Source organism: Schistocerca americana, chromosome 7, assembly GCF_021461395.2.
Source record: "Schistocerca americana isolate TAMUIC-IGC-003095 chromosome 7, iqSchAmer2.1, whole genome shotgun sequence".
Lineage (NCBI taxonomy): Eukaryota > Metazoa > Arthropoda > Insecta > Orthoptera > Acrididae > Schistocerca > Schistocerca americana.
Genome location: NC_060125.1, coordinates 17237381 through 17381559, shown reverse-complemented (window position 1 = coordinate 17381559; position 144179 = coordinate 17237381).

The window sequence follows — 144179 nt, the reverse complement described above, 5'->3', positions numbered from 1 at the left end:
CTGAAATTACTTCTGAATTAGATACAAAAGGAACTATGCCGCCTTAACGGCAAGTTGAGTAAGACTTCTTAGAGTCTGTGCTTTGATCCATTCCTGTGAGACCAGTATTAGTTTCCGATACACCACTGCAGGTTCAATGTATTCCTTGGACATACTCATTGACAATGAAACACAGAAATCGCATCGGAATTAAATACAAAAGGCACAATGCCGCCTTTCGTACAAGAATAGAGACTCTTCTTACAGTCGGTGTTTTGAGCATTCCCTGTGAGACCAGTATTAGTTTCCGATACACCACTCCAGGTTCAATGTACTCCTTGGACATACTCATTGACGATGAAGCACTGAAATTACATAGGAATTAAATACAAAAGGAACAATGCCGCCTTAACTGCAAGATGAGTGAGACTTCTTAGAGTCTGTGCTTTGATCCTCTCCTGTAAGACCAGTATTAGTTTCCGATACACCACTGCAGGTTCAATGTATTCCTTGGACCTTCGCATTGACGATGAAACACAGAAATCGCATCGGAATTAAATACAAAAGGCACAATGCCCCCTTAAGTACAAGAATAGAGACTCTTCTTACAGTCGGTGCTTTGAGCATTCCCTGTGAGACCAGAATTAGTTTCCGATACACCACTCCAGGTTCAATGCATTCCTTGGACATACTCATTGACAATGAAACACAGAAATCGCATCGGAATTAAATACAAAATGCACAATGCCGCCTTTCGTACAAGAATAGAGACTCTTCTTACAGTCGGTGCTTTGAGCATTCCCTGTGAGGTCAGTATTAGTTTCCGATACACCACTGCAGGTTCTATGTATTCCTTAGACATACACATTGACGATGAAACACTGAAATTACATCGGAATTAAATACAAATGGCACAATGTCGCCATAAGTGCAAGACCATAGACTCTTATTACAGTCAGTGCTTTGAGCATTCCCTGCGAGACCAGTACTAGTTTCCGATACACCACTGCAGGTACAATGTATTCCTTGGACCTTCACATTGACGATGGAACACAGAAATGGCATCGGAATTAAATACAAATGGCACAATGCCGCCTTAAGGACAAGAATAGAGACTCTTCTTACAGTCGGTGCTTTGAGCATTCCCTGTTAGACCAGTATTAGCTTCCGATACACCACTGCAGATTCCATGTATTCCTAGGAGATACACATTGACGATGAAACACTAAAATTACATCGGTATTAAATACAAAAGGAACAACGCCGTCTTAAGTGCAAGAAGAATGAGACTTCTTAGAGTCTGTGCTTTGATCCTTTCCTGTGAGACCAGTATTAGTTTCCCATACACCACTGCAGGTGCAATGTATTGCTTGGACCTTCACATTGACGATGAAACACAGAAATCGCATTGGAATTAAATACAAAAGGCACAATGCCGCCTTAAGTACAAGAATAGAGACTCTTCTTACGGTCGGTGCTTTGAGCTTTCCCTGTGAGACCAGTATTAGTTTCCGATACACCACTGCAGGTTCCATGTATTCCATGGACATACACATTGACGATGAAACACAGATATTGCATCGGAATTTAATAAAAAAGGCACAATGCCGCCATAAGTACAAGAATAGAGACTCTTCATGCAGTCGGTGCTTTGAGCATTCCCTGTGAGACCAGTATTAGTTTCCGATACACCACTGCAGGTTCAAAGTATTCCTTGGACCTTCACTTTGACGATGAAACACAGAATTCGCATCGAAATTAAATACTGAAGGCATAATGCCGCCTTCAGGACAAGAATAGAGACTCTTCTTACAGTCGGTGCTTTGAGTATTTCCTGTGAGACCATTATTAGTTTCCGATACACCACTGCTGGTTCAATGTATTGCTTGGACATACACATTGACGATGAAACACAGAAATCGCATCGGAATTAAATACAAAAGGCACAATGCCGCCTTACGTACAAGAATAGAGACTCATCTTACAGTCGGTGCTTTTAGCATTCCCTGTCAGACCAGTATTAGTTTCCGATACACCACTCCAGGTTCAATGTATTCCTTGGACATACACATTGACGATGAAACACTGAAATTACATCGCAATTAAATACAAAAGGCACAATGCCGCCCTTTGTACAAGAATAGAGACTCTTCTTACAGTCGGTGCTTTGAGCATTCATTGTGAGACCAGTATTAGTTTCCGATACACCACTGCAGGTTCAATGTATTCCTTAGACATACACATTGACGATGAAACACAGAAATCGCATCGGAATTAAATACAAAAGGCACAATGCCGCCTTAAGTACAAGTATAGAGACTCCTCTTACAGTCGGTGCTTTGAGCACTCCCTGTGTGACCAGTATTAGTTTCCGATATACCACTGCTGGTTCAATGTATTCCTTCGACATACGCATTGACGATGAAACACAGAAATCGTATCGGAATTAAATACAAAAGGCACAATGCCGCCTTACGTACAAAAATAGAGACTCTTCTTACAGTCGGTGCTTTGAGCATTCCCTGTGAGACCAGTATCAGTTTATGGTACACCACTGCAGGTTCAATGTATTCCTTAGACATACACATTGATGATGAAACACTGAAATTACATCGGAATTAAATACAAAAGGCACAATGCCGCCATACGTGCATGAATCGAGACTCTTCTTACAGTCGGTGCATTGAGCATTCCCTGTGAGGCCAGTATTAGTTTCCGATACACCACTGCAGGTACACTGTATTCCTTGGACCTTCAAATTGACGAGGAAACACAAAAATCGCATCGGAATTAAATACAAAATGCACAATGCCGCCTTAAGTACAAGAATAGAGACTCTTCTTACAGCCGGTGCTTTGAGCATTCCTTGTGAGACCAGTATTAGTTTCCGATACACCACTGCAGGTTCTATGTATTCTTTAGACATACACATTGACGATGAAACACTGAAATTACATCGGAATTAAATACAAAAGGAACAATGCCGCCATTAGTGCAATAATAAAGACTCCCCTTACAGTCGGTGCTTTGAGCATTCCCTGTGAGACCAGTATTAGTTTCCGATACACCAATCCAAGTTCAATGTATTCCTTGGACATACTCATTAACGATGAAACACTGAAATTACATCGGAATTAAATACAAAAGGAACAATGCCGCCTTAACTGCAAGATGAGTGAGACTTCTTAGAGTCTGTGCTTTGATCCTTTCCTGTGAGACCAGTATTAGTTTCCGATACACCACTGCAGGTTCAATGTATTCCTTGGACCTTCACATTGACGATGAAACACAGAAATCGCATCGGAATTAAATACAAAAGGCACAATGCCGCCTTAAGTACAAGAATAGAGACTCTTCTTACAGTCGGTGCTTTGAGCATTCCCTGTGAGACCAGTATTAGTTTCCGATATACCACTGCAGGTTCAGTGTATTTCTTGGACATACGCATTGACAATGAAACACAGAAATCGCATCGGAATTAAATACAAAAGGCACAATGCCGCCTTACGTACATGAATAGAGACTCTTCTTACAGACGGTGCTTTGAGCATTCCCTGTGAGACCAGTACTAGTTTCCGATACACCACTGCAGGATCAATGTATTCCTTAGACATACACACTGACGAAGAAACACTGAAATTACATTGAAATTAAATACAAAAGGCACAATGCCACCATAAGTGCAAGAATAGAGACTCCTCTTACAGTCGGTGCTTTGAGCACTCCCTGTGAGACCAGTATTAGTTTCCGATACACCACTGCTGGTACAATGTATTCCTTGTACCTTAACATTGACGATGAAACACAGAAATCGCATCGGAATTAAATGCAAAAGGCACAATGCCGCCTTAAGTACAAGAATAGAGACTCTTCTTACAGTCGGTGCTTTGAGCATTGCCTAAGAGACCAGTATTAGTTTCCGATACACCACTGCATGTTCAGTGTATTCCTTGGACATACACATTGACGATGAAACACAGAAATCGCATCGGAATTAAACACAAAAGGCACAATGCCGCCATAAGTGCCAGAATAGAGACCCTTCTTACAGTCGGTGCTTTGAGCATTCCCTGTGAGACCAGTATTAGATTCCGATACACCTCAGCAGGTACAATGTATTCCTTGGAACTTCACATTGACGATGAAACACAGAAATCGCATCAGAATTAAATACAAAAGGCACAATGCCCATTTCGTACAAGAATAGAGACTCTTCTTACAGTCGGTGTTTTGAGCATTCCCTGTGAGACCAGTATTAGTTTCCGATACACCACTCCAGGTTCAATGTACTCCTTGGACATACTCATTGACGATGAAACACTGAAATTACATCGGAATTAAATACAAAAGGAACAATGCCGCCTTAACGGCAAGATGAGTAAGACTTCTTAGGGTCTGTGCATTGATCCTTTCCTGTGAGGCCAGTATTATTTTCCGATACACCACTGCAGGTTCAATGTGTTCCTTGGACCTTCGCATTGACGATGAAACACAGAAATCGAATCGGAACTAAATACAAAAGGCACAATGCCGCAATAAGTACAAGAATAGAGACTCTTCTTACAGTCGGTGCTTTAAGCACTCAATGTGAGACCAGTATTATTTTCCGATACACCACTGCAGGTTCAATGTGTTCCTTGGACCTTCGCATTGACGATGAAACACAGAAATCGAATCGAAACTAAATACAAAAGGCACAATGCCGCCTTACGTACAAGAATAGAGACTCTTCTTACAGTCGGTGCTTTGAGCATTCGCTGTGAGACCAGTATTAGTTTCCGATACACCACATCAGGTTCAATGTATTCCTTGGACATACTCATTGACGATGAAACACTGAAATTACATCGGTATTAAATACAAAAGGAACAATGCCGCCTTATCTGCAAGATGAGTGAGACTTCTTAGAGTCTGTGCTTTGATCCTTTCATGTGAGACCAGTATTAGTTTCCGATACACCACTGCAGGTTCAATGTATTCCTTGCACCTTCGCATTGACGAAGAAACACAGAAATCACATCGGAACTAAATACAAAAGGCACAATGCCGCAATAAGCACAAGACTAGAGACTCTTCTTACAGTCGTTGCTTTGAGCATTCCCTGTGAGACCAGTAGTAGTTTCTGATACACCACTGCTGGTTCAATGTATTCCTTAGACATACACATTGACAACGAAACACTGATATTACATCGGTATTAAATACAACAGGAACAATGCCGCCTTAAGTGCAAGAAGATTGAGACTTCTTAGAGTCTGTGCTTTGATCCTTTCCTGTGAGACCAGTATTAGTTTCCGATACACCACTGCAGGTGCAATGTATTCCTTGGACCTTCTCATTGACGATGAAACACAGAAATCGCATTGGAATTAAATACAAAAGGCACAATGCCGCCTTAAGTAGAAGTATAGAGACTCTTCTTACAGTCGGTGCTTTGAGCTTTCCCTGTGAGACCAGTATTAGTTTCCCATACACCACTGCAGGTTCAATGTATTCCTTGGACATACACATCGACGATGAAACACAGATATTGCATCGGAATTTAATAAAAAAGGCACAATGCCGCCATAAGTACAAGAATAGAGACTCTTCTTACAGTCGGTACTTTGAGCATTCCCTGTGAGACCAGTATTAGATTCCGATACACCACTGCAGGTTCAATGTATTCTTTAGACATACGCATTGACGATGAAACACTGAAATTACATCGGAATTAATTACAAATGGCACAATGCCGCCATAAGTGCAAGAATAGAGACTCCTCTTACAGTCGGTGCTTTGAGCATTCCCTGTGAGACCAGTATTAGTTTCCGATACACCACTGCTGGTACAATGTATTCCATGTACCTTCACATTGACGATGAAACACAGAAATCGCATCGCAATTAAATACAAAAGGCACAATGCCGCCCTAAGTACAAGAATAGAGACTCTTCTTACAGTTGGTGCTTTGAGCATTCCCTGTGAGACCAGTATTAGATTCCGATACACCACTGCAGATTCAATGAATTCCTTAGACATACACATTGACGATGAAACACTGAAATTACAACGGAATTAAATACAAAAGGCACAATGCCGCCATACGAGCAAGAATAGAGACTCTTCTTACAGTCGGTGCTTTGGGCTTTCCCTGTGAGACCAGTATTAGTTTCCGATACACCACTCCAGGTTCAATGTATTCCTTGGACATACTCATTGACGATGAAACACTGAAATTACTTCGGAATTAAATACAAAAGGAACTATGCCGCCTTAACGGCAAGATGAGTAAGACTTCCTAGAGTCTGTGCTTTGATCCTTTCCTGTGAGACCAGTATTAGTTTCCGATACACCACTGCAGGTTCAATGTATTCCTTGGACCTTCGCATTGACGATGAAACACAGAAATCGAGTCGGAACTAAATACAAAAGGCACAATGCCGCAATAAGTACAAGAATAGAGACTCTTCTTACAGTCGGTGCTTTGAGCATTCCCTGTCAGACCAGTATTATTTTCCGATACACCACTGCAGGTTCAATGTAGTGCTTAGACATACACATTGACGATGAAACACTGAAATTACATCGAAATTAAATACAAATGGCACAATGCCGCCATAAGTGCAAGAATAGGGACTCCTCGTACAGTCGGTGCTTTGAGCTTTCCCTGTGAGACCAGTATTAGTTTCCGATACACCACTCCAGGTTCAATATATTCCTTGGACATACTCATTGACGATGAAACACTGAAATTACTTCTGAATTAGATACAAAATGAACTATGCCGCCTTAACGGCAAGTTGAGTAAGACTTCTTAGAGTCTGTGCTTTGATCCATTCCTGTGAGACCAGTATTAGTTTCCGATACACCACTGCAGGTTCAATGTATTCCTTGGACATACTCATTGACAATGAAACACAGAAATCGCATCGGAATTAAATACAAAAGGCACAATGCCGCCTTTCGTACAAGAATAGAGACTCTTCTTACAGTCGGTGTTTTGAGCATTCCCTGTGAGACCAGTATTAGTTTCCGATACACCACTCCAGGTTCAATGTACTCCTTGGACATACTCATTGACGATGAAGCACTGAAATTACATAGGAATTAAATACAAAAGGAACAATGCCGCCTTAACTGCAAGATGAGTGAGACTTCTTAGAGTCTGTGCTTTGATCCTCTCCTGTAAGACCAGTATTAGTTTCCGATACACCACTGCAGGTTCAATGTATTCCTTGGACCTTCGCATTGACGATGAAACACAGAAATCGCATCGGAATTAAATACAAAAGGCACAATGCCCCCTTAAGTACAAGAATAGAGACTCTTCTTACAGTCGGTGCTTTGAGCATTCCCTGTGAGACCAGAATTAGTTTCCGATACACCACTCCAGGTTCAATGCATTCCTTGGACATACTCATTGACAATGAAACACAGAAATCGCATCGGAATTAAATACAAAATGCACAATGCCGCCTTTCGTACAAGAATAGAGACTCTTCTTACAGTCGGTGCTTTGAGCATTCCCTGTGAGGTCAGTATTAGTTTCCGATACACCACTGCAGGTTCTATGTATTCCTTAGACATACACATTGACGATGAAACACTGAAATTACATCGGAATTAAATACAAATGGCACAATGTCGCCATAAGTGCAAGACCATAGACTCTTATTACAGTCAGTGCTTTGAGCATTCCCTGCGAGACCAGTACTAGTTTCCGATACACCACTGCAGGTACAATGTATTCCTTGGACCTTCACATTGACGATGGAACACAGAAATGGCATCGGAATTAAATACAAATGGCACAATGCCGCCTTAAGGACAAGAATAGAGACTCTTCTTACAGTCGGTGCTTTGAGCATTCCCTGTTAGACCAGTATTAGCTTCCGATACACCACTGCAGATTCCATGTATTCCTAGGAGATACACATTGACGATGAAACACTAAAATTACATCGGTATTAAATACAAAAGGAACAACGCCGTCTTAAGTGCAAGAAGAATGAGACTTCTTAGAGTCTGTGCTTTGATCCTTTCCTGTGAGACCAGTATTAGTTTCCCATACACCACTGCAGGTGCAATGTATTGCTTGGACCTTCACATTGACGATGAAACACAGAAATCGCATTGGAATTAAATACAAAAGGCACAATGCCGCCTTAAGTACAAGAATAGAGACTCTTCTTACGGTCGGTGCTTTGAGCTTTCCCTGTGAGACCAGTATTAGTTTCCGATACACCACTGCAGGTTCCATGTATTCCATGGACATACACATTGACGATGAAACACAGATATTGCATCGGAATTTAATAAAAAAGGCACAATGCCGCCATAAGTACAAGAATAGAGACTCTTCATGCAGTCGGTGCTTTGAGCATTCCCTGTGAGACCAGTATTAGTTTCCGATACACCACTGCAGGTTCAAAGTATTCCTTGGACCTTCACTTTGACGATGAAACACAGAATTCGCATCGAAATTAAATACTGAAGGCATAATGCCGCCTTCAGGACAAGAATAGAGACTCTTCTTACAGTCGGTGCTTTGAGTATTTCCTGTGAGACCATTATTAGTTTCCGATACACCACTGCTGGTTCAATGTATTGCTTGGACATACACATTGACGATGAAACACAGAAATCGCGTCGGAATTAAATACAAAAGGCACAATGCCGCCTTACGTACAAGAATAGAGACTCATCTTACAGTCGGTGCTTTTAGCATTCCCTGTCAGACCAGTATTAGTTTCCGATACACCACTCCAGGTTCAATGTATTCCTTGGACATACACATTGACGATGAAACACTGAAATTACATCGGAATTAAATACAAATGGCACAATGCCGCCATAAGTGCAAGAATAGAGACTCCTCTTACAGTCGGTGGTTTGAGCATTCCCTGTGCGACCAGTATTAGTTTCCGATACACCACTGCTGGTACAATGTATTCCTTGTACCTTCACATTGACGATGAAACACAGAAATCGCATCGCAATTAAATACAAAAGGCACAATGCCGCCCTTTGTACAAGAATAGAGACTCTTCTTACAGTCGGTGCTTTGAGCATTCATTGTGAGACCAGTATTAGTTTCCGATACACCACTGCAGGTTCAATGTATTCCTTAGACATACACATTGACGATGAAACACAGAAATCGCATCGGAATTAAATACAAAAGGCACAATGCCGCCTTAAGTACAAGTATAGAGACTCCTCTTACAGTCGGTGCTTTGAGCACTCCCTGTGAGACCAGTATTAGTTTCCGATATACCACTGCAGGTTCAATGTATTCCTTCGACATACGCATTGACGATGAAACACAGAAATCGTATCGGAATTAAATACAAAAGGCACAATGCCGCCTTACGTACAAAAATAGAGACTCTTCTTACAGTCGGTGCTTTGAGCATTCCCTGTGAGACCAGTATCAGTTTATGGTACACCACTGCAGGTTCAATGTATTCCTTAGACATACACATTGATGATGAAACACTGAAATTACATCGGAATTAAATACAAAAGGCACAATGCCGCCATACGTGCATGAATCGAGACTCTTCTTACAGTCGGTGCATTGAGCATTCCCTGTGAGGCCAGTATTAGTTTCCGATACACCACTGCAGGTACACTGTATTCCTTGGACCTTCAAATTGACGAGGAAACACAAAAATCGCATCGGAATTAAATACAAAATGCACAATGCCGCCTTAAGTACAAGAATAGAGACTCTTCTTACAGCCGGTGATTTGAGCATTCCTTGTGAGACCAGTATTAGTTTCCGATACACCACTGCAGGTTCTATGTATTCTTTAGACATACACATTGGCGATGAAACACTGAAATTACATCGGAATTAAATACAAAAGGAACAATGCCGCCATTAGTGCAATAATAAAGACTCCCCTTACAGTCGGTGCTTTGAGCATTCCCTGTGAGACCAGTATTAGTTTCCGATACACCACTGCTGGTACAATGTATTCCTTGTACCTTAACATTGACGATGAAACACAGAAATCGCATCGGAATTAAATGCAAAAGGCACAATGCCGCCTTAAGTACAAGAATAGAGACTCTTCTTACAGTCGGTGCTTTGAGCATTGCCTGAGAGACCAGTATTAGTTTCCGATACACCACTGCATGTTCAGTGTATTCCTTGGACATACACATTGACGATGAAACACAGAAATCGCATCGGAATTAAACACAAAAGGCACAATGCCGCCATAAGTGCCAGAATAGAGACCCTTCTTACAGTCGGTGCTTTGAGCATTCCCTGTGAGACCAGTATTAGATTCCGATACACCTCAGCAGGTACAATGTATTCCTTGGAACTTCACATTGACGATGAAACACAGAAATCGCATCAGAATTAAATACAAAAGGCACAATGCCCATTTCGTACAAGAATAGAGACTCTTCTTACAGTCGGTGCTTTGAGCATTCCCTGTGAGACCAGTATTAGTTTCCGATACACCACTGCAGGTTCAATGTATTCCTTGGACATACTCATTGACGATGAAACACTGAAATTACATCGGAATTAAATACAAAAGGAACAATGCCGCCTTAACTGCAAGATGAGTGAGACTTCTTAGAGTCTGTGCTTTGATCCTTTCCTGTGAGCCCAGTATTAGTTTCCGATACACCACTGCAGGTTCAATGTATTCCTTGGACCTTCGCATTGACGATGAAACACAGAAATCGCATCGGAATTAAATACAAAAGGCACAATGCCGCCTTAAGTACAGGAATAGAGACTCTTCTTACAGTCGGTGCTTTGAGCATTCCCTGTGAGACCAGTATTAGTTTCCGATACACCACACCAATTTCAAAGTATTCCTTGGACATACTCATTGACGATGGAACACTGAAATTACATCGGAATTAAATTGAAAAGGAACAATGCCGCCTTAACGGCAAGATAATTAAGGCTTCTTAGAGACTGTGCTTTGATCCTTTCCTGTGAGACCAGTATTAGTTTCCGATACACCATTGCAGGTTCAATGTATTCCTTGGACCATCGAATTGACGATGAAACACAGAGATCGAATCGGAACTAAATACAAAAGGCACAATGCCGCAATAAGTACAAGAATAGAGACTCTTCTTACAGTCGGTGCTTGGAGCATTCCCTGTGAGACCAGTATTAGTTTCCGATACACCACTCAAGGTTCAATGTATTCCTTAGACATACATTTTGACGATGAAACACTGATATTACATCGGAATTAAATACAAATGGCACAATGCCGCCATAAGTGCAAGAATAGAGACTCCTCTTACAGTCGGTGCTTTGAGCATTCCCTGTGAGACCGATATTAGTTTCCGATACACCACTGCAGGTACAATGTATTCCTTGAACCTTCACATTGACGATGAAACACAGAATTTGCATCGGAATTAAATACTAAAGGCATAATGCAGCCTTCAGTACAAGAATGGAGTCTCTTCTTACAGTCGGTGATTTGAGCATTTCCTGTGAGACCAGTTTTAGTTTCCGATACACAACTGCAGGTTCAATGTATTGCTTGGACATACACATTGACGATGAAACACAGAAATCGCATGGGAATTAAATACAAAAGGCACAATGCCGCCTTAAGTACAAGAATAGAGACTCTTCTTACAGTCGGTGCTTTGAGCATTCCCTGTGTGACCAGTATTAGTTTCTGATACACCACTGCTGGTTCAATGTATTCCTTGGACATACGCATTGCCGATGACACACATAAATCGCATCTGAATTAAATACAAAAGGCACAATGCCGCCTTACGTACAAGAATAGAGACTCTTCTTACAGTCGGTGCTTTGAGCATTCCCTGTGAGACCAGTATTAGTTTCCGATACACCACTCCAGGTTCAATGTATTGCTTGGACATACTCAATGACGATGAAACACTTAAATTACATCGGAATTAAATACAAAAGGGACAGTGCCGCCTTAACTGCAAGATGAGTGAGACTTCTTAGAGTCTGTGCCTTGATCCTTTCCTGTGAGGCCTGTATTAGTTTCCGATACACCACTGCAGGTTCAATGTATTCCTTGGACCTTCGCATTGACGATGAAACACAGAAATCACATCGGAACTAAATACAAAATGCACAATACCGCAATAAGTACAAGAGTAGAGACTCTTCTTACAGTCGGTGTCTTGAGCGTTCCCTGTGAGACCAGTATTAGTTTCCGATACACCACTGCAGGTTCAATGTATTGCTTGGACATACTCATTGACGATGAAACACTGAAATTACATCGGAATTAAATACAAAAGGAACAATGCCGCCTTAACTGCAAGATGAGTGAGACTTCTTAGAGTCAGTGTTTCGATCCTTTCCTGTGGGACCAGTATTAGTTTCCGATACACCACTCCAGGTTCAATGTATTCCTTGGACATACTCATTGACGATGAAACACTGAAATTACATCGGAATTAAATCCAAAAGGAGCAATGCCGCCTTAACGGCAAGATGAGTAAGACTTCTTAAGGTCTGTGCTTTGATCCTTTCCTGTGAGACCAGGATTAGTTTCCGATACCCCACTGCAGGTTCAATGTATTCCTTGGACCTTCGCATTGACAATGAAACACAGAAATCGAATCGGAACTAAATACAAAAGGCACAATGCCGCATTAAGTACAAGAATAGAGACTCTTCTTACAGCCGGTGCTTTGAGCATTCCCTGTGAGACCAGTATTAGTTTCCGATACTCCACTGCAGGTACAATGTATTCCTTGTACCTTCACATTCACGATGAAACACAGAAATCGCATCGGAATTAAATACAAAAGGCACAATGCCGCCTTTCGTACAAGAATAGAGACTCTTCTTACAGTCGGTGCTTTGAGCATTCCCTGTGAGACCAGTATTAGTTTCCGATACACCACTCCAGGTTCAATGTATTCCTTGGACATACTCATTGACGATGAAACACTGAAATTACATCGGAATTAAATACAAAAGGAACAATGCCGCCTTAACTGCAAGATGAGTGAGACTTCTTAGAGTCTGTGCTTTGATCCTTTCCTGTGAGACCAGTATTAGTTTCCAATATACCACTGCAGGTTCAATGTATTCCTTGGACCTCCGCATTGACGATGAAACACAGAAATTGCATCGGAATTAAATACGAAAGGCACAATGCCGCCTTAAAAACAGGAATAGAGACTCTTCTTACAGTCGGTGCTTAGAGCATTCCCTGTGAGACCAGTATTAGTTTCCGATATACCACTGCAGGTTCAATGTATTCCTTGGACATACGCATTGACGATGAAACACAGGAATCGCATCGGAATTACATACAAAAGGCACAATGCCGCCTTAAGTACAAGAATTGAGACTCTTCCTACAGTCGATGCTTTGAGCATTCCCTGTGAGACCAGTATTAGTTTCCGATACACCACTGCAGGTACAATGGATTCCTTGGACATACGCATTGATGATGAAACACAGAAATCGCCTCGGAATTAATACAAAAGGCACAATGCCGCAATAAGCACAAGAATAGAGACTCTTCTTACAGTCGGTGCTTTGAGCATTTCCTGTGAGACCAGTATTAGTTTCCGATACACCACTGCAGGTTCAATGTATTCCTTAGACATACACATTGACGATGAAACACTGAAATTACATTGGAATTAAATACAAAAGGCACAATGCCACTATAAGTGCAAGTATAGAGACTCCTCTTACAGTCGGTGCTTTGAGCATTCCCTGTGAGATCAGTATTAGTTTCCGATACACCACTGCAGGTACAATGTATTCCTTGTACCTTCACATTGACGATGAAACACAGAAATCGCATCGGAATTAAATGCAAAAGGCACAATGCCGCCTTAAGTACAAGAAGGTCAGTATCAAAACATGTGGAAATAAGGTCAACGCTGTTGGCAAAAGTCCACCAAGTATATCATAACTTCATAAAAAAAATTTTTGCATTGAGCTAAAGATGTCATATTATGTAAGGTCAGTATCAAAACATGTGGAAATAAGCAGGACGTCACTATGACGTCATAGTTACGTCATTATGACGTCATAGATAGGTTGAGAATGTGATGTCATAATTACATCATTATGACATCATCATTACGTCATTGTGACGTTATCATTACGTTGTTGTGACGTCAGAGATAGGCTGTGACGTCGCTGGTGCTTGAAGCCCCATTGCTCCACTACTTACAGTCGGTGCTTTGAGCATTGCCTGTGAGACCAGTAATAGTATCCGATACACCATATAAAGGCACATTTGCATGCCGTGCGTGAGTTTCCTCGGAAACGCGAGATATTAATTAAATAAATAATCAGTGACAAATAAATAAAGCCTATGGCACACAACTGCAGCGCTGTGTCGCTGATAAAACAAAAGCAGAATTACGTTACTCGTATGTTTGATTAAGAGGAGAGAGCCCTGGTTGAAGTGGTGCGAGAAGCACGTATTTTAGTTTATTGTCTGGCACACCGCCATATTTCATGATATAGAAAATTACTGCGAGTTGCAACCGTACTAGGCACTCGATTCTGTAAAGAATTTATATTTATAAAAGTAAGTAGGATTATGAACTGTAGGCTTATTCATTGAATATATCTGATTTAACTAACTGTGTAATTTTTTGTTTAGTAGACAATCACCTCTGTACGACGTTTTGGCATGGCTGGCAAATTATTGTAATATTGAGATTTAGATTATGAGTCCGCACCTACCGCAGCAGTCTTTGGAAACGATTTAATTACGAAGTCCGAAGATTTCAGTTTTATTTCACGGTCAACTACGAGTAACATTGCCTTTACGAAATAGCCATTGTCAAGCGTCTGATACCGAATAATCAAAACCTGACGACCCATAGGAGAGCCAATCATACAGATAAAAATAATTAATATTTTATTTTATTTTATTTTATTTATTTTATATTGGCGACTGCGTGTCGGACTTGTTATTTTGTCATTTGTTACATTGTTCTCTTTGTTTCATGTGAAAAATTAACTATCTGGACCTGGACGTGAATGTATGAGAAATAACAAAGATCTGAAGATATTTTCCAATTCTAAAATTTTGCGGGAAGACGCAATGAAGCTTCCAGCAAAATAAGGTAAGACGCAGCATCTTTGCATTGGCAGGCTTGACCAGACGCATAATTCAGTGTATTAGCTCTTCAGTAGATTCTGTAGTATTTCTTTCGCGCGTAGCAGTTTTCAGTGATAAATTTCATTCTCAGTACTTTTCCTTAAACAATAACTTCTGCAACAATACCAATACACGAGTGTACAATATGGCCGACTTCTGTACGATACGTTGTAACATGGACAGCAGCCATTAACAATAATCCCATATTCAGTTTACATTTTTAAATTAACAAACAGCCATTGTTGCTACGAGCGATTCATGCTCAACTGCATTTTATTTTAAAACCAGTGTCAAACATTAATTTCTTGAAATATATATCACGTGTGGCATGGTCATAACTAGAAAACAATACGCAAAGATGGAACAGCAAAGACATACTATTCAGACGCAATCCGACTCGGACGAGAGACAAATGTTAGAAAATGACTTTACGACAGCAACCGGTAGTGACGATTCATCAAATATTGACGCAAGTGTTAACGGAAATTTTGACAATAGGCCGTCCACCACAAAAATTTCAAAGTCTCAGTCAGAGCCCATGTTAATACATGACGTCACGTCTAATGACGCGGCGGGGGCAGAGACCTTGCAAACAGTAAACATTGCCAACATGTTACAAATGCTAATGAAACAGAACGCGGAAAACATGGCAACCTTAAAGACACAAAATGACGAAATTAAATCTGACCTCATAGCAATCAAGGCATGTAATGACACTTTGTGTAAACGTGTGGAACTTATAGACGCCACACTGACCAAACAGATGACTGAACTCAGTACGAAATTTTCCAAGCTTAATACGAGACAAGAAAAGACTACAAATGACGTAGCACTTTTACAGACACAATTAAAAAACCTTAATGTCACGTGTGAAGCTCTTACTGAACAAATTCAAACATATCCTTCAGTACACGACAACCTTGAAAAACGAATTACTGACGTGCAGAATAAATTTGACGATGTTGAACAACACCTGACTGACATCTTACAATCTGATGCCACAGCTCATTTTCAAAATATTAATAAAGAATTTCATGATTGGGTAGAGAACAAAGACAAACATTTTGATAGATGCTTACGTGAAAATTTACCAACAATTGTGCACGACTCCGTAGCGGAATACATCACTAATAACAAACAGCTGATTAGTGATGCAGTACAATCCGTCACTGCACCCATGAGACAATTCACCGATCAACCACAGTCTGAACGTAACGAAAATATCAGTCAAAATGTACAGTTCAGAAACCAATATACATACGAGTGTGACGCACACATACCGCACACAACATACACACAAGAACAAAACACACCACGACAACAACACATACCACAACATGCAAACACAAACACAAGCTATTATCATGGTAAACTACAGCAACATTATCGTAATTACTCGCCAGCTGAGCATTGCAGTAATTACAGTGGAACAAATCCATATCATAATGCAAAGGAAGAAGAAAGCTTAATAAAACACAGGCAATTTCAGGCTTTTATCCCAGAAAAACGAACCATTCATCCGGTGATTTTTCTTAAATCTTTTAGTAACGCATTTCCACGCACTTGGAGTGACCGGAAAAAGATTTCATATATTGTCGGTTACATCCAAGGCGATGCAGCTGTCTGGGCATACAGTCAAGCTGACGTATGTACCACGTACAGTGAGTTTGAGCGTGCTTTTCTGAACAAATTCTGGTCGCAATCCGTCCAGGAGCGACTCAGAAGACAAATCTTAGAACCTGAAACTTTTAACAGTAAAAATGGTAACTTACGCAGATATTTTGAAAAATACTTGAACATGGGACATTTTTTAGACGAACCAGTCGCAACACGTGATATACTCCGAGCGTTGAAGGCCAAATTGCCTTTCAACATTAAGGAAAAACTTCTACATATCCCGGATGACGATTCAGATTATTTTTTAACAGCTTTAGATTCGGTTGACATGTTACTTGAAGATCAGCGCTTCGCGCGGCAAAACAGCAGCCACAATGTTTACACTAGTGGTATGCAAAACATGCAGGCTTGCCAACACAATTCTGGCGCGCCCACAGTTGGATACGCGGTAAAGCAAAAACAGCAAACTCACATGCCGTCTCAATACGGAAATCAAAATCAACACGCGTATTCCAATACAAACAACAATTACAACAGTAATAACACTTCATGCGGCAATCCATACAAAAGGCACCGCGGTAATAACAACAACGGTAACAACGGATACAAATGTAACAACAAAAACACAAACAGAAATAGAAACAATAATAACTACGAGCCAAGACAGCATCAAGGCTGGACTCGTAGCGATCAATACTATCATTCAAATACTGCTTTACCACAGCAGCCACCAGGACAAAATTGGAGCATACCTTACGACCGACAGGTAAGTTATAATGCGCAACAGCAACAACAACCGCAAAAGTTTGGAGATCATAATAGGCAATATCCGAATGTGAATATAATAGAAATGACACCTGATGCACAACCCCAATCTGTGTCAGTACCTAGTACAAATGATAATCCAACAAACTAGAAACAGTCACTACTTTGCCCCAGGTCGTGGCTGAAGAATTCTTGGGGGGCGACTTCAATGTTAATCAGTTATTTGACACCACACTTGAACAACAGAATAATGACATGCCGAGTAATTCTAAACAAAAACTACCTGTTTTATTTATAAGATACAACCACAATAACAATATATCAGATGAACTTTTACAAGACAGTACACAATGTCGTTTAAACACAAATGAAATTGTTTTAGCATCTACTACTGGTGTAGTAGGTGGGATTCCAACTACTATTATCCTAGATACAGGTGCAGCTGTGAGCGTTTTATCTTTTAATTTTTATAAAAAGATGTGTGAATTGGAACCTGTGCCTGAGTTTCCTGCCCAAAACTGTAAAATAACTACTGCACTAGGTAATAAGTCATGTAGGGTTACGAAGCAAGTTTTTGTAAACGTTAAAATAGGTAATGGAACCGTACAATGGCCATTCCTGGTTGTACAAAACCTTGTGACAAATTGCATATTAGGAATAGATATTATGAGCGAGAAGGACTGCATTATAGACTTCTCCAAAGGTAAATGTATTTTAAATGATAAAGGCAGTGTAATTATTATTGATTTGGACAGGAGAACTCTAAAGCATGACAAACACTGTACATGGTACAAGGTTCAGTTAGTACTTGACAAAGACATTCAAGACATGCAAACACACTCATCTGACACAGAGCTAATGGACTTGAAAACATTGCTTGATCATAAGATAAGTGAAGCTACAGCTCTCAGTGTACATGAACGTATAAAACTACAGGAAGTGTTATCCAAATATTTACAAGTTTTTACCAAACGATTAGGTGTTATCAACACGTATGTGTACAAGATTGAAGTTAAGCCTCACAAGATCTTCTACCACAAGACATATAACGTACCGTTATCTCAACGACCTGCTGTGTGGCAAGAACTAAAACAAATTACAACATAGATTATAAGTAGTATAGAAATTTTCATTTCAGCGGTTCCAGTGACGCAGTTGAAGACAGAAGAACTTTTCTTTCAACGCCGCGGCACCACCGAGAAGACTGAATATTAAAGTAAAATTTATGATTATGTAGCAGTGAATGATATATAAATTTTTCACGGAACATTTGTGACTGTAGGTACCACTGACCTGGTATGACACCTGACGAACTGACAGACGACATCTGTGAAGCGATCTTTTACTTTGAGAAATAGATTAGACACACATCTCTCAACACGAAAAGCATCTATCAGTAGTCAAGGCCACACAGACACTCTACACACACGCACGAAACGCGAGGAATCGAACATTTTCTCTCTCTTACTATTTTGAATATTTATTGAGTAGCGAAAACGCCTGGTCTTGCCTACTGATGTAATGAATGTTGTGTCTAACCTATCTTAATTTCAGATGACATCACAAAAAAAAACATCGATAAAATCCCAGCAAAACCGTTAAAGAGGACGTAAATATCTGCAATCCATGTAATCAAATGTGACACAATGTAATAATTTATAGCTATGTAATAATGATGAAAACATGTTTATGTGCAACTGTATTATGTTTATGCTAAGAAAATATGTGACGTGTGTATGTATTATTACTTATTTTTTTTAAACTGATGTATAATGTAACTGTTACTGTGTGAAAATTTGAACGATAACGAGTGCCAAAAAGACATTGCATAGTGAACCTCCGTTCACGGACATTAACGAACATTTAGGTGAGCTATATTTTAAAAAAAACTGAATATGTGAAGTGCATAATTCGTGCATCGTCTAGTGACATTACTACAGTACCCAACTTCAAGATGTTAACTGGATTAAATGGACACAAAGTGCCTGTCCAGAAAACAACACGACGGGTGGAAGAATTTTGGTTGGAACTTCAGGGAATGAAATGTTCTCGAAATGTGACGGACGCTCTTACCTGGACTGTCCAAGGATCGATGCCAGTTATGTGCCGTCCGAGGTTCTGCAACCAAGCTTCCACGGAATATCGAAAACGAACTGCATATGGACTAATTACTCGACGGGTCACGTCTGATCTGTAATAAACAATGCTTTTTGTCACAACGAACTGCATCACAACGACTATAATGGAAATAGGAAATGGACATGCTTATGTATCAATCACGTTGTTATACAGCGATGTTACTGTGATCAAAAAAAAAAACTTTACCACGACGACACTAACCTGTGAAACAGTACTGTGCAGTAGATGAATATAAACTGTAATAACGACACGATGTGTATAGGTCAACGCACCTGAAACAACAGAACATTTTTCGTTGAAGCATTTCATTGCAATGCTATGTAACTAAGAACATTCAACAATCTAAAGTTGTATTGTATTATAACAAATATTGTAATTTTAAAACTAAGTTACCTGTCATAGAATGTAGTCTTCATATGTAATCTTGGTGGAATATTTTCTTTGTGCAACGACTAAGAAATGCGCGCGCACACGAACAATATGAACTGCAATACTGTGCCGCGTGATCTAAATTTACGAAATAACGGCAGTGCCGCAGTTACACAGACGCTTCTGCGCATGCGCGCACTCTATCTGCCAACATAAGAACTTTTACGGCGCACCCGCGTCATTCAAATTTTGTATATAATGTGTATAATGTGTAATGTAAGTCATGTAAATAGTTGTAGATAACTTAGATTTTCTTGTGCCTTTAGGTGAATTGCTCGCCTGCAGGTGTGTCCTTTCGCCTCGCAATTCAGGGGGCAATATAAAGGCACATTTGCATGCCGTGCGTGAGTTTCCTCGGAAACGCGAGATATTAATTAAATAAATAATCAGTGACAAATAAATAAAGCCTATGGCACACAACTGCAGCGCTGTGTCGCTGATAAAACAAAAGCAGAATTACGTTACTCGTATGTTTGATTAAGAGGAGAGAGCCCTGGTTGAAGTGGTGCGAGAAGCACGTATTTTAGTTTATTGTCTGGCACACCGCCATATTTCATGATATAAAAAATTACTGCGAGTTGCAACCATACTAGGCACTCGATTCTGTAAAGAATTTATATTTATAAAAGTAAGTAGGATTATGAACTGTAGGCTTATTCATTGAATATATCTGATTTAACTAACTGTGTAATTTTTTGTTTAGTAGACAATCACCTCTGTACGACGTTTTGGCATGGCTGGCAAATTATTGTAATATTGAGATTTAGATTATGAGTCCGCACCTACCGCAGCAGTCTTTGGAAACGATTTAATTACGAAGTCCGAAGATTTCAGTTTTATTTCACGGTCAACTACGAGTAACATTGCCTTTACGAAATAGCCATTGTCAAGCGTCTGATACCGAATAATCAAAACCTGACGACCCATAGGAGTGCCAATCATACAGATAAAAATAATTAATATTTTATTTTATTTTATTTTATTTATTTTATAACCACTGCAGGTTCAATGTATTCCTTGGACCTTCACATTGACGATGAAACACAGAAATCGCATCGGAATCAAATACAAAAGGCACAATGCCGCCTTAAGTACAAGAATAGAGACTCTTCTTACAGTCGGTTCTTTGAGCTTTCCCTGTGAGACCAGTATTAGTTTCCGATACACCACTGCAGAATCAATGTATTCCTTGGACCTTCACATTGACGATGAAACACAGAATTCGCATCGGAATTAAATACTAAAGGCATAATGCCGCCTTCAGTACAAGAATAGTGTCTCTTCTTACAGTCGGTGCTTTGAGCATTTCCTGTGAGACCAGTATTAGTTTCCGATACACCACTGCAGGTTCAATGTATTGCTTGGACATACACACTGACGATGAAACATAGAAATCGCATCGGAATTAAATACAAAAGGCACAATGCCGCCTTACGTACAAGAATAGAGACTCATCTTACAGTCGGTGCTTTGAGCATTCCCTGTGAGACCAGTATTAGTTTCCGATACACCACACCAGGTTCAATGTATTCCTTGGACATACTCATTGACGATGGAACACTGAAATTACATCGGAATTAAATTCAAAAGGAGCAATGCCGCCTTAACGGCAAGATAAGTGAGGCTTCTTAGAGTCTGTGCTTTGATCCTTTCCTGTGAGACCAGTATTAGTTTCCGATACACCATTGCAGGTTCAATGTATTCCTTGGACCATCGCATTGACGATGAAACACAGAGATCGAATCGGAACTAAATACAAAAGGCACAATGCCGCAGTAAGCACAAGAATAGAGACTCTTCTTACAGTCGGTGCTTTGAGCATTCCCTGTGAGACCAGTATTAGTTTCCGATACACCACTGCACGTTCAATGTATTCCTTAGACATACACATTGACGATGAAACACTGATATTACATCGGAATTAAATACAAATGGCACAATGCCGCCATAAGTGCAAGAATAGAGACTCCTCTTACAGTCGGTGCTTTGAGCATTCCTTGTGAGACCAATATTAGTTTCCGATACACCACTGCAGGTACAATGTATTCCTTGTACCTTCACATTGAGGATGAAACACAGAATTTGCATCGGAATTAAATACTAAAGGCATAATGCCGCCTTCAGTACAAGAATAGAGACTCTTCTTACAGTCGGTGCTTTGAGCATTCCCTGTGAAACCAGTATTAGCTTCCGATACACAACTGCAGGTTCAATGTATTGCTTAGACATACACATTGACGATGAATCACTGAAATTACATCGGAATTAAATACAAAAGGCACAATGCCGCCATACGTGCATGAATAGAGACTCTTCTTACAGCCGGTGCTTTGAGCTTTCCCTGTGAGACCAGTATTAGTTTCCGATACACCACTAGAGGTTCAATGTATTCCTTGGACATACTCATTGACGATGAAACACTGAAATTACATCGGAATTAAATACAAAAGGAACAATGCCGCCTTAACTGCAAGATGAGTGAGACATCTTAGAGTCTGTGCTTTGATCCTTTCCTGTGAGACCAGAATTAGTTTCCGATACACCACTGCAGGTTCAATGTATTCCTTGGACCTTCGCATTGACGGTGAAACACAGAAATCGCATCGGAATTAAATACAAAAGGCACAATGCCGCTTTAAGTACAAGATTAGAGAGTCTTCTTACAGTCGGTGCTTTGAGCAATCCCTGTGAGACCGGTATTAGTTTCCGATACACCACTGCAGGTGCAATGTATTCCTTAGACATACACATTGACAATGAAACACAGAAATCGCATCGGAATTAAACACAAAAGGCACAATGCCGCCATAAGTGCCAGAATAGAGACCCTTCTTACAGTCGGTGCTTTGAGCTTTCCCTGTGAGACCAGTATTAGATTCCGATACACCTCAGCAGGTACAATGTATTCCTTGGAACTTCACATTGACGATGAAACACAGAAATCGCATCGGAATTAAATACAAAAGGCACAATGCCGCCTTTCGTACAAGAATAGAGACTCTTCTTACAGTCGGTGCTTTGAGCATTCCCTGTGAGACCAGTATTAGTTTCCGATACACCACTCCAGGTTCAATGTATTCCTTGGACATACTCATTGACGATGAAACACTGATATTACATCGGAATTAAATACAAAAGGAACAATGCCGCCTTAACTGCAAGATGAGTGAGACTTCTTAGAGTCTGTGCTTTGATCCTTTCCTGTGAGCCCAGTATTAGCTTCCGATACACCACTGCAGGTTCAATGTATTCCTTGGACCTTCGCAGTGACGATGAAACACAGAAATCGCATCGGAATTAAATACAAAAGGCACAATGCCGCCTTAAGTACAGGAATAGAGACTCTTCTCACAGTCGGTGCTTTGAGCATTTCCTGTGAGTCCAGTATTAGTTTCCGATACACCACTGCAGGTTCAATGTAGTCCTTAGACATACACATTAACGATGAAACACTGAAATTACATTGGAATTAAATACAAAAGACACAATGCCACCATAAGTGCAAGTATTGAGACTCCTCTTACAGTCGGTGCTTTGAGCATTCCCTGTGAGATCAGTATTAGTTTCCGATACACCACTGCAGGTACAATGTATTCCTTGTACCTTCACATTGACGATGAAACACAGAAATCGCATCGGAATTAAATGCAAAAGGCACAATGCCGCCTTAAGTACAAGAGTAGAGACTCTTCCTACAGTCGGTGCTTTGAGCATTGCCTGTGAGACCAGTAATAGTATCCGATACACCACTGCAGGTTCAATGTATTCCTTCGACCTTCACATTGACGATGAAACACAGAAATCGCATCGGAATGAAATACAAAAGGCACAATGCCGCCTTAAGTACAAGAATAGAGACTCTTCTTACAGTCGGTTCTTTGAGCTTTCCCTGTGAGACCAGTATTAGTTTCCGACACACTACTGCTGGTTCAATGTATTCCTTGGACCTTCACATTGACGATGAAACACAGAATTCGCATCGGAATTAAATACTAAAGGCCTAATGCCGCCTTCAGTACAAGAATAGAGACTCTTCTTACTGTCGGTGCTTTGAGCATTTCCTGTGAGACCAGTATTTGTTTCCGATACACCACTGCAGGTTCAATGTATTGCTTGGACATACACACTGACGATGAAACATAGATACCGCATCGGAATTAAATACAAAAGGCACAATGCCGCCTTACGTACAAGAATAGAGACTCATTTTACAGTCGGTGCTTTGAGCATTCCCTGTGAGACCAGTATTAGTTTCCGATACACCACACCAGGTGCAATGTATTTCTTGGACATACTCATTGACGATGGAACACGTACATTACATCGGAATTAAATTCAAAAGGAACAATGCCGCCTTAACGGCAAGATAAGTGAGGCTTCTTAGAGACTGTGCTTTGATCTTTTCCTGTGAGACCAGTATTAGTTTCCGATACACCATTGCAGGTTCAATGTATTCCTTGGACCATCGCATTGACGATGAAACACAGAGATCGAATCGGAACTAAATACAAAAGGCACAATGCCGCAATAAGTACAAGAATAGAGACTCTTCTTACAGTCGGTGCTTTGAGCATTCCCTGTGAGACCAGTATTAGTTTCTGATACACCACTCAAGGTTCAATGTATTCCTTAGACATACACATTGACGATGAAACACTGATATTACATCGGAATTAAATACAAATGGCACAATGCCGCCATAAGTGCAAGAATAGAGACTCCTCTTACAGTGGGTGCTTTGAGCATTCCCTGTGAGACCAATATTAGTTTCCGATACACCACTGCAGGTACAATGTATTCCTTGTACCTTCACATTGACGATGAAACACAGAATTTGCATCGGAATTAAATACTAAAGGCATAATGCAGCCTTCAGTACAAGAATAGAGTCTCTTCTTACAGTCGGTGCTTTGAGCATTTCCTGTGAGACCAGTATTAGTATCCGATACACAACTGCAGGTTCAATGTATTGCTTGGACATACACATTGACGATGAAACACAGAAATCGCATCGGAATTAAATACAAAAGGCACAATGCCGCCTTAAGTACAAGAATAGAGACTCTTCTTACAGTCGGTGCTTTGAGCATTCCCTGTGAGACCAGTATTAGTTTCTGATACACCACTGCTGGTTCAATGTATTCCTTGGACATACGCATTGACGATGACACACATAAATCGCATCTGAATTAAATACAAGAGGCACAATGCCGCCTTACGTACAAGAATAGAGACTCTTCTTACAGTCGGTGCTTTGAGCATTCCCTGTGAGACCAGTATTAGTTTCCGATACACCACTCCAGGTTCAATGTATTCCTTGGACATACTCAATGACGATGAAACACTGAAATTACATCGGAATTAAATACAAAAGGAACAGTGCCGCCTTAACTGCAAGATGAGTGAGACTTCTTAGAGTCTGTGCTTTGATCCTTTCCTGTGAGACCTGTATTAGATTCCGATACACCACTGCAGGTTCAATGTATTCCTTGGACCTTCGCATTGACGATGAAACACAGAAATCACATCGGAACTAAATACAAAATGCACAATACCGCAATAAGTACAAGAGTAGAGACTCTTCTTACAGTCGGTGCCTTGAGCGTTCCCTGTGAGACCTGTATTAGTTTCCGATACACCATTGCAGGTTCAATGTATTGCTTGGACATACTCATTGACGATGAAACACTGAAATTACATCGGAATTAAATACAAAAGGAACAATGCCGCCTTAACTGCAAGATGAGTGAGACTTCTTAGAGTCTGTGCTTTGATCCTTTCCTGTGGGACCAGTATTAGTTTCCGATACACCACTCCAGGTTCAATGTATTCCTTGGACATACTCATTGACGATGAAACACTGAAATTACATCGGAATTAAATACAAAAGGAACAATGCCGCCTTAACGGCAAGATGAGTAAGACTTCTTAAGGTCTGTGCTTTGATCCTTTCCTGTGAGACCAGGATTAGTTTCCGATACACCACTGCAGGTTCAATGTATTCCTTGGACCTTCGCATTGACAATGAAACACAGAAATCGAATCGGAACTAAATACAAAAGGCACAATGCCGCAATAAGTACAAGAATAGAGACTCTTCTTACAGCCGGTGCTTTGAGCATTCCCTGTGAGACCAGTATTAGTTTCCGATACACCACTGCAGGTTCAATGTATTCCTTAGACATACACATTGGCGATGAAACATTGAAATTACATCGGAATTAAATACAAATGGCACAATGCCGCCATAAGTGCAAGAATAGAGACTCCTCTTACAGTCGGTTCTTTGAGCATTCCCTGTGGGACCAGTATTAGTTTCCGATACACCACTGCAGGTACAATGTATTCCTTGTACCTTCACATTCACGATGAAACACAGAAATCGCATCGGAATTAAATACAAAAGGCACAATGCCGCCTTTCGTACAAGTATAGAGACTCTTCTTACAGTCGGTGCTTTGAGCATTCCCTGTGAGACCAGTATTAGTTTCCGATACACCACTCCAGGTTCAATGTATTCCTTGGACATACTCATTGACGATGAAACACTGAAATTACATCGGAATTAAATACAAAAGGAACAATGCCGCCTTAACTGCAAGATGAGTGAGACTTCTTAGAGTCTGTGCTTTGATCCTTTCCTATGAGACCAGTATTAGTTTCCGATACACCACTGCAGGTTCAATGTATTCCTTGGACCTTCGCATTGACGATGAAACACAGAAATTGCATCGGAATTAAATACAAAAGGCACAATGCCGCCTTAAGTACAGGAATAGAGACTCTTCTTACAGTCGGTGCTTTGAGCATTCCCTGTGAGACCAGTATTAGTTTCCGATACACCTCAGCAGCTACAATGTATTCCTTGGAACTTCACATTGACGATGAAACACAGAAATCGCATCGGAATTAAATACAAAAGGCACAATGCCGCCTTAAGTACAAGAATTGAGACTCTTCCTACAGTCGATGCTTTGAGCATTTCCTGTGAGACCAGTATTAGTTTCCGATACACCACTGCAGGTTCAAAAGATTCCTTGGACATACGCGTTGTCGATAAAACACAGAAATCGCCTCGGAATTAATACAAAAGGCACAATGCCGCAATAAGCACAAGAATAGAGACTCTTCTTACAGTCGGTGCTTTGAGCATTTCCTGTGAGACCAGTATTAGTTTCCGATACACCACTGCAGGTTCAATGTATTCCTTAGACATACACATTGACGATGAAACACTGAAATTACATTGGAATTAAATACAAAAGGCACAATGCCACCATAAGTGCAAGTATAGAGACTCCTCTTACAGTCGGTGCTTTGAGCATTCCCTGTGAGATCAGTATTAGTTACCGATACACCACTGCATGTTCAATGTATTCCTTGTACCTTCACATTGACGATGAAACACAGAAATCGCATCGGAATTAAATGCAAAAGGCACAATGCCGCCTTAAGTACAAGAATAGAGACTCTTCTTACAGTCGGTGCTTTGAGCATTGCCTGTGAGACCAGTAATAGTATCCGATACACCACTGCAGGTTCAATGTATTCCTTGGACCTTCAGATTGACGATGAAACACAGAAATCGCATCGGAATCAAATACAAAAGGCACAATGCCGCCTTAAGTACAAGAATAGAGACTCTTCTTACAGTCGGTTCTTTGAGCTTTCCCTGTGAGACCAGTATTAGTTTCCGATACACCACTGCAGGATCAATGTATTCCTTGGACCTTCACATTGACGATGAAACACAGAATTCGCATCGGAATTAAATACTAAAGGCATAATGCCGCCTTCAGTACAAGAACAGAGTCTCTTCTTATAGTCGGTGCTTTGAGCATTTCCTGTGAGAAAAGTATTAGTTTCCGATACACCACTGCAGGTTCAATGTATTGCTTGGACATACACACTGACGATGAAACATAGAAATCGCACCGGAATTAAATACAAAAGGCACAATGCCGCCTTATGTACAAGAATAGAGACTCATTTTACAGTCGGTGCTTTGAGCATTCCCTGTGAGACCAGTATTAGTTTCCGATACACCACACCAGGTTCAATGTATTCCTTGGACATACTCATTGACGATGGAACACTGAAATTACATCGGAATTAAATTCAAAAGGAACAATGCCGCCTTAACGGCAAGATAAGTGAGGCTTCTTAGAGTCTGTGCTTTGATCCTTTCCTGTGAGACCAGTATTAGTTTCCGATACACCATTGCAGGTTCAATGTATTCCTTGGACCATCGCATTGACGATGAAACACAGAGATCGAATCGGAATTAAATACAAAAGGCACAATGCCGCAGTAAGTACAAGAATAGAGACTCTTCTTACAGTCGGTGCTTTGAGCATTCCCTGTGAGACCAGTATTAGTTTCCGCTACACCACTGCAGGTTCAATGTATTCCTTAGACATACACATTGACGATGAAACACTGATATTACATCGGAATTAAATACAAATGGCACAATGCCGCCATAAGTGCAAGAATAGAGACTCCTCTTACAGTCGGTGCTTTGAGCATTCCGTGTGAGACCAATATTAGTTTCCGATACACCACTGCAGGTACAATGTATTCCTTGTACCCTCACATTGAGGATGAAACACAGAATTTGCATCGGAATTAAATACTAAAGGCATAATGCCGCCTTCAGTACAAGAATAGAGTCTCCTCTTACAGTCGGTGCTTTGAGCATTTCCTGTGAGACCAGTATTAGTTTCCGATACACAACTGCATGTTCAATGTATTGCTTGGACATACTCATTGACGATGAAACAATGAAATTACATCGGAATTAAATACAAAAGGAACAATGCCGCCTTAACTGCAAGATGAGTGAGACTTCTTAGAGACTGTGCTTTGATCCTTTCCTGTGGGACCAGTATTAGTTTCCGATACACCACTCCAGGTTCAATGTATTCCTTGGACATACTCATTGACGATGAAACACTGAAATTACATCGGAATTAAATACAAAAGGAACAATGCCGCCTTAACGGCAAGATGAGTAAGACTTCTTAAGGTCTGTGCTTTGATCCTTTCCTGTGAGACCAGTATTAGTTTCCGATACACCACTGCAGGTTCAATGTATTCCTTGGACCTTCGCATTGACAATGAAACACAGAAATCGAATCGGAACTAAATACAAAAGGCACAATGCCGCAATAAGTACAAGAATAGAGACTCTTCTTACAGTCGGTGCTTTGAGCATTTCCTGTGAGACCAGTATTAGTTTCCGATACACCACTGCAGGTTCAATGTATTCCTTAGACATACACATTGACGATGAAACAGTGAAACTACATTGGAATTAAATACAAAAGGCACAATGCCACCTTAAGTGCAAGTATAGAGACTCCTCTTACAGTCGGTGCTTTGAGCATTCCCTGTGAGATCAGTATTAGTTTCCGATACACCACTGCTGGTACAATGTATTCCTTGTACCTTCACATTGACGATGGAACACAGAAATCGCATCGGAATCAAATACAAAAGGCACAATGCCGCCTTAAGTACAAGAATAGAGACTCTTCTTACAGTCGGTTCTTTGAGCTTTCCCTGTGAGACCAGTATTAGTTTCCGATACACCACTGCAGGATCAATGTATTCCTTGGACCTTCACATTGACGATGAAACACAGAATTCGCATCGGAATTAAATACTAAAGGCATAATGCCGCCTTCAGTACAAGAATAGAGTCTCTTCTTACAATTGGTGCTTTGAGCATTTCCTGTGAGACCAGTATTAGTTTCCAATACACCACTGCAGGTTCAATGTATTGCTTGGACATACACACTGACGATGAAACATAGAAATCGCATCGGAATTAAATACAAAAGGCACAATGCCGCCTTACGTACAAGAATAGAGACTGATCTTACAGTCGGTGCTTTGAGCATTCCCTGTGAGACCAGTATTAGTTTCCGATACACCACTGCAGGTTCAATGTATTGCTTGGACATACTCATTGACGATGAAACACTGAAATTACATCGGAATTAAATACAAAAGGAACAATGCCTCCTTAACTGCAAGATGAGTGAGACTTCTTAGAGTCTGTGCTTTGATCCTTTCCTGTGGGACCAGTATTAGTTTCCGATACACCACTCCAGGTTCAATGTATTCCTTGGACATACTCATTGACGATGAAACACTGAAATTACATCGGAATTAAATACAAAAGGAACAATGCCGCCTTAACGGCAAGATGAGTAAGACTTCTTAAGGTCTGTGCTTTGATCCTTTCCTGTGAGACCAGTATTAGTTTCCGATACACCACTACAGGTTCAATGTATTCCTTGGACCTTCGCATTGACAATGAAGCACAGAAATCGAATCGGAACTAAATACAAAAGGCACAATGCCGCAATAAGTACAAGAATAGAGACTCTTCTTACAGTCGGTGCTTTGAGCATTCCCTGTGAGACCAGTATTAGATTCCGATACACCTCAGCAGGTACAATGTATTCCTTGGAACTTCACATTGACGATGAAACACAGAAATCGCCTCGGAATTAATACAAAAGGCACAATGCCGCAATAAGCACAAGAATAGAGACTCTTCTTACAGTCGGTGCTTTGAGCATTTCCTGTCAGACCAGTATTAGTTTCCGATACACCACTGCAGGTTCAATGTATTCCTTAGACATACACATTGACGATGAAACACTGAAATTACATTGGAATTAAATACAAAAGGCACAATGCCACCATAAGTGCAAGTATAGTGACTCCTCTTACAGTCGGTGCTTTGAGCATTCCCTGTGAGATCACTATTAGTTTCCGAAACACCACTGCAGGTACAATGTATTCCTTGTACCTTCACATTGACGATGAAACACAGAAATCGCATCGGAATTAAATGCAAAAGGCACAATGCCGCCTTAAGTACAAGAATAGAAACTCTTCTTACAGTCGGTGCTTTGAGCATTGCCTGTGAGACCAGTAACAGTATCCGATACACCACTGCAGGTTCAATGTATTCCTTGGACCTTCACATTGACGATGAAACACAGAAATCGCATCGGAATCAAATACAAAAGGCACAATGCCGTCATAAGTACAAGAATAGAGACTCTTCTTACAGTCGGTTCTTTGAGCTTTCCCTGTGAGACCAGTATTAGTTTCCGATACACCACTGCAGGATCAATGTATTCCTTGGACCTTCACATTGACGATGAAACACAGAATTCGCATCGGAATTAAATACTAAAGGCATAATGCCGCCTTCAGTACAAGAATAGAGTCTCTTCCTACAGTTGCTGCTTTGAGCATTTCCTGTTAGACCAGTATTAGTTTCCGATACACCACTGCAGGTTCAATGTATTGCTTGGACATACACACTGACGATAAAACATAGAAATCGCATCGGAATTAAATACAAAAGGCACAATGCCGCCTTACGTACAAGAATAGAGACTCATCTTACAGTCGGTGCTTTGAGCATTCCCTGTGAGACCAGTATTAGTTTCCGATACACCACACCAGGTTCAATGTATTCCTTGGACATACTCATTGACGATGGAACACTGAAATTACATCGGAATTAAATTCAAAAGGAACAATGCCGCCTTATCGGCAAGATAAGTGAGGCTTCTTAGAGTCTGTGCTTTGATCCTTTCCTGTGAGACCAGTATTAGTTTCCGATACACCATTGCAGGTTCAATGTATTCCTTGGACCATCGCATTGACGATGAAACACAGAGATCGAATCGGAACTAAATACAAAAGGCACAATGCCGCAAAAAGTACAAGAATAGAGACTCTTCTTACAGTCGGTGCTTTGAGCATTCCCTGTGAGACCAGTATTAGTTTCCGATACACCACTGCAGGTTCAATGTATTCCTTAGACATACACATTGACGATGAAACACTGATATTACATCAGAATTAAATACAAATGGCACAATGCCGCCATAAGTGCAAGAATAGAGACTCCTCTTACAGTCGGTGCTTTGAGCATTCCGTGTGAGACCAATATTAGTTTCCGATACACCACTGCAGGTACAATGTATTCCTTGTACCTTCACATTGACGATGAAACACAGAATTTGCATCGGAATTAAATACTAAAGGCATAATGCCGCCTTCAGTACAAGAATAGAGTCTCTTCTTACAGTCGGTGCTTTGAGCATTTCCTGTGAGACCAGTATTAGTTTCCGATACACCACTGCAGGTTCAATGTATTCCTTGGACATACTCATTGACGATGAAACACTAAAATTACATCGGAATTAAATACAAAAGGAACAATGCCGCCTTAACGGCAAGATGAGTAAGACATCTTAAGGTCTGTGCTTTGATCCTTTCCTGTGAGACCAGTATTAGTTTCCGATACACCACTGCAGGTTCAATGCATTCCTTGGACCTTCGCATAGACAATGAAACACAGAAATCGAATCGGAACTAAATACAAAAGGCACAATGCCGCAATAAGTACAAGAATAGAGACTCTTCTTACAGTCGGTGCTTTGAGCATTCCCTGTGAGACCAGTATTAGATTCCGATACACCTCAGCAGGTACAATGTATTCCTTGGAACTTCACATTGACGATGAAACACAGAAATCGCCTCGGAATTAATACAAAAGGCACAATGCCGCAATAAGCACAAGAATAGAGACTCTTCTTACAGTCGGTGCTTTGAGCATTTCCTGTGAGACCAGTATTAGTTTCCGATACACCACTGCAGGTTCAATGTATTCCTTAGACATACACATTGACGATGAAACACTGAAATTACATTGGAATTAAATACAAAAGGCACAATGCCACCATAAGTGCAAGTATAGAGACTCCTCTTACAGACGGTGCTTTGAGCATTCCCTGTAAGATCAGTATTAGTTTCCGATACACCACTGCAGGTACAATGTATTCCTTGTACCATCACATTGACGATGAAACACAGAAATCGCATCGGAATTAAATACAAAAGGCACAATGCCGCCTTAAGTACAAGAATAGAGACTCTTCTTACAGTCGGTGCTTTGAGCATTGCCTGTGAGACCAGTAATAGTATCCGATACACCACTGCAGGTTCAATGTATTCCTTGGACCTTCACATTGACGATGAAACACAGAAATCGCATCGGAATCAAATACAAAAGGCACAATGCCGCCTTAAGTACAAGAATAGAGACTCTTCTTACAGTCGGTTCTTTAAGCTTTCCCTGTGAGACCAGTATTAGTTTCCGATACACCACTGCAGGTTCAATGTATTGCTTGGACATACACACTGACGATGAAACATATAAATCGCATCGGAATTAAATACAAAAGGCACAATGCCGCCTTACGTACAAGAATAGAGACTCATCTTACAGTCGGTGCTTTGAGCATTCCCTGTGAGACCAGTATTAGCTTCCGATACACCACTGCAGGTTCAATGTATTGCTTGGACATACTCATTGACGATGAAACACTGAAATTACATCGGAATTAAATGCAAAAAGAACAATGCCGCCTTAACTGCAAGATGAGTGAGACTTCTTAGAGTCTGTGCTTTGATCCTTTCCTGTGGGACCAGTATTAGTTTCCGATACACCACTCCAGGTTCAATGTATTCCTTGGACATACTCATTGACGATGAAACACTGAAATTACATCGGAATTAAATACAAAAGGAACAATGCCGCCTTAACGGCAAGATGAGTAAGACTTCTTAAGGTCTGTGCTTTGATCCTTTCCTGTGAGACCAGTATTAGTTTCCGATACACCACTGCAGGTTCAAAGTATTGCTTGGACATACACACTGACGATGAAACATAGAAATCGCATCGGAATTAAATACAAAAGGCATAATGCCGCCTTCAGTACAAGAATAGAGTCTCTTCTTACAGTCGGTGCTTTGAGCATTTCCTGTGAGACCAGTATTAGTTTCCGATACACCACACCAGGTTCAATGTATTCCTTGGACATACTCATTGACGATGGAACACTGAAATTTCATCGGAATTAAATTCAAAAGGAACAATGCCGCCTTAACGGCAAGATAAGTGAGGCTTCTTAGAGTCTGTGCTTTGATCCTTTCCTGTGAGACCAGTATTAGTTTCCGATACACCATTGCAGGTTCAATGTATTCCTTGGACCATCGCATTGACGATGGAGCACAGTGATCGAATCGGAACTAAATACAAAAGGCACAATGCCGCAGTAAGTACAAGAATAGAGACTCTTCTTACAGTCGGTGCTTTGAGCATTCCCTGTGAGACCAGTATTAGTTTCCGATACACCACTGCAGGTTCAATGTATTCCTTAGACATACACATTGACGATGAAACACTGATATTACATCGGAATTAAATACAAATGGCACAATGCCGCCATAAGTGCAAGAATAGAGACTCCTCTTACAGTCGGTGCTTTGAGCATTCCGTGTGAGACCAATATTAGTTTCCGATACACCACTGCAGGTACAATGTATTCCTTGTACCTTCACATTGACGATGAAACACAGAATTTGCATCGGAATTAAATACTAAAGGCATAATGCCGCCTTCAGTACAAGAATAGAGTCTCTTCTTACAGTCGGTGCTTTGAGCATTTCCTGTGAGACCAGTATTAGTTTCCGATACACCACTGCAGGTTCAATGTATTCCTTGGACATACTCATTGACGATGAAACACTGAAATTACATCGGAATTAAATACAAAAGGAACAATGCCGCCTTAACGGCAAGATGAGTAAGACCTCTTAAGGTCTGTGCTTTGATCTTTTCCTGTGAGACCAGTATTAGTTTCCGATACACCACTGCAGGTTCAATGTATTCCTTGGACCTTCGCATTGACAATGAAACACAGAAATCGAATCGGAACTAAATACAAAAGGCACAATGCCGCCTTAACGGCAAGATGAGTAAGACTTCTTAAGGTCTGTGCTTTGATCCTTTCCTGTGAGACCAGTATTAGTTTCCGATACACCACTGCAGGTACAATGTATTCCTTGTACCTTCACATTGACGATGAAACACAGAAATCGCATCGGAATTTAATGCGAAAGGCACAATGCCGCCTTAAGTACAAGAATAGAGACTCTTCTTACAGTCGGTGCTTTGAGCATTGCCTGTGAGACCAGTAATAGTATCCGATACACCACTGCAGGTTCAATGTATTCCTTGGACCTTCACATTGACGATGAAACACAGAAATCGCATCGGAATCAAATACAAAAGGCACAATGCCACCATAAGTGCAAGAATAGAGACTCCTCTTACAGTCGGTGCTTTGAGCATTCCGTGTGAGACCAATATTAGTTTCCGATACACCACTGCAGGTACAATGTATTCCTTGTACCTTCACATTGACGATGAAACACAGAATTTGCATCGGAATTAAATACTAAAGGCATAATGCCGCCTTCAGTACAAGAATAGAGTCTCTTCTTACAGTCGGTGCTTTGAGCATTTCCTGTGAGACCAGTATTAGTTTCCGATACACCACTGCAGGTTCAATGTATTGCTTGGACATACTCATTGACGATGAAACACTGAAATTACATCAGAATTAAATACAAAAGGAACAATGCCGCCTTAACTGCAAGATGAGTGAGACTTCTTAGAGTCTGTGCTTTGATCCTTTCCTGTGGGAACAGTATTAGTTTCCGATACACCACTCCAGGTTCAATGTATTCCTTGGACATACTCATTGACGATGAAACACTGAAATTACATCGGAATTAAATACAAAAGGAACAATGCCGCCTTAACGGCAAGATGAGTAAGACTTCTTAAGGTCTGTGCTTTGATCCTTTCCTGTGAGACCAGTATTAGTTTCCGATACACCACTGCAGGTTCAATGTATTCCTTGGACCTTCACATTGACGATGAAACACAGAAATCGCGTCGGAATTAAATACAAAAGGCACAATGCCGCTTTAAGTACAAGAATAGAGACTCTTCTTACAGTCGGTGCTTTGAGCATTTCCTGTGAGACCAGTATTAGTATCTGATACACCACTGCAGGTTCAATGTATTCCTTGGACATACACATTGACGATGAAACACAGAAATCGCATCGGAATTAAATACAAAAGGCACAATGCCGCCTTTCGTACAAAAATAGAGACTCTTCTTACAGTCGGTGCTTTGAGCATTCCCTGTGAGACCAGTATTAGTTTCCGATACACTACTCCAGGTTCAATGTATTCCTTGGACATACTCATTGACGATGAAACACTGAAATTACATCGGAATTAAATACAAAAGGAACAATGCCGCCTTAACTGCAAGATGAGTGAGACTTCTTAGAGTCTGTGCTTTGATCCTTTCCTGTGAGACCAATATTAGTTTCCGATACACTACTGCAGGTTCAATGTATTCCTTGGACCTTCGCATTGACGATGAAACACAGAAATCGCATCGATAGTAAATACAAAAGGCACAATCCCGCCTTAAGTACAGGAATAGAGACTCTTCTTACAGTCGGTGCTTTGAGCATTCCCTGTGAGACCAGTATTAGTTTCCGATATACCACTGCAGGTTCAATGTATTCCTTGGACATACGCATTGACGATGAAACACAGAAATCGCATCGGAATTAAATACAAATGGCACAATGCCGCCCTACGTACAAGAATAGAGACTCTTCTTACATTCGGTGCTTTGAGCATTCCCTGTGAGACCGGTATTAGTTTCCGATACACCACTGCAGGTTCAATGTATTCCTTAGACATACACATTGACAATGAAACACAGAAATCGCATCGAAATTAAACTCAAAAGGCACAATGCCGCCATAAGTGCCAGAATAGAGACCCTTCTTACAGTCGGTGCTTTGAGCATTGCCTGTGAGACCAGTAATAGTATCCGATACACCACTGCAGGTTCAATGTATTCCTTGGACCCTCACATTGACGATGAAACACAGAAATCGCATCGGAATCAAATACAAAAGGCACAATACCGCCTTAAGTACAAGAATAGAGCCTCTTCTTACAGTCGGTTCTTTGAGCTTTCCCTGTGAGACCAGTATTAGTTTCCGATACACCACTGCAGGTTCAATGTATTCCTTGGACCTTCGCATTGACAATTAAACACAGAAATCGAATCGGAACTAAATACAAAAGGCTCAATGCCGCAATAAGTACAAGAATAGAGATTCTTCTTACAGTCGGTGCTTTGAGCATTCCCTGTGAGACCAGTATTAGATTCCGATACACCTCAGCAGGTACAATGTATTCCTTGGAACTTCAAATTAACGATGAAACGCAGAAATCGCATCGGAATTAAATACAAAAGGCACAATGCCGCTTTAAGTACAAGAATAGAGACTCTTCTTACAGTCGGTGCTTTGAGCATTCCCTGTGAGACCAGTATTAGTTTCTGATACACCACTGCAGGTTCAATGTATTCCTTGGACATACACATTGACGATGAAACACAGAAATCGCATCGGAATTAAATACAAAAGGCACAATGCCGCGTTTCGTACAAGAATAGAGACTCTTCTTACAGTCAGTGCTTTGAGCATTCCCTGTGAGACCAGTATTAGTTTCCGATACACCACTCCAGGTTCAATGTATTCCTCGGACATACTCATTGACGATGAAACACTGAAATTACATCGGAATTAAATAAAAAAAGAACAATGCCGCCTTAACTGCAAGATGAGTGAGACTTCTTAGAGTCTGTGCTTTGATCCTTTCCTGTGAGACCAATATTAGTTTCCGATACACTACTGCAGGTTCAATGTATTCCTTGGACCTTCGCATTGACGATGAAACACAGAAATCGCATCGGAATTAAATACAAAAGGCACAATGCCGCCTTAAGTACAGGAATAGAGACTCTTCTTACAGTCGGTGCTTTGAGCATTCCCTGTGAGACCAGTATTAGTTTCCGATACACCACTGCAGCTTCAATGTATTGCTTGGACATACACACTGACGATGAAACAAAAAAATCGCATCGGAATGAAATACAAAAGGCACAATGCCGCCTTACGTACAAGAATAGAGACTCATCTTACAGTCGGTGCTTTGAGCATTCCCTGTGAGACCAGTATTAGTTTCCGATACACCACACCAGGTTCAATGTATTCCTTGGACATACTCATTGACGATGGAATACTGAAATTACATCGGAATTAAATTCAAAAGGAACAATGTCGCCTTAACGGCAAGATAAGTGAGGCTTCTTAGAGTCTGTGCGTTGATCCTTTCCTGTGAGACCAGTATTAGGTTCCGATACACCATTGCAGGTTCAATGTATTCCTTGGACATACTCATTGACGATGAAACACTGAAATTACATCGGAATTAAATACAAAAGGAACAATGCCGCCTTAACGGCAAGATGAGTAAGACTTCTTAAGGTCTGTGCTTTGATCCTTTCCTGTGAGACAAGTATTAGTTTCCGATACACCACTGCAGGTTCAATGTATCCTTGGACCTTCGCATTGACAATGAAACACAGAAATCGAATCGAAACTAAATACAAAAGGCTCAATGCCGCAATAAGTACAAGAATAGAGATTCTTCTTACAGTCGGTGCTTTGAGAATTCCCAGTGAGACCAGTATTAGATTCCGATACACCTCAGCAGGTTCAATGTATTCCTTGGACATACGCATTGACGATGAAACACAGAAATCGCATCGGAATTAAATACAAATGGCACAATGCCGCCCTACGTACAAGAATAGAGACTCTTCTTACATTCGGTGCTTTGAGCATTGCCTGTGAGACCGGTATTAGTTTCCGATACACCACTGCAGGTTCAATGTATTCCTTAGACATACAAATTGACAATGAAACACAGAAATCGCATCGGAATTAAACTCAAAAGGCACAATGCCGCCATAAGTGCCAGAATAGAGACCCTTCTTACAGTCGGTGCTTTGAGCATTCCCTGTGAGACCAGTATTAGTTTCCGATACACCACTCCAGGTTCAATGTATTCCTTGGACATACTCATTGACGATGAAACACTGAAATTACATCGGAATTAAATACAAAAGGAACAATGCCGCCTTAACTGCAAGATGAGTGAGACTTCTTAGAGTCTGTGCTTTGATCCTTTCCTGTGAGACAATATTGGATTCCGATACACTACTGCAGGTTCAATGTATTCCTTGGACCTTCGCATTGACGATGAAACACAGAAATCGCATCGGAATTAAATACAAAAGCCATAATGCCGCCTTCAGTACAAGAATAGAGTCTCTTCTTACAGTCGGTGCTTTGAGCATTTCCTGTGAGACCAGTATTAGTTTCCGATACACCACTGCAGGTTCAATGTATTGCTTGGACATACACACTGACGATGAAACATAGTAATCGAATCGGAATTAAATACAAAAGGCACAATGCCGCCCTACGTACAAGACTAGAGGCTCATCTTACAGTCGGTGCTTTGAGCATTCCCTGTGAGACCAGTATTAGTTTCCGATACACCACACCAGGTTCAATGTATTCCTTGGACATACTCATTGACGGTGGAACAATGAAATTACATCGGAATTAAATTCAAAAGGAACAATGCCGCTTTAACGGCAAGATAAGTGAGGCTTCTTAGAGTCTGTGCTTTGATCCTTTCCTGTGAGACCAGTATTAGTTTCCGATACACCATTGCAGGTTCAATGTATTCCTTGGACCATCGCATTGACGATGAAACACAGAGATCGAATCGGAAATAAATACAAAGGCACAATGCCGCCATAAGTGCAAGAATAGAGACTCCTCTTACAGCCGGTGCTTTGAGCATTCCCTGTGAGACCAATATTAGTTTCCGATACACCACTGCAGGTACAATATATTCCTTGTACCTTCACATTGACGATGAAACACAGAATTTGCATCGGAATTAAATACTAAAGGCATAATGCCGCCTTCAGTACAAGAATAGAGTCTCTTCTTACAGTCGGTGCTTTGAGCATTTCCTGTGAGACCAGTATTAGTTTCCGACACACCACTGCAGTTTCAATGTATTGCTTGGACATACACATTGACGATGAAACACAGAAATCGCATCGGAATTAAGTACAAAAGGCACAATTCCGCCTTAAGTACAAGAATAGAGACTCTTCTTACAGTCGGTGCTTTGAGCATTCCCTGTGAGACCAGTATTAGTTTCTGATACACCACTGCTGGTTCAATGTATTCCTTGGACATATGCATTGACGATGACACACATAAATCGCATCTGAATTAAATACAAAAGGCACAAGGCCTCCTTACGTACATGAAAAGAGACTCTTCTTACAGTCGGTGCTTTGAGCATTCCCTGTGAGACCAGTATTAGTTTCCGATACACCACTGCAGATTCCATGTATTCCTTAGACATACACATTGGCGATGAAACATTGAAATTACATCGGAATTAAATACAAATGGCACAATGCCGCCATAAGTGCAAGAATGGAGACTCCTCTTACAGTCGGTGCTTTGAGCATTCCCTGTGAGACCAGTATTAGTTTCCGATACACCACTGCAGGTACAATGTATTCCTTGTACCTTCACATTGACGATGAAACACAGAAATCGCATCGGAATTTAATACAAAAGGCACAATGCCGCCTTAAGTACAAGAATAGAGACTCTTCTTACAGTCGGTGCTTTGAGCATTCCCTGTGAGACCAGTATTAGTTTCTGATACACCACTGCAGGTTCAATGGATTCCTTGGACATACACATTGACGATGAAACACAGAAATCGCATCGGAATTAAATACAAAAGGCACAATGCCGCCTTTCGTACAAGAATAGAGACTCTTCTTACAGTCGGTGCTTTGAGCATTCCCTGTGAGACCAGTATTAGTTTCCGATACACCACTCCAGGTTCAATGTATTCCTTGGACATACTCATTGACGATGAAACACTGAAATTACATCGGAATTAAATACAAAAGGAACAATGCCGCCTTAACTGCAAGATAAGTGAGACTTCTTAGAGTCTGTCCTTTGATCCTTTCCTGTGAGACCTGTATTAGTTTCCGATACACCACTGCAGGTCAATGTATTCCTTGGACCTTCGCATTGACGATGAAACACAGAAATCACATCGGAACTAAATACAAAATGCACAATACCGCAATAAGTGCAAGAGTAGAAACTCTTCTTACAGTCGGTGCCTTGAGCATTCCCTGTGAGACCAGTATTAGCTTCCGATACACCACTGCAGGTTCAATGAATTCCTTAGACATACACATTGACGATGAAACACTGAAATTACATCGGAATTAAATACAAAAGGCACAATGCCGCCATAAGTGCAAGAATAGACACTTTTCTTACAGTCGGTGCTTTGAGCTTTCCCTGTGAGACCAGTAATAGTTTCCGATACACCACTCCAGGTTCAATGTATTCCTTGGACATACTCATTGACGTTGAAACACTGAAATTACATCGGAATTAAATACAAAAGGAACAATGCCGCCTTAACGGCAAGATGAGTAAGACTTCTTAAGGTCTGTGCTTTGATCATCTCCTGTGAGACCAGTATTAGTTTCCGATACACCACTGCAGGTTCCATGTATTCCTTGGACCTTCGCATTGACAATGAAACACAGAAATCGAATCGGAACTAAATACAAAAGGCACAATGCCGCAATAAGTACAAGAATAGAGACTCTTCTTACAGTCGGTGCTTTGAGCATTCCCTGTGAGACCAGTATTAGTTTCCGATACACCACTGCAGGTTCAATGTATTCCTTAGACATACACATTGGCGATGAAACATTGAAATTACATCGGAATTAAATACAAATGGCACAATGCCGCCATAAGTGCAAGAATAGAGACTCCTCTTACAGTCGGTGCTTTGAGCATTCCCTGTGAGACCAGTAATAGTTTCCGATACACCACTGCAGGTACAATGTATTCCTTGTACCTTCACATTGACGATGAAACACAGAAATCGCATCGGAATTAAATACAAGAGGCACAATGCCGCTTTAAGTACAAGAATAGAGACTCTTCTTACAGTCGGTGCTTTGAGCATTCCCTGTGAGACCAGTATTAGTTTCTGATACACCACTGCAGGTTCAATGTATTCCTTGGACATACACATTGACGATGAAACACAGAAATCGCATCGGAATTAAATACAAAAGGCACAATGCCGCCTTAAGTACAGGAATAGAGACTCTTCTTTCAGTCGGTGCTTTGAGCATTCCCTGTGAGACCAGTATTAGTTTCCGATATACCACTGCAGGTTCAATGTATTCCTTGGACATACGCATTGACGATGAAACACAGAAATCGCATCGGAATTAAATACAAAAGGCACAATGCCGCCCTACGTACAAGAATAGAGACTCTTCTTACATTCGGTGCTTTGAGCATTCCCTGTGAGACCGGTATTAGTTTCCGATACACCACTGCAGGTTCAATGTATTCCTTAGACATACACATTGACAATGAAACACAGAAATCGCATCGGAATTAAACTCAAAAGGCACAATGCCGCCATAAGTGCCAGAATAGAGACCCTTCTTACAGTCGGTGCTTTGAGCATTCCCTGTGAGACCAGTATTAGTTTCCGATACACCACTGCAGGTACAATGTATTCCTTGTACCTTCACATTGACGATGAAACACAGAAATCGCATCGGAATTAAATACAAAAGGCACAATGCCGCCTTAAGTACAAGAATAGAGACTCTTCTTACAGTCGGTGATTTGAGCATTCCATGTGAGACCAGTATTAGTTTCTGATACACCACTGCAGGTTCATTGTATTCCTTGGACATACACATTGACGATGAAACACAGAAATCGCATCGGAATTAAATACAAAAGGCACAATGCCGCCTTTCGTACAAGAATAGAGACTCTTCTTACAGTCGGTGCTTTGAGCATTCCCTGTGAGACCAGTATTGGTTTCCGATACACCACTCCACGTTCAATGTATTCCTTGGACATACTCATTGACGATGAAACACTGAAATTACATCGGAATTAAATACAAAAGGAACAATACCGCCTTAACTGCAAGATGAGTGAGACTTCTTAGAGTCTGTGCTTTGATCCTTTCCTGTGAGACCAGTATTAGTTTCCGATACACCACTGCAGGTTCAATGTATTAGTTGGACCTTCGCATTGACAGTGAAACACAGAAATCGAATCGGAACTAAATACAAAAGGCACAATGCCGCAATAAGTACAAGAATAGAGACTCTTCTTACAGTCGGTGCTTTGAGCATTCCCTGTGAGACCTGTATTAGTTTCCGATACACCACTGCAGGTTCAATGTATTCCTTAGACATACACATTGGCGATGAAACATTGAAATTACATCGGAATTAAATACAAATGGCACAATGCCGCCATAAGTGCAAGAATAGAGACTCCTCTTACAGTCGGTGCTTTGAGCATTCCCTGTGAGACCAGTATTAGTTTCCGATACACCACTGCAGGTACAATGTATTCCTTGTACCTTCACATTGACGATGAAACACAGAAATCGCATCGGAATTAAATACAAAAGGCACAATGCCGCTTTAAGTACAAGAATAGAGACTCTTCTTACAATCGGTGCTTTGAGCATTCCCTGTGAGACCAGTATTAGTTTCTGATACACCACTGCAGGTTCAATGGATTCCTTGGACATACACATTGACGATGAAACATAGAAATCGCATCGGAATTAAATACAAAAGGCACAATGCCGCCTTTCGTACAAGAATAGAGACTCTTCTTACAGTCCGTGCTTTGAGCATTCCCAGTGAGACCAGTATTAGTTTCCGATACACCACTCCAGGTTCAATGTATTCCTTGGACATACTCATTGACGATGAAACTCTGAAATTACATCGGAATTAAATACAAAAGGAACAATGCCCCCTTAACTGCAAGATGACTGAGACTTCTTAGAGTCTGTGCTTTGATCCTTTCCTGTGAGACCAGTATTAGTTTCCGATACACCACTGCAGGTTCAATGTATTCCTTGGACCTTCGCATTGACGATGAAACACAGAAATCACATCGGAATTAAATACAAAAGGCACAATGCCGCCTTAAGTACAGGAATAGAGACTCTTCTTACAGTCGGTGCTTTGAGCATTCCCTGTGAGACCAGTATTAGTTTCCGATATACCACTGCAGGTTCAATGTATTCCTTGGACATACGCATTGACGATGAAACACAGAAATCGCATCGGAATTAAATACAAAAGGCACAATGCCGCCCTACGTACAAGAATAGAAACTCTTCTTACATTCGGTGCTTTGAGCAATCCCTGTGAGACCGGTATTAGTTTCCGATACACCACTGCAGGTTCAATGTATTCCTTAGACATACACATTGACAATGAAACACAGAAATCGCATCGGAATTAAACTCAAAAGGCACAATGCCGCCATAAGTGCCAGAATAGAGACCCTTCTTACAGTCGGTGCTTTGAGCATTCCCTGTGAGACCAGTATTAGTTTCCGATACACCTCAGCATGTACAATGTATTCCTTGGAACTTCACATTGACGGTGAAACACAGAAATCGCATCGGAATTAAATACAAAAGGCACAATGCCGCCTTATGTACAAGAATTGAGACTCTTCCTACAGTCGATGCTTTGAGCATTCCCTGTGAGACCAGTATTAGTTTCCGATACACCACTGCAGGTTCAATGGATTCCTTGGACATACGCATTGACGATGAAACACAGAAATCGCCTCGGAATTAATACAAAAGGCACAATGCCGCAATAAGCACAAGAATAGAGACACTTCTTACAGTCGGTGCTTTGAGCATTTCCTGTGAGACCAGTATTAGTTTCCGATACACCACTGCAGGTTCAATGTATTCCTTAGACATACACATTGACGATGAAACACTGAAATTACATTGGAATTAAATACAAAAGGCACAATGCCACCATAAGTGCAAGTATAGAGACTCCTCTTACAGTAGGTGCTTTGAGCATTCCCTGTGAGATCAGTATTAGATTCCGATTCACCACTGCAGGTACAATGTATTCCTTGTACCTTCACATTGACGATGAAACACAGAAATCGCATCGGAATTAAATGCAAAAGGCACAATGCCGCCTTAAGTACAAGAATAGAGACTCTTCTTACAGTCGGTGCTTGAGCATTGCCTGTGAGACCAGTAATAGTATCCGATACACCACTGCAGGTTCAATGTATTCCTTGGACCTTCACATTGACGATGAAACACAGAAATCGCATCGGAGTCAAATACAAAAGGCACAATGCCGCCTAAAGTACAAGAATAGAGTCTCTTCTTACAGTCGGTGCTTTGAGCAATTCCTGTGAGACCAGTACTAGTTTCCGATACACCACTGCAGGTTCAATGTATTGCTTGGACATACACACTGACGATGAAACATAGAAATCGCATCGGAATTAAATACAAAATGCACAATGCCGCCTAACGTACAAGAATAGAGACTCATCTTACAGTCGGTGCTTTGAGCATTCCCTGTGAGACCAGTATTAGTTTCCGATACACCACTGCAGGTTCAATGTATTGTTTGGACATACACATTGACGATGAAACTCAGAAATCGCATCGGAATTAAATACAAAAGGCACAATGCCGCCTTACATACAAGAATAGAGACTCTTCTTACAGTCGGTGCTTTGAGCATTCCCTGTGAGACCAGTATTAGTTTCCGATACACCACTCCAGGTTCAATGTATTGCTTGGACATACTCAATGACAATGAAACACTGAAATTACATCGGAATTAAATACAAAAGGAACAGTGCCGCCTTAACCGCAAGATGAGTGGGACTTCTTAGAGTCTGTGCTTTGATCCTTTCCTGTGAGACCTGTATTAGTTTCCGATACACCACTGCAGGTTCAATGTATTCCTTGGACCTTCGCATTGACGATGAAACACAGAAATCACATCGGAACTAAATAGAAAATGCACAATACCGCAATAAGTACAAGAGTAGAGACTCTTCTTACAGTCGGTGCCTTGAGCATTCCCTGTGAGACCAGTATTAGTTTCCGATACACCACTGCAGGTTCAATGAATTCCTTAGACATACACATTGACGATGAAACACTGAAATTACATCGGAATTAAATGCAAAAGGCACAATGCCGCCATAAGTGCAAGAATAGAGACTCTTCTTACAGTCGGTGCTTTGAGCTTTCCCTGTGAGACCAGTATTAGTTTCCGATACACCACTCCAGGTTCAATGTATTCCTTGGACATACTCATTGACGATGAAACACATAAAATTACATCGGAAGTAAATACAAAAGGAACAATGCCGCCTTAACGGCAAGATGAGTAAGACTTCTTAAGGTCTGTGCTTTGATCCTTTCCTGTGAGACCAGTATTAGTTTCCGATACTCCACTGCAGGTTCAATGTATTCCTTGGACCTTCGCATTGGCAATGAAACACAGAAATCGAATCGGAACTAAATACAAAAGGCACAATGCCGCAATAAGTACAAGAATAGAGACTCTTCTTACAGTCGGTGCTTTGAGCATTCCCTGTGAGACCAGTATTAGTTTCCGATACACCACTGCAGGTTCAATGTCTTCCTTAGACATACACATTGGCGATGAAACATTGAAATTACATCGGAATTAAATACAAATGGCACAATGCCGCCATAAGTGCAAGAATAGAGACGCCTCTTACAGTCGGTGATTTGAGCATTCCCTGTGAGACCGGTATTAGTTTCTGATACACCACTGCAGGTTCAATGTATTTCTTGGACATACACATTGACGATGATACACAGAAATCGCATCGGAATCAAATACAAAAGGCACAATGCCGCCTTTCGTACAAGAATAGAGACTCTTCTTACAGTCGGTGCTTTGAGCATTCCCTGTGAGACCAGTATTAGTTTCCGATACACCACTGCAGGTTCAATGTATTCCTTGGACCTTCGCATTGACGATGAAACACAGAAATCGCATCGGAATTAAATACAAAAGGCACAATGCTGCCTTAAGTACAGGAATAGAGACCCTTCTTACAGTCGGTGCTTTGAGCATTCCCTGTGAGACCAGTATTAGTTTCCGATATACCACTGCAGGTTCAATGTATTCCTTGGACATACGCATTGACGATGAAACACAGAAATCGCATCGGAATTAAATACAAAAGGCACAATGGAGCCCTACGTACAAGAATAGAGACTCTTCTAACATTCGGTGCTTTGAGCATTCCCTGTGAGACCGGTATTAGTTTCCGATACACCACTGCAGGTTCAATGTATTCCTTAGACATACACATTGACAATGAAACACAGAAATCGCATCGGAATTAAACTCAACAGGCACAATGCCGCCATAAGTGCCAGAATAGAGACCCTTCTTACAGTCGGTGCTTTGAGCATTCCCTGTGAGACCAGTATTAGTTTCTGATACACCTCAGCAGGTACAATGTATTCCTTGTAACTTCACATTGACGATGAAACACAGAAATCGCATCGGAATTAAATACAAAAGGCACAATGCCGCCTTAAGTACAAGAATTGAGACTCTTCCTACAGTCGATGCTTTGAGCATTCCCTGTGAGACCAGTATTAGTTTCCGATACACCACTGCAGGTTCAATGGATTCCTTGGACATACGCATTGACGATGAAACACAGAAATCGCCTCGGAATTAATACAAAAGGCACAATGCCGCAATAAGCACAAGAATAGAGACTCTTCTTACAGTCGGTGCTTTGAGCATTTCCTGTGAGACCAGTATTAGTTTCCGATACACCACTGAAGGTTCAATGTATTCCTTAGACATACACATTGACGATGAAACACTGAAATTACATTGGAATTAAATACAAAAGGCACAATGCCACCATAAGTGCAAGTATAGAGACTCGTCTTACAGTCGGTGCTTTGAGCATTCCCTGTGAGATCAGTATTAGTTTCCGATACACCAAAGCAGGTACAATGTATTCCTTGTACCTTCACATTGACGATGAAACACAGAAATCGCATCGGAATTAAATGCAAATGGCACAATGCCGCCTTAAGTACAAGAATAGAGACTCTTCTTACAGTCGGTGCTTTGAGCATTTCTTGTGAGACCAGTATTAGTTTCCGATATACCACTGCAGGTTCAATGTATTGCTTGGACATACTCATTGACGATGAAGCACTGAAATTACATCGGAATTAAATACAAAAGGAACAATGCCGCCTTAACTGCAAGAAGAGTGAGACTTCTTAGAGTCTTTGCTTTGATCCTTTCCTGTGAGACCAGTATTAGTTTCCGATACACCACTCCAGGTTCAATGTATTCCTTGGACATACTCATTGACCATGAAACACTGAAATTACATCGGAATTAAATATAAAAGGAACAATGCCGCCTTAACGACAAGATGAGTAAGACTTCTTAAGGTCTGTGCTTTGATCCTTTCCTGTGAGACCAGTATTAGTTTCCGATACACCACTGCAGGTTCAATGTATTCCTTGGACCTTCGCATTGACAATGAAACACAGAAATCGAATCGGAAATAAATACAAAAGGCACAATGCCGCAATAAGTACAAGAATAGAGACTCTTCTTACAGTCGGTGCTTTGAGCATTGCCTGTGAGACCAGTAATAGTTTCCGATACACCACACCAGGTTCAATGTATTCCTTGGACATACCCATTGACGATGGAACACTGAAATTACATCGGAATTAAATTCAAACGGAACAATGCCGCCTTAACGGCAAGATAAGTGAGGCTTCTTAGAGTCTGTGCTTTGATATTTTCCTGTGAGACCAGTATTAGTTTCCGATACACCATTGCAGGTTCAATGTATTCCTTGGACCATCGCATTGACGATGAAACACAGAAATCGAATCGGAACTAAATACAAAAGGCACAATGCCGCAATAAGTACAAGAATAGAGACTCTTCTTACAGTCGGTGCTTTGAGCATTCCCTGTGAGACCAGTATTAGATTCCGATACACCTCAGCAGGTACAATGTATTTCTTGGAACTTCACATTGACGATGAAACACAGAAATCGCATCGGAATTAAATACAAATGGCACAATGCCGCTTTAAGTACAAGAATAGAGACTCTTCTTACAGTCGGTGCTATGAGCATTCCCTGTGAGACCAGTATTAGTTTCCGATACACCACTGCAGGTTCAATGTATTCCTTAGACATACACATTGGCGGTGAAACATTGAAATTACATCGGAATTAAATACAAATGGCACAATGCCGCCATAAGTGCAAGAATAGAGACTCCTCTTACAGTCGGTGCTTTGAGCATTCCCTGTGAGACCAGTATTAGTTTCCGATACACCACTGCAGGTACAATGTATTCCTTGTACCTTCACATTGACGATGAAACACAAAAATCGCATCGGAATTAAATACAAAAGGCACAATGCCGCCTTACGTACAAGAATAGAGGCTCTTCTTACAGTCGGTGCTTTGAACATTCCCTGTGAGACCAGTATTAGTTTCCGATACACCACTCCCGGTTCAATGTATTCCTTAGACCTTCACGTTGACGATGGAACACAGATATGGCATCGGAATTAGATACAAATGGCACAATGCCGCCTTAAGTACAAGAATGTGGACTCTACTTACAGTCGGTGCTTTGAGCATTCCCTGTGAGACCAGTATTACTTTCCGATACACCACTGCAGATTCCATGTATTCCTAGGACATACACATTGACGATGAAACACTGAAATTACATCGGAATTAAATACAAAAGGAGCAATGCCGCCTGAAGTGCAAGAAGAATGAGACTTCTTAGAGTCTGTGCTTTGATCCTTTCCTGTGAGACCAGTATTAGTTTCCGATACACCACTGCAGGTGCAATGTATTCCTTGGACCATCACATTGACGATGAAACACAGAGATCGAATCGGAACTAAATACAAAAGGCACAATGCCGCAATAAGTACAAGAATAGAGACTCTTCTTACAGTCGGTGTTTTGAGCATTCCCTGTGAGGCCAGTAGTAGTTTCCGATGCACCACTGCAGGTTCAATGTATTCCTTAGACATACACATTGACGATGAAACACTGATATTACATCGGAATTAGATACAAATGGCACAATGCCGCCATAACTGCAAGAATAGAGACTCCTCTTACAGTCGGTGATTCGAGCATTCCCTGTGAGACCAGTATTAGTTTCCGATACACCACTGCAGGTACAATGTATTCCTTGTACCTTCACATTGACGATGAAACACAGGAATCGCATCGGAATTAAATACAAAAGGCACAATGCCGCCTTACGTACAAGAATAGGGATTCTTCTTACAGTCGGTGCTTTGAGCATTCCCTGTGAGACTAGTATTAGTTTCCGATACACCACTCCAGGTTCAATGTATTCCTTGGACACACTCAATGTCGATGAAACCCTCAAATTACATCGGAATTAAATACAAAAGGAACAATGCCGCCTTAAATGCAAGATGAGTGAGACTTCTTAGAGTCTGTGCTTTGATCCTTTCCTGTGAGACCGGTATTAGTTTCCGATACACCACTGCAGGTTCAATGTATTCCTTGGACCTTCGCATTCACGGTGAAACACAGAAATCACATCGGAACTAAATATAAAATGCACAATGCCGCAATAAGTACAAGAATAGAGACTCTTCTTACAGTCGGTGCTTTGAGCATTCCCTGTGAGACCAGTATTAGTTTCCGATACACCACTGCAGGTTCAATGAATTCCTTAGACATACACATTGACGATGAAACACTGAAATTACAACGGAATTAAATACAAAAGGCACAATGCCGCCATAAGTGCAAGAATAGAGACTCTTCTTACAGTCGGTGCTTTGAGCTTTCCCTGTGAGACCAGTATTAGTTTCCGATACACCACATCAGGTTCAATGTATTCCTTGGACATACTAATTGACGATGAAACACTGAAATTACATCGGAATTTAATACAAAAGGAACAATGCCGCCTTAACGGCAAGATGAGTAAGACTTCTTAGAGTCTGTGCTTTGATCCTTTCCTGTGAGACCAGTATTAGTTTCCGATACACCACTGCAGGTTCAATGTATTCCTTGCACCTTCGCATTGACGATGAAACACAGAAATCGAATCGGAACTAAATACAAAAGGCACAATGCCGCAATAAGTACAAGAATAGAGCCTCTTCTTACAGTCGGTGATTTGAGCATTCCCTGTGAGACCAGCATTAGCTTCCGATACACCACTGCAGGTTCAATGTATTCCTTAGACATACACATTGACGATGGAACACTGAAATTACATCGGAATTAAATACAAATGGCACAATGCCGCCTTAAGTGCAAGAATAGAGACTCCTCTTACAGTCGGTTCTTTGAGCATTCCCTGTGAGACCAGTATTAGTTTCTGATACACCACTGAAGGTTCAATGTATTCCTTGGACATACACATTGACGATGAAACACAGAAATCGCATCGGAATTAATTACAAAAGGCACAATGCCGCCTTACGTACAAGAATAGAGACTCTTCTTACAGTCGGTGCTTTGAGCATTCCCTGTGAGACAAGTATTAGTTTCCGATACACCACTCCAGGTTCAATGTATTCCTTGGACATACTCATTGACGATGAAACACTGAAATTACATCGGAATTAAATACAAAACGAACAATACCGCCTTAACTGCAAGATGAGTGAGACTTCTTTGAGTCTGTGCTTTGATCCTTTCCTGTGAGACCAGTATTAGTTTCCGATACACCACTGCAGGTTCAATGTATTCCATGGACCTTCGCATTGACGATGAAACACTGAAATCGCATCGGAACTAAATACAAAATGCACAATTCCGCAATAAGTACAAGAATAGTGGCTCTTCTTACAGTCGGTGCTTTGAGCATTCCCTGTGAGACCAGTATTAGTTTCGGATACACCACTGCAGGTTCAATGAATTCCTTAGACATACACATTGACGATGAAACACTGAAATGACATCGGAATTAAATACAAAAGGCACAATGCCGCCATAAGTGCAAGAATAGACACTCTTCTTACAGTCGGTGCTTTGACCTTTCCCAGTGAGACCAGTATTAGTTTCCGATACACCACTGCAGGTTCAATATATTCCTTAGACAAACACATTGCCGAAGAAACACTGAAATTACATTGGAATTAAATACAAACGTCACAATGCCGCCATAAGTGCAAGAATAGAGACTCTTCTTACAGTCGGTGCTTTGAGCATTCCCTGTGAGACCAGTATTAGTTTCCGATACTCCACTGCAGGTACAATGTATTCCTTGTACCTTCACATTGACGATGAAACACATGAATCGCATCGGAATTAAATACAAAAGGCACAATGCCGCCTTAAGTACAAGAATAGAGACTCTTGTTACAGTCGGTGCTTTGAGCATTCCCTGTGAGACCAGTATTAGTTTCTGATACACCACTGCAGGTTCAATGTATTCCTTGGACATACGCATTGACGATGAAACACAGAAATCGCATCGGAATTAAATACAAAAGGCACAATGCCACCTTACGTACAAGAATAGAGACTCTTCTTACAGTCGGTGCTTTGAGCATTCCCTGTGAGACCAGTATTAGTTTCCGATACACCACTCCAGGTTCAATGTATTTCTTGGACATACTCAATGACGATGAAACACTGAAATTACATCGGAATTAAATACAAAAGGAACAATGCCGCCCTAACTGCAAGATGAGTGAGACTTCTTAGAGTCTGTGCTTTGATCCTTTCCTGTGAGACCGGTATTAGTTTCCGATACACCACTGCAGGTTCAATGTATTCCTTGGACCTTCGCATTGACGATGAAACACTTAAATCACGTCGGAACTAAATACAAAATGCACAATGCCGCAATAAGTACAAGAATAGAGACTCTTCTTACAGTCGGTGCTTTGATCATTCCCTGTGAGACCAGTATTAGTTTCCGATACACCACTGCAGGTTCTATGAATTCGTTAGACATACATATTGACGATGAAACATTGAAATTACTTCGGAATTAAATACAAAAGGCACAATGCCGCCATAAGTGCAAGAATAGAGACTCTTCTTACAGTCGGTGCCTTGAGCTTTCCCTGTGAGACCAGTATTAGTTTCCGATACACCACTCCAGGTTCAATGTATTCCTTGGACATACTCATTGACGATGAAACACTGAAATTACATCGGAATTTAATACAAAAGGAACAATGCCGCCTTAACGGCAAGATGAGTAAGACTTCTTAGAGTCTGTGCTTTGATCCTTTCCTGTGAGACCAGTATTAGTTTCCGATACACCACTGCAGGTTCAATGTATTCCTTGGACCTTCGCATTGACGATGAAACACAGAAATCGAATCGGAACTAAATACAAAAGGCACAATGCCGCAATAAGTACAAGAATAGAGCCTCTTCTTACAGTCGGTGATTTGAGCATTCCCTGTGAGACCAGTATTAGTTTCCGATACACCACTGCAGGTTCAATTTATTCCTTAGACATACACATTGACGATGAAACACTGAAATTACATCGGAATTAAATACAAATGGCACAATGCCGCCATAAGTGCAAGAATAGAGACTCCTCTTACAGTCGGTGCTTTGAGCATTCCCTCTGAGACCAGTATTATTTTCCGATACACCACTGCAGGTACAATGTATTCCTTGTACCTTCACATTGACGATGAAACACAGAAATCGCATCGGAATTAAATACAAAAGGCACAATGCCGCCTTACGTACAAGAATAGAGACTCTTCTTACAGTCGGTGCTTTGAGCATTCCCTGTGAGACCAGTATTAGTTTCCGATACACCACTTGTGATGTTACAAAATAGAAGTGATGTTGCTATTCAATGGAAAGTTGGAAATTGAGATTTAACTAACTATTTTATCAATCACAATTGGCGTAAGAATCATGGATTGACCATTGTCATAAAATATTGCATTATGAGATGTGAATAGTTTTTACTTGCGGTTTCGCGTGGCTTGAGGCAGTCACAACTAGCGTGCTATTGATTAAGAAGTTGCGTTATCGTCTTTCTAATTACTTCATGATCGTAGATACGGTCATACCCGGTTGTGAAGTTATTGTTATGACCAAAAATATTTCCTAAGGGACCAGAAAGTTCTTAAGGGCGCAAAAACAACTGTAACATCACACAAAAGAGAAATTCAATATTAAAGCTGATGCAAGAAGACGATAAAACAGTTTTCTTTTTATCAATGTAACACGCACATTGGACTGCTTATCTTGGAGTCTGTGATATTAGCAAAATGCATAATTAAAATGAAAATAATACTGATGAGATAATAGAAATGAGCACTGCTAAATGATTCAGTATTCCCAGAACAAATATTTATTATAACTAAAACATATATCGTACCTTAAGCTTAATACTATAATGACGGTAGATTTTTATGTCCATATCATGTCCATTGAGCGCTCTTTTATATAGCCATTGTCCTCTTGAGTCGCTCGTGCTTCGTCACGGTAAGTTACAACAGTTCTTCTTCCTTCACTTCACTCAAAACTTAGACGGAACACGTTTTTATTTATTTAGTAAAAATAATTAGATCAGACCGCCACAAATCTGCGTCCGTCTTACTCGAGAAAAATAGTAAAAGTCTTTTTAGCGCTCAAGGCTTCATTTGTTCTCCAGCGAACAAAATAGTGAAGGATCGCATATCCATCCGTACTTTTCTGTTTATATTGCCGCCCAAAGACGACGAATTACATTATCTAGAAAATTTCACCGTCGCCATGCGACGCCTTATTATATATTAATCATTCTTTATAAACAAGTATTTGCCTTCTGGCTGAATTTGCTGTTTTAATTAAGCCAAAAATAGCGAATATCACATTGCCTCCCATGAGGAGAGAGGGAATGCCGAAGGATTACCTCGATCCTCATGTCCTCATGAGATATTCGTGATTTTTGGTGTGACATTTACATAACGTTACTGGCGTACAAAGTACATAAATTGAAATCACATTTATAAACATATATCCGATATTTATCATATTTCAAAATAAAGTTTTTCATTCTTTGTTCATCAGTCACTTCATTCCATAATACCAAGATTAACATTTATGTGCATATTTAAGTTTGGTCCATATTTGCTTATAACAATAAGTGAACGTTCATTTCGCACTTCAGGGGATAGAATTCAGGAATTACTTTCTCTTGAGCTTAACAACTAATACATGAGTACAGTGAGTGCTTATTTTCACTAAACTAGAGTGGACAATGTTCGAGCATCTGTTGACTCATTGTGGTTCAATTACAGTTTAATAACGTAGCACTACACTTCATGATGCTTTCACTTTCTGTGTTAGCTGTCTACGGCGTTCATCTTGCAGTACATCTGTCCTTTCCGCTGTGGTGCCAGGAGTTCATGCGGCTTCCCCAGTTTTTATTTACAATATGAAACAGAAGAAGTGGAAAATTATTAGTATAACTTATAACCTATTGGATACATTTGTTAAGGATCGGGACTGGTCTGGAGTTTAGGGTCTTCCTATAGTGCACATTCATTTTCTTTGTCCATCAAGAGACAGGTTTATAATTCATTTTAGCAGTGTTCAGGAGTGCCGGTATTAGTGGCTTTAAGGTCTCAGTAATCTAACAATTTACTTCTCACTCATCTTAACTTCAACTCATGAAAATCGCTTAATTTACATATGAAAATGTAGTCACACAAGTGTACAAATGTCTTTCCTCCAGTATGTACGATTGAAGTCATGGCGGTTAGCAGTTTAAAGTTTGGATTGTTTCGTCACCCACACGTCAGCCACTCACAGCGGCTGCACAGTGTTGCGTGAGCTCCAATACTTAGTATCCGTTCGCGCTCAGGCTGTAACAGAGCTGCTCGTCGTCGATTGCTCCCTTTTTTTTTTTTTTTTTGTGAACTTCGTATCACACGAGTGCATCGCTACAAACACCTCGCGCGCGTTTTCCACCGGAGGAGCCGGACACTGAAGCTGCCTCCATACTTCTCTGTCAACTGCCTCCCATGAGGCTCACAGGTAAGTGACGAAGAATATTTTAGCTGTCGCTGCACTTAGAACAACACTGAACTTTGCGTTGCACCTGTTGTCGTAGCCTTGGCTTCCTTTTTTACACTTGCAGTACAACACTACCACTAGTATACAGTGAACAGTTATTTTTATTATGCACGTCGCACTTTAGTGTGCATCTTCACACAGCATTCGTGCTTAGTTCCTTCGCCGATAGAGTTCATTTACAAAACAATCAATTTTGCACGTTTCCTCCACTGGTATAGAAAGACTTATATTCTACTATTTACAAAATATCACTTACGAGCTAATATTTACAATTAATGGTCACTCCTTTTGTTAAGTCCAGTGAACAACTGCTTTATGAATGGACTCTTTATATCTCAAGATTTGCTTTCACTAGTGAACCTAAAAATATTCTTTCAAACTTTCTTTTAAGGGCTCATCTCCTCATTATGAAAACTACAGGTTTCGCAACACTCGTTGCATTTATTCTTTAGTGCACCCAAGATCATTTTCTACTGCCACGCAGCATATCTACTACTTAACGAGTACACATTTAACGCTGAATCTTTTTTTTTGTGCTTGCCAAATCTTTTTTTTATATTTGAGGGCAGACTGGATAACAATAGGTCTCCCTCTTCGCTTCATGTACTCAGCAATCGTTCTCTGTTAAAAAAAAATAGGGTAACGCGTGTCTACTATTTTTCGCATGAATGGAATTACCGACAGTTCACTGGGTTTACACAACCGGTCCATAACAAACATTACCAAAGCTAGCGAAGTTCATCACGCTACGTGTCTCATTTCTCATAAGCACTGCTTTGCCCCGAAGCACATGTGCCTTTTACAAGTCGACCCTTGGTGTGGGTTAATGAACCAAGATCAAAAGGAACGGGCACAAGGAAAATGGATTTCATAAGAGGAGTGTCTTAGGAGACATTTTTGCAATAAAATCTTCATGTAAATCAAATTATCATAATAAACATAGGCACATATATAAATTTCAACCTCTTTCATTACAGCATGCTTTGCTACTTCTACGTCTTACTCTGGTTATAGTCAGTATTATGTTTAAATATCACTGCATTGCTTGTTCTTTAGATTAGCCTTCAATTAGGGTATTGAATGGTCGCTAGATTACACTACAAATTTCTGAAGATCTTTACTTGGACTTATTTATGATACAGGGGGCTTGCTGTGTGGTTATTTAGTACCTTTATTCTACTGAAATCAATTCGTCAGCTAACATTCCTCATATACTCTTTACATTGGGCACAGATCGCAGGGAAATAGTTTACTTTCATAGCAATTAATGGCCTCGTGGAGTACTTACGCTACATTATTGATGCTTCATGGTTTGCCTCTATTTGTACTGTATTTCACCTAACTTAGTTTACTACAGCTTATTGTCTCCTTGCGTGAACACATGTGGGTTACCACTTGTTTTTCCATTTAACAGCACGCTTTAACTGAACTTTAAGCTATTTCTTCTACTCCTGTCCACTGTCTGGACTGTTTGACCATGTACCTTTTTTTTTTTTTTTTTTTTTAAGCAGGTAATTTGGGCTTTTACAACAGAACTTCAAGTACTTACATTACTAAAAATAAATCTATAAATCTTCTTGTACCGTGAGAGAAGTGCTTATTTACGCATCCTTCTCCATTTCTCACCTTTACATATTATTTAGCTCCGGGCAATCACCTCGAAAGCACTTTTTTTCTTATTACTAACTTAAAATTAAATTGAAATTATTGGTGCAACCCCTATTTCCTGCTTCAGCTTGTTGAAGAAATATCAGTTCAATGTCCATCACTACAAACAATTTTTCCATACATAGCATTTAATACTTAAAGTTTACATGTAGTAGCCGTTACCATGTAATCAGTGCGCTGTTCAACACAATACTTATTATTAACAGTTCACACAAGGAAATTTCCAGTAAGCAAGAGGCAGGAAACCGAAATAGATTTTATCTGCAGTTGAAGCTGCGTCTGTAAACTAACTCTCTGTTTCAATGGACCAATCGCTCCCGATATGGAGCACCCCTGAATCGGCAATGATAAAACTTTTGAAACAGAAGACACCTGTCTGAAGAGACATGGTGACATGACATTGATGTTTGTTCCTGTATCAACAACGGCTGTGACAGGAATGTTAGTAATAGAAATCTTAATCGAAGCCTGGACCTGTTCATCATAAATGTCGTTAATGTCTTGAGCTTTGTCAGGTGCAAGGTCATCTCGTAAGTCGGTCTCATGGTCGTACCGTATCGCATTAACATACTCAGAATCAGAGGATTCCTTAGTGCCCCCACTCAAAATTCGCAGCGACCTCTTTGAGGCTGAGAGGCGCTGTCTCTAATTTTCCGCAGGATGTTTAACCTGTTTGTTATTCATGGCCTTAAGTGTTTGTTCCGTTTCATATTGGTGCTGGTTATGTGGTACAAATGCCGGTGTACAGGGGTAAAATCCACTGGGTGCATTCACTTGTGAATAAAATACTTGAGACGGCTGCTGTCGCCCGATCTTTTGGTTGCCGGCAAAACCATTTCCTTGTGAAGGAAAGTTCGCATTTGGTGCCATTTGAAAATTGTTCCGCGGTCCTCTATTCTGTGAAAAGTTGTTCTGATGTGCTGGGTGGCCTCCGCCTGGCCCATGCCACTTACTATATTTCGACCTATAACTTTGATTGTACACTGGCCCATTTGAAAAATTACCAATCGTTTGTGGAGAATTTCCATACTGCTCAGGCGCAGAATTAAAGGGTGGGTTTCCGTACTGATGTTGTACCTGGTGGTTGTAAATTGGGTGGTATCTCTGTGATTACTGTAATTGGTTTTCTGCTTCCCTTTAAAGTTATTGCCGTTTGCGTTTTGATAACCGCTGGCAGGTTGGTAACAGCGGTCGCAGTAGCTCGCTCTCTCCTTGGGCGCATTGTTGTCCGCGTGCGATGCATTCTGCTGGCTGCCAGGGAAGAATTTGCCGCTGCCAACCTTGGAGCGCACATCCTCGCTAATTAAATCCAAGGAATCCAGCGCAGAAAGGAATGCATTCGTGTCTTCTTCGGACACATTTACTAGTTTCTCTCTAATAGACACAGGGAGTTTGCTTTTGAGAATCATAATTACGTCCTTGGAAGAAATCGGAGAATCCCAGAATTTAATTTTTGCTAGATACTTCTCAAAGTATCGCCGGAGACTTCCATGCTTCTCATTGAAAATTTCCGCACCATACACCTCCTTCCTTAATCTTTGCTGTACCCCATTACTCCAAAATTTTGCCAAGAACATTTTCTCAAACTCTTCATAATTCCTACACGTGTCTACCATTTCCGTTCCCCATAATGCTGCATCACCAGAAATAAAGCCAGTGACGAACTGAATACGCTGTCTGTCTGTCCAGCTCCTGGGAAATATGCCGGAAAAATTCTTTAGGAACACGATGGGGTGTATTTCTCGCTTCTGCGGATGAAAAACAGGAAAAGTGCGATGCTTAATCACACTTTCCTCTTGCATTAAACTCACAATTGTGGGCGGATCATTTATTTTCCCTACTCGGGACTCAACATGACTGTCGTTTTGCATGTAATCAGGCGGTGAACGATAAGGAGTTGACTGACATTCGTCAACGTCTAAAGAGTTGTTCCCTATAGTTTGCGTATGTGTGTGCGGATTTTCTACCCAGTTTCTCAGCATTCTGACTTCGTCCACTACTTGCTGCTTCCACTCGGGAAGATCCCGTGTAAGTGTCCTCCGAATCTGTCCCAATTCAGAAACTACTGTGTCTCCCGACTTACCAGGAGCAGCTAAGATTTCATAAGTTACATCCTTGACAGTCTCCCTAAGCTCCTCCCTGACCTTCTTTTCGATAAAAATATCTTTACCCTTTATCCATTCACTGTAGTGTTCCGACAATGCCTCCGCGTGTGCTTTCACGGTGCTCTTAACCTGTTCCTCGATATTGATTGAGTCTATCTGCCTCGACAGATCCTCTACTACACCTTCAATGTCAGATACTGCATTTCTAACTGAGTTTATTTCTTTGGTAGCTGCCTGAATTTTTGTGTTTAATGTTCCAGATACTTCAGCTATTTCACTTTTCACCTGTTTCTGCATTTTCTGAATTTGATCACTGATCTTAGTTTGCACCTCACCCAAATGGGTATTTAATTCAGCCGTAATTTCTTTATGCAGATCTGTTTTGATTGTGCCTAGCTCTGTTTTTAATGATTCGCTTACAGCATCTAGTCGGGCGTTAACAATCTCATTTTGTGTTTTTATAGTCTCATTTTGTGTTTTTATATTCTCATTTACTGCGTCAAACTGTTGTTTCAGCATTTCCATTAACGCACCGAGGTCATTTGTAGCTGCAGCGGGACGAGTTTGGACTTCAGGGTCACTTTCCCCTGATACAGACATGGTTAGTTCAGTTTCCACACGGGAACCTACCATTCGCGATCGTAAAGGGTATGGAATACTATTAACGTCTTCACTCCCGTCTCCTGTTGTCACCTGTCTCTGTTTACTATCTGCCATTTTCGTCAGTAAATCAGGTGCTACGCAAGGCTTTCGTCGTTTGTCAGTGACGTGGTGAGTCCGCTAAGAGCACCGCTCTCGCGTGAGCAACAAATGAAACTCTATCTGGCGAGAAGACAAGATGGAACCTAACCGTTTCAGACAAATGAATGAAGATGCTCTTCACTGCAAATTGCGCACACTATCCACCATGTTGAAAATGCAATACAGGTATACTAACAATGGGGAGAAATAATTTCTATTATCAGACTACGAAGAATTTTACTTTGAAAGATAAAATAAAGCAGATTTTCTATAGCGGGAAGGAGATAGAAAGGATGTGGATCGACTTGGAAAAGCAACGTTGCTACTGAAGCACTACACTGCGTATGCAAAATTCTGACTTACTTTTTGATGGCTTGGTTACCGCTATGTTGTCTCAGCAAATTCGCATCTCTTTTCTTTTCCTTTCTCTCGATAATTAAACTGCGTTATCGACCAGCGTATTTTCTGGCATTCTCACAGAGAGATGATGTGTACATGAAACGACAGAACATATATTAACACAAGCACATAGAAATTTTCCAAGAATTTGAACTAATTTTTGGTCAAGTCCCTGTTCGGGCGCCAAGTGTGATGGTACAAAATAGAAGTGATGTTGCTATTCAATGGAAAGTTGGAAATTGAGATTTAACTAACTGTTTTATCAATCACAATTGGCGTAAGAATCATGGATTGACCATTGTCATAAAATATTGCATTATGAGATGTGAATAGTTTTACTTGCGGTTTCGTGTGGCTTGAGGCAGTCACAACTAGCGTGCTATTGATTAAGAAGTTGCGTTATCGTCTTTCTAATTACTTCATGATCGTAGATACGATCATACCCGGTTGTGAAGTTATTGTTATGACAAAAAAAATTTCCTAAGGGACCAGAAAGATCTTAAGGGCGCAAAAACAACCGTAACATCACACAAAAGAGAAATTCAATATTAAAGCTGATGCAAGAAGACGATAAAACAGTTTTCTTTTTATCAATGTAACACGCACATTGGACTGCTGATCTTGGAGTCTGTAATATTAGCAAATTGCATAATTAAAATGAAAATAATACTGAGGAGATAATAGAAATGAGCACTGCTAAATGATTCAGTATTCCCAGAACAAATATTTATTATAACTAAAATATATAGCGTACCTTAAGCTTAATACTACAATGACGGTAGATTTTTATGTCCATATCATGTCCATTGAGCGCTCTTTTATGTAGCCATTGTCCTCTTGAGTCGCTCGTGCTTCGTCACGGTAAGTTACAACAGTCCTTCTTCCTACACTTCACTCAAAACTTAGACGGAACACGTTTTTATTTATTTAGTAAAAATAATTAGATCAGACCGCCACAAATCTGCGTCCGTCTTACTCGAGAAAATCAGTAAAAGTCTTTTTAGCGCTCAAGGCTTCATTTGTTCTCCAGCGAACAAAATAGTGAAGGATCGCATATCCATCCGTACTTTTCTGTTTATATTGCCGCCCAAAGACAACGAATTACATTATCTAGAAAATTCCACCGTCGCCATGCGACGCCTTATTATATATTAATCATTCTTTATAAACAAGTATTTGCCTTCTGCCTGAATTTGCTGTTTTAATTAAGCCAAAAATAGCGAATATCACACACTCCAGGTTCAATGTATTCCTTGGACATACTCATTGACGATGAAACACTGAAATTACATCGGAATTAAATACAAAAGGAACAATACCGTTTTCACTGCAAGATGAGTGAGACTTCTTTGAGTCTGTGCTTTGATCCTTTCCTGTGAGACCAGTATTAGTTTCCGATAAACCACTGCAGGTTCAATGTATTCCATGGACCTTCGCATTGACGATGAAACACAGATATCGCATCGGAACTAAATACAAAATGCACAATGCCGCAATAAGTACAAGAATAGAGACTCTTCTTACAGTCGGTGCTTTGAGCATTCCCTGTGAGACCAGTATTAGTTTCCGATACACCACTGCAGGTTCAATGAATTCCTTAGACATACATATTGACGATGAAACACTCAAATTACATCGGAATTAAATACAAAAGGCACAATGCCGCCATAAGTGCAAGAATAGAGACTCTCCTTACAGTCGGTGCTTTGAGCTTTCCCAGTGAGACCAGTATTAGTTTCCGATACACCACTGCAGGTTCAATGTATTCCTTAGACATACACATTGCCGAAGAAACACTGAAATTACATTGGAATTAAATACAAAAGCCACAATGCCGCCATAAGTGCAAGAATAGAGACACTTCTTACAGTGGGTGCTTTGAGCATTCCCTGTGAGACCAGTATTAGTTTCCGATACACCACTGCAGGTACAATGTATTCCTTGGACCTTCACATAGACGATGAAACACAGAAATCGCATCGGAATTAAATGCAAAAGGCACAATGCCGCCTTAAGTACAAGAATAGAGACTCTTCTTATAGTCGGTGATTTGAGCATTCCCTGTGAGACCAGTATTAGTTTCCGATACACCACCGCAGGTTCAATGCATTCCTTGGACATACACATTGACGATGAAACACAGAACTCGCATCGGAATTAAATACAAAAGGCACAATGCCGCCTTTCGTACAAGAATAGAGACTCTTCTTACAGTCGGTGCTTTGAGCATTCCCTGTGAGACCAGTATTAGTTTCCGATACACCACCGCAGGTTCAATGCATTCCTTGGACATACACATTAACGATGAAACACAGAACTCGCATCGGAATTAAATACAAAAGGCACAATGCCGCCTTTCGTACAAGAATAGAGACTCTTCTTACAGTCGGTGCTTTGAGCATTCCCTGTGAGACCAGTATTAGTTTCCGATACACCACTCCAGGTTCAATGTTTTCCCTGGACATACTCATTAACGATGAAACACTGAAATTACATCGGAATTAAATACAAAAGGAACAATGCCGATATAACTGCAAGGTGAGTGAGACTTCTTTGAGTCTGTGCTTTGATCCTTTCCTGTGAGACCAGTATTAGTTTCCGATACACCACTGCAGGTTCAATGTATTCCATGGACCTTCGCATTGACGATGAAACACAGAAGTCGCATCGGAACTAAATACAATATGCACAATGCCGCAATAAGTACAAGAATAGAGACTCTTCTTACAGTCGGTGCTTTGAGCATTCCCTGTGAGACCAGTATTAGTTTCCGATACACAACTGCAGGTTCAATGAATTCCTTAGACATACACATTGACGATGAAACACTGAAATTACATCGGAATTAATTACAAAAGTCACAATGCCGCCATAAGTGCAAGAATAGAGACTCTTCTTACAGTCGGTGCTTTGAGCATTCCCTGTGAGACCAGTATTAGTTTCCGATATACCACCGCAGGTTCAATGCATTCCTTGGACATACACATTGACGATGAAACACAGAACTCGCATCGGAATTAAATACAAAAGGCACAGTGCCGCATTTCGTACAAGAACAGAGACTCTTCTTACAGTCGGTGCTTTGAGCATTCCCTGTGAGACCAGTATTAGTTTCCGATACACCACTCCAGGTTCAATGTTTTCCCTGGACATACTCATTGACGGTGAAACACTGAAATTACATCGGAATTAAATACAAAAGGAACAATGCCGCCATAAGTGCAAGAGTAGAGAATTTTCTTACAGTCGGTGCTTTGAGCATTCCCTGTGAGACCAGTATTAGTTTCCGATACACCACTGCAGGTACAATGTATTGCTTGGACCTTTACATAGACGATGAAACACAGAAATCGCATTGGAATTAAATGCAAAAGGCACAATGCCGCCTTAAGTACAAGAATAGAGACTCTTCTTACAGTCGGTGCTTTGAGCATTCCCTGTGAGACCAGTATTAGTTTCCGATATACCACCGCAGGTTCAATGCATTCCTTGGACATACACATTGACGATGAAACACAGAACTCGCATCGGAATTAAATCCAAAATCACAGTGCCGCATTTCGTACAAGAACAGAGACTCTTCTTACAGTCGGTGCTTTGAGCATTCCCTGTGAGACCAGTATTAGTTTCCGATACACCACTCCAGGTTCAATGTTTTCCCTGGACATACTCATTGACGGTGAAACACAGAAATTACATCGGAATTAAATACAAAAGGAACAATGCCGATATAACTGCAAGGTGAGTGAGACTTCTTAGAGTTTGTGCTTTGATCCTTTCCTGTGAGACCAGTATTAGATTCCGATACACCACTGCAGGTTCAATGTATTCCTTGGACCTTCGCATTGACGATGAAACACAGAAATCATATCGGAATGAAATACAAAAGGCACAATGCCGCCTTAAGTACAAGAATAGAGACTCTTCTTACAGTCGGTGTTTGAGAATTCCCTGTGAGACCAGTATTAGTTTCCGATACACCACTGCAGATTCAATGTATTCCTTGGACATACACATTGACGATGAGACACAGATATCACATCCTAATTAAAAACAAAAGGCACAATGCCGCCTTACGTACAACAATAGAGACTCTTCTTACGGTCGGTGCTTTGAGCATTACCTGTGAGACCAGTATTAGTTCCCGATACACCACTCCAGGTTCAATGTATTCCTTGGACATACTCATTGACGATGAAACACTGAAATTACATCGGAATTAAATACAAAAGGAACAATGCCGCCTTAACTGCAAGATGAGTGAGACTTCTTAGAGTCTGTGCTTTGATCCTTTCTACTGTGAGACCAGTATTAGTTTCCGATACACCATTGCAGGTTCAATGTATTCCTTGGACCTTCGCATTGACGATGAAACACAGAAATCGAATCGGAACTAAATACAAAAGGCACAATGCCGCAATAAGTATAAGAATAGAGACTCCTCTTACAGTCGGTGCTTTGAGCATTCCCTCTGAGACCAGTATTAGTTTCCGATACACCACTGCAGGTACAATGTATTCCTTAGACATACACATTGTCGATGAAACACAGAACTCGCATCGGAATTAAATACAAAAGGCACAATGCCACCTTTCGTACAAGAATACAGACTCTTCTTACAGTCGGTGCTTTGAGCATTCCCTGTGAGACCAGTATTAGTTTCCGATACACCACTCCAGGTTTAAAAGTTTTCCCTGGACATACTCATTGACGATGAAACACTGAAATTACATCGGAATTAAATACAAAAGGAACAATGCCGATATAACTGCAAGGTGAGTGAGACTTCTTAGAGTCTGTGCTTTGATCCTTTCCTGTGAGACCAGTATTAGTTTCCGATACACGACTGCAGGTTCAATGTATTCTTTGGACCTTCGCATTGACGATGAAAAACAGGAATCATATCGGAATGAAATACAAAAGGCACAATGCAGCCTTAAGTACAAGAATAGAGACTCTCCTTACAGTCGGTGTTTGAGCATTCCCTGTGAGACCAGTTTTGGTTTCCGATACACCACTGCAGATTCAATGTATTTCTTGGACATACACATTGACGATGAAACACAGAAATCACATCGGAATTAAATACAAAAGGCACAATGCCGCCTTACGTACAAGAGGAGAGACTCTTCTTACGGTCGGTGCTTTGAGCATTACCTGTGAGACCAGTATTAATTTCCCATACACCACTCCAGGTTCAATGTATTCCTTGGACATACTCATTGACGATGAAACACTGAAATTACATCGGAATTAAATACAAATGGCACAATGTCGCCATAGGTGCAAGAATAGAGACTCCTCTTACAGTCGGTGCTTTGAGCATTCCCGGTGAGACCAGTATTAGTTTCCGATACACCACAGCAGGTACAGTGTATTCCTTGTACCTTCACATCGACGATGAAACACAGAGAACGCATCGGAATTAAATACAAAAGGCACAATGCCGCCTTAAGTACAAGAATAGAGACTCTTCTAACAGTCGGTGCTTTGAGCATTCCCTGTGAGACCAGTATTAGTTTCTGATACACCACTGCAGGTTCAATGTAGTCCTTGGACATACACATTGACGATGAAACACAGATATCGCATCGGAATAAATACAAAAGGCACAATGCCGCCTTACGTACAAGAATAGAGACTCTTCTTACAGTCAGGCTTTGAGCATTACTTGTGAGACCAGTATTAGTTTCCGATACACCACTCAAGGTTCAATGTATTCCTTGGACATACTCATTGACGATGAAACACTGAAATTACATCGGAATTAAATAGAAAAGGAACAATGCCGCCGTAACTGCAAGATGAGTGAGACTTCTTAGAGTCTGTGCTTTGATCCTTTCCTGTGAGACCAGTATTAGTTTCCGATACACCACTGCAGGTTCAATGTATTCTTTGGACCTTCGCATTGACGATGAAAACAGAAATCATATCGGAATGAAATACAAAAGGCACAATGCAGACTTTAGTACAAGAATAGAGACTCATCTTACAGTCGGTGTTTGAGCATTCCCTGTGAGACCAGTATTAGTTTCCGATACACCACTGCAGATTCAATGTATTCCTTGGACATATACATTGACGATGAAACACAGAAATCACATCGGAATTAAATATAAAAGGCACAATGCCGCCTTACGTACAAGAGGAGAGACTCTTCTTACGGTCGGTGCTTTGAGCAGTACCTGTGAGACCAGTATTAGTTTCCGATACGCCACTCCAGGTTCAATGTATTCCTTGGACATACTCATTGGCGATGAAACACTGAAATTACATTAGAATGAAATACAAAAGAAACAATGCCGCCTTAACTGCAAGATGAGTGAGACTTCTTAGAGTCTGTGCTTTGATCCTTTCTACTGTGAGACCAGTATTAGTTTCCGATACACCACTGCAGGTTCCATGTATTCGTTGGACCTTCGCATTGACGATGAAACACGAAATCGAATCGGAGCTAAATACAAAAGGCACAATGCCGCAATAAGTACAAGAATAGAGACTCTTCTTACAGTCGGTGCTTTGAGCATTCCCCGTGAGACCAGTATTAGTTTCCGATACACCACTGCAGGTTCAATGTATTCCTTAGACATACACATTGACGATGATACACTGAAATTACATCGGAATTAATTACAAATGGCACAATGCCGCCATAAGTGCAAGAATAGAGACCCCTCTTACAGTCGGTGCTTTGAGCATTCCCTGTGAGGCCAGTATTAGTTTCCGATACACCACTGCAGGTTCAATGTATTCCTTAGACATACACATTGCCGAAGAAACACAGAAATCACATCGGAATTACATACAAAAGGCACAATGCCGCCTTAAGTCTTACGTACAAGAATAGAGACTCTTCTTACGGTCCGTGCTTTGAGCATAACCTGTGAGACCAGAATTAGTTTCCGATACACCACTCCAGGTTCAATGTATTCCTTGTACCTTCACATTGACGATGAAACACAGAAATCGCATCGGAATTAAATACAAAAGGCACAATACCGCCTTAAGTACAAGATTAGAGACTCTTCTAACATTCGGTGCTTTGAGCATTCCCTGTGAGACCAGTATTAGTTTCTGATACACCACTGCAGGTTCAATGTATTCCTTGGACATACACATTGACGATGAAACACAGATATCGCATCGGAATTAAATACAAAAGGCACAATGCCGCCTTACGTACAAGAATAGAGACTCTTCTTACAGTCGGTGCTTTGAGCATTACCTGTGAGGCCAGTATTAGTTTCCGATACACCACTCAAGGTTCAATGTATTCCTTGGACATACTCATTGGCGATGAAACACTGAAATTACATCGGAATTAAATACAAACGGAACAATACTGCCTTAACAGCAAGATGAGTGAGACTTCTTTGAGTCTGTGCTTTGATCCTTTCCTGTGAGACCAGTATTAGTTTCCGATACACCACTGCAGTTTCAATGTATTCCACGGACCTTCGCATTGACGAAGAAACACAGAAATCGCATCGGAACTGAATACAAAATGCACAATGCCGCAATAAGTACAAGAATAGAGACTCTTCTTGCAGTCGGCGCTTAGAGCATTCCCTGTGAGACCAGTATTAGTATCCGATACACTACTGCAGGTTCAATGAATTCCTTAGACATACACATTGACAATGAAACACTGAAATTACATCGTTATTAAATACAAAAGGCACAATGCCGCCCTAAGTACAAGAATAGAGACTCTTCTTACAGTCGGTGCTTTGAACATTCCCAGTGAGACCAGTATTAGTTTCCGATACACCACCGCAGGTTCAATGCATTCCTTGGACATACACATTGACGATGAAACACAGAACTCGCATCGGAATTAAATACAAAAGGCACAATGCCGCCTTTCGTACAAGAATAGAGACTCTTCTTATAGTCGGTGCTTTGAGCATTCCCTGTGAGACCAGTATTAGTTTCCGATACCCCACTCCAGGTTCAATGTTTTCCCTGGACATACTCATTGACGATGAAACACTGAAATTACATCGGAATAAAATACAAAAGGAACAATGCCGATATAACTGCAAGGTGAGTGAGACTTCTTAGAGTCTGTGCTTTGATCCTTTCCTGTGAGACCAGTGTTAGTTTCCGATACACCACTGCAGGTTCAAAGTATTCCTTGGACCTTCGCATTGACGATGAAACCCAGAAATCACATCGGAATGAAATACAAAAGGCACAATGCCGCCTTAAGTACAAGAATAGAGACTCTTCTTACAGTCTGTGTTTGAGCATTCCCTGTGAGACCAGTATTAGTTTCCGATACACCACTGCACATTCAATGTATTCCTTGGACATACACATTGACGATGAAACACAGAAATCACATCGGAATTAAATACAAAAGGCACAATGCCGCCTTACGTACAAGAATAGAGACTCTTCTTACGGTCGATGCTTTGAGCATTACCTGTGAGACCAGTATTAGTTTCCGATACACCACACCAGGTTCAATGTATTCCTTGGACATACTCATTGACGATGAAACACTGAAATTACATCGGAATTAAATACAAAAGGAACAATGCCGCCTTAACTGCAAGATGAGTGAGACTTCATAGAGTCTGTGCTTTGATCCTTTCCTGTAAGACCAGTATTAGTTTCCGATACACCACTGCAGGTTCAATGTATTCCTTGGACCTTCGCATTGACGATGAAACACAGAAATCGCATCGGAACTAAATACAAAAGCACAATGCCGCAATAAGTACAAGAATAGGGACTCTTCTTACAGTTGGTGCTTTGAGCATTCCCTTTGGGACCAGTATTAGTTTCCGATATTCCACTGCAGGTTCAATGTATTCCTTAGACATACACATTGACGATGAAACACTGATATTACATCGGAATTAAATACAAAAGGCAAAGTGCCGCCATACGTGCGAGAATAGAGAATCTTCTTCCAGTCGGTGCTTTCACCATTGCCTGTGAGACCAGTATTAGTTTCCGATACACCACTCCAGGTTCAATGTATTCCTTGGACATACTCATTGACGATGAAACACTGAAATTACATCGGAATTAAATACAAATGGCACAATGTCGCCAAGGGTGCAAAAATAGAGACTCCTCTTACAGTCGGTGCTTTGAGCATTCCCTGTGAGATCAGTATTAGTTTCCGATACACCACAGTAGGTACAATGTATTCCCTGTACCTTCACATTGACGATGAAACACAGAAATCGCATCGGAATTAAATACAAAAGGCACAATGCCGCCTTAAGTACAAGAATAGAGACTCTTCTTACAGTCGGTGCTTTGAGCATTACCTGTGAGACCAGTATTAGTTTCCGATACACCACTCAAGGTTCAATGTCTTCCTTGGACATACTCATTGACGATGAAACACTGAAATTACATCGGAATTAAATACAAACGGAACAATACTGCCTTAACAGCAAGATGAGTGAGACTTCTTTGAGTCTGTGCTTTGATCCTTTCCTGTGAGACCAGTATTAGTTTCCGTTACACCAATGCAGGTTCAATGTATTCCACGGAACTTCGCATTGACGATGAAACACAGAAATCGCATCGGAACTGAATACAAAATGCACAATGCCGCAATAAGTATAAGAATAGAGACTCTTCTTACAGTCGGTGCTTTGAGCATTCCCTGTGAGACCAGTATTAGTTTCCGATACACCACTGCAGGTTCAATGAATTCCTTAGACATACACATTGACGATGAAACACTGAATTTACATCGGAATTAAATACAAAAGGCACAATGCCGCCTTAAGTACAAGAATAGAGACTCTTCTTACAGTCGGTGCTTTGGGCATTCCCTGTGAGACCAGTATTAGTTTCCGATACACCACCGCAGGTTCAATGCATTCCTTGGACATACACATTGACGATGAAACACAGAAATCGCATCGGAATTAAATTACAAAAGGCACATTGCCGCCTTTCGTACAAGAATAGAGACTCTTCTTACTGTCGGTGCTTTGAGCATTCCCTGTGAGACCAGTATTAGTTTCCGATACACCACTCCAGGTTCAATGTTTTCCCTGGACATACTCATTGACGATGAAACACTGAAATTACATCGGAATTAAATACAAAAGGAACAATGCCGATATAACTGCAAGGTGAGTGAGACTTCTTAGAGTCTGTGCTTTGATCCTTTCCTGTGAGACCAGTGTTAGTTTCCGATACACCACTGCAGGTTCAATGTATTCCTTGGACCTTCGCATTGACGATGAAACCCAGAAATCATATCGGAATGAAATACAAAAGGCACAATGCCACCTTAAGTACAAGAATAGAGACTCTTCTTACAGTCGGTGTTTGAGCATTCCCTGTGAGACCAGTATTAGTTTCCGATACACCACTGCACATTCAATGCATTCCTTGGACATACACAATGACGATGAAACACAGAAATCACATCGGAATTAAATACAAAAGGCACAATGCCGCCTTACGTACAAGAATAGAGACTCTTCTTACGGTTGGTGCTTTGAGCATTACCTGTGAGACCAGTATTAGTTTCCGATACACCACACCAGGTTCAATGTATTCCTTGGACATACTCATTGACGATGAAACACTGAAATTACATCGGAATTAAATACAAAAGGAACAATGCCGCCTTAACTGCAAGATGAGTGAGACTTCATAGAGTCTGTGCTTTGATCCTTTCCTGTGAGACCAGTATTAGTTTCCGATACACCACTGCAGGTTCAATGTATTCCTTGGACCTTCGCATTGACGATGAAACACAGAAATCGCATCGGAACTAAATACAAAAGCACAATGCCGCAATAAGTACAAGAATAGGGACTCTTCTTACAGTTGGTGCTTTGAGCTTTCCCTTTGGGACCAGTATTAGTTTCCGATATTCCACTGCAGGTTCAATGTATTCCTTAGACATACACATTGACGATGAAACACTGATATTACATCGGAATTAAATACAAAAGGCAAAATGCCGCCATACGTGCGAGAATAGAGAATCTTCTTCCAGTCGGCGCTTTGACCATTCCCTGTGAGACCAGTATTAGTTTCCGATACACCACAGCAGGTACAATGTATTCCTTGGACCTTCACATTGACGATGAAACACACACATCGCATCGGAATTAAATACAAAAGGCACAATGCCGCTTTAAGTACAAGAATAGAGACCCTTCCTACAGTAGGTGCTTTGAGCATTCCCTGTGAGACCAGTATTAGTTTCCGATACACCACTGCAGGTTCAATGTATTCCTTGGACATACACATTGACGATGAAACACAGAAATCGCATCGGAATTAAATACAAAACGCACAATGCCGCATTACGTACAAGCATAGAGACTCTTCTTACAGTCGGTGCTTTGAGCATTGCCTGTGAGACCAGTATTAGTTTCCGATACACCACTCCAAGTTCAATGTATTCCTTGGACATACTCATTGACGATGAAACACTGAAATTACATCGCTATTAAATACAAAAGGAACAATGCCGCCTTAACTGAAAGATGAGTGAGAGATCTTAGCGTCTGTGATTTGATATTCTCCTGTGAGACCAGTATTAGTTTCCGATACACCACTGCAGGTTCAATGTATTCCTTGGACCTTCGCATTGACGATGAAACACAGAAATCGCATCGGAACTAAATACAAAAGGCACAATGCCGCAATAAGTACAAGAATAGAGACTCTTCTTACAGTCGGTGCTTTGAGCATTCCCTGCGAGACCAGTATTAGATTCCGATACACCACTGCAGGTACAATGTATTCCTTGGGCCTTCACATTGACGATGAAACACAGAAATCGCATCGGAATTAAATACAAAAGGCACAATGCCGCTTCAGTACATGAATAGAGACTCTTCTTACAGTCGGTGCTTTGAGCATTTCCTGTGAGACCAGTATTATTTTCCGATGCACCACTGCAGGTTCAATGTATTCCTTGGACCTTCGCATTGACGATGAAACACAGAAATCGCATCGGAACTAAATACAAAAGACACAATGCCGCAATAAGTACAAGAATAGAGACTCTTCTTACTGTCGGTGCTTTGAGCATTCCCTGTGAGACCAGTATTAGTTTCCGATACACCACTGCAGGTTCAATGAATTCCTTAGACATACACATTGACGATGAAACACTGAAATTACATCGGAATTAAATACAAAAGGCACAATGCCGCCATAAGTGCAAGAATAGAGACTCTTCTTACAGTCGGTGCTTTCAGCTTTCCCAGTGAGACCAGTATTAATTTCCGATACACCACTGCAGGTTCAATGTATTCCTTAGACATACACATGTTCGAAGAAACACTGAAATTACATCGGAATTAAATACAAAAATCACAATGCCGCCATAAGTGCAAGAATAGGGACTCTTCTTACAGTCGGTGCTTTGAGCATTCCCTGTGAGATCAGCATTAGTTTCCGCTACACCACTGCAGGTACAATGTATTCCTTGGACCTTCACATTGACGATGACACACAGAAATCGCATCGGAATTAAATACAAAAGGCACAATGCCGCCTTAAGTACAAGAATAGAGACTCTTCTTACAGTCGGTGCTTTGAGCATTCCCTGTGAGACCAGTATTAGTTTCCGATACACCACCGCAGGTTCAATGCATTCCTTGGACCTTCACATTGACGATGACACACAGAAATCGCATCGGAATTAAATACAAAAGGAACAATGCCACCTTAACTGCAAGATGAGTGAGACTTCATAGAGTCTGTGCTTTGATCCTTTCCTGTGAGACCAGTATTAGTTTCCGATACACCACTGCAGGTTCAATGTATTCCTTGGACCTTCGCATTGACGATGAAACACAGAAATCGCATCGGAACTAAATACAAAAGCACAATGCCGCAATAAGTACAAGAATAGGGACTCTTCTTACAGTTGGTACTTTGAGCATTTCCTTTGGGACCAGTATTAGTTTCCGATACACCACTGCAGGTTCAATGTATTCCTTAGACATACACATTGACGATGAAACACTGATATTACATCGGAATTAAATACAAAAGGCAAAATGCCGCCATACGTGCAAGAATAGAGAATCTTCTTCAGTCGGTGCTTTGAGCATTCCCTGTGAGACCAGTATTAGTTTCCGATAGACCACAGCAGGTACAATGTATTCCTTGGACCTTCACATTGACGATGAAACACACACATCGCATCGGAATTAAATACAAAAGTCACAATGCCGCCTTAAGTACAAGAATAGAGACCCTTCCTACAGTCGGTGCTTTGAGCATTCCCTGTGAGACCAGTATTAGATTCCGATACACCACTGCAGGTTCAATGTATTCCTTGGACATACACATTCACGATGAAACAAAGAAATCGCATCGGAATTAAATACAAAACGCACAATGCCGCATTACGTACAAAAATAGAGACTCTTCTTACAGTCGGTGCTTTGAGCATTCCCTGTGAGACCAGTATTAGTTTCCGATACACCACTTCAAGTTCAATTTATTCCTTGGACATACTCATTGACGATGAAACACTGAAATTACATCGCTATTAAATACAAAAGGAACAATGCCGCCTTAACTGCAAGATGAGTGAGACTTCTTAGAGTCTGTGATTTGATCCTCTCCTGTGAGACCAGTATTAGCTTCCGTTACACCACTTCAGGTTCAATGTATTCCTTGGACGTTCGCATTGACGATGAAACACAGAATTCGCATCGGAACTAAATACAAAAGGCACAATGTAGCAATAAGTACAAGAATGGAGACTCTTTTTACAGTCGGTGCTTTGAGCATTCCCTGCGAGACCAGTATTAGTTTCCGATACACCACTGCAGGTTCAATGTATTCCTTGGACCTTCACATTGACGATGAAACACAGAAATCGCATCGGAATTAAATACAAAATGCACAATGCCGCTTCAGTACATGAATAGAGACTTTTCTTACAGTCGGTGCTTTGAGCATTTCCTGTGAGACCAGTATTAGTTTCCGATACACCACTGCAGGTTCAATGTATTCCTTGGACCTTCGCATTGACGATGAAACACAGAAATCGCATCGGAACTAAATGCAAAACGCACAATGCCGCAATAAGTACAAGAATAGATTCTCCTTTTACAGTCGGTGATCTGAGCATTCCCTGCGAGATTAGTATTAGTTTCCGATACACCACTGCAGGTTCAATGTATTCCTTAGACATACACATTGACGATGAAACACAGAAATTGCTCCGGAATTTAATACAAATGGCACAATGCCGCCTTAAGTACAAGAATAGTGACTCTTCTTACAGTCGGTGCTTTGAGCATTCCCTGTGAGACCGGTATTACTTTCCGATACACCACTCCAGGTTCAATGTATTCCTTGGACATACTCATTGACGATGTAACGCCGAAATTACATCGGAATTAAATACAAAAGGAACAATGCCGCATTCACTGCAAGATGAGTGAGACTTCTTAGAGTCTGTGCTTTGATCCTTTCCCGTGAGACCAGTATTAGTTTCCGATACACCAATGCAGGTTAAATGTATTTCTTAGACATACACATTGTCGATGCAACACTGAAATTACTTCGGAATTAAATACAAAAGGCAAAATGCCGCCATAAGTGCACGAATAGAGACTCTTCTTCCAGTCGGTGCTTTGAGCATTCCCTGCGAGACCAGTATTAGTTTCCGATACACCACTGCAGGTTCAATGTATTCCTGGGACCTTCACATTGACGATGAAGTACAGAAATGGCATCGGAATTAAATACAAATGGCACAATGCCGCCTTAAGTACAGGTATAGAGACTCTTCTTACAGTCGGTGCTTTGAGCATTCCCTGTGAGACCAGTATTAGTTTCCGATACACCACTCCAGGTCCAATGGATTCCTTGGACATACGCATTGACGATGAAACACAGAAATTACATCAGCATTAAATACAAAAGGCACAATGCCGCCTTAAGTGCAAGAAGCGTGAGACTTCTTAGACTCTGTGCTTTGATCCTTTCCTGTGAGACCAGTATTAGTTTCCGATAAACAACTGCAGGTTCAATGTGTTCCTTGCACCTTCACGTTTACGAAGAAACACAGAAATCGCATCGGAATTAAATACAAACGGCACAATGACGCCTTAAGTACATGAATAGATACTGTTCTTACAGTCGGTGCTTTGAGCATTCCCTGTGAGACCAGTATTAGTTTCCGATACACCACTGCAGGTTCAATGTATTCCTTGGACCTGCACATTGAAAATGAAACGCAGAAATCGCATTGGAATTAAATACAAAAGTCACAATGCCGCCGTAAGTACAAGAATAGAGACTCTTCTTACAGTCGGTGCTTTGAGCATTCCCTGTGAGACCAGTATTAGTTTCCGATACACCACTGGAGGTTGAATGTATTCCTTTGACATTCACATTGACGATAAAACACTGAAATTAAATCGGAATTAAACACAAAAGGCACAATGCCGCCTTAAGTACAAGAATAGAGACTCTTCATATAGTCGGTGCTTTGAGGAATCCCTGTGAGACCAGTATTAGTTTCCGATACACCAGTGCAGGTTCAATGTTTTCCTTGGACCTTCACATTGACGATGAAACACAGAAATTGCATCGGTATTAAATGCAAAAGCCACAATGCCGCCATAAGTACAAGAATAGAGACTCTTCTTACAGTCGATGCTTTGAGCATTCCCTGTGAGACCAGTATTAGTTTCCGATACACGACTGCAGGTTCAATGTATTCCTTGGACCTTCACATTGACGATTAAACAAAGAAATCGCATCGGAATTAAATACAAAAGCCGCAATGCCGCCTTAAATACAAATATAGAGACTCTTCTTACATTCGGTGCTTTGAGCATTCCCTGTGAGACCAGTATTAGTTTCCAATACATTAGTGCAGGTTCAGTGTATTCCTTGGACCTTCGCATTGACGATGAAACACAGAAATCGCATCGGAATTAAATACAAGAAGCACAATGCCGCCATAAGTACAAGAATAGAGACCCTTCTTACAGTCGGGGCTTTGAGCATTCCTTGTGAGATCAGTATTAGTTTCCGATACACCACTGCAGTTTCAGTGTATTCCTTGGACGTTCACATTGAGGATGAAGCACATAAATCGCATCGGAATGAAATACAATAGGAACAATGCCGCCTTAAGTACAAGAATAGAGACTTTTCTTACAGTCGGTGCTTGGAGCGTTCCCTGTGAGACCAGTATTAGATTCCGATACACCATTGCCGGTTCAATGTATTCCTTGGATATCACATTGACGATGAGACACTGAAATTACACCGGAATTAAATACAAAAGGCACAATGCCGCCATAAATGCTAGAAGAGTGAGACTTCTTAGAGTCTGTGTTTTGATCCATTCCTGTGCGACCTGTATTAGATTTCGATACGCCACTGCAGGTTCAATGTATTCCTTGGACCTTCACATTGACGATGAAACACAGAAATCGCATCGGAATCAAATACAAAAGGCACAATGCAGCCTTAAGTACAAGAATAGAGACTCTTCTTACAGTCGGTGCTTTGAGCATTCCCTGTGAGACCAGTATTAGTTTCCGCTACACCTCTGCAGGTTCAGTTTATTCCTTGGACCTTCACATTGACGTTGAAACACAGAAATGGCATCGGAATTAAATACAAAACGAACAATGCCGCCTAAAGTACAAGAATAGAGACTCTTCTTACAACTGGTGCATTGAGCATTCCCTGTGAGACCAGTATTAGTTTCCGATACACCACTGCAGGTTCAATGTATTCCTAGGACCTTCACATTGACGATGAAACACAGATATCGCATCGGAATTAAATACAAAACGCACAATGCCGCCATAAGTACAGGAATAGAGACTCTTCTTACAGTCGGTGCTTTGAGCATTCCCTGTGAGACCAGTATTAGTTTCCGACACACCACTGCCGGTTCAATGTATTCCTTGGACCTTGGAATTGACGATGATACACAGAAATCGCATCGGAAGCAAATACAAAAGGCACAATGCCGCCTTAAGTACAAGAATAGAGACTCTTCTTACAGTCGGTGCTTTGAGCAATCCCTGTGAGACCAGTATTAGTTTCCGCTACACCTCTGCAGGTTCAATGTATTCCTTGGACCTTTACATTGACGATGAAACGCAGAAATCGCATCGGAATTAAATACAAAATGTACAATGCCGCCTTAAGTACAAGAATAGAGACTCTTCTTACAGTCGGTGCTTTGAGAATTCCCTGTGAGAGAAGTATTAGTTTCCGATACGCCACTGCAGGTTCAATGTATTCCTTGAACCTTCAAATTTGACGATAATACACAGATATCGCATCGGAATTAAATACAAAAGGCACAATGCCGCCTTAAGTACAAGAATAGACACTCTTCTTACAGTCGGTGCTTTGAGCATTCCCTGTGAGACCAGTATTAGTTTCAGATACACCACTGCAGGTTCAATGTATTCCTTGGACCTTCACATTGACGATGAAACACAGAAATGGCATCGGAATTAAATACAAAAGACACAATGCCGCCTTAAGTACAAGAATAGAGACTCTTCTTACAGTCGGTGCTTTGAGCATTCCCTGTGAGACCAGTATTAGTTTCCGCTACACCTCCGCAGGTTCAGTTTATTCCTTGGACCTTCACATTGACGATGAAACACAGAAATGGCATCGGAATTAAATACAAAAGGCAAAATGCCGCCTTACGTACAAGAATAGAGACTCTTCTCACAGTCGGTGCTTTGAGCATTCCCTGTGAGACCAGTATTAGTTTCCGATACACCACTGCAGGTTCAATGTATTCCTTGGACCTTCACATTGACGATGAAACACAGAAATCGCATCGGAATTAAATCCAAAACGCTCAATGCCGCCTTATGTACAAGAATACAGACTCTACTTACAGTCGGTGCTTTGAGCATTCCCTGTGAGACCAGTATTAGTTTCCGATACACCACTGCAGGTTCAATGTATTCCGTGGAGCTTCACATTGACGATGAAACACAGAAATCGCATCGGAATGAAATACAAAAGGCACAATGCCGCCTTAAGTACAAAAATAGAGACTCTTCTTACAGTCTTTTCTTTGAGCATTTCCTGTGAGACCAGTAATAGTATCCGATACACCACTGCAGGTTCAATCTATTCCTTGGACATACACATTGACGATGAAACACTGAAATTACATCGGAATTAAATACAAAAGGGACAATGCCGCCTTAAGTACAAGAACAGAGACTCTTCTTACCGTCGGTGCTTTGAGCATTCCCAGTGAGACCAGTATTAGCTTCCGATACACCACTGGAGGTTCAATGAATTCCTTGGACATTCACATTGACGATGAAACACTGAAATTACATCGGAATTAAATACAAAATTCACAATGCCGCCTTAAGTACAAGAATAGAGACTGTTCTTACCGTCGGTGCTTTGAGCATTCCCTGTGAGACCAGTATTAGTTTCCGCTACACCTCTGCAGGTTCACTTTATTCCTTGGACCTTCACATTGACGATGAAACACAGAAATGGCATCGGGATTATATACAAAAGGCACATTGCTGCCTTAAGTACAAGAATAGAGACTCTTCTACAGTCGGTGCTTTGAGCATTCCCTGTGAGACCAGTATTAGTTTCAGCTACACCTCTGCAGGTTCAGTTTATTCCTTGGACCTTCACATTGACGATGAAACACAGAAATAGCATCGGAATTAAATACAACAGGCGCAATGCCGCCTTAAGTACAAGAATAGAGACTCTTCTTACAGTCGGTGCTTTGAGCTTTCCCTGTGAGACCAGTATTAGATTCCGCTACACCACTGCAGGTTCAGTTTATTCCTTGGACCTGCACATTGACGATGAAACACAGAAATGGCATCGGAATTAAATACAAAAGGCACAATGCCGCCTTAAGTACAAGAATAGAGACTCCTCTTACAGTCGGTGCTTTGAGCATTCCCTGTGAGACCAGTATTAGTTTCCGCTACACCTCTGCAGGTTCAGTTTATTCCTTGGACCTTCACATTGACGATGAAACACAGAAATGGCATCGGAATTAAATACAAAATGCACAATGCCGCCTTAAGTACAAGATTAGAGACTCTTCTTACAGTCGGAGTTTTGAGCATTCCCTGTGAGACCAGTATTAGTTTCCGATACACCACTGCAGGTTCAATGTATTCCTTGGAACTTCACATTGACGATGAAACACAGAAATCGCATCGGAATTAAATACAAAAGGCACAATGCCGCCTTAAGTACAAGAATAGAGACTCTTCTTACAGTCGGTGCTTTGAGCATTCCCTGTGAGACCAGTATTAGTTTCCGCTACACCTCTGCAGGTTCAGTTTATTCCTTGGACCTTCACATCGACGATGAAACACAGAAATGGCATCGGAATTAAATACAAAAGGCACATATCGCCTTAAGTACAAGAATAGAGACTCTTCTTACAGTCGGTGCTATGAGCATTCCCTGTGAGACCAGTATTAGTTTCCGCTACACCTCTGCAGGTTCAGTTTATTCGTTGGACCTTCACATTGACGATGAAACACAGAAATGGCGTCGGAATTAAATACAAAAGGCACAATGCAGCCTTAAGTACAAGAATAGAGACTCTTCTTACAGTCGGTGCTTTGAGCATTCCCGGTAAGACCAGTATTAGTTTCCGATACACCACTGCAGATTCAGTTTATTCCTTGGACCTTCACATTGACGATGAAACACAGTAATGGCATCGGAATTAAATACAAAAGGCACAATGCCGCCTTAAGTACAAGAATAGAGACACTTCTTACAGTCGGTGCTTTGAGCATTCCCTGTGAGACCAGTATTAGTTTCCGATACACCACTGCAGGTTCAATGTATTCCTTGGACCTTCACATTGACGATGAAACACAGAAATCGCATCGGAATTAAATACAAAAGGCACAATGCCGCCTTAAGTACAAGAATAGAGACTCTTCTTACAGTCGGTGCTTTGAGCATTCCCTGTGAGACCAGTATTAGCTTCCGATACACCACTGGAGGTTCAATGAATTCCTTGGACATTTACATTGACGATGAGACACTGAAATTACATCGGAATTAAATACAAAAGGCACAATGCCGCCTTAAGTACAAGAATAGAGACTCTTCTCACAGTCGGTGCTTTGAGCATTCAATGTGAGACCAGTATTAGTTTCCGATACACCTCTGCGGGTTCAATGTATTCCTCGGACATACACATTGACGATGAAATACTGATATCACATCGGAATTAAATACAAAAGGCACAATGCCGCCATAAGTGCAAGAAGAGTGAGACTTCTTAGAGTCTGTGTTTTGATCCTTTCCTGTGCGACCTGTATTAGTTTTCGATACGCCACTGCAGGTTCAATGTATTCCTTGGACCTTCACATTGACGATGAAACACTGAAATGGCATCGGAATTAAATACAAGAGACACAATACCGCCTTAAGTACAAGAATAGAGACTCTTCTTACAGTCGGTGCTTTGAGCATTCCCTGTGAGACCAGTATTAGTTTCCGCTACACCTCCGCAGGTTCAGTTTATTCCTTGGACCTTCACATTGACGATGAAACACAGAAATGGCATCGGAATTAAATACAAAAGGCAAAATGCCGCCTTAAGAACAAGAATAGAGACTCTTCTCACAGTCGGTGCTTTGAGCACTCCCTGTGAGAGCAGTATTAGTTTCCGATACACCACTGCAGGTTCAATGTATTCCTTGGACCTTCACATTGACGATGAAACACAGAAATCGCATCGGAAGCAAATACAAAAGGCACAATGCCGCCTTAAGTACAAGAATAGCGACTCTTCTTACAGTCGGTGCATTGAGCATTCCCTGTGAGACCAGTAATAGTATTCGATACACCACTGCAGGTTCAATCTATTCCTTGGACATACACATTGACGATGAAACACTGAAACTACATCGGAATTAAATACAAAAGGGACAATGCCGCCTTAAGTACAAGAATAGACACTCTTCTTACAGTCGGTGCTTTGAGCATTCCCTGTGAGACCAGTATTAGTTTCCGATACACCACTGCAGGTTCAATGTATTCCTTGGACCTTCACATTGAAGATGAAACACAGAAATGGCATCGCAATTAAATACAAAAGACACAATGCCGCCTTAAGTACAAGAATAGAGACTCTTCTTACAGTCGGTGCTTTGAGCATTCCCTGTGAGACCAGTATTAGTTTCCGCTACACCTCCGCAGGTTCAGTTTATTCCTTGGACCTTCACATTGACGATGAAACACAGAAATGGCATCGGAATTAAATACAAAAGGCAAAATGCCGCCTTAAGTACAAGAATAGAGACTCTTCTCACAGTCGGTGCTTTGAGCATTCCCTGTGAGACCAGTATTAGTTTCCGCTACACCTCTGCAGGTTCCGTTTATTCCTTGGACCTTCACATTGACGATGAAACACAGAAATGGCATCGGAAATAAATACAAAAGGCATAATGCGCCTTAAGTACAAGAATAGAGACTCTTCTTACAGTCGGTGCTATGAGCATTCCCTGTGAGACCAGTTTTAGTTTCCGCTACACCCCTGCAGGTTCAGTTTATTCGTTGGACCTTCACATTGACGATGAAACACAGAAATGGCATCGGAATTAAATACAAAAGGCACAATGCCGCCTTAAGTACAAGAATAGAGACTCTTCTTACAGTCGGTGCTTTGAGCATTCCCTGTGAGACCAGTATTAGTTTCCGATACACCACTGCAGGTTCAATGTATTCCTTGGACCTTCACATTGACGATGAAACACAGAAATCGCATCGGAATTAAATACAAAAGGCACAATGCCGCCTTAAGTACAAGAATAGAGACTCTTCTTACAGTCGGTGCTTTGAGCATTCCCTGTGAGACCAGTATTAGCTTCCGATACACCACTGGAGGTTCAATGAATTCCTTGGACATTCACATTGACGATGAGACACTGAAATTACATCGGAATTAAGTACAAAAGGCACAATGCCGCCATAAGTGCAAGAAGAGTGAGACTTCTTAGAGTCTGTGTTGTGATCCTTTCCTGTGCGACCTGTATTAGATTTCGATACGCCACTGCAGGTTCAATGTATTCCTTGGACCTTCACATTGACGATGAAACACAGAAATCGCATCGGAATCAAATACAAAAGGCACAATGCCGCCTAAAGTACAAGAATAGAGACTCTTCTTACAATCGGTGCATTGAGCATTCCCTGTGAGACCAGTATTAGTTTCCGATACACCACTGCAGGTTTAATGTATTCCTAGGACCTTCACATTGACGATGAAACACAGATATCGCATCGGAATTAAATACAAAACGCACAATGCCGCCATAAGTACAGGAATAGAGACTCTTCTTACAGTCGGTGCTTTGAGCATTCCCTGTGAGACCAGTATTAGTTTCCGACACACCACTGCCGGTTCAATGTATTCCTTGGACCTTGAAATTGACGATGATACACAGAAATCGCATCGGAAGCAAATACAAAAGGCACAATGCCGCCTTAAGTACAAGAATAGAGACTCTTCTTACAGTCGGTGCTTTGAGCAATCCCTGTGAGACCAGTATTAGTTTCCGCTACCCCTCTGCAGGTTCAATGTATTCCTTGGACCTTTGCATTGACGATGAAACGCAGAAATCGCATCGGAATTAAATACAAAATGTACAATGCCGCCTTAAGTACAAGAATAGAGACTCTTCTTACAGTCGGTGCTTTGAGCATTCCCTGTGAGAGAAGTATTAGTTTCCGATACGCCACTGCAGGTTCAATGTATTCCTTGAACCTTCAAATTTGACGATAATACACAGAAATCGCAACGGAATTAAATACAAAATTCACAATGCCGCCTTAAGTACAAGAATAGACACTCTTCTTACAGTCGGTGCTTTGAGCATTCCCTGTGAGACCAGTATTAGTTTCAGATACACCACTGCAGGTTCAATGTATTCCTTGGACCTTCACATTGACGATGAAACACAGAAATGGCATCGGAATTAAATACAAAAGACACAATGCCGCCTTAAGTACAAGAATAGAGACTCTTCTTACAGTCGGTGCTTTGAGCATTCCCTGTGAGACCAGTATTAGTTTCCGCTACACCTCCGCAGGTTCAGTTTATTCCTTGGACCTTCACATTGACGATGAAACACAGAAATGGCATCGGAATTAAATACAAAAGGCAAAATGCCGCCTTACGTACAAGAATAGAGACTCTTCTCACAGTCGGTGCTTTGAGCATTCCCTGTGAGACCAGTATTAGTTTCCGATACACCACTGCAGGTTCAATGTATTCCTTGGACCTTCACATTGACGATGAAACACAGAAATCGCATCGGAATTAAATCCAAAACGCTCAATGCCGCCTTATGTACAAGAATACAGACTCTACTTACAGTCGGTGCTTTGAGCATTCCCTGTGAGACCAGTATTAGTTTCCGATACACCACTGCAGGTTCAATGTATTCCTTGGAGCTTCACATTGACGATGAAACACAGAAATCGCATCGGAATGAAATACAAAAGGCACAATGCCGCCTTAAGTACAAAAATAGAGACTCTTCTTACAGTCGGTTCTTTGAGCATTCCCTGTGAGACCAGTAATAGTATCCGATACACCACTGCAGGTTCAATCTATTCCTTGGACATACACATTGACGATGAAACACTGAAATTACATCGGAAGTAAATACAAAAGGGACAATGCCGCCTTAAGTACAAGAACAGAGACTCTTCTTACCGTCGGTGCTTTGAGCATTCCCAGTGAGACCAGTATTAGCTTCCGATACACCACTGGAGGTTCAATGAATTCCTTGGACATTCACATTGACGATGAAACACTGAAATTACATCGGAATTAAATACAAAATTCACAATGCCGCCTTAAGTACAAGAATAGAGACTGTTCTTACCGTCGGTGCTTTGAGCATTCCCTGTGAGACCAGTATTAGTTTCCGCTACACCTCTGCAGGTTCACTTTATTCCTTGGACCTTCACATTGACGATGAAACACAGAAATGGCATCGGGATTATATGCAAAAGGCACAATGCCGCTTTAAGTACAAGAATAGAGACTCTTCTTACAGTCGGTGCTTTGAGCATTCCCTGTGAGACCAGTATTAGTTTCAGCTACACCTCTGCAGGTTCAGTTTATTCCTTGGACCTTCACATTGACGATGAAACACAGAAATAGCATCGGAATTAAATACAACAGGCGCAATGCCGCCTTAAGTACAAGAATAGAGACTCTTCTTACAGTCGGTGCTTTGAGCTTTCCCTGTGAGACCAGTATTAGATTCCGCTACACCACTGCAGGTTCAGTTTATTCCTTGGACCTGCACATTGACGATGAAACACAGAAATGGCATCGGAATTAAATACAAAAGGCACAATGCCGCCTTAAGTACAAGAATAGAGACTCCTCTTACAGTCGGTGCTTTGAGCATTCCCTGTGAGACCAGTATTAGTTTCCGCTACACCTCTGCAGGTTCAGTTTATTCCTTGGACCTTCACATTGACGATGAAACACAGAAATGGCATCGGAATTAAATACAAAATGCACAATGCCGCCTTAAGTACAAGATTAGAGACTCTTCTTACAGTCGGAGCTTTGAGCATTCCCTGTGAGACCAGTATTAGTTTCCGATACACCACTGCAGGTTCAATGTATTCCTTGGAACTTCACATTGACGATGAAACACAGAAATCGCATCGGAATTAAATACAAAAGGCACAATGCCGCCTTAAGTACAAGAATAGAGACTCTTCTTACAGTCGGTGCTTTGAGCATTCCCTGTGAGACCAGTATTAGTTTCCGCTACACCTCTGCAGGTTCAGTTTATTCCTTGGACCTTCACATCGACGATGAAACACAGAAATGGCATCGGATCTAAATACAAAAGGCACAAATCGCCTTAAGTACAAGAATAGGGACTCTTCTTACAGTCGGTGCTATGAGCATTCCCTGTGAGACCAGTATTAGTTTCCGCTACACCTCTGCAGGTTCAGTTTATTCGTTGGACCTTCACATTGACGATGAAACACAGAAATGGCGTCGGAATTAAATACAAAAGGCACAATGCAGCCTTAAGTACAAGAATAGAGACTCTTCTTACACTCGGTGCTTTGAGCATTCCCTGTAAGACCAGTATTAGTTTCCGATACACCACTGCAGATTCAGTTTATTCCTTGGACCTTCACATTGACGATGAAACACAGTAATGGCATCGGAATTAAATACAAAAGGCACAATGCCGCCTTAAGTACAAGAATAGAGACACTTCTTACAGTCGGTGCTTTGAGCATTCCCTGTGAGACTAGTATTAGTTTCCGATACACCACTGCAGGTTCAATGTATTCCTTGGACCTTCACATTGACGATGAAACACAGAAATCGCATCGGAATTAAATACAAAAGGCACAATGCCGCCTTAAGTACAAGAATAGAGACTCTTCTTACAGTCGGTGCTTTGAGCATTCCCTGTGAGACCAGTATTAGCTTCCGATACACCACTGGAGGTTCAATGAATTCCTTGGACATTCACATTGACGATCAGACACTGAAATTACATCGGAATTAAATACAAAAGGGACAATGCCGCCTTAAGTACAAGAATAGAGACTCTTCTTACAGTCGGTGCTTTGAGCATTCCCTGTGAGACCAGTATTAGTTTCCGCTACACCTCCGCAGGTTCAGTTTATTCCTTGGACCTTCACATTGACGATGAAACACAGAAATGGCATCGGAATTAAATACAAAAGGCAAAATGCCGCCTTAAGAACAAGAATAGAGACTCTTCTCACAGTCGGTGCTTTGAGCACTCCCTGTGAGAGCAGTATTAGTTTCCGATACGCCACTGCAGGTTCAATGTATTCCTTGGACCTTCACATTGACGATGAAACACAGAAATCGCATCGGAATTAAATCCAAAACGCTCAATGCCGCCTTATGTACAAGAATACAGACTCTACTTACAGTCGGTGCTTTGAGCATTCCCTGTGAGACCAGTATTAGTTTCCGATACACCACTGCAGGTTCTATGTATTCCTTGGACCTTCACATTGAAGATGAAACACAGAAATGGCATCGGAATTAAATACAAAAGACACAATGCCACCTTAAGTACAAGAATAGAGACTCTTCATACAGTCGGTGCTTTGAGCATTCCCTGTGAGACCAGTATTAGTTTCCGCTACACCTCCGCAGGTTCAGTTTATTCCTTGGACCTTCACATTGACGATGAAACACAGAAATGGCATCGGAATTAAATACAAAAGGCAAAATGCCGCCTTAAGTACAAGAATAGAGACTCTTCTCACAGTCGGTGCTTTGAGCATTCCCTGTGAGACCAGTATTAGTTTCCGCTACACCTCTGCAGGTTCCGTTTATTCCTTGGACCTTCACATTGACGATGAAACACAGAAATGGCATCGGAAATAAATACAAAAGGCATAATGCGCCTTAAGTACAAGAATAGAGACTCTTCTTACAGTCGGTGCTCTGAGCATTACCTGTGAGACCAGTTTTAGTTTCCGCTACACCCCTGCAGGTTCAGTTTATTCGTTGGACCTTCACATTGACGATGAAACACAGAAATGGCATCGGAATTAAATACAAAAGGCACAATGCCGCCTTAAGTACAAGAATAGAGACTCTTCTTACAGTCGGTGCTTTGAGCATTCCCTGTGAGACCAGTATTAGTTTCCGATACACCACTGCAGGTTCAATGTATTCCTTGGACCTTCACATTGACGATGAAACACAGAAATCGCATCGGAATTAAATACAAAAGGCACAATGCCGCCTTAAGTACAAGAATAGAGACTCTTCTTACAGTCGGTGCTTTGAGCATTCCCTGTGAGACCAGTATTAGCTTCCGATACACCACTGGAGGTTCAATGAATTCCTTGGACATTCACATTGACGATGAGACACTGAAATTACATCGGAATTAAATACAAAAGGCACAATGCCGCCATAAGTGCAAGAAGAGTGAGACTTCTTAGAGTCTGTGTTTTGATCCTTTCCTGTGCGACCTGTATTAGTTTTCGATACGCCACTGCAAGTTCAATGTATTCCTTGGATCTTCACATTGACGATGAAACACAGAAATGGCATCGGAATTAAATACAAAAGACACAATGCCGCCTTAAGTACAAGAATAGCGACTCTTCTTACAGTCGGTGCTTTGAGCATTCCCTGTGAGACCAGTATTAGTTTCCGCTACACCTCCGCAGGTTCAGTTTATTCCTTGGACTTTCACATTGACGATGAAACACAGAAATGGCATCAGAATTAAATACAAATGGCAAAATGCCGCCTTAAGTACAAGAATAGAGACTCTTCTCACAGTCGGAGCTTTGAGCATTCCCTGTGAGAGCAGTAATAGTTTCCGATACATCACTGCAGGTTCAATGTAGTCCTTGAACCTTCACATTGACGATGAAACACAGAAATCGCATCGGAATTAAATCCAAAACGCTCAATGCCGCCTTATGTACAAGAATACAGACTCTACTTACAGTCGGTGCTTTGAGCATTCCCTGTGAGACGAGTATTAGTTTCCGATACACCACTGCAGGTTCAATGTATTCCTTGGACCTTCACATTGACGATGAAACACAGAAATCGCATCGGAAGCAAATACAAAAGGCACAATGCCGCCTTAAGTACAAGAATAGAGACTCTTCTTACAGTCGGTGCTTTGAGCATTGCCTGTGAGACCAGAAATAGTATCCGATACACCACTGCAGGTTCAATCTATTCCCTGGACATACACATTGACGATGAAACACTGAAATTACATCGGAATTAAATACAAAAGGGTCAGTGCCGCCTTAAGTACAAGAATAGAGACTCTTCTTACCGTCGGTGATTTGAGCATTCCCTGTGAGACTAGTATTAGTTTCCGATACACCACTGGAGGTTCAATGAATTCCTTGGACATTCACATTGACGATGAAACACTGAAATTACATCGGAATTAAATACAAAATTCACAATGCCGCCTTAAGTACAAGAATAGAGACTGTTCTTACCGTCGGTGCTTTGAGCATTCCCTGTGAGACCAGTATTAGTTTCCGCTACACCTCTGCAGGTTCAGTTTATTCCTTGGACCTTCACATCGACGATGAAACACAGAAATGGCATCCTAATTAAATACAAAAGGCACAAATCGCCTTAAGTACAAGAATAGAGACTCTTCTTACAGTCGGTGCTATGAGCATTCCCTGTGAGACCAGTATTAGTTTCCGCTACACCTCTGCAGGTTCAGTTTATTCGTTGGACCTTCACATTGACGATGAAACACAGAAATGGCGTCGGAATTAAATACAAAAGGCACAATGCAGCCTTAAGTACAAGAATAGAGACTCTTCTTACAGTCGGTGCTTTGAGCATTCCCTGTAAGACCAGTATTAGTTTCCGATACACCACTGCAGATTCAGTTTATTCCTTGGACCTTCACATTGACGATGAAACACAGTAATGGCATCGGAATTAAATACAAAAGGCACAATGCCGCCTTAAGTACAAGAATAGAGACACTTCTTACAGTCGGTGCTTTGAGCATTCCCTGTGAGACTAGTATTAGTTTCCGATACACCACTGCAGGTTCAATGTATTCCTTGGACCGTCACATTGACGATGAAACACAGAAATCGCATCGGAATTAAATACAAAAGGCACAATGCCGCCTTAAGTACAAGAATAGAGACTCTTCTTACAGTCGGTGCTTTGAGCATTCCCTGTGAGACCAGTATTAGCTTCCGATACACCACTGGAGGTTCAATGAATTCCTTTGACATTCACATTGACGATCAGACACTGAAATTACATCGGAATTAAATACAAAAGGGACAATGCCGCCTTAAGTACAAGAATAGAGACTCTTCTTACAGTCGGTGCTTTGAGCATTCCCTGTGAGACCAGTATTAGTTTCCGCTACACCTCCGCAGGTTCAGTTTATTCCTTGGACCTTCACATTGACGATGAAACACAGAAATGGCATCGGAATTAAATACAAAAGGCAAAATGCCGCCTTAAGAACAAGAATAGAGACTCTTCTCACAGTCGGTGCTTTGAGCACTCCCTGTGAGAGCAGTATTAGTTTCCGATACGCCACTGCAGGTTCAATGTATTCCTTGGACCTTCACATTGACGATGAAACACAGAAATCGCATCGGAATTAAATCCAAAACGCTCAATGCCGCCTTATGTACAAGAATACAGACTCTACTTACAGTCGGTGCTTTGAGCATTCCCTGTGAGACCAGTATTAGTTTCCGATACACCACTGCAGGTTCTATGTATTCCTTGGACCTTCACATTGAAGATGAAACACAGAAATGGCATCGGAATTAAATACAAAAGACACAATGCCACCTTAAGTACAAGAATAGAGACTCTTCTTACAGTCGGTGCTTTGAGCATTCCCTGTGAGACCAGTATTAGTTTCCGCTACACCTCCGCAGGTTCAGTTTATTCCTTGGACCTTCACATTGACGATGAAACACAGAAATGGCATCGGAATTAAATACAAAAGGCAAAATGCCGCCTTAAGTACAAGAATAGAGACTCTTCTCACAGTCGGTGCTTTGAGCATTCCCTGTGAGACCAGTATTAGTTTCCGCTACACCTCTGCAGGTTCCGTTTATTCCTTGGACCTTCACATTGACGATGAAACACAGAAATGGCATCGGAAATAAATACAAAAGGCATAATGCGCCTTAAGTACAAGAATAGAGACTCTTCTTACAGTCGGTGCTCTGAGCATTACCTGTGAGACCAGTTTTAGTTTCCGCTACACCCCTGCAGGTTCAGTTTATTCGTTGGACCTTCACATTGACGATGAAACACAGAAATGGCATCGGAATTAAATACAAAAGGCACAATGCCGCCTTAAGTACAAGAATAGAGACTCTTCTCACAGTCGGTGCTTTGAGCATTCCCTGTGAGACCAGTATTAGTTTCCGATACACCACTGCAGGTTCAATGTATTCCTTGGACCTTCACATTGACGATGAAACACAGAAATCGCATCGGAATTAAATACAAAAGGCACAATGCCGCCTTAAGTACAAGAATAGAGACTCTTCTTACAGTCGGTGCTTTGAGCATTCCCTGTGAGACCAGTATTAGCTTCCGATACACCACTGGAGGTTCAATGAATTCCTTGGACATTCACATTGACGATGAGACACTGAAATTACATCGGAATTAAATACAAAAGGCACAATGCCGCCATAAGTGCAAGAAGAGTGAGACTTCTTAGAGTCTGTGTTTTGATCCTTTCCTGTGCGACCTGTATTAGTTTTCGATACGCCACTGCAAGTTCAATGTATTCCTTGGATCTTCACATTGACGATGAAACACAGAAATGGCATCGGAATTAAATACAAAAGACACAATGCCGCCTTAAGTACAAGAATAGCGACTCTTCTTACAGTCGGTGCTTTGAGCATTCCCTGTGAGACCAGTATTAGTTTCCGCTACACCTCCGCAGGTTCAGTTTATTCCTTGGACTTTCACATTGACGATGAAACACAGAAATGGCATCAGAATTAAATACAAATGGCAAAATGCCGCCTTAAGTACAAGAATAGAGACTCTTCTCACAGTCGGAGCTTTGAGCATTCCCTGTGAGAGCAGTAATAGTTTCCGATACATCACTGCAGGTTCAATGTATTCCTTGAACCTTCACATTGACGATGAAACACAGAAATCGCATCGGAATTAAATCCAAAACGCTCAATGCCGCCTTATGTACAAGAATACAGACTCTACTTACAGTCGGTGCTTTGAGCATTCCCTGTGAGACGAGTATTAGTTTCCGATACACCACTGCAGGTTCAATGTATTCCTTGGACCTTCACATTGACGATGAAACACAGAAATCGCATCGGAAGCAAATACAAAAGGCACAATGCCGCCTTAAGTACACGAATAGAGACTCTTCTTACAGTCGGTGCTTTGAGCATTGCCTGTGAGACCAGAAATAGTATCCGATACACCACTGCAGGTTCAATCTATTCCCTGGACATACACATTGACGATGAAACACTGAAATTACATCGGAATTAAATACAAAAGGGTCAATGCCGCCTTAAGTACAAGATTAGAGACTCTTCTTACCGTCGGTGATTTGAGCATTCCCTGTGAGACTAGTATTAGTTTCCGATACACCACTGGAGGTTCAATGAATTCCTTGGACATTCACATTGACGATGAAACACTGAAATTACATCGGAATTAAATACAAAATTCACAATGCCGCCTTAAGTACAAGAATAGAGACTGTTCTTACCGTCGGTGCTTTGAGCATTCCCTGTGACCCCAGTATTAGTTTCCGCTACACCTCTGCAGGTTCAGTTTATTCCTTGGACCTTCACATTGACGATGAAACACAGAAATGGCATCGGAATTAAATACAAAAGGCACAATGCCGCCTTAAGTACAAGAATAGAGACTCTTCTTACAGTCGGTGCTTTGAACATTCCCTGTGAGACCAGTATTAGTTTCCGCTACACCTCTGCAGGTTCAGTTTATTCCTTGGACCTTCACATTGACGATGAAACACAGAAATGGCATCGGAATTAAATACAAAAGGCACAATGCCGCCTTAAGTACAAGAATAGAGACTCTTCTTACAGTCGGTGCTTTGAGCATTCCCTGTGAGACCCGTATTAGTTTACGATACACCACTGCGGGTTCAATGTGTTCCTTGGAACTTCACATTGACGATGAAACATAGAAATCGCATCGGAATAAAATACAAAAGGCGCAATGCCGCCTTAAGTACAAGAATAGAGACTCTTCTTACAGTCGGTGCTTTGAGCATTCCCTGTGAGACCAGTATTAGATTCCGCTACACCACTGCAGGTTCCGTTTATTCCTTGGACCTGCACATTGACGATGAAACACAGAAATCGCATCGGAATTAAATACAAAAGGCACAATGCCGCCTTAAGTACAAGAATAGAGACTCCTCTTACAGTCGGTGCTTTGAGCATTCCCTGTGAGACCAGTATTAATTTCCGCTACACCTCTGCAGGTTCAGTTTATTCCTTGGACCTTCACATTGACCATGAAACGCAGAAATGGCAACGGAATTAAATACAAAATGCACAATGCCGCCTTAAGTACAAGAATAGAGACTCTTCTTACAGTCGGAGCTTTGAGCATTCCCTGTGAGACCAGTATTAGTTTCCGATACACCACTGCAGGTTCAATGTATTCCTTGGAACTTCACATTGACAATGAAACACAAAAATCGCATCGGAATTAAATACAAAAGGCACAATGCCGCCTTAAGTACAAGAATAGAGACTCTTCTTACAGTCGGTGCTTTGAGCATTCCCTGTGAGACCAGTATTAGTTTACGCTACACCTCTGCAGGTTCAGTTTATTCCTTGGACCTTCACATTGACGATGAAACACAGAAATGGCATCGGAATTAAATACAAAAGGCACAATGCGCCTTAAATACAAGAATAGAGACATTTCTTACAGTCGGTGCTATGAGCATTCCCTGTGAGACCAGTATTAGTTTCCGCTACACCTCTGCAGGTTCAGTTTATTCCTTGGACCTTCACATTGACGATGAAACACAGAAATGGCATCGGAATTAAATACAAAAGGCAAAATGCCGCCTTAAGTACAAGAATAGAGACTCTTCTTACAGTCGGTGCTATGATCATTCCCTGTGAGACCAGTATTAGTTTCCGCTACACCTCTGCAGGTTCAGTTTATTCCTTGGACCTTCACATTGACGATGAATCACAGAAATGGCATTGGAATTAAACACAAAAGGCACAACGCCGCCTTAAGTACAAGAATAGAGACTCTTCTTACAGCCGGTGCTTTGAGCATTCCCTGTGAGACCAGTATTAGTTTCCGCTACACCTCTGCAGGTTCAGTTTATTCCTTGGACCTTCACATTGACGATGAAACACAGAAATGGCATCGGAATTAAATACAAAAAGCACAATGCCGCCTTAAGTACAAGAATAGAGACTCTTCTTACAGTCGGTGCTTTGAGCATTCCCTGTGAGACCAGTATTAATTTCCGATACACCACTGGAGGTTCAGTTTATTAATTGGACCTTCACATTGACGATGAAACACAGTAATGGCATCGGAATTAAATACAAAAGGCACAATGCCGCCTTAAGTACAAGAATAGAGACTCATCTTACAGTCGGTGCTTTGAGCATTCCCTGTGAGACCAGTATTAGTTTCCGATACACCACTGCAGGTTCAATGTATTCCTTGGACCTTCACATTGACGATGAAACACAGAAATCGCATCGGAATTAAATACAAAAGGCACAATGCCGCCTTAAGTACAAGAATAGAGACTCTTCTTACAGTCGGTGCTTTGAGCATTCCCTGTGAGACCAGTATTAGCTTCCGATACACCACTGGAGGTTCAATGAATTCCTTGGACATTCACATTGACGATGAGACACTGAAATTACATCGGAATTAAATACAAAAGGCACAATGCCGCCTTAAGTACAAGAATAGAGACTCTTCTTACAGTCGGTGCTTTGAGCATTCCCTGTGAGACCAGTATTAGTTTCTGATACACCACTGCAGGTTCAATGTATTCCTCGGACATACACATTGACGATGAAGTACTGATATCACATCGGAATTAAATACAAAAGGCACAATGCCGCTATAAGTGCTATAAGAGTGAGACTTCTTAGAGTCTGTGTTTTGATCCTTTCCTGTGCGACCGGTATTGGTTTTCGATACGCCACTGCAGGTTCAATGTATTCCTTGGACCTTCACATTGACGAAGAAACACAGAAATTACATCGGAATTAAATACAAAATTCATAATGCCGCCTTAAGTGCAAGAATAGAGAGTGTTCTTACCGTCGGTGCTTTGAGCATTCCCTGTGAGACCAGTATTAGTTTCCGCTACACCTCTGCAGGTTCAGTTTATTCCTTGGACCTTCACATTGACGATGAAACACAGAAATGGCATCGGAATTAAATACAAAAGGCACAATGCCGCCTTAAGTACAAGAATAGAGACTCTTCTTACAGTCGGTGCTTTGAGCATTCCCTGTGAGACCAGTATTAGTTTCCGCTACACCTCTGCAGGTTCAGTTTATTCCTTGGACCTTCACATTGACGATGAAACACAGAAATGGCATCGGAATTAAATACAAAAGGCACAATGCCGCCTTAAGTACAAGAATAGAGACTCTTCTTACAGTCGGTGCTTTGAGCATTCCCTGTGAGACCCGTATTAGTTTACGATACACCACTGCGGGTTCAATGTGTTCCTTGGAACGTCACATTGACGATGAAACATAGAAATCGCATCGGAATAAAATACAAAAGACACAATGCCGCCTTAAGTACAAGAATAGAGACTCTTCTTACAGTCGGTGCTTTGAGCATTCCCTGTGAGACCAGTATTAGTTTCCGCTACACCTCTGCAGGTTCAGTTTATTCCTTGGACCTTCACATTGACCATGAAACACAGAAATGACAACGGAATTAAATACAAAATGCACAATGCCGCCTTAAGTACAAGAATAGAGACTCTTCTTACAGTCGGAGCTTTGAGCATTCCCTGTGAGACCAGTATTAGTTTCCGATACACCACTGCAGGTTCAATGTATTCCTTGGAACTTCACATTGACGATGAAACACAAAAATCGCATCGGAATTAAATACAAAAGGCACAATGCCGCCTTAAGTACAAGAATAGAGACTCTTCTTACAGTCGGTGCTTTGAGCATTCCCTGTGAGACCAGTATTAGTTTACGCTACACCTCTGCAGGTTCAGTTTATTCCTTGGACCTTCACATTGACGATGAAACACAGAAATGGCATCGGAATTAAATACAAAAGGCACAATGCGCCTTAAATACAAGAATAGATACATTTCTTACAGTCGGTGCTACGAGCATTCCCTGTGAGACCAGTATTAGTTTCCGCTACACCTCTGCAGGTTCAGTTTATTCCTTGGACCTTCACATTGACGATGAAACACAGAAATGGCATCGGAATTAAATACAAAAGGCAAAATGCCACCTTAAGTACAAGAATAGAGACTCTTCTTACAGTCGGTGCTATGAGCATTCCCTGTGAGACCAGTATTAGTTTCCGCTACACCTCTGCAGGTTCAGTTTCTTCCTTGGACCTTCACATTGACGATGAATCACAGAAATGGCATTGGAATTAAACACAAAAGGCACAACGCCGCCTTAAGTACAAGAATAGAGACTCTTCTTACAGCCGGTGCTTTGAGCATTCCCTGTGAGACCAGTATTAGTTTCCGCTACACCTCTGCAGGTTCAGTTTATTAATTGGACCTTCACATTGACGATGAAACACAGAAATGGCATCGGAATTAAATACAAAAGGCACAATGCCGCCTTAAGTACAAGAATAGAGACTCTTCTTACAGTCGGTGCTTTGAGCATTCCCTGTGAGACCAGTATTAGTTTCCGATACACCACTGGAGGTTCAGTTTATTCCTTGGACCTTCACATTGACGATGAAACACAGTAATGGCATCGGAATTAAATACAAAAGGCACAATGCCGCCTTAAGTACAAGAATAGAAACTCTTCTTACAGTCGGTGCTTTGAGCATTCCCTGTGAGACCAGTATTAGTTTCCGATACACCACTGCAAGTTCAATGTATTCCTTGGACCTTCACATTGACGATGAAACACAGAAATCGCATCGGAATTAAATACAAAAGGCACAATGCCGCCTTAAGTACAAGAATAGAGACTCTTCTTACAGTCGGTGCTTTGAGCATTCCCTGTGAGACCAGTATTAGCTTCCGATACACCACTGGAAGTTCAATGTATTCCTTGAACATTCACATTGACGATGAGACACTGAAATTACATCGGAATTAAATACAAAAGGCACAATGCCGCCTTAAGTACAAGAATAGAGACTCTTCTTACAGTCGGTGCTTTGAGCATTCCCTGTGAGACCAGTATTAGTTTCTGATACACCACTGCAGGTTCAATGTATTCCTCGGACATACACATTGACGATGAAATACTGATATCACATCGGAATTAAATACAAAAGGCACAATGCCGCTATAAGTGCTATAAGAGTGAGACTTCTTAGAGTCTGTGTTTTGATCCTTTCCTGTGCGACCTGTATTGGTTTTTGATACGCCACTGCAGGTTCAATGTATTTCTTGGACCTTCACATTGACGAAGAAACACAGAAATCGCATCGGAATCAATACAAAAGGCACAATGCAGCCTTAAGTACAAGAATAGAGACTCTTCTTACAGTCGGTGCTTTGAGCATTCCCTGTGAGACCAGTATTGGTTTCCGCTACACCTCTGCAGGTTCAGTTTATTCCTTGGACCCTCACATTGACGATGAAACACAGAAATGGCATCGGAATTAAATACAAAAGGAACAATGCCGCCTTAAGTACAAGAATAGAGACTCTTCTTACAGTCGGTGCTTTGAGCATTCCCTGTGAGACCAGTATTAGTTTCCGATACACCACTGCAGGTTCAATGTATTCCTTGGACCTTCACATTGAAGATGAAACACAGAAATCGCATCGGAATTAAATACAAAACGCACAATGCAGCCATAAGTACAGGAATAGAGACTCTTCTTACAGTCGGTGCTTTGAGCATTCCCTGTGAGACCAGTATTAGTTTCCGACACACCACTGCCGGTTCAATGTATTCCTTGGACCTTGAATTTGACGATGATACACAGAAATCGCATCGGAAGCAAATACAAAAGGCACAATGCCGCCTTAAGTACAAGAATAGAGACTCTTCTTACAGTCGGTGCTTTGAGCATTCCCTGTGAGACCAGGATTACTTTCCGCTACACCTCTGCAGGTTCAATGTATTCCTTGGACCTTCACATTGACGATGAAACATAGAAATCGCATCGGAATTAAATACAAAAGGCACAATGCCGCCTTAAGTACAAGAATAGAGACTCTTCTTACAGTCGGTGCTTTGAGCATTCGATGTGAGACCAGTATTAGTTTCCGCTACACCACTGCAGGTTCAGTTTATTCCTTGGACCTGCACATTGACGATGAAACACAGAAATGGCATCGGAGGAAAATACAAAAGGCACAATGCCGCCTTAAGTACAAGAATAGAGACTCCTCTTACAGTCGGTGCTTTGAGCATTCCCTGTGAGACCAGTATTAGTTTCCGCTACACCTCTGCAGGTTCAGTTTATTCCTTGGACCTTCACATTGACGATGAAACACAGAAATGGCATCGGAATTAAATACAAAAGGCACAATGCCGCCTTAAGTACAAGAATAGAGACTCTTCTTACAGTCGGTGCTTTGAGCATTCCCTGTGAGACCAGTATTAGTTTCTGATACACTACAGCAGGTTCAATGTATTCCTTGGAACTTCACATTGACGATGAAACACAGAAATAGCATCGGAATTAAATACAAAAGGCACAATGCCACCTTAAGTACAAGAATAGAGACTCTTCTTAGAGGCGGTGCTTTGAGCATTCCCTGTGAGACCAGTATTAGTTTCCGCTACACCTCTGCAGGTTCAGTTTATTCCTTGGACATTCACATTGACGATGAATCACAGAAATGGCATCGGAATTAAACACAAAAGGCACATCGCCGCCTTAAGTACAAGAATAGAGACTCTTCTTACAGCCGGTGCTTTGAGCATTCCCTGTGAGACCAGTATTAGTTTCCGCTACACCTCTGAAGGTTCAGTTTATTCCTTTGGCCTTCACATTGACGATGAAACACAGAAATGGCATCGGAATTAAATACAAAAGGCACAATGCCGCCTTAAGTACAAGAATAGAGACTCTTCTTACAGTCTGTGCTTTGAGCATTCCCTGTGAGACCAGTATTAGTTTCCGATACACCACTGCAGGTTGAGTTTATTCCTTGGACCTTCACATTGACGATGAAACACAGTAATGGCATCGGAATTAAATACAAAAGGCACAATGCCGCCTTAAGTACAAGAATGGAGACTCTTCTTACAGTCGGTGCTTTAAGCATTCCCTGTGAGACCAGTATTAGTTTCCGATACACCACTCCAGGTTCAATGTATTCCTTGGACCTTCACATTGACCATGAAACACAGAGATCGCATCGGAATTAAATACAAAAGGCACAATGCCGCCTTACGTACAAGAATAGAGATTCTTCTCACAGTCGGTGCTTTGAGCATTCCCTGTGACACCAGTATTAGTTTCTGCTACACCTCTGCAGGTTCAGTTTATTCTTTGGACAATCACATTGACGATGAAACACAGAAATGGCATCGGAATTAAATACAAAAGGCACAATGCCGCCTTAAGTACAAGAATAGAGACTCTTCTTACAGTCGGTGCTTTGAGCATTCCCTGTGAGACCAGTATTTGTTTCCGTTACACCTCTGCGGGTTCAGTTTATTCCTTGGACTTTCACATTGACGATGAGACACAGAAATGGAATCGGAATTAAATACAAAAGGCAAATGCCGCCTTAAGTACAAGAATAGAGACTCTTCTTACAGTCGGTGCTTTGAGCATTCCCTGTGAGACCAGTATTAGTTTCCGATACACCACTGCGGGTTCAATGGATTCCTTGGAACTTCACATTGACGACGAAACACAGAAATCGCATCGGAAGCAAATACAAAAGGCACAATGCCGCCTTAAGTACAAGAATAGAGACTCTTCTTACAGTCGGTGCTTTGAGCATTCCCTGTGAGACCAGGATTACTTTCCGCTACACCTCTGCAGGTTCAATGTATTCCTTGGACCTTCAAATTGGCGATGAAACACAGAAATCGCATCGGAATTAAATACAAAAGGTACAATGCCACCTTAAGTACAAGAATAGAGACTCTTCTTACAGTCGGTGCTTTGAGCATTCTATGTGAGACCAGTATTAGTTTCCGATACGCCACTGCAGGTTCAATGTATTCCTTGGACCTTCACATTGAATGATGAAACACAGAAATCGCATCGGAATTAAATCCAAAACGCTCAATGCCGCCTTATGTACAAGAATACAGACTCTACTTACAGTCGGTGCTTTGAGCATTTCCTGTGAGACCAGTATTAGTTTCCGATACACCACTGCAGGTTCAATGTATTCCTTGGACCTTCACATTGACGATGAAACACAGAAATCGCATCGGAATTAATTACAAAAGGCACAATGCCGCCTTACGTACAAGAATAGAGACTCCTCTTACAGTCGGTGCTTTGAGCATTCGATGTGAGACCAGTATTAGTTTCCGCTACACCACTGCAGGTTCAGTTTATTCCTTGGACCTGCACATTGACGATGAAACACAGAAATGGCATCGGAATTAAATCCAAAACGCTCAATGCCGCCTTATGTACAAGAATACAGACTCTACTTACAGTCGGTGCTTTGAGCATTCCCTGTGAGACGAGTATTAGTTTCCGATACACCACTGCAGGTTCAATGTATTCCTTGGACCTTCACATTGACGATGAAACACAGAAATCGCATCGGAAGCAAATACAAAAGGCACAATGCCGCCTTAAGTACACGAATAGAGACTCTTCTTACTGTCGGTGCTTTGAGCATTGCCTGTGAGACCAGAAATAGTATCCGACACACCACTGCAGGTTCAATCTATTCCTTGGACATACACATTGACGATGAAACACTGAAATTACATCGGAAATAAATACAAAAGCGACAATGCCGCCTTAAGTACAAGAATAGAGACTCTTCTTACCGTCGGTGCTTTGAGCATTCCCTGTGAGACTAGTGTTAGTTTCCGATACACCACTGGAGGTTCAATGGATTCCTTGGACATTCACATTGACGATGAAACACTGAAATTACATCGGAATTAAATACAAAATTCACAATGCCGCCTTAAGTACAAGAATAGAGACTGTTCTTACCGTCGGTGCTTTGAGCATTCCCAGTGAGACCAGTATTAGTTTCCGCTACACCTCTGCAGGTTCAGTGTATTCCTTGGACCTTCACATTGACGATGAAACACAGAAATGGCATCGGAATTACATACAAAAGGCACAATGCCGCCTTAAGTACAAGAATAGAGACTCTTCTTACAGTCGGTGCTTTGAGCATTCCCTGTGAGACCCGTATTAGTTTACGATACACCACTGCGGGTTCAATGTGTTCCTTGGAACTTCACATTGACGATGAAACATAGAAATCGCATCGGAATAAAATACAAATAGCGCAATGCCGCCTTAAGTACAAGAATAGAGACTCTTCTTACAGTCGGTGCTTTGAGCATTCCCTGTGAGACCAGTATTAGTTTACGCTACACCTCTGCAGGTTCAGTTTATTCCTTGGACCTTCACATTGACGATGAAACACAGAAATGGCATCGGAATTAAATACAAAAGGCACAATGCGCCTTAAATACAAGAATAGAGACTCTTCTTACAGTCGGTGCTATGAGCATTCCCTGTGAGACCAGTATTAGTTTCCGCTACACCTCTGCAGGTTCAGTTTATTCCTTGGACCTTCACATTGACGATGAAACACAGAAATGGCATCGGAATTAAATACAAAAGGCACAATGCCGCCTTAAGTACAAGAATAGAGACTCTTCTTACAGTCGGTGCTATGAGCATTCCCTGTGAGACCAGTATTAGTTTCCGCTACACCTCTGCAGGTTCAGTTTATTCCTTGGACCTTCACATTGACGATGAATCACAGAAATGGCATTGGAATTAAACACAAAAGGCACAACGCCGCCATAAGTACAAGAATAGAGACTCTTCTTACAGCCGGTGCTTTGAGCATTCCCTGTGAGACCAGTATTAGCTTCCGCTACACCTCTGCAGGTTCAGTTTATTCCTTGGACCTTCACATTGACGATGAAACACAGAAATGGCATCGGAATTAAATACAAAAGGCACAATGCCGCCTTAAGTACAAGAATAGAGACTCTTCTTACAGTCGGTGCTTTGAGCATTCCCTGTGAGACCAGTATTAGTTTCCGATACACCACTGGAGGTTCAGTTTATTCCTTGGACCTTCACATTGACGATGAAACACAGTAATGGCATCGGAATTAAATACAAAAGGCACAATGCCGCCTTAAGTACAAGAATAGAGACTCTTCTTACAGTCGGTGCTTTGAGCATTCCCTGTGAGACCAGTATTAGCTTCCGATACACCACTGGAGGTTTAATGAATTCCTTGGACATTCACATTGACGATGAGACACTGAAATTACATCGGAATTAAATACAAAAGGCACAATGCCGCCTTAAGTACAAGAATAGAGACACTTCTTACAGTCGGTGCTTTGAGCATTCCCTGTGAGACCAGTATTAGTTTCTGATACACCACTGCAGGTTCAATGTATTCCTCGGACATACACATTGACGATGAAATACTGATATCACATCGGAATTAAATACAAAAGGCACAATGCCGCTATAAGTGCTATAAGAGTGAGACTTCTTAGAGTCTGTGTTTTGATCCTTTCCTCTGCAACCTGTATTGGTTTTCGATACGCCACTGCAGGTTCAATGTATTCCTTGGACCTTCACATTGACGAAGAAACACAGAAATCGCATCGGAATCAAATACAAAAGGCACAATGCAGCCTTAAGTACAAGAATAGAGACTCTTCTTACAGTCGGTGCTTTGAGCATTCCCTGTGAGACCAGTGTTGGTTTCCGCTACACCTCTGCAGGTTCAGTTTATTCCTTGGACCCTCACATTGACGATGAAACACAGAAATGGCATCGGAATTAAATACAAAAGGAACAATGCCGCCTTAAGTACAAGAATAGAGACTCTTCTTACAGTCGGTGCTTTGAGCATTCCCTGTGAGACCAGTATTAGTTTCCGATACACCACTGCAGGTTCAATGTATTCCTTGGACCTTCACATTGAAGATGAAACACAGAAATCGCATCGGAATTAAATACAAAACGCACAATGCAGCCATAAGTACAGGAATAGAGACTCTTCTTACAGTCGGTGCTTTGAGCATTCCCTGTGAGACCAGTATTAGTTTCCGACACACCACTGCCGGTTCAATGTATTCCTTGGATCTTGAATTTGACGATGATACACAGAAATCGCATCGGAAGCAAATACAAAAGGCACAATGCCGCCTTAAGTACAAGAATAGAAACTCTTCTTACAGTCGGTGCTTTGAGCATTCCCTGTGAGACCAGGATTACTTTCCGCTACACCTCTGCAGGTTCAATGTATTCCTTGGACCTTCACATTGACGATGAAACGCAGAAATCGCATCGGAATTTCATACAAAAGGTACAATGCCACCTTAAGTACAAGAATACAGACTCTTCTTACAGTCGGTGCTTTGAGCATTCTCTGTGAGACCAGTATTAGTTTCCGATACGCCACTGCAGGTTCAATGTATTCCTTCGACCTTCACATTGAATGATGAAACACAGAAATTGCATCGGAATTAAATCCAAAACGCTCAATGCCGCCTTATGTACAAGAATACAGACTCCACTTACAGTCGGAGCTTTGAGCATTTCCTGTGAGACCAGTGTTAGTTTACGATACACCACTGCGGGTTCAATGTGTTCCTTGGAACTTCACATTGACGATGAAACATAGAAATCGCATCGGAATAAAATACAAATAGCGCAATGCCGCCTTAAGTACAAGAATAGAGACTCTTCTTACAGTCGGTGCTTTGAGCATTCCCTGTGAGACCAGTATTAGTTTACGCTACACCTCTGCAGGTTCAGTTTATTCCTTGGACCTTCACATTGACGATGAAACACAGAAATGGCATCGGAATTAAATACAAAAGGCACAATGCGCCTTAAATACAAGAATAGAGACTCTTCTTACAGTCGGTGCTATGAGCATTCCCTGTGAGACCAGTATTAGTTTCCGCTACACCTCTGCAGGTTCAGTTTATTCCTTGGACCTTCACATTGACGATGAAACACAGAAATGGCATCGGAATTAAATACAAAAGGCACAATGCCGCCTTAAGTACAAGAATAGAGACTCTTCTTACAGTCGGTGCTATGAGCATTCCCTGTGAGACCAGTATTAGTTTCCGCTACACCTCTGCAGGTTCAGTTTATTCCTTGGACCTTCACATTGACGATGAATCACAGAAATGGCATTGGAATTAAACACAAAAGGCACAACGCCGCCATAAGTACAAGAATAGAGACTCTTCTTACAGCCGGTGCTTTGAGCATTCCCTGTGAGACCAGTATTAGCTTCCGCTACACCTCTGCAGGTTCAGTTTATTCCTTGGACCTTCACATTGACGATGAAACACAGAAATGGCATCGGAATTAAATACAAAAGGCACAATGCCGCCTTAAGTACAAGAATAGAGACTCTTCTTACAGTCGGTGCTTTGAGCATTCCCTGTGAGACCAGTATTAGTTTCCGATACACCACTGGAGGTTCAGTTTATTCCTTGGACCTTCACATTGACGATGAAACACAGTAATGGCATCGGAATTAAATACAAAAGGCACAATGCCGCCTTAAGTACAAGAATAGAGACTCTTCTTACAGTCGGTGCTTTGAGCATTCCCTGTGAGACCAGTATTAGCTTCCGATACACCACTGGAGGTTTAATGAATTCCTTGGACATTCACATTGACGATGAGACACTGAAATTACATCGGAATTAAATACAAAAGGCACAATGCCGCCTTAAGTACAAGAATAGAGACACTTCTTACAGTCGGTGCTTTGAGCATTCCCTGTGAGACCAGTATTAGTTTCTGATACACCACTGCAGGTTCAATGTATTCCTCGGACATACACATTGACGATGAAATACTGATATCACATCGGAATTAAATACAAAAGGCACAATGCCGCTATAAGTGCTATAAGAGTGAGACTTCTTAGAGTCTGTGTTTTGATCCTTTCCTCTGCAACCTGTATTGGTTTTCGATACGCCACTGCAGGTTCAATGTATTCCTTGGACCTTCACATTGACGAAGAAACACAGAAATCGCATCGGAATCAAATACAAAAGGCACAATGCAGCCTTAAGTACAAGAATAGAGACTCTTCTTACAGTCGGTGCTTTGAGCATTCCCTGTGAGACCAGTGTTGGTTTCCGCTACACCTCTGCAGGTTCAGTTTATTCCTTGGACCCTCACATTGACGATGAAACACAGAAATGGCATCGGAATTAAATACAAAAGGAACAATGCCGCCTTAAGTACAAGAATAGAGACTCTTCTTACAGTCGGTGCTTTGAGCATTCCCTGTGAGACCAGTATTAGTTTCCGATACACCACTGCAGGTTCAATGTATTCCTTGGACCTTCACATTGAAGATGAAACACAGAAATCGCATCGGAATTAAATACAAAACGCACAATGCAGCCATAAGTACAGGAATAGAGACTCTTCTTACAGTCGGTGCTTTGAGCATTCCCTGTGAGACCAGTATTAGTTTCCGACACACCACTGCCGGTTCAATGTATTCCTTGGATCTTGAATTTGACGATGATACACAGATATCGCATCGGAAGCAAATACAAAAGGCACAATGCCGCCTTAAGTACAAGAATAGAAACTCTTCTTACAGTCGGTGCTTTGAGCATTCCCTGTGAGACCAGGATTACTTTCCGCTACACCTCTGCAGGTTCAATGTATTCCTTGGACCTTCACATTGACGATGAAACGCAGAAATCGCATCGGAATTTCATACAAAAGGTACAATGCCACCTTAAGTACAAGAATACAGACTCTTCTTACAGTCGGTGCTTTGAGCATTCTCTGTGAGACCAGTATTAGTTTCCGATACGCCACTGCAGGTTCAATGTATTCCTTCGACCTTCACATTGAATGATGAAACACAGAAATTGCATCGGAATTAAATCCAAAACGCTCAATGCCGCCTTATGTACAAGAATACAGACTCCACTTACAGTCGGAGCTTTGAGCATTTCCTGTGAGACCAGTGTTAGTTTCCGATACACCACTGCAGGTTCAATGTATTCCTTGGGCCTTCACATTGACGATGAAACACAGAAATCGCATCGGAATCAAATACAAAAGGCACAATGCCGCCTTAAGTACAGGAATAGAGACTCTTCTTACAGTCGGTGCTTTGAGCATTCCCTGTGAGACCAGTATTAGTTTCCGCTACACCTATGCAGGTTCAGTTTATTCCTTGGACCTTCACATTGACGATGAAACACAGAAATGGCATCGGAATTAAATACAAAAGGCACAATGCCGCCTTAAGTACAAGAATAGAGACTCTTCTTACAGTCGATGCTTTGAGCATTCCCTGTGAGACCAGTATTAGTTTCCGATACACCACTGCGGGTTCATTGTATTCCTTGGAACTTCACATTGACGATGAAACATAGAAATCGCATCGGAATTAAATACAAAAGGCGCAATGCCGCCTTAAGTACAAGAATAGAGACTCTTCTTACAGTCGGTGCTTTGAGCATTCGATGTGAGACCAGTATTAGTTTCCGCTACACCACTGCAGGTTCAGTTTATTCCTTGGACCTTCACATTGACGATGAAACACAGAAATGGCATCGGAATTAAATACAAAAGGCACAATGCCGCCTTAAGTACAAGAATAGAGACTCTTCTTACAGTCGGTGCTTTGAGCATTCCCTGTGAGACCAGTATTAGTTTCTGATACACCACAGCAGGTTCAATGTATTCCTTGGAACTTCACATTGACGATGAAACACAGAAATCGCATCGGAATTAAATACAAAAGGCACAATGCCGCCTTAAGTACAACAATAGAGACTCTTCTTAGAGGCGGTGCTTTGAGCATTCCCTGTGAGACCAGTATTAGTTTCCGCTACACCTCTGCAGGTTCAGTTTATTCCTTGGACCTTCACATTGACGATGAATCACAGAAATGGCATCGGAATTAAACACAAAAGGCACAACGCCGCCTTAAGTACAAGAATAGAGACTCTTCTTACAGCCGGTGCTTTGAGCATTCCCTGTGAGACCAGTATTAGTTTCCGCTACACCTCTGAAGGTTCAGTTTATTCCTTTGACCTTCACATTGACGATGAAACACAGAAATGGCATCGGAATTAAATACAAAAGGCACAATGCCGCCTTAAGTACAAGAATAGAGACTCTTCTTACAGTCTGTGCTTTGAGCATTCCCTGTGAGACCAGTATTAGTTTCCGATACACCACTGCAGGTTGAGTTTATTCCTTGGACCCGCACATTGACGATGAAACACAGTAATGGCATCGGAATTAAATACAAAAGGCACAATGCCGCCTTAAGTACAAGAATGGAGACTCTTCTTACAGTCGGTGCTTTGAGCATTCCCTGTGAGACCAGTATTAGTTTCCGATACACCACTGCAGGTTCAATGTATTCCTTGGACCTTCACATTGACGATGAAACACAGAGATCGCATCGGAATGAAATACAAAAGGCACAATGCCGCCTTACGTACAAGAATAGAGATTCTTCTTACAGTCGGTGCTTTGACCATTCCCTGTGACACCAGTATTAGTTTCCGCTACACCTCTGCAGGTTCAGTTTATTCTTTGGACAATCACATTGACGATGAAACACAGAAATGGCATCGGAATTAAATACAAAAGGCACAATGCCGCCTTAAGTACAAGAATAGAGACTCTTCTTACAGTCGGTGCTTTGAGCATTCCCTGTGAGACCAGTATTTGTTTCCGTTACACCTCTGCAGGTTCAGTTTATTCCTTGGACTTTCACATTGACGATGAGACACAGATATGGAATCGGAATTAAATACAAAAGGCAAATGCCGCCTTAAGTACAAGAATAGAGACTCTTCTTACAGTCGGTGCTTTGAGCATTCCCTGTGAGACCAGTATTAGTTTCCGATACACCACTGCGGGTTCAATGGATTCCTTGGAACTTCACATTGACGACGAAACACAGAAAGCGCATCGGAAGCAAATACAAAAGGCACAATGCCGCCTTAAGTACAAGAATAGAGACTCTTCTTACAGTCGGTGCTTTGAGCATTCCCTGTGAGACCAGGATTACTTTCCGCTACACCTCTGCAGGTTCAATGTATTCCTTGGACCTTCACATTGACGATGAAACGCAGAAATCGCATCGGAATTAAATACAAAAGGTACAATGCCACCTTAAGTACAAGAATAGAGACTCTTCTTACAGTCGGTGCTTTGAGCATTCTATGTGAGACCAGTATTAGTTTCCGATACGCCACTGCAGGTTCAATGTATTCCTTGGACCTTCACATTGAATGATGAAACACAGAAATCGCATCGCAATTAAATCCAAAACGCTCAATGCCGCCTTATGTACAAGAATACAGACTCTACTTACAGTCGGTGCTTTGAGCATTTCCTGTGAGACCAGTATTAGTTTCCGATACACCACTGCAGGTTCAATGTATTCCTTGGACCTTCACATTGACGATGAAACACAGAAATCGCATCGGAATCAAATACAAAAGGCACAATGCCACCTTAAGTACAAGAATAGAGACTCTTCTTACAGTCTGTTCTTTGAGCATTCCCTGTGAGACCAGTATTAGTTTCCGATACACCACTGCAGGTTGAGTTTATTCCTTGGACCTTCACATTGACGATGAAACACAGTAATGGCATCGGAATTAAATACAAAAGGCACAATGCCGCCTTAAGTACAAGAATGGAGACTCACCTTACAGTCGGTGCTTTGAGCATTCCCTGTGAGACCAGTATTAGTTTCCGATACACCACTGCAGGTTCAATGTATTCCTTGGACCTTCACATTGACGATGAAACACAGAGATCGCATCGGAATTAAATACAAAAGGCACAATGCCGCCTTACGTACAAGAATAGAGATTCTTCTTACAGTCGGTGCTTTGAGCATTCCCTGTGACACCAGTATTAGTTTCCGCTACACCTCTGCAGGTTCAGTTTATTCTTTGGACATTCACATTGACGATGAAACACAGAAATGGCATCGGAATTAAATACAAAAGGCACAATGCCGCCTTAAGTACAAGAATAGAGACTCTTCTTACAGTCGGTGCTTTGAGCATTCCCTGTGAGACCAGTATTTGTTTCCGTTACACCTCTGCAGGTTCAGTTTATTCCTTGGACTTTCACATTGACGATGAGACACAGAAATGGAATCGGAATTAAATACAAAAGGCAAATGCCGCCTTAAGTACAAGAATAGACACTCTTCTTACAGTCGGTGCTTTGAGCATTCCCTGTGAGACCAGTATTAGTTTCCGATACACCACTGCGGGTTCAATGGATTCCTTGGAACTTCACATTGACGACCAAACACAGAAATAGCATCGGAAGCAAATACAAAAGGCACAATGCCGCCTTAAGTACAGGAATAGAGACTCTTCTTACAGTCGGTGCTTTGAGCATTCCCTGTGAGACCAGTATTAGTTTCCGCTACACCTATGCAGGTTCAGTTTATTCCTTGGACCTTCACATTGACGATGAAACACAGAAATGGCATCGGAATTAAATACAAAAGGCACAATGCCGCCTTAAGTACAAGAATAGAGACTCTTCTTACAGTCGATGCTTTGAGCATTCCCTGTGAGACCAGTATTAGTTTCCGATACACCACTGCGGGTTCATTGTATTCCTTGGAACTTCACATTGACGATGAAACATAGAAATCGCATCGGAATTAAATACAAAAGGCGCAATGCCGCCTTAAGTACAAGAATAGAGACTCTTCTTACAGTCGGTGCTTTGAGCATTCGATGTGAGACCAGTATTAGTTTCCGCTACACCACTGCAGGTTCAGTTTATTCCTTGGACCTTCACATTGACGATGAATCACAGAAATGGCATCGGAATTAAATACAAAAGGCACAATGCCGCCTTAAGTACAAGAATAAAGACTCTTCTTACAGTCGGTGCTTTGAGCATTCCCTGTGAGACCAGTATTAGTTTCTGATACACCACAGCAGGTTCAATGTATTCCTTGGAACTTCACATTGACGATGAAACACAGAAATCGCATCGGAATTAAATACAAAAGGCACAATGCCGCCTTAAGTACAACAATAGAGACTCTTCTTAGAGGCGGTGCTTTGAGCATTCCCTGTGAGTCCAGTATTAGTTTCCGCTACACCTCTGCAGGTTCAGTTTATTCCTTGGACCTTCACATTGACGATGAATCACAGAAATGGCATCGGAATTAAACACAAAAGGCACAACGCCGCCTTAAGTACAAGAATAGAGACTCTTCTTACAGCCGGTGCTTTGAGCATTCCCTGTGAGACCAGTATTAGTTTCCGCTACACCTCTGAAGGTTCAGTTTATTCCTTTGATTTTCACATTGACGATGAAACACAGAAATGGCATCGGAATTAAATACAAAAGGCACAATGCCGCCTTAAGTACAAGAATGGAGACTCTTCTTACAGTCTGTGCTTTGAGCATTCCCTGTGAGACCAGTATTAGTTTCCGATACACCACTGCAGGTTGAGTTTATTCCTTGGACCCGCACATTGACGATGAAACACAGTAATGTCATCGGAATTAAATACAAAAGGCACAATGCCGCCTTAAGTACAAGAATGGAGACTCTTCTTACAGTCGGTGCTTTGAGCATTCCCTGTGAGACCAGTATTAGTTTCCGATACACCACTGCAGGTTCAATGTATTCCTTGGACCTTCACATTGACGATGAAACACAGAGATCGCATCGGAATGAAATACAAAAGGCACAATGCCGCCTTACGTACAAGAATAGAGATTCTTCTTACAGTCGGTGCTTTGACCATTCCCTGTGACACCAGTATTAGTTTCCGCTACACCTCTGCAGGTTCAGTTTATTCTTTGGACAATCACATTGACGATGAAACACAGAAATGGCATCGGAATTAAATACAAAAGGCACAATGCCGCCTTAAGTACAAGTATAGAGACTCTTCTTACAGTCGGTGCTTTGAGCATTCCCTGTGAGACCAGTATTTGTTTCCGTTACACCTCTGCAGGTTCAGTTTATTCCTTGGACTTTCACATTGACGATGAGACACAGAAATGGAATCGGAATTAAATACAAAAGGCAAATGCCGCCTTAAGTACAAGAATAGAGACTCTTCTTACAGTCGGTGCTTTGAGCATTCCCTGTGAGACCAGTATTAGTTTCCGATACACCACTGCGGGTTCAATGGATTCCTTGGAACTTCACATTGACGACGAAACACAGAAATCGCATCGGAAGCAAATACAAAAGGCACAATGCCGCCTTAAGTACAAGAATAGAGACTCGTCTTACAGTCGGTGCTTTGAGCATTCCCTGTGAGACCAGGATTACTTTCCGCTACACCTCCGCAGGTTCAATGTATTCCTTGGACCTTCACATTGACGATGAAACGCAGAAATCGCATCGGAATTAAATACAAAAGGTACAATGCCACCTTAAGTACAAGAATAGAGACTCTTCTTACAGTCGGTGCTTTGAGCATTCTATGTGAGACCAGTATTAGTTTCCGATACGCCACTGCAGGTTCAATGTATTCCTTGGACCTTCACATTGTATGATGAAACACAGAAATCGCATCGCAATTAAATCCAAAACGCTCAATGCCGCCTTATGTACAAGAATACAGACTCTACTTACAGTCGGTGCTTTGAGCATTTCCTGTGAGACCAGTATTAGTTTCCGATACACCACTGCAGGTTCAATGTATTCCTTGGACCTTCACATTGACGATGAAACACAGAAATCGCATCGGAATCAAATACAAAAGGCACAATGCCGCCTTACGTACAAGAATAGAGATTCTTCTTACAGTCGGTGCTTTGAGCATTCCCTGTGACACCAGTATTAGTTTCCGCTACACCTCTGCAGGTTCAGTTTATTCTTTGGACAATCACTTTGACGATGAAACACAGAAATGGCATCGGAATTAAATACAAAAGGCACAATGCCGCCTTAAGTACAAGAATAGAGACTCTTCTTACAGTCGGTGCTTTGAGCATTCCCTGTGAGACCAGTATTTGTTTCCGTTACACCTCTGCAGGTTCAGTTTATTCCTTGGACTTTCACATTGACGATGAGACACAGAAATGGAATCGGAATTAAATACAAAAGGCAAATGCCGCCTTAAGTACAAGAATAGAGACTCTTCTTACAGTCGGTGCTTTGAGCATTCCCTGTGAGACCAGTATTAGTTTCCGATACACCACTGCGGGTTCAATGGATTCCTTGGAACTTCACATTGACGACCAAACACAGAAATAGCATCGGAAGCAAATACAAAAGGCACAATGCCGCCTTAAGTACAAGAATAGAGACTCTTCTTACAGTCGGTGCTTTGAGCATTCCCTGTGAGACCAGGATTACTTTCCGCTACACCTCTGCAGGTTCAATGTATTCCTTGGACCTTCACATTGACGATGAAACGCAGAAATCGCATCGGAATTAAATACAAAAGGTACAATGCCACCTTAAGTACAAGAATAGAGACTCTTCTTACAGTCGGTGCTTTGAGCATTCCCTGTGATACCAGTATTAGTTTCCCATACACCACTGCGTGTTCAATGGATTCCTTGGAACTTCACATTGACGACGAAACATAGAAATCGCATCGGAATTAAATACAAAAAGCACAATGCCGCCTTAAGTACAAGAATAGAGACCCTTCGTACAGTCGGTGCTTTGAGCTTTCCCTGTGAGACCAGTATTAGTTTCCGCTACACCTCTGCAGGTTCAGTTTATTCCTTGGACCTTTACATTGACGATGAAACACAGAAATTGCATCCGAATTAAATAGAAAAGGCACAATGCCGCCTTACGTACAAGAATAGAGACTCTTCTTACAGTCGGTGCTTTGAGCATTCCCTGTGAGGCCAGTATTAGTTTCCGCTACACCTCTGCAGGTTCAGTTTATTCCTTGGACCTTCACATTGACGATGAAACACGGAAATGGCATCGGAATTAAATACAAAACGAACAATGCCGCCTTAAGTACAACAATAGAGACTCTTCTTCCAGTCGGTGCTTTGAGCATTCCCTGTGAGACCAGTATTAGTTTCCGCTACACCTCTGCAGGTTCAGTTTATTCCTTGGACCTTCACATTGACGATGAAACACAGAAATGTCATCGGAATTAAATAGAAAAGGCACAATGCCGCCGTAAGTACAAGAATAGAGACTCTTCTTACAGTCGGTGCTTTGAGCATTCCCTGTGAGGCCAGTATTAGATTCCGATGCACCACTGCAGGTTCAATGTATTCCTTGGAACTTCACATTGACGATGAAACACAGAAATCGCATCGAAATTAAATACAAAGGGCACAATGTTGCCTTAAGTACAAGAATAGAGACTCTTCTTACAGTCGGTGCTTTGGGCTTCCCTGTGAGACCAATATTAGTTTCCGCTACACCTCTGCAGGTTCTTTTTATTCCTTGGACCTTCACATTGACGATGAAACACAGAAATAGCATCGCAATTAAATACATAATTCACAATGCCGCCTTAAGTACAAGAATAGAGACTCTTCTTACAGTCGGTGCTTTGAGCATTCCCTGTGAGACCAGTATTAGTTTCCGATACACCACTGCAGGTTCAATGTATTCCTTGGAACTTCACATTGACGATGAAACACAGAATTCGCATCGGAATTAAATACAAAAGGCACAATGCCGCCTTACGTACAAGAATAGAGACTCTTCTTACAGTCGGTGCTTTGAGCATTCCCTGTGAGGCCAGTATTAGTTTCCGCTACACCTCTGCAGGTTCAGTTTATTCCTTGGACCTTCACATTGACGATGAAACACGGAAATGGCATCGGAATTAAATACAAAACGAACAATGCCGCCTTAAGTACAACAATAGAGACTCTTCTTACAGTCGGTGCTTTGAGCATTCCCTGTGAGGCCAGTATCAGTTTCGGATACACCACTGCAGGTTCAATGTATTCCTTGGACCTTCACATTGACGATGGAACACAGAAATCGCATCGGAACTAAATACAAAGGGCACAATGTTGCCTTAAGTACAAGAATAGAGACTCTTCTTACAGTCGGTGCTTTGGGCTTCCCTGTGAGACCAATATTAGTTTCCGCTACACCTCTGCAGGTTCTTTTTATTCCTTGGACCTTCACATTGACGATGAAACACAGAAATGGCATCGGAATTAAACACAAAAGGCACAACGGCGCCTTAAGTACAAGAATAGAGACTCTTCTTACAGTCGGTGCTTTGAGCATTCCCTGTGAGACCAGTATTACTTTCCGCTACACCTCTGCAGGTTCAGTTTATTCCTTGGACCTTCACATTGACGATGAAACACCGAAATGGCATCGGAATGAAATACAAAAGGCACAATGCCGCCTTAGGTACAAGAATAGAGACTCTTCTTGCAGTCGGTGCTTTGAGCATTCCCTGTGAGACCAGTATTAGTTTCCGATACACCACTGCAGGTTCAATGTATTCCTTGGACCTTCACATTGACGATGAAACACAGAAATGGCATCGGAATTAAACACAAAAGGCACAACGCCGCCTTAAGTACAAGAATAGAGACTCTTGTTACAGTCGGTGCTTTGAGCATTCCCTGTGAGACCAGTATTACTTTCCGCTACACCTCTGCAGGTTCAGTTTATTCCTTGGACCTTCACATTGACGATGAAACACAGAAATGGCATCGCAATTAAATACATAATTCACAATGCCGCGTTAAGTACAAGAACAGAGACTCTTCTTACAGTCGGAGCTTTGAGCATTCCCTGTGAGACCAGTATTAGTTTCCGATACACCACTGCAGGTTCAATGTATTCCTTGGAACTTCACATTGACGATGAAACACAGAAATAGCATCGGAATTAAATACAAAAGGCACAATGCCGCCTTACGTACAAGAATAGAGACTCTTCTTACAGTCGGTGCTTTGAGCATTCCCTGTGAGACCAGTATTAGTTTCTGATACACCACTGCAGGTTCAATGTATTCCTTGGAACTTCACATTGACGATGAAACACAGAAATGGCGTCAGAATTATATACAAAAGGCACAATGCCGCCTTAAGTACAAGAATAGAGACTCTTCTTACAGTCGGTGCTTTGAGCATTCCCTGTGAGACCAGTATTAGTTTCCGCTACACCTCTGCAGGTTCAGTTTATTCCTTGGACCTTCACATTGACGATGAAACACAGAAATGGCATCGGAATTAAATAGAAAAGGCACAATGCCGCCGTAAGTACAAGAATAGAGACTCTTCTTACAGTCGGTGCTTTGAGCATTCCCTGTGAGACCAGTATTAGATTCCGATACACCACTGCAGGTTCAATGTATTCCTTGGAACTTCACATTGACGATGAAACACAGAAATCGCATCGGAATTAAATACAAAAGGCACAACGCCGCCTTAAGTACAAGAATAGAGACTCTTCTTACAGTCGGTGCTTTGAGCATTCCCTGTGAGACCAGTATTACTTTCCGCTACACCTCTGCAGGTTCAGTTTATTCCTTGGACCTTCACATTGACGATGAACCACAGAAATGGCATCGGAATGAAATACAAAAGGCACAATGCCGCCTTAGGTACAAGAATAGAGACTCACCTTACAGTCGGTGCTTTGAGCATTCCCTGTGAGACCAGTATTAGTTTCCGATACACCACTGCAGGTTCAATGTATTCCTTGGTACTTCACATTGACGATGAAACACAGAAATGGCATCGAAATGAAATACAAAAGGCACAATGCCGCCTTAAGTACAAGAATAGACTTTTCTTACAGTCGGTGCTTTGAGCATTCCCTGTGAGCCCAGTATTAGTTTCCGCTACACCTCTGCAGGTTCAGTTTATTCCTTGGACCTTCACATTGACGATGAAACACCGAAATGGCATCGGAATTAAATACAAAAGGCACAATGCCGCCTTAAGTACAAGAATAGAGACTCTTCTTACAGTCGGTGCTTGGAGCATTCCCTGAGAGACCAGTATTAGTTTCCAACACACCACTGCAGGTTCAATGTATTCCTTGGAACTTCACATTGACGATGAAACACAGAACTGGCATCGGAATTAAATACAAAAGGCACAATGCCGCCTTATGTACAAGAATAGAGACTCTTCTTACAGTCGGTGCTTTGAGCATTCCCTGTGAGACCAGTATTAGTTTCCGATACACCACTGCAGGTTCAATGTATTCCTTGGAACTTCACATTGGCCATGAAACACAGAAATGGCATCGGAATTAAATACAAAAGGCACAATGCCGCCTTAAGTACAAGAAAAAGACTCTTCCTACAGTCGGTGCTTTGGGCATTCCCTGTGAGACCAGTATTAGTGTCCGCTACACCTCTGCAGGTTCAGTTTATTCCTTGGACCTTCACATTGACGATGAAACACAGAAATTGCATCGCAATTAAATACATAAGGCACAATGCCGCCTTAAGTACAAGAACAGAGACTCTTCTTACAGTCGGTGCTTTGAGCATTCCCTGTGAGGCCAGTATTAGTTTCCGATACACCACTGCAGGTTCAATGTATTCCTTGGAACTTCACATTGACGATGAAACACAGAAATCGCATCGGAATTAAATACAAAAGGCACAATGCCGCCTTACGTACAAGAATAGAGACTCTTCTTACAGTCGGTGTTTTGAGCATTCCCTGTGAGGCCAGTATTAGTTTCCGCTACACCTCTGCAGGTTCTGTTTATTCCTTGGACCTTCACATTGACGATGAAACACAGAAATGGCATCGGAATTAAATACAAAACGAACAATGCCGCCTTAAGTTCAACAATAGAGACTTTTCTTACAGTCGGTGCTTTGAGCATTCCCTGTGAGGCCAGTATCAGTTTCCGATACACCACTGCAGGTTCAGTGTATTCCTTGGACCTTCACATTGACGATGGAACACAGAAATCGCATCGGAATTAAATTCAAAAGGCACAATGCCGCCTTAAGTACTAGAATAGAGACTCTTCTTACAGTCGGTGCTTTGAGCATTCCCTGTGAGACCAGTATTAGTTTCCGCTACACCTCTGCAGGTTCAGTTTATTCCTTGGACCATCACATTGACGATGAAACACAGAAATGTCATCGGAATTAAATACAAAAGGCACAATGCCGCCTTAAGTACAAGAATAGAGACTCTTCTTACAGTCGGTGCTTTGAGCATTCCCTGTGAGACCAGTATTAGTTTCCGATACACAACTGCAGGTTCAATGTATTCCTTGGAACTTCACATTGACGATGAAACACAGAAATCGCATCGGAATTAAATACAAAAGGCACAATGCCGCCTTAAGTACAAGAATAGAGATTCTTCCTACAGTTGGTGCTTTGGGCATTCCCTGTGAGACCAGTATTAGTTTCCGCTACACCTCTGCAGGTTCAGTTTATTCCTTGGACCTTCACATTGACGATGAAACACAGAAATGGCACCGGAATTAAATACATAAGGCACAATGCCGCCTTAAGTACAAGAATAGAGACTCTTCGTACAGTCGGTGCTTTGAGCATTCCCTGTGAGACCAGTATTAGTTTCCGATACACCACTGCAAGTTCAATGTATTCCTTGGAACTTCACATTGACGATGAAACACAGAAATGGCATCGGAATTAAATACAAAAGGCACAATGCCGCCTTAAGTACAAGAATAGAGACTCTTCTTACAGTCTCTGCTTTGAGCATTCCCTGTGAGACCAGTATTAGTTTCCGCTACACCTCTGCAGGTTCAGTTTATTCCTTGGACCTTCACATTGACGATGAAACGCAGAAATGGCATCGGAATTAAATACAAAATGCACAATGCCGCCTTAAGTACAAGAATAGAGACTCTTCTTACAGTCGGTACTTTGAGCATTGCCTGTGAGACCAGTATTGGTTTCCGCTACACCTAAGGAGGTTCAGTTTATTCCTTGGACTTTCACATTGACGATGAGACACAGATATGGCATCGGAATTAAATACAAAAGGCACAATGCCGCCTTACGTACAAGAATAGAGACTCTTCTTACAGTCGGTGTTTTGAGCATTCCCTGTGAGGCCAGTATTAGTTTCCGCTACACCTCTGCAGGTTCAGTTTATTCCTTGGACCTTCACATTGACGTTGAAACACAGAAATCGCATCGGAATTAAATTCAAAAGGCACAATGCCGCCTTAAGTACAAGAATAGAGACTCTTCTTACAGTCGGTGCTTTGAGCATTCCCTGTGAGACCAGTATTAGTTTCCGCTACACCTCTGCAGGTTCAGTTTATTCCTTGGACCTTCCCATTGAAGATGAAACACAGAAATGGCATCGGAATTAAATACAAAAGGCACAATGTCGCCTTAAGTACAAGAATAGAGACTCTTCTTACAGTCGGTGCTTTGAGCATTCCCTGTGAGACCAGTATTAGTTTCTGATACACCACTGCACGATCAATGTATTCCTTGGAACTTCACATTGACGATGAAAAACAGAAATGGCATCGGAATTAAATACAAAAGGCAAAATGCCGCCTTAAGCACAAGAATAGAGACTCTTCTTACAGTCGGTGCTTTGAGCTTTCCCTGTGAGACCAGTAATAGTTTCCGATACACCACTGCAGGTTCAATGTATTCCTTGGAACTTCACTTTGACGATGAAACACAGAAATCGCATCGGAATTAAATACAAAAGGCACAATGCCGCCTTAAGTACAAGAATAGAGACTCTTCTTACAGTCGGTGCTTTGAGCATTCCCTGTGAGACCAGTATTGGTTTCCGCTACACCTAAGGAGGTTCAGTTTATTCCTTGGACCTTCACATTGACGATGAAACACAGAAATGGCATCGGATTTAAATACAAAAGGCACAATGCCGCCTTACGTACAAGAATAGAGACTCTTCTTACAGTCGGTGTTTTGAGCATTCTCTGTGAGGCCAGTATTAGTTTCCGTTACACCTCTGCAGGTTCAGTTTATTCCTTGGACCTTCACATTGACGATGAAACACAGAAATGGCATAGGAATTAAATACAAAACGAACAATGCCGCCTTAAGTACAACAATAGAGACTCCTCTTGCAGTCGGTGCTTTGATCATTCCCTGTGAGACCAGTATCAGTTTCCGATACACCACTGCAGGTTCAATGTATTCCTTGGACCTTCACATTGACGATGAAGCACAGAAATCGCATCGGAATTAACTACAAAAGGCACAATGCCGCCTTAAGTACAAGAATAGAGACTCTTCTTACAGTCGGTCCTTTGAGCATTCCCTGTGAGACCAGTATTAGTTTCCGCTACACCTCTGCAGGTTCAGTTTATTCCTTGGACCTTCACATTGACGATGAAACACAGAAATGGCATCGGAATTAAATACAAAAGGCACAATGCCGCCTTAAGTACAAGAATAGAGACTCTTCTTACAGTCGGTGCTTTGAGCATTCCCTGTGAGACCAGTATTAGTTTCTGATACACCACTGCAGGTTCAATGTATACCTTGGAACTTCACATTGACGATGAAACACAGAAATCGCATCGGAATCAAATACAAAAGGCACAATGCCGCCTTAAGTACAAGAATAGAGACTCTTCTTACAGTCGGTGCTTTGAGCATTCCCTGTGAGACCAGTATTAGTTTCCGATACACCTCTGCAGGTACAGTTTAATCCTTGGACCTTCACATTGATGATGAAACACAGAAATGGCATCGGAATGAAATACAAAAGGCACAATGCCGCCTTAAGTACAAGAATAGAGACTCTTCTTACAGTCGGTGCTTTGCGCATTCCCTGTGAGACCAGTATTAGTTTCCTATACACCACTGCAGGTTCAATGTATTCCTTGGACCTTCACATTGACGATGAAACAAAGAAGTCGCATCGGAAATAAATACAAAACGCACAATGCCGCCTTATGTACAAGAATAGAGACTCTTCTTACAGTCGGTGCTTTGAGCATTCCCTGTGAGACCAGTATTAGTTTCCGCTACACCTCGTCAGGTTCAATGTATTCCTTGGACCTTCACATTGACGATGATACACAGAAATCGCATCGGAATTAACCCTGCTGTTCTGTTCACTTTTACTTGACATATATACTGTTCGGGTCAATATGACCCGACATATCAAAATGCTTTAGAAACATAAATTTTGGTACAGTTTTAGCTATCGACATTGTTGTTCTATTCCAGTACCTTGTTAGTAATAATAATAATAATAATAATAATAATAATAATGGTAATAATAATAATAATAACAATGCATACAACTTTATTGAGGGATATTTTTCATTTAAATATGCACATAAATTTGAAACAACAGACAGTTTCCATTACAGGCATTCAACTTAGAAAGCACTACAGTTTTTCCATACTTCTATTCTTATTGTTGACAGTTTAGACGTAAGTATTGACATTTTCTAACAACAGACAGTTGTCATTACAGATATTCATCTTAGAGCACACTACAGTACAGAACACACTACAGTTTTTTTATTACATTCCAACATAGAAAGCACTACAACTTTAGAATCCTCTCTTCTTACTGATTGTAGTTTAGGCACAAGTATTCACATAAATTTGAAACAACAGAATTTTCAATACAATCATCTTATAAAATACTACAGTTCTTTTCTTACTGCTTGCACTGTGGACACAAGTAGGTTACATGTTTCTTGCAAATATGTTTACTACATTTTCCACACACCATGTTTGTTTTATTGTCATTACTTGATGGACAGAACTTACAGCGTGCACGTTTTGTAGATTTTCTTGTTGTTACCGATTCTGACACACCACCCACATCATTCGGGTTTTGGATGCTTGTGACCATTCTCAAAGAATCTTCTGTTCTTGGGAAATGCGTTCTTGATGCAATATGTTCTTTTATCAGTGACTTTCCAAGTTCCTCCAAGAATATTCTCCTTCTAGTCAATTTGCTTGCATTCCAATTAGGGTCAACCGAAATCCACAAAACGTATGCATTATAAGCAGAAACATCAAGAATATTGTAGAAAACTATCATTGGCCACCTATTACTTTTTCGTTTGCATGTATATGTACCTAATAACTGATCAAGCGTGTCTACAGCACCTTTGGTTGAATTATAGTCCAAAATCATTTTTGGCTTCTTATCAGCCCTGTCACTGATTTCCGCATCATGGTGGAGAGTGCTCATAAGTACAACATTCTTGTGTCTCTTAGGAATATAATTAACCACAGTAGTGTCATTTGTGAAGTAAAATGAAGAGCTGTGTACCTCCTTGTTGGTCATTTTGTGTGGAAGCTCCGGCTTATTTTTCCGTATAGTTCCCAACATAGTCAATTTCCTTTTCAGAAGCAGCTGCCCCAAATTGTACGACGTAAAAAAGTTGTCACACGTGATATTCTGACCACGTAACTCAGAAGTGAGATCAGATACCACCCTCATTCCCTGATTTCTTTCTGGTGCCGCTCCACTCACCTTTCCTGTATAAATTTGGGCTTTCAGTACGTATGAAGTTTTGCTGTCACACATGGTCCATATTTTGATCCCATATTTTGCCGGTTTACTTGGGATATACTGCTTGAATGGACAGCGACCTCTAAATGCTACTAACTGCTCGTCAACAGTAACATTTTCTCCTGGATTATACAGTTTAGGAAGGACCTCTACCCACTTCTCCCAAATACTACGAATTGCGGCAAGTTTGTCAGTACGTCGTCTTTCCTCTCTAGTAGATTTCTTGTCAAATCGCAGGACACGTGATATCTTACAGAATGTTTCATGAGACATGGTTGCTCGAAATATGTTTCGCCCAGTATCTTTATCCCACAAACTTTTTGTAGACTCCCCATGAGATCGATATACACCCGCTAGGAGTAAGAGTCCTAAGTATGCATGGAAAACAGAACCATCAATATCTGTCCACTGTTCACCATAAACTCGCTGCCCTTCAATATTTGTCATCTCTATTATTTCATTTTGAAGCGCTGTGTGAAATACTGCTTCAAATGAACATTTTACATCAGATATTCTGCTGACTGCATACCTGGTAACTCCTGGGGTACTCTTGATGATGTTCGAAGCTGGTAGGCGACCATGTTGTGCTGGTGGATGCAACTGCCATTCTATATTCCCATTTTTAGAAAGAAAAGTCTCTACACTATTTTGTATGGGCTGTGGACTGTCGTAACTGTCATCGGAACACTCGCTTTCAGATGCATTGCTGATGTGATCTTCAAACTCAGAAAGTGATCCTTCATCTGGTGAGGCATTTACTATTTCTTCCAACTCACGATCATTCAATGGTCTCATCGCCATGGTGTCACAAGTCAAACTGGGCAGAAACAAAGCATTCCAATTATTGAGAACTGCCAATTATTATTTCCTGGGGAAAGCAACAAACAAGCCCATTGTTGTGAACGCATGGAGCTTTAGGTGATTGTTGAGAGTAAGTTGGAATGATGCAGTCACTATTCCCACACAACACAACAAAAATAATTTTCGCCATTTCCAGATTTTAGAAATAAATACGAGTTACACTAAACATATTTGTGTCGGGTCATTATGACCCGAACATTACATATGCAACTATTACAGTTGAAGCCCAAACTTCTTAAACTTTTTTAAAACCTTTTAAAACACATGCTGCTCATCCATTTTCAGACAAAGTCACAAAGTTTCATAAATATATATTGGTATTTACATAATGTAAAATAACGTTCATATTCGTTTCGGGTCATATAGACCCGAACAGAACAGCAGGGTTAAATACAAAAGGCACAATGCCGCCTTAAGTACAAGAATAGAGACTCTTCTTACAGTCGGTGGTTTGAGCATTCCCTGTGAGACGAGTATTAGTTTCCGATACACCACTGCAGGTTCAATGTATTCCTTGGAACTTCACATTGACGATGAAACACAGAAATCGCATCGGAATCAAATACAAAAGCCACAATGCTGCTTTAAGTACAAGATTAGAGACTCTTCTTACAGTCGGTGCTTTGAGCATTCCCTGTGAGACCAGTATTAGTTTCCGATACACCTCTGCAGGTTCAGTTTATTCCTTGGACCTTCACATTGACGATGAAACACAGAAATGGCATCGGAATTAAATACAAAAGGCACAATGCCGCCTTAAGTACAAGAAAAGAGACACTTCTTACAGTCGGTGCTTTGAGCATTCCCTGTGAGACCAGTATTAGTTTCCGATACACCACTGCAGGTTCAATGTATTCCTTGGAACATCACATTGACGATGAAACACACAAATCGCATCGGAATTAAATACAAAAGGCACAATGCCGCCTTAAGTACAAGAATAGAGACTCTTCTTACAGTCTCTGCTTTGAGCATTCCCTGTGAGACCAGTATTAGTTTCCGCTACACCTCTGCAGGTTCAGTTTATTCCTTGGACCTTCACATTGACGGTGAAACACAGAAATGGCATCGGAATTAAATACAAAAGGCACAATGCCGCCTTAAGTACAAGAATAGAGACTCTTCTTACAGTCGGTACTTTGGGCATTGCCTGTGAGACCAGTATTGGTTTCCGCTACACCTAAGGAGGTTCAGTTTATTCCTTGGACCTTCACATTGACGATGAAACACAGATATGGCATCGGAATTAAATACAAAATTCACAATGCCGCCTTACGTACAAGAATAGAGACTCTTCTTACAGTCGGTGTTTTGAGCATTCCCTGTGAGGCCAGTATTAGTTTCCGCTACACCTCTGCAAGTTCAGTTTATTCCTTGGACCTTCACATTGACGATGAAACACAGAAATGGCATCGGATATAAATACAAAACGAACAATTCCGCCTTAAGTACAAGAATAGAGACTCTTCTTAAAGTCGGTGCTTTGCGCATTAACTGTGAGACCAGTATTAGTTTCCTATACACCACTGCAGGTTCAATGTATTCCTTGGACCTTCACATTGACGATGAAACAAAGAAATCGCATCGGAAATAAATACAAAACGCACAATGCCGCCTTAAGTACAAGAATAGAGACTCTTCTTACAGTCGGTGCTTTGAGCATTTCCTGTGAGACCAGTATTAGTTTCCGCTACACCCCGTCAGGTTCAATGTATTCCTTGGACCTTCACATTGACGATGATACACAGAAATCGCATCGGAATTAAATGCAAAAGGCACAATGCCGCCTTAAGTAGAAGAATAGAGACTCTTCTTACAGTCGGTGGTTTGAGCATTCCCTGTGAGACGAGTATTAGTTTCCGATACACCACTGCAGGTTCAATGTATTCCTTGGAACTTCACATTGACGATGAAACACAGAAATCGCATCGGAATCAAATACAAAAGCCACAATGCTGCTTTAAGTACAAGAATAGAGACTCTTCTTACAGTCGGTGCTTTGAGCATTCCCTGTGAGACCAGTATTAGTTTCCGATACACCTCTGCAGGTTCAGTTTATTCCTTGGACCTTCACATTGACGATGAAACACAGAAATGGCATCGGAATTAAATACAAAAGGCACAATGCCGCCTTAAGTACAAGAAAAGAGACACTTCTTACAGTCGGTGCTTTGAGCACTCCCTGTGAGACCAGTATTAGTTTCCGATACACCACTGCAGGTTCAATGTATTCCTTGGAACTTCACATTGACGATGAAACACAGAAATCGTATCGGAATTAAATACAAAAGGCACAATGCCGCCTTAAGTACAAGAATAGAGACTCTTCTTACAGTCTCTGCTTTGAGCATTCCCTGTGAGACCAGTATTAGTTTCCGCTACACTTCTGCAGGTTCAGTTTATTCCTTGGACCTTCACATTGACGATGAAACACAGAAATGGCATCGGAATTAAATACAAAAGGCACAATGCCGCCGCAAGTAAAAGAATAGAGACTCTTCTTGCAGTCGGTACTTTGGGCATTGCCTGTGAGACCAGTATTGGTTTCCGCTACACCTAAGGAGGTTCAGTTTATTCCTTGGACCTTCACATTGACGATGAAACACGGAAATGGCATCGGAATGAAATACAAAAGGCACAATGCCGCCTTACGTACAAGAATAGAGACTCTTCTTACAGTCGGTGTTTTGAGCATTCCCTGTGAGGCCAGTATTAGTTTCCGCTACACCTCTGCAGGTTCAGGTTATTCCTTGGACCTTCACATTGACGATGAAACACGGAAATGGCATCGGAATTAAATACAAAACGAACAATTCCGCCTTAAGTACAACAATAGAGACTCTTCTTACAGTCGGTGCTTTGAGCATTCCCTGTGAGACCAGTATTAGTTTCCGCTACACCTCTGCAGGTTCAGTTTATTCCTTGGACCTTCACATTGACGATGAAACACAGAAATGGCATCGGAATTAAATACAAAAGGCACAATGCCGCCTGAAGTACAAGAATAGAGTCTCTTCTTACAGTCGGTGCTTTGAGCATTCCCTCTGAGACGAGTATTAGTTTCCGATACACCACTGCAGGTTCAATGTATTCCTTGGAACTTCACATTGACGATGAAACACAGAAATCGCATCGGAATTAAATACAAAAGGCACAATGCCGCCTTAAGTACAAGAATAGGGACTCTTCCTACAGTCGGTGCTTTGGGCATTCCCTGTGAGACCAGTATTAGTTTCCGCTACACCTCTGCAGGTTCCGTTTATTCCTTGGACCTTCACATTGACGATGGAACACAGAAATGGCATCGGAATTAAATACATAAGGCACAATGCCGCCTTAAGTACAAGAATGGAGACTCTTCTTACAGTCGGTGCTTTGAGCATTCCCTGTGAGACCAGTATTAGCTTCCGATACACCACTGCAGGTTCAATGTATTCCTTGGAACTTCACATTGACGATGAAACACAGAAATTGCATCGGAATTAAATACAAAAGGCACAATGCCGCCTTAAGTACAAGAATAGAGACTCTACTTACAGTCGGTGCTTTGAGCATTCCCTGTGAGACCAGTATTAGTTTCCGCTACACCTCTGCAGGTTCAGTTTATTCCTTGCACCTTCACATTGACGATGAAACACAGAAATGGCATCGGAATTAAATACAAAAGGCACAATGCCGCCTTAAGTACAAGAATAGAGACTCTTCTTACAGTCGGTGCTTTTAGCATTCCCTGTGAGACCAGTATTGGTTTCCGCTACACCTAAGGAGGTTCAGTTTATTCCTTGGACCTGCACATTGACGATGAAACACAGAAATTGCATCGGATTTAAATACAAAAGGCACAATGCCGCCTTACGTACAAGAATAGAGACTCTTCTTACAGTCGGTGCTTTGAGCATTCCCTGTGAGACCAGTATTGGTTTCCGCTACACCTAAGGAGGTTCAGTTTATTCCTTGGACCTTCACATTGACGATGAAACACAGAAATGGCATCCGATTTAAATACAAAAGGCACAATGCCGCCTTACGTACAAGAATAGAGACTCTTCTTACAGTCGGTGTTTTGAGCATTCTCTGTGAGGCCAGTATTTGTTTCCGTTACACCTCTGCAGGTTCAGTTTATTCCTTGGACCTTCACATTGACGATGAAACACAGAAATGGCATAGGAATTAAATACAAAACGAACAATGCCGCCTTAAGTACAACAATAGAGACTCCTCTTACAGTCGGTGCTTTGATCATTCCCTGTGAGACCAGTATCAGTTTCCGATACACCACTGCAGGTTCAATGTATTCCTTGGACCTTCACATTGACGATGAAACACAGAAATCGCATCGGAATTAACTACAAAAGGCACAATGCCGTCTTAAGTACAAGAATAGAGACTCTTCTTACAGTCGGTGCTTTGAGCATTCCCTGTGAGACCAGTATTAGTTTCCGATACACCTCTGCAGGTTCAGTTTAATCCTTGGACCTTCACATTGATGATGAAACACAGAAATGGCATCGGAATGAAATACAAAAGGCACAATGCCGCCTTAAGTACAAGAATAGAGACTCTTCTTACAGTCGGTGCTTTGCGCATTCCCTGTGAGACCAGTATTAGTTTCCTATACACCACTGCAGGTTCAATGTATTCCTTAGACCTTCACATTGACGATGAAACAAAGAAGTCGCATCGGAAATAAATACAAAACGCACAATGCCGCCTTAAGTACAAGAATAGAGACTCTTCTTACAGTCGGTGCTTTGAATATTCCCTGTGAGACCAGTATTAGTTTCCGCTACACCTCGTCAGGTTCAATGTATTCCTTGGACCTTCACATTGACGATGATACACAGAAATCGCATCGGAATTAAATACAAAAGGCACAATGCCACCTTAAGTACAAGAATAGAGACTCTTCTTACAGTCGGTGGTTTGAGCATTCCCTGTGAGACGAGTATTAGTTTCCGATACACCACTGCAGGTTCAATGTATTCCTTGGAACTTAACATTGACGATGAAACACAGAAATCGCATCGGAATCAAATACAAAAGCCACAATGCTGCTTTAAGTACAAGAATAGAGACTCTTCTTACAGTCGGTGCTTTGAGCATTCCCTGTGAGACCAGTACTAGTTTCCGATACACCTCTGCAGGTTCAGTTTATTCCTTGGACCTTCACATTGACGATGAAACACAGAAATGGCATCGGAATTAAATACAAAAGGCACAATGCCGCCTTAAGTACAAGAAAAGAGACACTTCTTACAGTCGGTGCTTTGAGCATTCCCTGTGAGACCAGTATTAGTTTCCGATACACCACTGCAGGTTTAATGTATTCCTTGGAACATCACATTGACGATGAAACACAGAAATCGCATCGGAATTAATTACAAAAGGCACAATGCCGCCTTAAGTACAAGAATAGAGACTCTTCTTACAGTCTCTGCTTTGAGCATTCCCTGTGAGACCAGTATTAGTTTCCGCTACACCTCTGCAGGTTCAGTTTATTCCTTGGACCTTCACATTGACGATGAAACACAGAAATGGCATCGGAATTAAATACAAAAGGCACAATGCCGCCTTAAGTACAAGAATAGAGACTCTTCTTACAGTCGGTACTTTGGGCATTGCCTGTGAGACCAGTATTGGTTTCCGCTACACCTAAGGAGGTTCAGTTTATTCCTTGGACCTTCACATTGACGATGAAACACAGATATGGCATCGAAATTAAATACAAAAGGCACAATGCCGCCTTACGTACAAGAATAGAGACTCTTCTGACAGTCGGTGTTTTGAGAATTTCTGTGAGGCCAGTATTAGTTTCCGCTACACCTCTGCATTTTCAGTTTATTCCTTGGACCTTCACATTGACGATGAAACACAGAAATGGCATCGCAATTAAATACAAAGCGAACAATTACGCCTTAAGTACAAGAATAGAGACTCTTCTTACAGTCGGTGCTTTGCGCATTCCCTGTGAGACCAGTATTAGTTTCCTATACACCACTGCAGGTTCAATGTATTCCTTGGACCTTCACATTGACGATGAAACAAAGAAATCGCATCGGAAATAAATACAAAACGCACAATGCCGCCTTAAGTACAAGAATAGAGACTCTTCTTACAGTCGGTGCTTTGAGCATTCCCTGTGAGACCAGTATTAGTCTCCGCTACACCTCGTCAGGTTCAATGTATTCCTTGGACCTTCACATTGACGATGATACACAGAAATCGCATCGGAATTAAATGCAAAAGGCACAATGCCGCCTTAAGTACAAGAATAGAGACACTTCTTACAGTCGGTGGTTTGAGCAGTCCCTGTGAGACGAGTATTAGTTTCCGATACACCACTGCAGGTTCAATGTATTCCTTGGAACTTCACATTGACGATGAAACACAGAAATCGCATCGGAATCAAATACAAAAGCCACAATGCTGCTTTAAGTACAAGAATAGAGACTCTTCTTACAGTCGGTGCTTTGAGCATTCCCTGTGAGACCAGTATTAGTTTCCGATACACCTCTGCAGGTTCAGTTTATTCCTTGGACCTTCACATTGACGATGAAACACAGAAATGGCATCGGAATTAAATACAAAAGGCACAATGCCGCCTTAAGTACAAGAAAAGAGACACTTCTTACAGTCGGTGCTTTGAGCATTCCCTGTGAGACCAGTATTAGTTTCCGATACACCACTGCAGGTTCAATGTATTCCTTGGAACTTCACATTGACGATGAAACACAGAAATCGTATCGGAATTTAATACAAAAGGCACAATGCCGCCTTAAGTACAAGAATAGAGACTCTTCTTACAGTCTCTGCTTTGAGCATTCCCTGTGAGACCAGTATTTGTTTCCGCTACACCTCTGCAGATTCAGTTTATTCCTTGGACCTTCACATTGACGATGAAACACAGAAATGGCATCGGAATTAAATACAAAAGGCACAATGCCGCCTTAAGTACAAGAATAGAGACTCTTCTTACAGTCGGTACTTTCGGCATTGCCTGTGAGACCAGTATTGGTTTCCGCTACACCTAAGGAGGTTCAGTTTCTTCCTTGGACCTTCACATTGACGATGAAACACAGAAATGGCATCGGAATTAAATACAAAAGGCACAATGCCGCCTTAAGTACAAGAATAGAGACTCTTCTTACAGTCGGTGCTTTGAGTATTCCCTGTGAGACCAGTATTAGTTTCCGCTACACCTCGTCAGGTTCAATGTATTCCTTGGACCTTCACATTGACGATGATACACAGAAATCGCATCGGAATTAAATGCAAAAGGCACAATGCCGCCTTAAGTACAAGAATAGAGACTCTTCTTACAGTCGGTGGTTTGAGCATTCCTGTGAGACCAGTATTAGTTTCCGATACAACACTGCAGGTTCAATGTATTCCTTGGAACTTCACATTGACGATGAAACACAGAAATCGCATCGGAATTAAATACAAAAGGCACAATGCCGCCTTAAGTACAAGAATAGAGACTCTACTTACAGTCGGTGCTTTGAGCATTCCCTGTGAGACCAGTATTAGTTTCCGCTACACCTCTGCAGGTTCAGTTTATTCCTTGGACCTTCACATTGACGATGAAACACAGAAATGGCATCGGAATTAAATACAAAAGGCACAATGCCGCCTTAAGTACAAGAATAGAGACTCTTCTTACAGTCGGTGCTTTTAGCATTCCCTGTGAGACCAGTATTGGTTTCCGCTACACCTAAGGAGGTTCAGTTTATTCCTTGGACCTGCACATTGACGATGAAACACAGAAATTGCATCGGATTTAAATACAAAAGGCACAATGCCGCCTTACGTACAAGAATAGAGACTCTTCTTACAGTCGGTGCTTTGAGCATTCCCTGTGAGACCAGTATTAGTTTCCGCTACACCTCTGCAGGTTCAGTTTATTCCTTGGACCTTCACATTGACGATGAAACACAGAAATGGCATCGGAATTAAATACAAAAGGCACAATGCCGCCTTAAGTACAAGAATAGAGACTCTTCTTACAGTCGGTGATTTGAGCATTCCCTGTGAGACCAGTATTAGTTTCTGATACACCACTGCAGGTTCAATGTATTCCTTGGAACTTCACATTGACGATGAAACACAGAAATCGCATCGGAATCAAATACAAAAGGCACAATGCCGCCTTAAGTACAAGAATAGAGACTGTTCTTACAGTCGGTGCTTTGAGCATTCCCTGTGAGACCAGTATTAGTTTCCGATCCACCTCTGCAGGTTCAGTTTATTCCTTGGACCTTCACATTGACGATGAAATACAGAAATGGCATCGGAATGAAATACAAAAGGCACAATGCCGCCTTAAATACAAGAATAGAGACTCCTCTTACAGTCGGTGCTTTGCGCATTCCCTGTGAGACCAGTATTAGTTTCCTATACACCATTGCAGGTTCAATGTGTTCCTTGGACCTTCACATTGACGATGAAACAAAGAAATCGCATCGGAATTAAATACAAAACGCACAATGCCGCCTTAAGTACAAGAATAGAGACTCTTCTTACAGTCGGTGCTTTGAGCATTCCCTGTGAGACCAGTGTTAGTTTCCGCTACACCTCGTCAGGTTCAATGTATTCCTTGGACCTTCACATTGACGATGATACACAGAAATCGCATCGGAATTAAATACAAAAGGCACAATGCCGCCTTAAGTACAAGAATAGAGACTCTTCTTACATTCGGTGCTTTGAGCATTCCCTCTGAGACGAGTATTAGTTTCCGATACACCACTGCAGGTTCAATGTATTCCTTGGAACTTCACATTGACGATGAAACACAGAAATCGCATCGGAATCAAATACAAAAGCCACAATGAAGCTTTAAGTACAAGAATAGAGACTCTTCTTACAGTCGGTGCTTTGAGCATTCCCTGTGAGACCAGTATTAGTTTCCGATACACCTCTGCAGGTTCAGTTTATTCCTTGGACCTTCACATTGACGATGAAACACAGATATGGCGTCGGAATGAAATACAAAAGGCACAATGCCGCCTTAAGTACAAGAATAGAGACTCTTCTTACAGTCGGTGCTTTGAGCATTCCCTGTGAGACCAGTATTAGTTTTCGATACACCACTGCAGGTTCAACGTATTCCTTGGAACTTCACATTGACGATGAAACACAGAAATCGCATCGGAATTATATACAAAAGGCACAATGCCGCCTTAAGTACAAGAATAGAGACTCTTCTTACAGTCGGTGCTTTGAGCATTCCCTGTGAGACCAGTATTAGTTTCCGCTACACCTCTGCAGGTTCAGTTTATTCCTTGGACCTTCATATTGACGATGAAACACAGAAATGGCATCAGAATTAAATACAAAAGGCACAATGCCGCCTTAAGTACAAGAACAGAGACTCATCTTACAGTCGGTGCTTTGAGCATTCCCTGTGAGACCAGTATTAGTTTCCGCTACACCTCTGCAGCTTCAGTTTATTCCTTGGACCTTCACATTGACGATGAAACACAGATATGGCATCGGAATTAAATACAAAAAGCACAATGCCGCCTTAAGTACAAGAATAGAGACTCTTCTTACAGTCGGTGCTTTGAGCATTCCCTGTGAGACCAGTATTAGTTTCCGATACACCACTGCAGGTTCAATGTATTCCTTGGAACTTCACATTGACGATGAAACACAGAAATCGCATCGGAATTAAACACAAAAGGCACAATGCCGCCTTAAGTACAAGAATAGAGACTCTTCTTACAGTCGGTGCTTTGAGCATTCCCTGTGAGACCAGTATTAGTTTCCGCTACACCTCTGCAGGTTCAGTTTATTCCTAGGACCTTCACATTGATGCTGAAACACAGAAATGGCATTGGAATTAAATACAAAAGGCACAATGCCGCCTTAAGTACATGAAAAGAGACTCTTCTTACAATCGGTGCTTTGAGCATTCCCTGTGAGACCAGTATTAGTTTCCGCTACACCTCTGCAGGTTCAGTTTATTCCTTGGACCTTCACATTGACGATGAAACACAGAAATGGCATCGGAATTAAATACAAAAGGCACAAAGCCGCCTAAAGTACAAGAATAGAGACTCTTCTTACAGTCGGTGCTTTGAGCATTCCCTGTGAGACCAGTATTAGTTTCCAATACACCACTGCAGGTTCAATGTATTCCTTGGAACTTCACATTGACGATGAAACACAGAAATCGCATCGGAATTAAATACAAAAGGCACAATGCCGCCTTAAGTACAAGAATAGAGACTCTTCTTACAGTCGGTACTTTGATCATTCCCTGTGAGACCAGTATTAGTTTCCGCTACACCTCTGCAGGTTCAGTTTATTCCTTGGACCTTCACATTGACGATGAAACACAGAAATGGCATCGGAATTAAATACAAAAGGCACAATGCCGCCTTAAGTACAAGAATAGAGATTCTTCTTACATTCGGTGCTTTGAGCATTCCCTGTGAGACCAGTATTAGTTTCCGCTACACCTCAGCAAGTTAAGTTTATTCCTTGGACCTTCACATTGACGATGAAACACAGTAATGGCATCGGAATTAAATACAAAAGGCACAATGCCGCCTTAAGTACAAGAATAGAGACTCTTCTTACAGTCGGTGCTTTAAGCATTCCCTGTGAGACCAGTATTAGTTTCCGATACACCACTGCAGGTTGAATGTGTTCCTTGTAACTTCACATTGACGATGAAACACAGAAATCGCATCGGAATTAAATACAAAAGGCACAATGCCGCCTTAAGTACAAGATTAGAGACTCTTCTTACAGTCGGTGCTTTGATCATTCCCTGTGAGGCCAGTATTAGTTTCCGCTACACCTCTGCAGGTTCAGTTTACTCCTTGGACCTTCTCATTGACGATGAAACACAGAAATGGCATCGGAATTAAATACATAAGGCACAATGCCGCCTTAAGTACAAGAATAGAGACTCTTCTTACAGTCGGTGCTTTGAGCATTCCCTGTGAGACCAGTATTAGTTTCCGATACACCACTGCAGATTCAATGTATTCCTTGGACCTTCGCATTGATGATGAAACACAGAAATCGCATCGGAATTAAATACAAAAGGCACAATGCCGCATTAAGTACAAGAATAGAGACCCTTCTTACAGTCGGTGCTTTGAGCATTCCCTGTCAGACCAGTATTAGTTTTTGATACACCACTGCAGGTTGAATGTATTCCTTGGAACTTCTCATTGACGATGAAACACAGAAATCGCATCGGAATTAAATACAAAAGGCACAATGCCGCCTTAAGTACAAGAATAGAGACTCTTCTTACAGTCGGTGCTTTGAGCATTCCCTGTGAGACCAGTATTAGTTTCCGCTACACCTCTGCAGGTTCAGTTTATTCCTTGGACCTTCACATTGACGATGAAACACAGAAATCGCATCGGAATTAAATACAAAAGACACAATGCCGCCTTAAGTACAAGAATAGAGACTCTTCTTACAGTCGGTGCTTCGAGCATTCCCTGTGAGACCAGTATTAGTTTCCGATACACCACTGCAGGTTCAATGTTTTCCTTGGAACTTCACATTGACGATGAAACACAGAAATGGCATCGGAATCAAATACAAAAGGCACAATGAAGCCTTAAGTACAAGAATAGAGACTCTTCTTACAGTCGGTGCTTTGAGCATTCCCTGTGAGACCAGTATTAGTTTCCGATACACCTCTGCTGGTTCAGTTTATTCCTTGGACCTTCACATTCACGATGAAACACAGAAATGGCATCGGAATTAAATACAAAAGGCACAATGCCGCCTTAAGTACAAGAATAGAGACTCTTCTTACAGTCGGTGCTTTGGGCATTCCCTGTGAGACCAGTATTAGTTTCCGATACACCACTGCAGGATGAATGTATTCCTTGGATCTTCACATTGCCAATGAAACACAGAAATCGCATCGGAATTAAATACAAAACGCACAATGCCGCCATAAGTACAGGAATAGAGACTCTTTTTACAGTCGGTGCTTTGAGCAATCCCTGTGAGACCAGTATTAGTTTCCGCTACACCTCTGCAGGTTCAGTTTATTCCTTGGACCTTCACATTGACGATGAAACACAGAAATGGCATCGGAATTAAATACAAAAGGCACAATGCCGCCTTAAGTACAAGAATAGAGACTCTTCTTACAGTCGGTGTTTTGAGCATTCCCTGTGAGACCAGTATTATTTTCCGATACACCACTGCAGATTCAATGTATTCCTTGGACCTTCGCATTGATGATGAAACACAGAAATCGCATCGGAATTAAATACAAAAGGCACAATGCCGCCTTAAGTACAAGAATAGAGACTCTTCTCACAGTCGGTGCTTTGAGCATTCCCTGTGGGACCAGTATTAGTTTCCGCTACACCTCTGCAGGTTCAGATTATTCTTTATACCTTCACATTGACGATGAAACACAGAAATGGCATCGTCATTAAATACAAAAAGCACAATGCCGCCTTAAGTACAAGAATAGAGATTCTTCTTACATTCGGTGCTTTGAGCATTCCCTGTGAGACCAGTATTAGTTTCCGCTACACCTCAGCAGGTTTAGTTTATTCCTTGGACCTTCACATTGACGATGAAACACAGAAATGGCATCGGAATTAAATACAAAAGGCACAATGCCGCCTTAAGTACAAGAACAGAGACTCTTCTAACAGTCAGTGCTTTGAGCATTCCCTGTGAGACCAGTATTAGTTTCCGATACACCACTGCAGGTTGAATGTATTCCTTGGAACTTCACATTGACGATGAAACACAGAAATCGCATCGGAATTAAATACAAAAGGCACAATGCCGCCTTAAATACAAGAATAGAGACTCTTCTTACAGTCGCTGCTTTGAGCACTCCCTGTCAGACCAGTATTAGTTTCCGATACACCACTGCAGGTGGAATGTATTCCTCGGAACTTCACTTTGACGATGAAACACAGAAATCGCATCGGAATTAAATTCAAAAGGCACAATGCCGCCTTAAGTACAAGAATAGAGATTCTTCTTACAGTCGGTGCTTTGAGCATTCCCTGTGAGACCAGTATTAGTTTCCGCTACACCACTGCAGGTTGAATGTATTCCTTGGATCTTCACATTGACAATGAAACACAGAAATCGCATCGGAATTAAATACAAAACGCACAATGCCGCCATAAGTACAGGAATAGAGACTCTTCTTACAGTCGGTGCTTTGAGCAATCCCTGTGAGCCCAGTATTAGTTTCCGCTACACCTCTGCAGGTTCAATGTATTCCTTGGACCTTCACATTGACGATGATACACAGAAATCGCATCGGAATTAAATACAAAAGGCACAATGTCGCCTTAAGTACAAGAATAGAGACTCTTCTTACAGTCGGTGCTTTGAGCATTCCCTTTGAGGCCACTATTAGTTTCCCATACACCACTGCAGGTTCAATGTATTCCTTGGAACTTCACATTGACGATGAAACACAGAAATCGCATCGGAATCAAATACAAAAGGCACAATGCCGCCTTAAGTACAAGAATAGAGACTCTTCTTACAGTCGGTGCTTTGAGCATTCCCTGTGAGACAATTATTAGTTTCCGATACACCTCTGCAGCTTCAGTTTATTGCTTGGACCTTCACATTGACGATGAAACACAGGAATGGCATCGGAATTAAATACAAAAGGCACAATGCTGCCTTAAGTACAAGAATAGAGCCTCTTCTTACAGTCGGTGCTTTGAGCATTCCCTGTGAGACCAGTATTAGTTTCCGCTAAACCTCTGCAGGTTCTTTTTATTCCTTGGACCTTCACATTGACGATGAAACACAGAAATGGCATCGGAATTAAATACAGAAAGCACTATGGCGCCATAAGTACAAGAATAGAGACTCTTCTTACAGTCGGTGCTTTGAGCATTCCCTGTGAGACCGGTAATAGTATCCGATACACCACTGCAGGTTCAATCTATTCCTTGGACATACACATTGACGATGAAACACAGAATTTACATCGGAATTAAATACAGAAGGAACAATGCCGCCTTAAGTACAAGAATAGAGATTCTTCTTACAGTCGGTGCTTTGAGCATTCCCTGTGAGACCAGTATTAGTTTCCGCTACACCTCAGCAGGTTCAGTTTTTTTCCTTGGACCTTCACTTTGACGATGAAACACAGAAATGGCATCGGAATTAAATACAAAAGGCACAATGGCGCCATAAGTACAAGAATAGAGACTCTTCTTACAGTCGGTGCTTTGAGCATCCCCTGTGAGACCAGTATTAGTTTCCGCTACACCTCTGCAGGTTCTTGTTATTCCTTGGACCTTCACATTGACGATGAAACACAGAAATGGCATCAGAATTAAATACAAAAGGCACAATGGCGCCATAAGTACATGAATAGAGACTCTTCTAACAGTCGGTGCTTTGGGCATTCCCTGAGAGACCAGTATTAGTTTCCGATACACCACTGCAGGTTGAATGTATTCCTTGGATCTTCACATTGACAATGAAACACAGAAATCGCATCGGAATTAAATACAAAACGCACAATGCCGCCATAAGTACAGGAATAGAGACTCTTCTTACAGTCGGTGCTTTGAGCATTCCCTGTGAGACCAGTATTAGTTTCCGCTACACTTCTGCAGGTGCAATGTATTCCTTGGACCTTCACATTGACGATGATACACAGAAATCGCATCGGAATTAAATACAAAAGGCACAATGCCGCCTTAAGTACAAGAATAGAGACTCTTCTTACAGTCGGTGCTTTGAGCATTCCCTTTGAGACCAGTATTAGTTTCCCATACACCACTGCAGGTTCAATGCATTCCTTGGAACTTCACATTGACGATGAAACACAGAAATCGCATCGGAATCAAATACAAAAGGCACAATGCCGCCTTAAGTACAAGAATAGAGACTCTTCTTACAGTCGGTGCTTTGAGCATTCCCTGTGAGACCATTATTAGTTTCCGATACACCTCTGCAGGTTCAGTTTATTCCTTGGACCTTCACATTGCCGATGAAACACAGAAATGGCATCGGAATGAAATACAAAAGGCACAATGCTGCCTTAAGTACAAGAATAGAGCCTCTTCTTACAGTCGGTGCTTTGAGCATTCCCTGTGAGACCAGTATTAGTTTCCGCTACACCTCTGCAGCTTCAGTTTATTCCTTGGACCTTCACATTGACGATGAAACACAGAAATGGCATCGGAATTAAATACAAAAGGCACAATGCTGCCTTAAGTACAAGAATAGAGCCTCTTCTTACAGTCGGTGCTTTGAGCATTCCCTGTGAGACCAGTATTAGTTTCCGCTAAACCTCTGCAGGTTCTTTTTATTCCTTGGACCTTCACATTGACGATGAAACACAGAAATGGCATCGGAATTAAATACAAAAGGCACAATGGCGCCATAAGTACAAGAATAGAGACTCTTCTTACAGTCGGTGCTTTGAGCATCCCCTGTGAGACCAGTATTAGTTTCCCTACACCTCTGCAGGTTCTTTTTATTCCTTGGACCTTCACATTGACGATGAAACACAGAAATGGCATCAGAATTAAATACAAAAGGCACAATGGCGCCATAAGTACATGAATAGAGACTCTTCTAACAGTCGGTGCTTTGGGCATTCCCTGTGAGACCAGTATTAGTTTCCGATACACCACTGCAGGTTGAATGTATTCCTTGGATCTTCACATTGACAATGAGACACAGAAATCGCATCGGAATTAAATACAAAACGCACAATGCCGCCATAAGTACAGGAATAGAGACTCTTCTTACAGTCTTTGCTTTGAGCATTTACTGTGAGACCAGTATTAGTTTCCGCTACACTTCTGCAGGTTCAATGTATTCCTTGGACCTTCACATTGACGATGATACACAGAAATCGCATCGGAATTAAATACAAAAGGCACAATGCCGCCTTAAGTACAAGAATAGAGACTCTTCTTACAGTCGGTGCTTTGAGCATTCCCTTTGAGACCAGTATTAGTTTCCCATACACCACTGCAGGTTCAATGCATTCCTTGGAACTTCACATTGACGATGAAACACAGAAATCGCATCGGAATCAAATACAAAAGGCACAATGCCGCCTTAAGAACAAGAATAGAGACTCTTCTTACAGTCGGTGTTTTGAGCATTCCCTGTGAGACCATTATTAGTTTCCGATACACCTCTGCAATTTCAGTTTATTCCTTGGACCTTCACATTGACGATGAAACTCAGAAATGGCATCGGAATTAAATACAAAAGGCACAATGCTGCCTTAAGTACAAGAATAGAGCCTCTTCTTACAGTCGGTGCTTTGAGCATTCCCTGTGAGACCAGTATTAGTTTCCGCTACACCTCTGCATGTTCTTTTTATTCCTTGGACCTTCACATTGACGATGAAACACAGAAATGGCATCGTCATTAAATACAAAAGGCACAATGCCGACTTAGGTAAGAGAATAGAGACTCTTCTTACAGTCGGTGCTTTGGGCATTCCCTGTGAGACCAGTATTAGTTTCCGATACACCACTGCAGGTTGAATGTATTCCTTGGATCTTCACATTGACGATGAAACACAGAAATGGCATCGGAATTAAATACAAAAGGCACAATGCTGCCTTAAGTACAAGAATAGAGACTCTTCTTACAGTCGGTGCTTTGAGCATTCCCTGTGAGACCAGTATTAGTTTCCGATACACCACTGCAGATTCAATGTATTCCTTGGTCCTTCGCATTGATGATGAAACACAGAAATCGCATCGGAATTAAATACAAAAGACACAATGCCGCCATAAGTACAAGAATAGAGACCCTTCTTACAGTCGGTGCTTTGAGCATTCCCTGTCAGACCAGTATTAGTTTCCGATACACCACTGCAGGTTGAATGTATTCCTTGGAACTTCTCATTGACGATGAAACACAGAAATCGCATCGGAATTAAATACAAAAGGCACAATGCCGCCTTAAGTACAAGAATAGAGACTCTTCTTGCAGTCGGTGCTTTGAGCATTCCCTGTGAGACCAGTATTAGTTTCCGCTACACCTCTGCAGGTTCAGTTTATTCCTTGGACCTTCACATTGACGATGAAACACAGAAATCGCATCGGAATTAAATACAAAAGACACAATGCCGCCTTAAGTACAAGAATAGAGACTCTTCTTACAGTCGGTGCTTCGAGCATTCCCTGTGAGACCAGTATTAGTTTCCGATACACCACTGCAGGTTCAATGTTTTCCTTGGAACTTCACATTGACGATGAAACACAGAAATGGCATCGGAATCAAATACAAAAGGCACAATGAAGCCTTAAGTACAAGAATAGAGACTCTTCTTACAGTCGGTGCTTTGAGCATTCCCTGTGAGACCAGTATTAGTTTCCGATACACCTCTGCAGGTTCAGTTTATTCCTTGGACCTTCACATTCACGATGAAACACAGAAATGGCATCGGAATTAAATACAAAAGGCACAATGCCGCCTTAAGTACAAGAATAGAGGCTCTTCTTACAGTCGGTGCTTTGGGCATTCCCTGTGAGACCAGTATTAGTTTCCGATACACCACTGCAGGTTGAATGTATTCCTTGGATCTTCACATTGACAATGAAACACAGAAATCGCATCGGAATTAAATACAAAACGCACAATGCCGCCATAAGTACTGGAATAGAGACTCTTTTTACAGTCGGTGCTTTGAGCAATCCCTGTGAGACCAGTATTAGTTTCCGCTACACTTCTGCAGGTTGAATGTATTCCTTGGACCTTCACATTGACGATGATACACAGAAATCGCATCGGAATTAAATACAAAAGGCACAATGCCGCCTTAAGTACAAGAATAAAGACTCTTCTTACAGTCGGTGCTTTGAGCATTCCCTTTGAGACCAGTATTAGTTTCCCATACACCACTGCAGGTTCAATGCATTCCTTGGAACTTCACATTGACGATGAAACACAGAAATCGCATCGGAATCAAATACAAAAGGCACAATGCCGCCTTAAGTACAAGAATAGAGACTCTTCTTACAGTCGGTGCTTTGAGCATTCCCTGTGAGACCATTATTAGTTTCCGATACACCTCTGCAGGTTCAGTTTATTCCTTGGACCTTCACATTGACGATGAAACTCAGAAATGGCATCGGAATTAAATACAAAAGGCACAATGCTGCCTTAAGTACAAGAATAGAGCCTCTTCTTACAGTCGGTGCTTTGAGCATTCCCTGTGAGACCAGTATTAGTTTCCGCTACACCTCTGCAGGCTCTTTTTATTCCTTGGACCTTCACATTGACGATGAAACACAGAAATGGCATCGTCATTAAATACAAAAGGCACAATGCCGACTTAGGTAAGAGAATAGAGACTCTTCTTACAGTCGGTGCTTTGGGCATTCCCTGTGAGACCAGTATTAGTTTCCGATACACCACTGCAGGTTGAATGTATTCCTTGGATCTTCACATTGACGATGAAACACAGAAATGGCATCGGAATTAAATACAAAAGGCACAATGCTGCCTTAAGTACAAGAATAGAGACTCTTCTTACAGTCGGTGCTTTGAGCATTCCCTGTGAGACCAGTATTAGTTTCCGATACACCACTGCAGATTCAATGTATTCCTTGGATCTTCGCATTGATGATGAAACACAGAAATCGCATCGGAATTAAATACAAGAGGCACAATGCCGCCATAAGTACAAGAATAGAGACCCTTCTTACAGTCGGTGCTTTGAGCATTCCCTGTCAGACCAGTATTAGTTTCCGATACACCACTGCAGGTTGAATGTATTCCTCGGAACTTCACTTTGACGATGAAACACAGAAATCGCATCGGAATTAAATTCAAAAGGCACAATGCCGCCTTAAGTACAAGAATAGAGACTCTTCTTACAGTCGGTGCTTTGAGCATTCCCTGTGAGACCAGTATTAGTTTCCGCTACACCACTGCAGGTTGAATGTATTCCTTGGATCTTCACATTGACAATGAAACACAGAAATCGCATCGGAATTAAATACAAAACGCACAATGCCGCCATAAGTACAGGAATAGAGACTCTTCTTACAGTCGGTGCTTTGAGCAATCCCTGTGAGACCAGTATTAGTTTCCGCTACACCTCTGCAGGTTCAATGTATTCCTTGGACCTTCACATTGACGATGATACACAGAAATCGCATCGGAATTAAATACAAAAGGCACAATGCCGCCTTAAGTACAAGAATAGAGACTCTTCTTGCAGTCGGTGCTTTGAGCATTCCCTTTGAGGCCACTATTAGTTTCCCATATACCACTGCAGGTTCAATGTATTCCTTGGAACTTCACATTGACGATGAAACACAGAAATCGCATCGGAATCAAATACAAAAGGCACAATGCCGCCTTAAGTACAAGAATAGAGACTCTTCTTACAGTCGGTGCTTTGAGCATTCCCTGTGAGACAATTATTAGTTTCCGATACACCTCTGCAGCTTCAGTTTATTCCTTGGACCTTCACATTGACGATGAAACACAGGAATGGCATCGGAATTAAATACAAAAGGCACAATGCTGCCTTAAGTACAAGAATAGAGCCTCTTCTTACAGTCGGTGCTTTGAGCATTCCCTGTGAGACCAGTATTAGTTTCCGCTAAACCTCTGCAGGTTCTTTTTATTCCTTGGACCTTCACATTGACGATGAAACACAGAAATGGCATCGGAATTAAATACAGAAAGTACTATGGCGCCATAAGTACAAGAATAGAGACTCTTCTTACAGTCGGTGCTTTGAGCATTCCCTGTGAGACCGGTAATAGTATCCGATACACCACTGCAGGTTCAATCTATTCCTTGGACATACACATTGACGATGAAACACAGAAATTACATCGGAATTAAATACAGAAGGAACAATGCCGCCTTAAGTACAAGAATAGAGATTCTTCTTACAGTCGGTGCTTTGAGCATTCCCTGTGAGACCAGTATTAGTTTCCGCTACACCTCTGCAGCTTCAGTTTATTCCTTGGACCTTCACATTGATGATGAAACACAGAAATGGCATCAGAATTAAATACAAAAGGCACAATGGCGCCATAAGTACATGAATAGAGACTCTTCTTACAGTCGGTGCTTTGAGCATTCCCTGTGAGACCAGTAATAGTTTCCGCTAAACCTCTGCAGGTTCTTTTTATTCCTTGGACCTTCACATTGACGATGAAACACAGAAATCGCATCGGAATTAAATACAAAAGGCACAATGCCGCCTTAAGTACAAGAATAGAGACTCTTCTTACAGTCGGTGCTTTGAGCATTCCCTGTGAGACCAGTATTAGTTTCCGCTACACTTCTGCAGGTTCAATGTATTCCTTGGACCTTCACATTGACGATGATACACAGAAATCGCATCGGAATTAAATACAAAAGGCACAATGCCGCCTTAAGTACAAGAATAGAGACTCTTCTTACAGTCGGTGCTTTGAGCATTCCCTTTGAGACCAGTATTAGTTTCCCATACACCACTGCATGTTCAATGCATTCCTTGGAACTTCACATTGACGATGAAACACAGAAATCGCATCGGAATCAAATACAAAAGGCACAATGCCGCCTTAAGTACAAGAATAGAGACTCTTCTTACAGTCGGTGCTTTGAGCATTCCCTGTGAGACCATTATTAGTTTCCGATACACCTCTGCAGGTTCAGTTTATTCCTTGGACCTTCACATTGCCGATGAAACACAGAAATGGCATCGGAATGAAATACAAAAGGCGCAATGCTGCCTTAAGTACAAGAATAGAGCCTCTTCTTACAGTCGGTGCTTTGAGCATTCCCTGTGAGACCAGTATTAGTTTCCGCTACACCTCTGCAGCTTCAGTTTATTCCTTGGACCTTCACATTGACGATGAAACACAGAAATGGCATCGGAATTAAATACAAAAGGCACAATGCTGCCTTAAGTACAAGAATAGAGCCTCTTCTTACAGTCGGTGCTTTGAGCATTCCCTGTGAGACCAGTATTAGTTTCCGCTAAACCTCTGCAGGTTCTTTTTATTCCTTGGACCTTCACATTGACGATGAAACACAGAAATGGCATCGGAATTAAATACAAAAGGCACAATGGCGCCATAAGTACAAGAATAGAGACTCTTCTTACAGTCGGTGCTTTGAGCATCCCCTGTGAGACCAGTATTAGTTTCCCTACACCTCTGCAGGTTCTTTATATTCCTTGGACCTTCACATTGACGATGAAACACAGAAATGGCATCAAAATTAAATACAAAAGGCACAATGGCGCCATAAGTACATGAATAGAGACTCTTCTAACAGTCGGTGCTTTGGGCATTCCCTGTGAGACCAGTATTAGTTTCCGATACACCACTGCAGGTTGAATGTATTCCTTGGAACTTCTCATTGACAATGAAACACAGAAATCGCATCGGAATTAAATACAAAACGCACAATGCCGCCATAAGTACAGGAATAGAGACTCTTCTTACAGTCGGTGCTTTGAGCATTCCCTGTGAGACCAGTATTAGTTTCCGCTACACTTCTGCAGGTTCAATGTATTCCTTGGACCTTCACATTGACGATGATACACAGAAATCGCATCGGAATTAAATACAAAAGGCACAATGCCGCCTTAAGTACAAGAATAGAGACTCTTCTTACAGTCGGTGCTTTGAGCATTCCCTTTGAGACCAGTATTAGTTTCCCATACACCACTGCAGGTTCAATGCATTCCTTGGAACTTCACATTGACGATGAAACACAGAAATCGCATCGGAATCAAATACAAAAGGCACAATGCCGCCTTAAGTACAAGAATAGAGACTCTTCTTACAGTCGGTGTTTTGAGCATTCCCTGTGAGACCATTATTAGTTTCCGATACACCTCTGCAGGTTCAGTTTATTCCTTGGACCTTCACATTGACGATGAAACTCAGAAATGGCATCGGAATTAAATACAAAAGGCACAATGCTGCCTTAAGTACAAGAATAGAGCCTCTTCTTACAGTCGGTGCTTTGAGCATTCCCTGTGAGACCAGTATTAGTTTCCGCTACACCTCTGCAGGTTCTTTTTATTCGTTGGACCTTCACATTGACGATGAAACACAGAAATGGCATCGTCATTAAATACAAAAGGCACAATGCCGACTTAGGTAAGAGAATAGAGACTCTTCTTAC